Source organism: Rosa chinensis, chromosome 2 (genome assembly GCF_002994745.2).
Source record: "Rosa chinensis cultivar Old Blush chromosome 2, RchiOBHm-V2, whole genome shotgun sequence".
Lineage (NCBI taxonomy): Eukaryota > Viridiplantae > Streptophyta > Magnoliopsida > Rosales > Rosaceae > Rosa > Rosa chinensis.
Window position 1 is genome coordinate 36,488,905 of NC_037089.1, and position 144,179 is coordinate 36,633,083.

General features: G+C 37.3%; 7 protein-coding genes and 1 long non-coding RNA gene across 13 annotated transcripts; 6 read left to right on the forward strand and 2 right to left on the reverse strand.

Annotated features, from left to right (window-relative positions):
* The first annotated feature begins 15,339 nt into the window (after positions 1-15,339).
* LOC112184229 (LRR receptor-like serine/threonine-protein kinase IOS1) lies at positions 15,340-18,057 on the forward strand. Its single transcript, XM_024322493.1, has 9 exons — positions 15,340-15,848; positions 15,968-16,039; positions 16,123-16,203; positions 16,396-16,550; positions 16,684-16,916; positions 17,009-17,135; positions 17,248-17,316; positions 17,408-17,597; positions 17,751-18,057. Exons 1-9 carry the CDS (start codon positions 15,340-15,342, stop codon positions 18,055-18,057), a joined length of 1,743 nt encoding a protein of 580 aa, XP_024178261.1.
* A 26,167-nt stretch (positions 18,058-44,224) lies between these two features.
* LOC112187062 (cyclin-dependent kinase E-1) lies at positions 44,225-51,715 on the forward strand. Of its 3 annotated transcripts, XR_005806477.1 has the most exons (16): positions 44,226-44,678; positions 44,824-44,934; positions 45,036-45,139; positions 45,234-45,276; positions 45,415-45,513; positions 46,351-46,420; positions 47,041-47,135; positions 47,289-47,322; positions 47,403-47,487; positions 47,663-47,740; positions 47,906-47,953; positions 48,135-48,251; positions 48,481-48,586; positions 49,739-49,945; positions 50,032-50,156; positions 51,150-51,715. XR_005806477.1 is itself a non-coding variant. In XM_040514631.1 (15 exons), exons 1-15 carry the CDS (start codon positions 44,433-44,435, stop codon positions 50,098-50,100), a joined length of 1,512 nt encoding a protein of 503 aa, XP_040370565.1. In that variant the 5' UTR covers positions 44,225-44,432; the 3' UTR covers positions 50,101-50,156. The 3 variants fall into 3 exon arrangements, 2 of the variants coding, with proteins under 2 accessions (XP_040370565.1, XP_024181463.1); XM_040514631.1 differs by lacking the exon at positions 51,150-51,715 and having other exon boundaries at positions 44,225-44,678; XM_024325695.2 differs by lacking the exon at positions 51,150-51,715 and having other exon boundaries at positions 48,219-48,251.
* Positions 51,716-53,264: 1,549 nt separating this feature from the next.
* Positions 53,265-55,818, forward strand: LOC112184230 (subtilisin-like protease SBT1.5). Its single transcript, XM_024322495.2, has one exon. The coding sequence runs from the start codon at positions 53,327-53,329 to the stop codon at positions 55,550-55,552; it is 2,226 nt and encodes a 741-aa protein (XP_024178263.1). The 5' UTR covers positions 53,265-53,326; the 3' UTR covers positions 55,553-55,818.
* Positions 55,819-64,499: 8,681 nt separating this feature from the next.
* LOC121051152 lies at positions 64,500-66,491 on the forward strand. Its single transcript, XR_005805283.1, has 2 exons — positions 64,500-65,651; positions 66,229-66,491. It is a non-coding gene; the product is annotated as an uncharacterized LOC121051152 (long non-coding RNA).
* Positions 66,492-69,754: 3,263 nt separating this feature from the next.
* LOC112190186 (protein DELAY OF GERMINATION 1) lies at positions 69,755-70,914 on the forward strand. Its single transcript, XM_040513633.1, has 2 exons — positions 69,755-70,625; positions 70,757-70,914. Exon 1 carries the CDS (start codon positions 69,781-69,783, stop codon positions 70,609-70,611), a length of 831 nt encoding a protein of 276 aa, XP_040369567.1. The 5' UTR covers positions 69,755-69,780; the 3' UTR covers positions 70,612-70,625; positions 70,757-70,914.
* Positions 70,915-108,175: 37,261 nt separating this feature from the next.
* LOC112184231 (probable metal-nicotianamine transporter YSL7) lies at positions 108,176-110,609 on the forward strand. Its single transcript, XM_024322496.2, has 2 exons — positions 108,176-109,173; positions 109,240-110,609. Exons 1-2 carry the CDS (start codon positions 108,176-108,178, stop codon positions 110,348-110,350), a joined length of 2,109 nt encoding a protein of 702 aa, XP_024178264.1. The 3' UTR covers positions 110,351-110,609.
* Positions 110,610-111,097: 488 nt separating this feature from the next.
* On the reverse strand, positions 111,098-116,362 carry LOC112190025 (translation initiation factor eIF-2B subunit gamma). Of its 2 annotated transcripts, XM_024329440.2 has the most exons (13): positions 116,187-116,362; positions 116,013-116,108; positions 115,825-115,902; positions 113,709-113,789; positions 113,407-113,626; positions 113,255-113,313; positions 112,765-112,814; positions 112,580-112,667; positions 112,238-112,498; positions 112,035-112,127; positions 111,799-111,903; positions 111,545-111,661; positions 111,098-111,468 (listed from the first exon to the last, which is right to left on the reverse strand). In XM_024329440.2, the coding sequence occupies exons 1-13, from the start codon at positions 116,250-116,252 to the stop codon at positions 111,397-111,399; spliced, it is 1,386 nt and encodes a 461-aa protein (XP_024185208.1). In that variant the 5' UTR covers positions 116,253-116,362; the 3' UTR covers positions 111,098-111,396. The 2 variants fall into 2 exon arrangements, with proteins under 2 accessions (XP_024185208.1, XP_040371603.1); XM_040515669.1 differs by lacking the exons at positions 116,013-116,108; positions 116,187-116,362 and adding an exon at positions 115,131-115,315 and having other exon boundaries at positions 115,825-115,908.
* A 2,109-nt stretch (positions 116,363-118,471) lies between these two features.
* On the reverse strand, positions 118,472-123,818 carry LOC112188264. Of its 3 annotated transcripts, none has more exons than XM_024327349.2 (11): positions 123,471-123,818; positions 123,331-123,382; positions 122,475-122,992; positions 122,221-122,254; positions 121,189-121,898; positions 121,054-121,102; positions 120,845-120,970; positions 120,363-120,467; positions 120,131-120,222; positions 119,884-120,037; positions 118,472-118,937 (listed from the first exon to the last, which is right to left on the reverse strand). In XM_024327349.2, the coding sequence occupies exons 1-11, from the start codon at positions 123,572-123,574 to the stop codon at positions 118,671-118,673; spliced, it is 2,211 nt and encodes a 736-aa protein (XP_024183117.1). In that variant the 5' UTR covers positions 123,575-123,818; the 3' UTR covers positions 118,472-118,670. The 3 variants fall into 3 exon arrangements, with proteins under 3 accessions (XP_024183117.1, XP_024183116.1, XP_024183118.1); XM_024327348.2 differs by having other exon boundaries at positions 122,475-123,001; XM_024327350.2 differs by having other exon boundaries at positions 121,189-121,883; positions 122,475-123,001; positions 123,471-123,817.
* Positions 123,819-144,179: the final 20,361 nt, after the last annotated feature.

Sequence of the window (144,179 nt, forward strand, 5' to 3'; positions counted from 1 at the left end):
ATTTAATACAAAAGTAAATTTAAAATAATCTGAATTTGAAATTTCCTTAAACTAAATTTATTGAATATTTTGGTGTAGTTATTACTGATTAAGATCCAAGTTTTTAATTAGATTTAATCGATGTATAATTGTATAAATATATTATTTATTTGAGAACCAAAGTCTTTTCTAGAACCATCCATATTGTAAAAAAAAAAAAAAACTATGATCTGGATTAATAGAAAAATCTTGGGGCCGTGACCACTTACCCAATTTTAGCCTAAAAATTGCCCACTTACTCCAGCAAGAGTTTTTTAATTCCATTTACCCAATTTAACATTTAATGACAAATTTGCCCTATCAATTCACCTAAAACTCATCGATCTCTGTCTTCTCTCAAACTGTCTCTCCTCCCTGAATCTCTCTCTCCCTCCCTCCCCTAGCGACGTTGTCGAGGACCAATCCGAGGCCACCGGAAACGCGCCGTCCTCGACACTTAAATCGGTCAGGCATCGAGGCTCTCAATCCGTAGTCATGCAGCACGGTTTCGACTCAGACAGAAACTCCGGCGCAATCGTTGTGCCACAAATCTGTCCGGCATCGAGGCTCAATCTGCCGACGTGCAGAATAGACTTCGACTCCAACAACGACTTCGACGCCGACAGCCAGGCAATCGGTGTTGGTCGATGAGGATCTACAATGCCGGAGATATTGATGACTGCACAGCCGGTCGAGCCGGTCGGTAGTTGTCTATGGCCGAAAGACGATGAGGAGACTCTTCAATTCGAATGTTCTGATCTCAGGGATCCCGGGGGTTTCCGGAATTTGAGGGAGCTGTGAGGTTAGGAAGGAATGAAGGAGGTGTTTGGGTGCCCAAATCAATTTTTGGTTTTTTTTTTTGCTAACCACAGTATTTTCTGGGCCAATTGATGAATGGTTATTGCGACATTGGTGAGTTGGGTAATGCACAGAAGGTGTTTGATTACATGTGTGGAGATGATTATTGGAAGATAATAATGAGATTATTGGGGGGCAGTAAAAAGATTATTGAGGGGCAATAAAATATTTCTTGGGAAATAATAAGATTATTATGGGGCAATAATAAGATTATTAGGGGGCAGTAATAAGATTATTTATTTGGATAAACCTATTAAAATTTTCAAAATTAAAAACATCTTCATTTTTCACTAAATATTGATCCCTAATAAACTTGTTATTGGGGGGCAATAATATGATTACTGGGTATTATTGAGGGGTACTAAAATCAGACGCCGGAATCAGGTTACCGGTCTTGTAGTCGGATTCGGAATTCCGGTCATTGATCGCTGAAGTCCGGCAATATCTCCTATCACTTCTCTCTCTAAGTGACAAAGAAGGAGGGGGAAAAATTGTCCCAAAAATAAATAAAAAGAGAATTAAAAAAAATACTTAATTGGGTAATAGGGAAATAATCTATTAGAGTGTTTGGGTAAGTGGGCAATTTTTAAGCTAAAATTGAGTAAATGATCATTTCCCCTTCCTTGACCAAAAGCACAGAATTGAGCAAAAGTTATCTCACTTATCCAGCAACAGATTTTTGTTCCCACTACACAATTTAAAACCAAATGACCATTTTACCCTCAACACAATTAAAGAATTACAATTACTACCACTCCATATCTCTCTCCTCCTTCCGATCTAGTTTGTCTCTGCACGATTTGCAGATTCTGCACAACCTCTCTCTCTCTCTCTCACTCTCTCATCACTGTCAAGTCTCCGGCGAGGTTTACCCGTGTTTTCTGGTGAGGTCCCTTTATATTATGTCCTCCTCCTCCTCCTCTTCCGAGCCCAACTTCGAAAATGGATCCTCCAGGCCGCGCCAGCAACATCCTCTGCTCACTGTTCCTCCCGGCCACATCACCATCGCAAGTTCGGCAGCATCATCGAGTAGCTCCGACAGGCCACCGGCGCAAAGATCCGAATCGAGGAGACTCGACTCTCTAGACCGGGTCGTCGTCGTCATCACCGTTGACTCTCTCTCTCTCTCTCTCTCTCTCTCTCTCTCTCTCTTTCTCTCTCATGCCGACGACATCGTTCTTGCCCCAAAACATCAACTCTCCGGTCCCTTCTCTGTTTTTGCCCCAAAATCGCAACAGGCAAAGCCATTCCGGGAGAGAAAAAAAAGAAAAAAAAGGAGCAAGCGGAGAAGAAAGGTGAAGAGGTGGGTGCCTAAATCGATTTTTTTTTTAAGTAATGGGATAGAAAAGAAAAGAAAAAATTAATTGTCTATTGGGGGTCAATAGACATCTATTAGAGGACAACATATGTTTTGAATTTATATAATCTCTTCGTTTTTTCTTTAATCAAAGTTTTATTTGTCTAATTTTAGGAAGATTAGTTTCCTTTCAGGCAACCGAAAATTCTATTGGGGGGTAATAGATGTCGCAATTAATAGATGTCTATTGCGACATCTATTAAGGGGCAATAGACATCTATTGGAGGGCAATACATGGCTGATAGTCGTCTATTGGTGGGACAATACATGGCTGATAGTCGTCTATTGGAGGGCAATACATGGCTGATAGTAGTCTATTGGGGGGTAATACATAGCTGATAGTCTTCTATTGGGGCAATAGAGGTCTATTGGGGGGCAATAGATGTCTATTGGGGTAAAAAAAAACCTTTCCAGTGAGATTTTCAGCAAATTCCGGTGGGAGGCAGCCGGTGGCCTGATTCTGGAGACCGGTGACCGGACTTCGACGGTCGGTGACCGAGCTCCGGCGAAGTTTCCTATGGTTTCTCTCTCTTCCATTTTTTTTTCTCTCTCTCTCTCTAAGTTTCAAAGGGGTGAGGGTAAAATGATATTAAAAAAAATTAAAAAACAAAAAAAAAATCTTAATGGGATATTAGGGAAGACCTCATAGAGTGTTTTGGGTGATGAGGGAATTAAAAAAACTTAATGGGTGAGAAAAAAATATCTAAAAATGGGGTAAATGGACAAGTAATTGTCTACTTGTTCGGATCCTCCAAAAATCACTTCCTGATTCTGTCACTGAAAGTATACAAAAAATGTAGGCAGCTTACTCACAAAATTTTTCATGAATGAATTGATAGAGATAATATAAAAAACCAAATTGTTGAAGATACAGATTTAATTGTTTAAGGGTGTTTTGGTAAAATTAAGGAGGTGTATTTAGTTTTTTAAGTATTGAAAAAAGTTAATTGGAGGTTTAATAAGTAGGAGAGGTCCAAATATCAAATTTGGATGTCCAACTAGAACCTCCCATTGATAATTTATTTCTATATTGCTCATTTACTAGACTTGTTTGGAGCTTAACTTTTCGTACTACCGATTTTGCATGTACTCTGGCAAAGGTTATATGATTCCTTTGAATCAATGTATGAGCTATTCTGACTTGTATGAAGACATTTTCTGTACATTCCAGTTTTTGCCAAGTGATGTTATTGAGCTTCAGTATTCAGTTCCTGGTTGTGAAGTTTGTTGTCTTCGTAACGATCGTGATTTCCAGGGTGCTGCTGGAATACATAAGTTAGATTGTGTTGAGATTTATGTTTTAAAGATTAGTGGAAGTTACATTAGAGCTTGTTCAGTGGATAGTTGTTCAGCAGTTATTGATGAAGATGATTATTTGGGGGAGGCATTTAGGACTGAAGTTCACAAGACGTATTTGTCTGATGAGTGGAGTTCTTATACTCATCATGTCAGGGAGAAGTTTCATGGTGCAACTAAGCTCCTTGAGAAGCTCAGGAAGTATGCAATTGTAGTTGGTTTCGAGTTTGTATTTTTGAGAAATGATTTGGACCGTATTCATGCAGTCTGTTCAAATGTTGGAACCGAAGGTTGTGATTGGCATCTTCACGCTCTTTCATCATCTGCCAATGGTTGCCTTTATATAACAGAGTTGAATAATATTTACAGTTGCAAGGGTGTAGTTAGGACTCAAAAGCATAAGCTGTTGGGATCCAAAGTTGTCAAGACTTGCATTGCTGCCGATGTTAGCTATAATTTTTCATTGAAGCCAAGGGAGATTATGAGTAAGTTCAAATCAACATATGGGTTTGATATTTTCTACAAGGTTGCTTTGAAAAAAAAAAGCATAGGGCTAAGGAAGTGATTTATGGTTCCGATGCAGATTCGTTCAGCAAGTTATGTTGGTATAAGCAAGTTATTTTGCAGAGTAACCCGAGCTCTTCTTTTGTGTTGGAAGTTGACCCATCTACTAATCGTTTTCAGAGGCTTTTCGTAGCTTATGGAGATTGTGTTGAAGGCTTCCAATACTGTTTGCCTGTGTTGTATGTTGATGGAACGTTTGGTAAAAGCATTTACAATGGTTAGATTCTTTCTACAACTGGAAGGAATGGAAATCAAGGTAGCTGTACACTTTATTGCCGGGCCCCCATAATTTTATTAGTAATATTTGTTTTTGTAATAGATTCTTTAATTATGTGTTCTATATTTCTTGTTTTTGTTTTTTTTTTATTGTTATTGATATCATTTTTGCGTGCAGCGGCACACTGCAATAGTTTACTGCCATGCAATAAAAACATTATTGGCCCCCAGTAGACTGATTTTTTTGTGTTTTGGTTTTAATGGTTTCTACCCTCTAGCCATATGTTTTTGTGATTCTGAGAGAGATGCAAATTGGACATTCTTTTTTAAGCATTTGAAGAGTTTGCTTGAACCTCAAGGAATAGTCATCACATTTATTAGTGATTGGGGTATCGGACTGTTGTTGCTTTCGATAAGGTATTTTTTAGTCATCCTCACTTGTTTTGTTACAAGCATTTGGTGACGAACCTTGCTGGTAAATATAGGGGTAAAAGTAATTCTATCTTGATAGAAGAAGTTAAGAAGAAGTTTTTTAAGGTTGCATATTCCTCAACTGAGAAGGAATACCGTTTCTATTTGCGGTTCCTTAGAGAAGTTGGTGGTGCCGAGATTATTGGCCATTTTCTTGCTGAAATCCCTGTGAAAAATTGGTGCCGTGCATTTTATACTAGCTGCCGATATGGAATTATGGCTAATGGGATTGCTGAATCATTTAACTCTAACTCTTGGATTGTAATTGAGCGTTTGATGCTGGTCTATCGTATGTTAGATCAGACTAGAATAAAACAAATGGAGCAGATGGGTGAGACAAGGGATGAGGCACAACGTTGGACCACAAAACTAACTCCCAAAATGGAGGAAAGGTTGAAGGTGCAGATGGAGAAATCTTGTCATTTCAGTGTCCATTATTCTAGCCTTGGTGTTTACGAGGTTCGATCTGATTTTTCTTATGTAGTTAACATTTCTGACCATTCATGTTCACGTGTGAAATGACAGATCAATTGTTTTCCTTGTCCTCACGGTCTTGCTGCAATACAAGCTGCCTCTAAAAATGTCTATGGTTATATTGATAAGTGCTTTCGTATTGATATATTCAAGAAGAGCTACAATTTTCCTATCCGGCCGATAACCAATGTTGATATGTCTTCTTTTGAATCTATTACTGACTTTATATTACCTCCCCTTACGGAGAGGCCACCCGGGAGGCCTAGGGTGAAGCAGTTCAAGTTGGTTGGAGAGGTTGAAAAGAAGCTGATTCGTTGTGGTCGTTGCGGCAAAATGGGTACTTATAACAAGTTGAGCAGCACAGAACCTCTTGTTCAGCAGTAGTATATGTTTCTGTAAAGGAGTGATAGGTTTTAGATTTTTCTATTGTGGGGCAGTAATAAGTTTATTGGGGGGCAATAATTGTTTATATTCATGCTCAAACAACCATTATTCTTTTCAGGATGACAAATTTTTACTTCTGGTTTGATTTCAATTGCTTTTAGATAAATGAAGTTAAATTTTGAACAGGTCTGAGTTCTAATGATTGCTTACAGCTGGTTTCTTGGGGGGCAATAGAAATATTATTAGCCCCCAATAATGTCTGACTATTCAAGGACATTAGACCTTCATGTGATTTGAAACCCAACTGAACTGTTGCCAACAAATTTAAATACCAACTGAGATACTTCTGGCCATCTTCTTAAAACATTATTAGGGCCTTTATACTCTTCTGTACAAAATTATGAAGATTATTGGGGGGCAATAATCCTCACTAAGTTGGGGCATGAATCGAATATTACTGCATGTAAATTCACCATAATTTGTGTAAGGAAGCTGTTATAAATTGAAGTCAGCAAAAGAATATTGTTTGGATTAAATACTGTTTACTCCCTATACTTATAGGGTTTCATCGTTTCAGTCTCTGACCTTCGAATTTCACCTAAAAAGTCCCTGAACTCTCAATTTCCTCCCAATTGGTCCCTGCCGTCAAAATTTTCTGTTAAAGTTGTTGAAAATGTCTATTATGCCCTCACTTACTTTTTTTTTTAAATTTATTTTTACTCTCTTTTATTTCTTTTTTTCATTTCACCTCTTGAAGGTCTGTGGATTGGAACCATCTTGATGAGGAGATGAAAAGAAGGAGGCAAGAGAGCCGGAAGAAGAAGAGGTAAAAGAAAAGAAAAAAAAAACGGAGAGAGAGGAAGAGAAATATATATATATATATATATTTTAAAGTAATTGAGGGTATAATAGACTTTTTAGGGGAAGTTAACGGAGTTTTTGATGGATGCTTGACAGTAGGGACCAATTGGGAGGAAATTGGGAGTTCAGGGACTTTTTATGTGAAATTCGAATGTCAGGGACTGAAACGATGAAACTCTATAAGTATAGGGAGTAAGCAGTATTTAACCCATATTATTTCATCCAAAACTGAATTTCTTTTCACCATAATTTGAAAATAAGTTTACTACTAGAACTTTACAATCTCTACTTTTCTAATGCTAAATCTAAATTCCTACATATGTTATCTCTAATTTCGCTCTTCACTTTCTCCCCAATTGAAGGTGCATGATCCTCTCAAGCATTCTTTTCCTCATGTTGTCCCCACTTTCCTTGGTTGGTTCTTCGCCATTTACTATGCTCTCTATGAAATGCAGCATAAAGGGTCCCCAATCACCACTGCAAAGAAGTAAATGAATTTATGTTAACCTTATTGGGGGGCAATAATCAGAGAGATTGTTTTGCAGCATTTAGGAATGTAGTCAACAACAACATGTTTTACAACTATAACGCCAAATAGTGTCGTGTAATGTACTTATGATGATAGGTTCTGTTGTGGGCAGTCAAAGTCTTCATAGAATTCATAGTCTGTCTCCACAATGTTGTTATGCAAGATCCAGTTTCTGGTTTGTTTTTCCTCCTCGGTCATTTCTTCTTCACCAATAATTAGGTTTTCTTTGTCATCTTCGCCTTTGCATTTTTCTCGAGTGACCTCTGGGTCTTGGCTGTCACCCGGGATTCTCATCTTAGTCAAGTTCACAGCATGTATGAACTTCCTGATGTGCTTTACCTATTTTTTGGCAGATATAAAAGTTTAGTTCTTCAAAAGCATGCTAAACAATATGAAAAACATAAACAAGCATTGTGAACTTATTACATACCACTCTTGCTGTATTCAGGTGGTACTTATCCTCATTGGTGAATTCATCGATTGCTGGCCTCAATGAATTCATATGAGTGAAGCTCATTTTTTGTGGAGTGCACTACTACATAAATTGAATCAGACGACAGCTAAAAACTGTCGTCTGATATAGAGGGTGATTGTCGTCTATCTCGGTGACGTCTGATGAAGGTGCATTTAGAAAACTGTCGTCTGAAGGACTCGGCATCCATGTCGACAGGTCTCGACAGCATTAACTGTTGTGTGAATTTTACTCAGACAACGGGCAACTTAAGCATCCGTTGTATGACAAAAATAAATGGCCGAGAACCAGCAAACTGAGCATAGCAGGTGTAGCTATCCTACTTTATGCCAATCTACAGCAACATGAGCTTGATCCATGTACTACAAAACTGAATCAGAAGTGACCAAATGCCAAAGGAAGAAGCCACTTTTATGACGGTAAGGATTATAACTTAAGGGAGGCTCGGCAAGCTTAATGTATTTTTTAAATCCAAACATAACTACACTCACCTTCTCTTCCCTTTAGAGTGAGATGAAACAATAAAATTTATTGAAGGCTCTATAATAGCAGCAGATTCCAATTTCCATGCCTACCTTTGATTGGCCCATTCATCATACTCCATACTTCTTGCACCTACCATCATTTTTAGTCACTCAACAAGATTCACTTGCCATAAGTAATATAACAGCCTTCTTAAATTCTTGTACATAAATAAATATGTGCTTAGATATTCAAAAGATCATCTAGAGAAGAGTAGTAAACCTAGTAAATGTTCAAACTTGCTTGCGGGATTTGGTTAATATTTTGTATGCAAGGCCCCTGTAACCTTGTTGATGAGTTCATTCAATCAGTTGAATCATGACAATAAGCTGAATGCATTCACTTGTCAAGATCAAGAAACTCAATAAACCAACCCCGTTAATTGTGAGCCTAACGAATGTGAGCTCTAAGAAAACAAAGAAGGTTAATTTGTTTTTTTCTCAAGTTGAAAAATCCTAAACTGATGGCTGAAACAACTAGAAGCATATAAGCAATAAATAGAGTTGTAGCCCGTTGACTCAATTCCAGAAACCATTTTCATATATACTGGAACTTTTAGATGAAATCAAATTAGAGTAACAAAAGCAAACAGAACATATCTAAATGGTAAAACTAAATTTCACAGTAGCAGCAAAGTTTTCACCTTTTTCACCCAACAAACAAACCCAGAAATCATCAAAACTCCTTAAAAGGGGTCTATCTTTATCACACCCAGAACCCAAAATTCCAACACTTAACACAACTGAAACACCAAAATCAAACAAACCCCACAACTCAACCAATCAAACAACCAATAATAACAATCTCATAGGTTCCCATGGCTCGTCCTATAGAAAGAGGATGCCTGGCAAGTTATTTATAAGCAGAAATTAAAAGAAGCATTACATGAACAGGGAAAAGAGAGTTGTTATTAATATGGTCATATAATAAGTTGTTATTAATATGATCATCATTGTAAATTGATCGCCCCTGATGTGAGCATGACAATGATAATATTCCTCTCCTAGCAAACCTGAAGACTTTCTCATTCCTATAGGCTATCTCATTAGGACTAATCTCCACCCCCAATGACTTCATGCTTGACAGCCTTTCTTAGTTTTAACCTATTCAAAATCGAAAACCAAATGATACTGTCAGAACAAACCAGACCCACTGAAATTTGACATATAACACAGTTAAAACTTAAAACCAATCACCCCATTGTAAAGAATCAAGCTAAAAACAGAGCATTGGTGCCTAAGTTTGAATGCAAGAATGCAAAACTAGAAAGTCAAAACCAGATGACAGAGTTACAAATCACAACAAACAAAACCCACAAAGAAAATGATTAAACTTTCTACTAAAAACATGGTCAAATTTCATAACCCATTGCAAAGAATAAACTAGAAAACATAGAATTTCTACCAAAAACCCCAAATGAACAAAACCCAGAAAACAAAATCAAGAATTAGTAAAGCTTCTTACCATGATTATACTCCTCTTGGGCTTGATTTCTTTGACACCACTATCCTGGTTGTAGGTAGCCAACCTCAATCCTTGCCAGAGAAGAACATGCAAATTATTAAACCAACAATCGCATGATTAACAACCCATAAAGAAATCGGATTAAGCAAGAACCAACCTTGTCACTGTCGTATCCAGCATGGTAAAGCACCAGATTCTTGGCAGATTAAGCAAGAACCAACCTTCACACTGTCATCAACCTTTTTAACCTAATCCCCAATTAATCCAGAAAAAGATATCAACAAATTGAAAACCATATGTAAAATCGGAACATCCGATAGTGGATAATAGCTGCTTACTACTGAATTCGAAGCCTTCTTCCTCTTCTTGGTCGGAGGAGAAGCAGACTCCTCGTCCTCTGCAATAGAAACATTGAACGCTTCAAAATACCGAAATTGGACACAACTCAAGCCTTGATTGAATTCGTAAACATTCCAGTTATCGAAAAGAGCTCACCACCGTCGTCGTCAAGGGAGATGACATTAAGAGGTTGTACGAGATTGTAATCGAAAAGGGGTTTGAGTTCTTTGGTAAAATCTGCCTGCAAAATCATAGACCAGTTACTGTATGAGAATAGCAAGAAAGAGAAACGAAACCCTTAAGTATATGAGGAGAAGAAGAAGACGGTGGCCATTGTGAAAGTGGGAGAGAGTGTAGTGAATCGCGCCGGAACACGCCTGAAACACACAGATCGGAGCTATAAATGACTAAAATTGAATTACGGAAACCGTAATCGCAAATTGAAAAGGTTATGGTTTGAATTTGGGGAAAAAATTTTCTCGACATTTCCTTCAGCATTCCCAAAATTTTCAAATCCAAGTGAAACTGGCGAAGAACATCCTCAACAACAATTTGGGTATTGGGTATTGTTTCTGAGAATGAAAGATGAGATTTCGGGTTTAGGGCTGTCTACCGTCAAGCTTTCAATTGGATTTGATTTTGGTTTGGGTTTTGGTGAGGCATGAGTAAAGAGGAGCTAGGTTTTGGTTTTGTGAGACGTGACTGAAGAGGAGATTTTGCTAGCTATTGAGAGGAGTGATGAGGTCGGGTTTGTGTCGAGAGAGGATTTGGTTTTGGTTTTGTTATGTTTTTTGTTCAAGTGTTAGGGTTTCAAGCCCATTTGGACATGCCCTATCAATTTACACAATGACTCACACAACATAAATTAAAAGTAATGTGGTCTGAATGCACAAGTTTTAAATTTGAGATTTGTCTCGTGTTAACTTGACTTCCCCATTTAGGGAGTTGGGGATAAATGGTGGTGGGAAATCTCCCTCCCTTTTGTCAAATATTTGATTAGACCACAGTTATATTATTTCTCATCGTCTGATCAATACAAGTTGGAGAAAATTTTGGGTTTCATGTGGGGTCTGGCACCACTAACACGGTGGGAAACTTGCCGCTCAATTTTTTTTAGCATCACACAACAGTTTTTATCTTAAACGTCGTCTAAACTAATTTTTAAGTCCCTATCATACAACAGCACTTTCAGAAATGACATCTGAAAAAAAAAATTCAATCACACGACAGAAAATTGCATACTATAGTCTGAAAGGTGTTGTCTGATTCAATTTCTGTAGTAGTGTACATGCTTGTACTGTGGTGAATTGGTACTAGCACCTTTTTGAAACGGAAGATTGGCCACAGAGGTTCATACAACATTGTCTCGACACCACACTCAAAGGGTCTAGTATACTCATCTTTTTGTTTGTTCTGTTCATACTTTATAGCATAGTACTGTATAGACAACATAACCAAGTTAGTTCAAGTTAAAACTGAAAACTGTGGGGTAATTTGCCATTACTGACTCCAAAAAATCACATACTGGGGGGCAATAATATGTCTACTGCCCCCCAATAGACTAACATAGAATACTTCATTCTCACTCAATAAACACAATAAACAGAACAGCTATCAAAGACATAACTTCAACGAATAATAACATACAGTCAATACATTATTTGGGGGGGGGCAATAATCTTTCTATTACGCCCAAGTAGACCAAACTAAAGCCCTCCATTTTCACCCCTTTACACACTACTACTCTTTAATAAACACAAAACTCAATGTGCTTGGTTTAGGTTACTTAACGCTGCGTCTACAGTGAGAAATCCCACTTGCGTTTTTTGTTTTACGGCATCAGACTTCAACAAGTCAATATAAACGCTGATCACCTGCAATAATATCATTTGATTTTGCATCAGAACTGTATAAGTGAACAAAATCAAAGTAAATTGCACAAAAGAAACATATTACAGGGGACAATAATCTGTTTATTGGACCCCAATAATACAATAAATAGACCCCTTCATTGAAAGACTTACATCCGTTTCGACATCCCCCTCTTGGATGATTACTCTGAGGTCGTGCTTGGTGATCCAACGTAGATCGAAGATCCATGCTGATCCAGTACTCGGTTTTGTTTAAATAGAAACATTTGATTCTAATTTGTTTGTAAACCATATGAAATACAGAAACTGAATTGTTGTACAACATGAAATCAGGCTGTGTACTTTGTTGTAAAAAATATGGGACAGAATTCCTGTAACATTAAAATAAAATAATATGAAAATATCTTGGGAAATAAAAATTGAGATATAAATAAGAAAATGAAATAAAGTAAGAAAATAATATAATATATAGATTTTTAAATAGGAAAACTTATCGAGTCGAGGCATGCAAGCGCACTGTCCTAAGAGAAGATTCGTCCCCTACTGCACAGGGTTGAATGACGAACTTCCCCCAAGATACAACAACTCTTAGAGCTCCATCGTGCAGCTAAGAAGCCCCATTGAACCTTTATCACCCGTGCACTCAAAACGGTGTATAAGTAAAGTATGTATATGTATAGTTTGTAAGAATATCTTTGGTAGAGGTATTTGGCTAGAGTGGTTGCATTATGGTGGATTATACCGTCATGTATACCCTCATTATCCGACAATCTAAAAAATCCCACACATATGCATGTTTCATGTCTCACCATATGCCTTCCAACCATAGCCACATACCCTTATATAGGGCACACTTACCATACCATCAATAGCCTCATTAACCATATAACGGTCAAATAATAATCATATATTTAAAACATAAAACCGTTAAACCATAAATAGAGAAATAAACACAAAATAAAAATAACCCCTAAAATAAATAAATAAATAAATAAAATATATTTTAATTTTAAATCATAAAATTTCCAACAATCCCCCACTGATTTAAAATTAAAATAAAATCATTTAAAACAAAATAAATGAGTGCTTTTACTGTGCAATCAGCATAGGTACCTTTCGGGTTTGAACCTAGCTTAGTGTGATAGTCTCCATTTGAGGAACCAAAGTGACACAGTCTTGAACTTTGATACCTTTGACCAAACTTCAACATATCACACACAGAGTACCGGTAATTAGACAGGTTCACGTGTTGGCGCATTTATGGCCGTGCGCGTATCTTGATTCTCATGAGAGTATTAGAGAACAGCCCAATTCTCATTGTTGTGGCCTCACGAACAACTCTCACTTAGGTGAGTTCTCCAAGGGTACGTGTGCCCGGACCCTGCGGGAGTTTGCCCCCCTCGAAACTCATTAAGGGTATCATTGTTTTCCCTTCCTAACGTCACATTTAATATAGCACTTTAATGCCTTAGGGATGCACAGGATAATATCTCTTTTGGATATATCCTTGAAATTTATGTGTGCTATATTTGAGTCACGCAGTATGGATTGTTTCTACCACATTGAACTTCCTTCATGGGATCTCCAATCACAAAAGTTGGGTTACCTCCCTAGGTGACTCCCATATGGCACTACTACAAAAAGTGCATCACACAACACCCATCAGACAAGAGAATAAAAGTTTACTGTCGTCTGATAACATGAACTCCATTGTACAACGGTGTTAATAAAGTTCTGTTGTGGGAATGCTATCAAATTGAGAACTTTTTCTTCAGAGTTCTATCACACAACAGAATTATGCATGTTCTGTTGTATGAATGACACAAATTTAGAGGCAGATATCCCGCCATCACTGAACTCAAAATTCTTTCCGAAGACAACTTCACCAATTTTATCACACAACAGAATTATGCGCGTTCTGTTGTGGAAATATGCTGCAAGGTACAACAGTCTAGTTGTTTCCGTTGTGTGACAATTTGACAATTTCTACTAGGTGTACCTAGTGCAAGATGAAAAATCTTGTACAACATGTATTGTTATTCTGTTGTCTGAATGAGGAACACAGGCGGCAGCAATGGTTTCATTTTGGCTCAAATTGGTTTGAATTCCTTCCACCAAAAGCTAGGCAGCGGCAAATTTCCCTCCCTTCTTTGGCCCATATCATTTTATGCATACTCTCTTACAACAGTTTTTTAACTATCTGTTGTGGGATGGACTAATTATAATTGAAGTCCACCACCAAACCCATATGTCCGAAAGAATAGAAAAACAAACGAAGAAGAGAGAATCACTTAACCCCCCCCCCCCCCCCCCGGCCGGTCTCTCTCTCTCTCTGTTCAAAACGCTGAGCGTAAGCCTCTTTCTCAGTCCAGCTCCTCGATCTCTTCTATTCTTTATTCCCCGATATATCGACCCAAATCCTCTACTCCGATTTACCCTTCTCCTTGGAGCCCTAATTCACCAGTTGTTCTTATTCTCCAGCAAGAAATTAGGGTTGGAATTGGGGGTCGCTCTTCACTTCTCCAAACCTGCCTCCAACTCCGTCTACCTAATCGGTAATCGAAGCTTTGCTTTGCTTTACCCTCACTCTGTCTCTCTCTCTGGCTAAAGATCTGAATCAATTCAAGGCTTTTCGTTCTTGTTGGAGGGACGACATCAACGAGAGAAAAAGAGAGAGAAGCCATGAACACGATGCACTGCGTAGAGGTGAGCACCACCGACGAGCTCAACTAGGTCGACATCGAGTCCGGCGAGGTCTTGTACCCTAGCCTCAGTAGTGAGAACCAGCTCCGTTGGGGTTTCATACGCAAGGTCTACGACATCTTATCCGCTCAGCTTCTCCTCACCACCGATATCTCATTCGTCACCATTCTCTACACTCCCGTCAAAGTTTGGTTTGCACAATTAAAGTTGTGTTTTTTAGGATTGGGTTTTCGATTATGAAGGAGATTGGGTTCTGGGTTTGGAACAGAATTTCAAATTGGGTTGTTTCTAGTTTTGGGTTTGTTGATCACTTGATTGTGGTTTAAATTTGGGGTCTTTGTGTTTTATTGTATTCTTTTTGTTTGCTTTCTGTAGTCTAGTCCCTGTTAGTTGAGCATGAGTACTTATTTTTTTAATTTGGGTTTTTTTTTTGGAAATAGTTGGCTGGAGTTGTTGCTGTCGATGTCACTGGGTACTTAATGTTCCATTCCATCCAGGAAGAGAGGCCAGTTAGCTTTGATTGTCTTTTATATAGATGTTTGTATCAATCTTGTAGCTTTGATTGGCATTTATGGAGTTTGGCTTAGCTCTTGGTGAATGTGTCAGTGTGTTGTCTTGATTAGGCCGTATTTCAATTGTTTACATGTATGTTGATTGACGTTTGATATTTGTTAGTGTGTTATGGTTATTGTAATTTCTTGCTCTTACTGCATTCAGAGTTAGCATTTAGGAAATTGAATAAAGGCCTTAGGTATGATCTTAATTTAAGGCCAATGCATTTGCACAATCCTGGATTGTCATGTTCTAGTGTTTGAGATTAAGAGTTCTTTCTTTCTTGTCCTTTGTTTCTTTCACTCAACCTATATAGATTGTTCTATAGCAGTAGACAAAACAAAACAATGCTTGATTATTTGCTAAAGTCTTGCATCTTTAGTACGTAATGAGTACTGCAGGCACTGCGATGAACTCTAGTACTCCCATGTATATCGGTTGGAATCCACCAGATACAACTTCTGAATACTATGTGTACATGCACTTTGCTGAAATCCAGAAGTTGAAAGCCAACGAGTCCAGATCCTTCAATATCACCCTGAATGACAAACTTTTTTATGGACCTCTAGTGCCAAGTTACTTGAGTACAATTACTATTTACAGCCCAGCAGCGTTAACAGGAGGAAATTTTACATTCTTACTCTTCAAAACTGAGAATTCAACACTGCCACCGATCCTCAATGCCATGGAGTACTTCAGAGTCATAGATTTCTTGCTTTTATATATGTTCATTTTTAGAGGCATCACCATGCTTTTAACTGACTGCTTTAACTTAGCTAGCTGTCAACATGATTCACTCATAAGTTGCTTGAAACTTGCTATTAGGGACTTGTCCTCGAGCGGCTTGACAGGAGAGATAACTTCATATATATCCAATCTTGACATGTTACAATCTTTGTAAGTATTCCAAGCTCGACTACTTAGCACTAGCTGACTTTATATGCACATATATCCGCAGTAATTAGTACCTGAATTTATAAATTAATGTATGTATAATTGTATATGGCTGGATTCAGGGATTTATCTAACAATAGCTTAACTGGATCAGTACCTGAGTTTCTGACTAAATTGCCAAACCTGAAAGTCCTGTGAGTATTTTGATTTGAATTAATTGTTTCTGCAGATTCTTGGTTATCTAGAATAAGTTACTAAATTTGCTCTATCTCTGCAGTAACTTGGAAAAGAACAAGCTGAATGGTTCACTTCCAAGTATGCTTATCGAAAAATCGACAAGTGGTTCACTATCGTTAAGGTCTTTTTCTGTCCAAAACCATTATGCAATATATTCGATCAGAGTATTTCCTTCTGTTTTCAATAATAATCTTATATTCTTTGATGTGGAAAAGGTTCTATTGTTAGGCGTTGTTGATCTACTATACAAATTGAAAACTATATTGTCTACTAAATTTCCATGACTGATATGCATCAACCTTATTCATGCTAGGGTCGGAGAAAATGAAAACTTATGTGCAGCAATTTCATGCAAAAAGAAGAAAAACAATGTATTCATTCCAATAATAGCAGCAGTTGGTGGATTTGCTATTCTGTTTGTAGCATCAGTTGTTATATTTTTTAGTATGAGAAGAAAAAGAAAACAAGGTAAAGCTGTAATAATTATTACTAACAGTTGAAAGTTTGGTTACCTATAGACTAGAGTACATGTTCTTAGGTAAACAGAGAGAAATTGTTGTCATCATAGGCTAATGAAATTCTTGATGATCTAACTCCACAGTTGGAACAGCAGTGGCAGATTCCAACATTCAAATGGATTCATTAGAAAATTTCGAGTCCAAGAAGAGACAATTTACATACTCAGAGGTGCTGACAATTACTAACAACTTTCAGACAATTCTTGGGAAAGGTGGATTTGGACTGGTTTACCATGGCTATGTAGATGATACTCAAGTAGCTGTGAAAGTACTTTCTCCATCATCAGTTCAAGGATACCAACAATTTCAAGCAGACGCATGCCCTAAAACCTCATCCATGCAGAATAGCTAATGAGCTCACTTATACCTATGTCGGAACAAAATATGACTTGACCGCTCAATTTGCAGGTCAAACTTCTTATGAGAGTTCATCATAGAAACTTGACTGGCCTTGTTGGATATTGCAATGAAGGAACGAACATGGCTCTCCTCTACGAATACATGGCCAATGGAAATCTGGAATCGCATCTCTTGGGTATGGTTTTGGTCACTCATTAAATAAAAGCTTTGTCATTGTGCATGAGATTCCACCTAGTTTGATTATAATCTTAAAGACAAAGTTTGGTTTTCTGATCTTGGCTGAACAGGTGAAGATAGCAATGTAACTCTCTTGACTTGGGAAAGTCGACTTAGAATAGCGGCTGATGCAGCACAAGGTTAGCCAGTGAAGATTTATTCCGTTCAATTTATTCAATGCTCGATCTCCTATTCTATTTGCAATAATAAAAGAGAAAATTTGGAATGTAGGACTGGAGTATCTTCACAATGGTTGTAAGCCACCTATTATCCACAGAGATGTGAAGACACCAAATATTTTGTTAGCCGAAAATTTCCAAGCAAAGTTGGCTGATTTTGGCCTATCCAGAATGTTCTCAACTGACGAAGGCACTCATATGTCAACAGCTGTTGCTGGCACCCCTGGATACCTTGACCCTGAGTAAGTTCCTACCTTCATCACGTATTTATGCATTAATTCTGGTTCAGAATTAAAAATCTTCAACACTTATAGTGCCTTTAAACTTTCAAGTTTGAAACAAATATATACAATTGATTTAACTTCTATAATAGAGTCTAATGATTTGGCTTGCAGGTACCACATAACAGGCTGGTTGAATGAGAAGAGTGATGTATATAGCTTTGGAGTTGTTCTCTTGCAGATAATAACTAGCCGACCTGTGATATCAAGAACAGCCCAAGTGAATAGTCATGTAAGTCAATGGGTTAGCTCCATGCTTTCTAATGGGGATATCAAAAGTATTGTTGATCCTAAGTTACGAGGAGACTTTGAAATCAACTCTGCGTGGAAGGCTGTTGAGTTGGCAAGGGATTGTATGTCTGAAATGTCAACCGGAAGGCCAAACATGAGTGAGGTGGTGACAAGACTCAAAGAGGTTTAGGCGCAGAGTTGGCTCGAATAAATGAAAGTGGTAGGTTCAGGTAATTAAGAAAACAAATTCATACAAGATTGTAGGTTCAGGTAATTTTAGTCATTGTTTTGTCTGTAGGAGGCACTTTCATGATACTGCAAGTATGTAATTGTTAGTTAGAATGCAGCAGCCATCAAAGCTAGCTAGAATGCTTTCTATTTTTGCTACATGGTATAGATGAATGTATGGATGATTGATAAATATGTATAGATCTATAGCAATATTTGGAGCAGAAATATGTTGAGCTAATTAATAGTATTAACTTTCTTTCAGCAGGTTGAGGCTGAAGTGTAAAAGTTGGAGCAGCTCAAGTCAAGTAAGCTCAAATAGATCATTTTGAAAAAGAATTTGGAACTGGAGCATCCACCCGACACACTAGGTGCAGCTCCCTTAGCACTACACTATGCAAGTATGAGAGAACTTTAGTCGCAAATATTTCTCTCGCAAAGATTTGTTTGTATCAGCTTTTGCTATTTTTCAATGTTAGCTAGGATGTAGCAGCTATCAAGCTAGCTAGAATGCCTTCTTTTTTGGTTTTATGGTGTGGATACATGAATGTATAGATGATTAACAAAGGCTGCTAGCTCTTTTGGTACATTAGACGCTTGAATTAGAGTACTTCATTACGTAATATATATTAAGCATTATATTTGTGCAAATATTTCAGGTACAATATCCATAATGCATGAACAATAGTGAATTAAATTACGGGGTATGAATACGCATATGTCGTTAATCACACAACAAATAACTTGTAATCACACAACGGTCCCTATAAAATTTTGTTGTCTCATTAGTACTCACACAACCGTACAAATATGTATCAGTTGTCTAATGTTAAATCACCCAACGGTATAAAAACAATGTGTTGTATGACTTGTGAAGAATTCAACACTGAGCCTCACACATACAACAGTTACTTATGATACCTGTTGTGTGAAGGAACAACCAACAACAGTCGCCATATTTTTCTGTTGTGTGACAAGTTAACCAACAATAGCGTGTACTTACTACTGTTATCTGAGTGTTATGTTTATGTTGTGTGAGAAGTTAACCAACAACGGCATGTACTTACTTCTGTTGTCTGATCACCATCGAAAATGCGCCGCATCCAATTTCTGGCATTGGCATGCGCAGAACTGGTGCAACGGTTATAAGCAATGCGTTGTGTCTATGATATTCAGATAACGGTGTTTCACCGTTGTGTGAGTGTGCTCATCACACAACATCGAGATAGACGACAGACATGGTGCACATCACACAACAGATTTCCACCGTTGTGTGATGCAGTTTTTGTAGTAGTGTGGGCTTAAGCACATCCCCCTCAGCAATTTTATATATATAGTCTCCTCTTTGAGACTATAAGAGCCTCATCCGGGAGGCATTTATATGACTTATGTCATATTTTATTTATTTTATTTTTCCTTTGGTCATATCTTGCTTGTCCCTTTAGCTCGTAAAACCTGCATTTTAATTTATCTGCAAGCCTCAAATAAACCATCAACCACAATTCTCACAGGAGTGTTTTCCCTCCATATGAGAATAAGATAATTTATAACTCTGCACTAATTATTTAATGATCATGTAAGATAAATCATTGCGAGTGTTACCCCCACATTAGCATAGGGCATTTAAAAATATCATTGAAGTAAATAGTAAATGAAGACTAGAAATATAGATCATAACCCCCACATTACTTGATATTAGATGTTCTTAAAGACATGTTTATAAATATTTACAGGAGTTATAGCTAGAGCTTACCCCGCATCACCAAGATAGATGCTCTTCATAAGAGAATTATACTCATAAGTCATAACAAAATCAGTTATGTAAAAGTCTTAATAATAAACATTAAAGCATACTAATGACATAGTTAAAATTTCAAATAGTAACCCCATTATTGAAATAAATAAAAAACTTATTGGCTCATTAAAGAAAAATGACAAACTTCTTACAGATTGAACTTGCAAGTATTCCGGGAGCATTCTCTTTTATGAGATAACCTGTTGTATTTGTGTATACATTGGCTAACACAAAGGGCATTTGTATATCTCATAATGCACATAGAAATTAAATTGTGAAAGTAAAAGAAAACTTACCATCTTTATTTTATTTTCCTGCAATAACTTAGGAACTCAATAAATACTATTACTTAAGATTTAATCATGAGACAAAATTATTATCTGTCACCACAATTTGGAGTAACATCGATCATTTTAGGTATGAAAAAATAGGATAAATAATCATTGATTATAACCTGTAACTGCAATGAAATATAAACTTCTCGAAACAAAACAAAAAACAAAAGTCATTGTAATTGAACTGACAACATATAAAGAGCTACAACAGACTTTAGGTTAATTACATTTACATTTAAATTATTGACATATTCAATAGTATACAAAAGATTTACTATCATGTACATAAGTGCAATGAAATAATAACTCGTATAATTCAAACAGTATCTCATATTTAAGATGTACATACCTCAATAGTAACTCATTTCTTTACCGTCATTGCTCACAGTAATATTGGTTGATTGCCAAAATAAATTAAAACAAGAAATAGCTAAGCTGATATTCTAACAGAACTCATTGCCATTAAACACAAATTATGTTGGCATGCAAGAAACATATGCCTATACAATCTATAGTAGCTACAAACTATTATGCAATATATAGTTTACAGTGAAATATTAGTATTATCATGCAACTGATAAGGATTTTTCCAGGTGACCAATATTATGCATGAAAATTTAGTAACAATGTGGATGGAATAAAGATATCTGCTACTCAACTAGTACCATATAGTAGCAGTTCTGGTGGGTACGAAAGATCTTAATAGAATATGGACAAATATGTATTATACGTGGGAAATATAACAAGTTAAGCAAGGCTTTCACATGGTCATCAATCACAAACCGGCAATTAACAATCAAAATAATTGTAATTGGTTAGTTGTCTATATACATATATGCACATATGAATGTATTCAACAACCCAAAATTGTCACTAAGATATGAAGGGAATGATAGCTTCATACGATAGACATTAGATACCCGATGGTAGAATAAACAAGAGACAGTAGAATACTAGCTAGAATAGAATTAATGACAAACCATTTCATACTTCCTGGTAATAACCTTGATGTTGAATGATAGGACACCTGATTACATGTTGCGGTTTGCCATAGTTGCACAAGACCATAATGCTTGTATTACTTTTCTTTTAACTGCGGGTTCGGAACAAGACTTGCAAAATAGAAATGACAATTAGTATAAACAAATAGTGCAGAATAGGTGACTAATAATATAGAAAAATTTGATTAACAAGTTAACAAAGATTCCTTATGAATCTTCTCTTAGATTGTTGTAAAAAATATGGGACGGAATTCCTGTAACATTAAAATAAAATAATATGAAAATATCTTGGGAAATAAAAATTGAGATATAAATAAGAAAATGAAATAAAGTAAGAAAATAATATAATATATAGATTTTTAAATATGAAAACTTATCGAGTCGAGGCATGCAAGCGCACTGTCCTAAGAGAAGATTCGTCCCCTACTGCACAGGTTTGAATGACGAACTTCCCCCAAGATACAACAACTCTTAGAGCTCCGTCGTGCAGCTAAGAAGCCCCATTGAACCTTTATCAACCGTGCACTCAAAACAGTGTATAAGTAAAGTATGTATATGTATAGTTTGTAAGAATATCTTTGGTAGAGGTATTTGGCTAGAGTGGTTGCATTATGGTGGATTATACCGTCATGTATACCCTCATTAGCCGACAATCTGAAATCCCACACATATGCATGTTTCATGTCTCACCATATGCCTTCCAACCATAGCCACATACCCTTATATAGGGCACACTTACCATACCATCAATAGCCTCATTAACCATATAACGGTCAAATAATAATCATATATTTAAAACATAAAACCGTTAAACCATAATATAGAAATAAACACAAAATAAAAATAACCCCCAAAATAAATATTTAAATAAATAAAATATATTTTAATTTTAAATCATAAAATTTCCAACATACTTACGTGTCTTTCTCAACAACGTTGAAGAAGTCTTGATAGTTCCTTGCCACTTCGGGGTTCAGTGTCTTCCAAGTTGGTTTCTCGCAGTTGACACCCTTGATCTTGTTCTCCACTTTTTTCTGGGCCTGCGGCACTTTTCTAGCTTTCTTAGGTGCAGTCCTCTTCCTCATTTTTGCTTCGTTGGGAGTGTCGTACTCCCATTCCTCTTCTCTAGCCTTCTTGGCACCCCTCCTGTATGTCTTCACATTCTTCTCTATAAAATGTATCTCCACAGTTTTATTTTGTCTTTGTTGTTTGGGTTTGGCCCATTCTTTCTCTTTTTCCTTTCCAACTTCTATCATCACTTCTTTCTCATCAATCATCCTTATTATGTTATCGAAATGTTCTTCCTCTTCTTGATTCCCACCTTCTGGATGTTCTGGTTGTTCTAGGCTTTCTTCTTGTTGTTCAAGTAGTTCCATTGTGATAGGAAATGTTGACGTCATTATCTCTGTCGAATGTCCCGCACTTGCTGTATAATGGGGTTCCTCTCCGATGCTTGGTCCAAAGTTTGGATTTTCATGCTCAACTTCATCAAGGAGGGGCACTTTTGGCGTAAAAGGAACTATCTAAAGCTGTCTTTGTGGTGGGGGGGACCTCTCCCTTTTCCTTTCCAAGCCTAATGTACAAAGCTCTGATGAGATTATTTTTTGCCCTCTTTTCATTCTCCAGATCTTTAATCCTCTCATTGGCAACCTTTAGCCTAGACCATAGATCTCTGTTATGCTCATTCAGTTCCTCTTTTGCTTTGGCAAGCCTTCCTAGCTTTACCTCCATTTCTTTGGTGAGCTTTGTCTCACCAATGGCTGCCTCCATCTCACTGATTAGTCCTTTGATATTCCCTGTCAGCCTTTCATTTTGTTCCTCCTCTGCTTGGCTTGCCTGGGGCACCAGCAAATAATTGAACCAAAACCTGTAAGTTATTGACCCCCAATAATGTGTTTACTGGGGGGCAATAATTATTGCCCCCCAGTAGACCACCATAAAAGTTCCTATTTCAAAGATTCATAAGCCAATGTATTAAATAAACACACAAACATCAGTTTTCACTTCAAAGGCCTAATTTTAAGTTATAACTGAACCAGGGTCCCCAATAATGTTTCTATTGCCCCCCCCCCCCAATAATTGGCAGTAGACAAGCTCAACCATGATACTCACCCGGTTGTCGAAGCTTGGTGTATCCTGCACCTCATCACCCAGCTCGAGGTCTTCCAGTTCAAGTTTCGTAGACCACAGTCCAGCTTTTATTAGATCCTGTTACATTTAATATAAGTAAGTTCAATGTAGTAATGAGATATGTACATGCATGTAATGTTTTTGTGTTTTCCTCACCACGACCAAGTTCACATTCCTGAACAGCTGCTCCAGGTTAAATATTTCCTTTATCGACCATCGAATGAATCTCGGAGTTTCCTGTTCCTTTCCAGGTATCCAGGTCTTCGCCTTGGTCTTCTCAAGGAACCAGTAGTAAATGAGGAGAAGGCATCCATTCATTGTGGCTGGACTATTTTTCCTATACTTTTGTAGCCCTTCCATCAAGAAGTCCAGAATCAGCCTTGGCCAGTTGTACATGTTTATGGTCCCAATGCTTTCACATACGGCTACCATATCCCATGTAATTTGAGTTCCAGTTCTACTGAAGAAGAATGTGCTAAATAGATACTTGATTATCAGCACGGCTATCTTCTGGGCGTCTTTCTGTTTTGCCGGCTTTTTCAACTCAGTAACCAGCTTCGATTCCACCTTTGTTCTGAGGACAGCCTGCTTCTTTAAAGGGCTGCCAAATATTGGGGAGTCTTCCATCTTATCCCCAACCACCCGCTTGTTCACGTTGAATACCTCTCCCTCAGCCAGAAGGTGAAATAAAGCCGTGATGTCCTCCTCCGTTATTTCCATAGCAACATCACCAAACTTCCACTTGTTGTATGTGTCAGGACCCACCCCGGAATTACCCTCCTAACTCCAAGATGGACCTGCGGGGCCCACTTTTCGGGAAAATTCGACAGAACTTCCCTTAAAAGTGGACAACCCTAAACCTGCTGAAAATACTTCTAAGTATAATAAATTTCTATGCTTGAAGCCACCCTGCTTCCTAGCAACAATCCGCAAATTTCCAAGTATAAACATCGTACTACACAAACATAACCACTTATATAAATTACAACCCAGCAAATCAAATCTTTCAACTTCCTCCAATATTATACAACTCCCATACACTCATTAAAAGTCGTATAAGTCAACAGCGTGTCCCACACGCTAAAAGAATAATTAGGTTATCATTAAGGCATTCCCAATGCCAAAATCGAAAGTCGATAAATAAATATGGAGATTTACTCCATCGAAATCTCATTCCGAAAATAAAATCTCAAATCGACGAATATAAATATAATATAAATAGTATAAATCCGGAAATCACATCGAAAACAATTCGTCGAAAATCAACATCAATTATAAATTTGAATCCGAGCATAACAACTTAATAATCAAAATTCACAACCGGTATAAATCATAAATACTTCATAAAAATCATTATTGGAAGCAAATCCACAAGATAAATCGCAATCAAACTCTGAAATCAATTCATATGCTCGGAAAGTAATATGTTAATTAAATAGAACATACTTTAGTAAATAAATGCATGCATCACTTATTTAAAAACAAAAGTCCACTCACAGTGTACGGCTAAGCCTGCCGTCGATCCGAACCCTCCTCGAGGGAATCCTCCTCACGTCCTGTACAATATAACGTTCGTAAACCCATAATTACAGGATGAGAAACTAAATTACGATAAGTAAAACTAAACCCTAACATTATCTTTATATGCCCAAAATTACCAATCTTCTTCACTAATGTCATTCCCTTAATGTATGGGCCTTAGGGTAGAATCAAGAAAATCCGATGGATGGATTCCTCGTAATTCAATTAACAAATTCCACCTTTGAACAACATCAAAATCCATACTCACTCCATCTCTAATTCTATCCTAAAGCTGCAATTATGAAACTAAATGTATAATTGACTAATTATCTCAACAACAGAAGTCAAAGTCCGGCCAAATATAGTCTCATGCGCCACCAACAGTGGCTGCGCGTGGCACCCACGTGCAGGTACCAACCTCCACCACCAGCTACCAAATTCCATGTATAGCAACAACTCAACCCACTGATTAATTTTCTCAACTACAACACATCCAAATTTTACATGGAAATGGTAGAATTCGGCCGGCGAAGATAACCCAGAAATTCAAGAACCGTAGGTTGTCGATTCGGCCCCAACACAACGAATTGGAAAGCAAGACCTTAGGGGAAATGATCTCCGTCGAAAACCGAGCCTTCGACGCCTGTTTGGTGACCGGAGATGGCTGGAATCGTTGGAAATCGACAATAATGGGGAACTGCTATAGTAACCTTCCCCGCTCAAAATCGAGCTCCTCCGGCCAAATCTCCACAAAATACCTCCACAGATGTGACAAGGGGAAGGAAGGAGACGAGCTTGGGGATAGCCGGATTTCGTCGTGGGTCGGCCGGAGGGGGAAGAAATCAAAGGGAGAAAAATCGGGCCGAAAGGGAGGAAAGGTTGGGGGAAGGAGAAGAGAGAGTTACCGGGGCTGGGTAGAATTTCCGAAAATGGAAATCTACCAACAGTAACTTCCATATATATATAAATTACAATGAATAGTAACTTCTACATTTTTGGCCATAACTCTCCCATACTAAGTCTAATTTTTACGCACCACATATGCACGCGCTCGGTTTAAAGTCCTCTACAACTTTCATGAAAGAACGTTTCCTCAAATTTTGACCCGAAAAAAAAAGTCAACTTTTAGGGCCACTAAAATATCGATAAAAAGTAAAAATTGAAAATATTCGACAATTACCGTCCAAATAGTGAGTAAATCGTTAATTCAAGATTCGGGACGTAACAGTATATGCAGTCAAAGTGCCTCATGATTATCTCCAGGTCCACTTCATACTTGTGGACCTGGATCTCGGTTATCTTATCTTGCCAGAATGGTTCGATAATTTCACCAAAATCTGTGCCCCTCAATATTTCCTTCGTTTCTTCTGGTATTCTCTCCTTGTGTGCATCTATCACTCTCAAGAAGGAACTGAGTGTGCACTTCTGCTGCTTCCACTTAATCTTCGCTTTTTGGACCTCGTTCTTCTGCACTTCCTTCTTAATAGTCCCTTTCCTTGGCTTCTTGGCTTTACTCATCTTCGGTTTAACATTTCTCCTCTTCTTTGTTTCTTCTTCTTCTAAATCCTCTTCCTCTTGAACTGTTTTCCTTTTTGGCTGTTGTCTTGTTTTGATTATAAACCTCTTCATTGTCTGTTCGCCTTCTGATTCTAATTCTTCTTCAATCGATTGTTCTGAATCTTCATTGACTTCTTCTTCAGCAGATTCTTCATTGGAAATCTCATCTGCCTATTATTGCTTCTTCTTTCTGATTTCGTCTTATTTTTTTTTGAAGTGGCTGGTTAGACGTTGACTCAGTACCATGATCCGAACTCTCTGAACTCTGGACATCTTCTTCTGAGTCACTCATCAGGGTGAATTTCGGTCTACCCATTCTGCGCAGAAACAAAACCAAAATGATCATTTTAAAATTGTCAAGAGAAGATTTCTGACCCCTAAAAAAGACATTATTGGTGGACAATAATGTCTCTACTGCCCCCCACTATACCATCAAAACTTGCACCAGTTTCTAGGATTCACAGAGTATTGCACTTTAGCACAACCAAAACCAAAATGAACATTTTATAATCAAGAAGAGAAGATTACTGACCCCTAATAAAGACATTATTGGGTGGCAATAATGTGACTACTGCCCCCCAATAGACCATAAAAAATTACACCACTTTCTAGGATGCACAGATTATTGCACTTCTTTACACACAAAAACAACAGATAACTTCTCAAAGCCCCACATTATTGGAGGGCAATAATATGTCTATAGCCCCCCACTAGACCTACAAAAACCACACGATTCCTTTTATTTACCGACTACTGCTATTTAACAAACTTCAAAAACCAGATAACAAACGCAAAAAACAGAATACATATCAAAGCCTTATTTACAGGTGATTTATGAACCACAGTCCAAACATTTTTGGGAGCCAATAATCTATCTATTGCACCTCAGTAGACCAACAAAAAAACACTCCATTTACATTGAAATAGTAGATTTTTGTACTTCAATGAATAGAGCAGTGATCATTGGCCCCCAATACAAAGTCTATTGGGGGCAATAATGTTATATCTTTTATGGTTAGGACTCCACAATAGGCTTTCAAACAGTCCTCATTTTCACTCAATTAATAGTTTATAATCAAAAAACAACATTCATAACAATATTTCACTAGTATGAACCAGAAACCCTAGACTTCACAGATTTTTGCACTTGCAAATTCGTATCACAAATTTTACATATATGAACCAAAATGAAGCTATTAACAAGTTTAAAGCGAAGATTTATGTAATAGATTCCGCTGAAAACATGAAATCTGAAAAAGGTAGTTGGAAATTGAGATTTCACCTGATTCGATATCTCCGGAGCCGGAAAATGGGAGAACTATTGCCAGTCCTTGAAGCGTGGTCGCCGTCGAACTGTGAGTATCGAGGTGTGAGAGAGAGAGAGAATCGGGTATGGAGGGAGGAAGAGTTTTGAATCGGTTTGACGTTTGAGAGAGTGAGATAATTGACGAGCCGTGCGGTAGTGGGTAGTGGCACTACCGTAATTACTTTTTTTTTCAGAGGCCAGAATAGTCATCACACTGTTGAATTGGGTAAGTGGGCACAAACAGTTGAAGGTGGAGTGATTGGGAAAATATTGGGCCATAATTAGGTAACTGGTCACGGCCCCCCCCTATAACAAAATAACCAAAATTTGTTGTACTCTAGTTGGTTAGGATATTTGGCTCTCTTACCTTTCCTATTAATATAACATTCAATTTTTTTTTTGAAATTCATTATATTTCCTATATAACTTTATAATTTACCTAAAACAATTAAGTAAAGATAATTAATTTCTGCCTCATCATTTAATACAAAAGTAAATTTAAAATAATTTGAATTTGAAATTTCCTTAAACTAAATTTGAATATTTTGGTGTAGTTATTACTGATTTTTTTTTTTCGATCAAAAGAATTCATTAATCAAAAAGCAGATTACATCAAGGAGTATATAGTGGCCTCATTAAACCCACCACAAACCGGTTGGGAAGAGTACCACACTCCAACTAAATCTCAAGTACTAGACTTCATCAACTAGGATTGGTAAGAGCCACTCCGGAGCCATTTGCCACCAATATGTAGGAAAAGGAATGGAAAGAGCTGCCCTTGTGATAGGAGCATTTTAATGCGACGTTTTAACTGCATTTCCCTACATTTCTTACGTTATTTCCTTATTAAAATCCTGTTTAGGAAAGTTTCCATTCTTTGATTGGGAAAGTTCCTATTTGTAGAAAGTTTATATTTTTGTAGTTTCTATTTATCATTTTTAGTAAGTTGCCATTTTTCATTTTAGGAAAGTTTCTATTTTTCTTATTAGTTTCTATTTTTTTAGGACCTCCAAGCAAGTGGAAAATCTTGAGGAGGAAAATCAAAGTTGCAAGGAAGTGGAAAATCTTGAGGAGGAAAATCAAAGTTGCAACCAAGTGGAAAATCTTGAGGAGGAAAATCAAAGTTGCAAGGAAGTGGAAAATCTTGAGGAGGAAAATCAAAGTTGCAACCAAGTGGAAAAACTTGAGGAGGAAAATCAATTCAAGTTGAACAAGTGATAAACATGTGGGAAGATATTTTTTACAAATTTGTCTAACATATCTAGCCCTTCATTTATGTTCATCTCCACCCTCCATTCATCATTTTTTGGGCTATAAATACACTTCTCCTCTCACTCTCAAAACAAATTCCTTCATCCATTTCATCTTCTTGTCTCACCATTTCCTCTCCATTTTCCTTAGTCACCAATTCCTTCATCCATCTCATCTTCTTTGTCTCTCCATTTCCTTTTCATTTTTCTCTCCATTCTCTAGTTTTCTTGTTCCATTCTCTAGTTGCAAAGTTCTGCGTTTTCAAGCAAGGAGAGGAAGAAGAAGAAGGAGCCGTGAAGATCATATCCTCCATCATCCACCTTGAAGGCTTGCTTCCAAGATTCAAGATCCAACCATCTAGCTCTCCATCTCCATCTCCCCTCACGGTGTAATTCATTCTTTTCCTTGTAATGATATTTTGTTTTCCTTGTTTGAATTTTTGGTTTCCTTGTTTGATTTCGTATGAACTTGTTTCTAGTTAACAATAATGTTTAGGGCAAAGTTTAAGCCCAATTTCTATGTTTAAATAAAGTTTTCGAATTCTATAATTGTGATTCTAAGTTTCTTATGTGAGTTTGTTCGATTAAATTTGCTTTACAGAAAACTTTTATATGTTTATCTTATTTGGGTCGACACTTATAGGATTTGCATGTAATTGGTGCTAGGTTTAAGAACATGAAATCGACTTTTCGTTTTGTGTAACTTGAATCAAAAGTAGTAAAGGTTCTGGACAAGAATCGAATTTAATTGAAGAGGATTGCAATTAGGTGGACTTTTCCATAACTAAGTTGTACACTTGAGTTGATAGCCTTTCTCTATGTCTAATGCATTGAACATGTCATGATTGACTAGCTTTCTAGGGCTTGATTGCATGTTTGATAGGATTAATCTAGGTGCTTTCGCTTAGGTTAATTAGCATTGAAAAGTAAAATATGGGAAATCATTTGATTTCGAATGTTTCACATGATCAACTCCTTTCTCATGACTTGGAAGAACAATTATAGGGTTTGAATCGAATTTGATTACATGGAATTGATTTTGATCTTTGTTCCTTGCGTTCCACCCTTGTATATATGTTTTTACGTTTTATTTATTTTAATTTTAATTTTAAGAATCCTATTCCCCCCTTATTTGTGTTTACTTGTATATATTTATTCTTTATTTTATTTTTGTAAATAATACTTTATTATTTTAATTCTTTATTTGTTTATACAATTGTATATATTTATATTCTTTATTTTATTTTTGTAAATAATACTTTTCTTTATTTGTTTCACAATTACAAGTGTACCCTCAATCCCCGGAATAGAACGATCCCTATTTGCTTATACTACTAACGATATTTCAGGGTTAAATTGCGCGCTTCCCAAAGGCGCATCAATTTTTGGCGCCGTTGCCGGGGATTGAAAAATCACTTGCTAAATTGTTTCATTTATTGTATATATATTTGTTGTATATAAATTGTTTAAAACTTAGTTTAAATTATTATTTATATTATTGAACACGAATTTTAATTGTAGGTTGTAAATTGAGAGGAATAGGTGAAGTCTCTTTTGTTAATATTGGCCTAAACCCCTTATTGGTACCTAGCTCAGGTCCCTTAAGGTTGAGGGCGGCCTTTATTAACACTTGTTGAACTGTCTTCACACTTATGAACTTTTTCATCTTAGTAAGTATAGCCTATGTGGAATGGTGTCTAGGAAGGGGACAACGTTCATGACGGGTTTTTGAATCCAGAAGTGCTTGCAAATGGGCCTAAACCACTATGTGGGAGTAGCTCATGCCAAAATGGATTTTTCCTCTCGTGTTCGTCCTCCCCCACCTGGCCATTTCAGTAAGGTTGCCCAAAAGATTTGAAAGGGAGTTTGTGTCTAGGCGACTATACTTGGGCCGCACGTTCACTTGATTTACCGCTTGGAATTTGATTCGATATCAATAATGTTTATAATAAAAGAAATACTTGTGAATACTCTATACGTGTAAATTATTTTGTTGTTTCACACTTTAAACTTGTAAAAATACTTTTCACGTTTTATACTCACTTATATACTTAACTTGTGTCTTATGTACAATATACTTGTTAATTATACTTGTAGTTTGTAATTAATAGTTATACTTGTTTTTATTTTGTATTTCTTTGTTAATTATAGTTACTAACTTTATTTAATGTAGGTACCGTCTGGCTGCAAGACGTAAAATACAAGCGCTACTTGGGAGGCAACCCATGCAAATCAGATTTGTTTTCTCTTTCCCTATTTCTTTTTATTTTTCAATTTTTCTCTTTAGTTTTTATTTTAGGATTTGTTTTCGTAAATGTCTTCTATCTATGCTTACTTATTTCATTGCATGCTTTTAATTAATTACATTGAGGATAATGCAATATTTAAGTGTGGGGGAAGAGATTTATATTTTTGTCTTTCATTTTGAGTCCTATATATATATTTGTCTTTTATTTTTGAGTCCTTTCTATAAAAAAAAAATATTAAAAAAATATTAAAAAAAAAATTGCATTCATTCAGTCTTATTTACAAAAAAAAAAAAAATTAAAAAAAAATAAATATATATATATATAATAATAATAATAATAATGCTAAGTCATGTCTGCATCTCTGTAGGAGTTGAGACTGAGCTCAAGGGAAATGTGAGAACCACCGCCATAACCGCCACCTCCCTCGGAAGTAGTCTTCATGTTGCCAAAGATGTCCTCACCATGCATGGGGAATAGTGGAAGGGTTTCAATCTCCTGGTGATCTCCTCCTCGTTGTTCCATGAAAGATTGTCCTCCTGTTGTGCCAAAGGAGGTAGTACTGGTATTAGTGTTGAAGGGTGAGGAGGAATATGGGTCAACACCATAGCCGACACGTGACCCAAAGTTTAGATCAATGGATCTACCATCATCAGTAGAACTAGTGGATCCAAAATTGAGATCGAGAGATCCACCAACCGGAACGTTCCGAAATTCCTTCAACTTCTGCCTCTCACGAGCCTTGAGGTTCTGGAACCAAAAGAAGACGTTTTTGTCCTCGATCTGCCCATACTGTTTCAGATGGAGGCAGATCTCTTGAATCTGCTCTGGAGTTGGGTACTTAAAACCCTTATCATAGTAAAGGCCCTTGAGGATTCTTAGTTGAGGCGGTGTGGGAGCCCACCGGTTATTAGTCCCGGCTGCTTGGTTGTTTCCTCCATCCTCGATTTGTTGTTGGGTCTGTTGCTCCATTAGTTGCAGAGTTTGTGGTTCCATGTTGATGAAGAAAGGATTTGAGTTTCGAAAGAAAGGCTGAAGGGTTGAGAGAGAAAGGCTGGAACTCGGAAGAATTTTCTTTTGGAGTGAACAGTCGCTCAGAATGCACCTATTTCTAGAACGAGTGAGCAGATCTCCACCGTTGGATCGACGATCTCTGAGATTAAATCTACGCGTTGGATTAAAGTCACCCAAAAACACGGAAAAGTTGTTGACGCGTGAAGGACACATGGGGGAACCAAATTGATCTCGAGGAGCTGTGACAGATAAGCTACAGCCGAAAGCAGGTATGATTGCCGTAAATTAAGGAAAAGAAAGGACGCGTGGGGGAATCAAACGAATCTCGAGGACCTGTGACAGACAAGCTACAGCCGAAAGCAGATCTAAATGCCATAAATCCAGGAAAAGAAAGGAATATTTACACGTGGAGGAGTTTCTTGGGCCGTGAACTGTCATAACTCTTCTCCTTCCCGGAGAAGCTTTGTTAAAACCGTGTGCCTGTTGAGATTTCTACCCTATTTTGTGCTTTACATATACATCCTTTTTTGTCTCCTCCAGATTTTACTAAGGTTTGTTTAAGCGTGCAGTTTCAAATTCCTTCTACTTCCTCATGGCTCGAACCAAGGTAACCCCTCGCAGGGGCGTCAATCAACGCCGTGTTCTCTCTTTGGAGGAAGAAGGTCGTCAGGCGGCCACTAGAGCTGGGCTTACTCGTCCATGGGACCATCGTCCTATCCGTGAGCGTACCCGCAGTCCCCTCCTCTGCCTCGTCGCTCTCCCAGACTGCATCCCGGAGAGTCTTCTTCCTCACCAGCTGCTCGTGCTCCTCGGCCTGTGGCCACCCTGGAAAGCTTGTCGGATTCAATTGATGATTTGCGCTCCTCTCTCCGCGATGGTATTATGGTGACAGATTGGAGAGTCAATTGCATGATCGATTACATCTCTGAGATGAACTGCTCTTTGATCCGCTGTCACACTGCAATAAACAAGCTTGCTCAGGAAGTCAATAACTTGCAGAGTTATCCTCCTGGGTTTCCTCGCAAGGACGCTACTGCATCACAACATGAGGACCCGCCTCCGAAGGCTGAAACCAGCAAGAGGGCTGCCACTCGCCCGCATACCGCTCCTCCAAAGGAGTAAATGGAGGTACAAGTCTAGGCTGAAAGACTTTAAACATTAAGCGCTGCATGGGAGGCAACCCATTTCAACTGTAGCTGTGGAGGAGACATCAAACGCAGATTTGCTTTCTTGAACTCTTCCTTCTATTTTATTTTCTTAAATTTTAAGTTGTTTTAGGTTTCGTTGTGTTCATTTTCTCTTCTATGCTTGATTTATGCTTTGCATGATTTATATTTGTTTATACATTGAGGACAATGCATGAATTAAGTATGGGGGAAGGGTTATTGCTTTATTGTGTTTTTAGTAGTTAGTATAAAAAAAAAAAAAAAATAGTTGAAGTTGGATTGTGTTTTTTGTGTTTTTAATTGATGTTGTGATACACTAAGGTATATTGGATTAAACATAGTCTTGAAAAAGGGTAGCTGTTTCAGTCCCATTGCACATCGAGACTCCCTGTTCCCGTACCTAAGTGTTGAAATTAAATTATTTAAAAAAAAAAAAAAAATTTGGTTACTTTTGTTTTTGTTTTTGAGTCTTAGAATGCCCTTTCAACTGTCTAAGATGATTCTATATCTCTGAAATCATGATTAAAAGATGATCACAAAATTGAGATGATTTTTAAAATGGTATTCTTTGGTTAATTGAGATATATGAAAAATGCATGCATGTGTAGTGGATATGGATTTCGTAACCTTGGTACAGAATATGAGCATGTTAGGATGAGTTTTGATTCATAAAAGCCCATGTGAGATATTTGAGCCATGTCCCTTTTTCTTGGAGTGATAATTGAAAAATATATTCTTAATTTTTTGGCGATGTTTTGATGATCTCATTACTCTTTCATTTGATTGATTGCTTGCCATAGATTAAGTTTGATGGACTAGAGAATGCTAGAATTCGCTCTTGTGCTTGTTGAGACGTTTGTCAATACATGGCCCTGATTCTGGAAGGGATAGAGGCAACCTAGGAATTATCACCATTGCCAAATAAGCATGTGTCCCTATTTGTGCCCGTCATGGGACTCCCTTAGATAAACCCCTTTGAGCTTACATTAAGCCTTTTCTTTCATCACCCTTAAATCCTTAACCCTGAACCTTAGTATAGCTACACTCCTACCCTTTGTTCTAAAAACTTAGTGGAGCTATATTTTGGGACTTTACTTGAGGATTTGGCATTGAGAACGAAGATTGAGAAGAGGTGAAAGTTCAAGTGTGGGGGTAGACTTGTCCATGAAAAAAAAAAAAATATGTGAAAGCCGTGAAAAATGAAAGGAAAATAATAAAAAAATGTGTACGGCTAGAAAATTAAAAGAAAGAAAAAAAATGTATATGGATTTTAGTCCTCCATACTTGGTGAGTTTGGAGTTTGTTTTGAATTGAAGACCCACTATTGGAAAATTTGGTCTTTGTCCAATTCACTAGTTCGAGGGAAGTTTAGAGTGAAGATTTGACCCAACATGAAGACATTTGGCCCTTTCATAAAACCTCTATGGGATGTGACGTTTTGATATATCTTGGTGGATTTCTAGAAGTCTCTACATCTACATGAGCTCTGCTAGGTTTTTAGGACACTTTGTGAAATTCCTTACCTTTCGTTTCTTAAAACCTTGAGCCTTGGCCCCATTACAACCCTTAATAAGACCTTCTTGATCCTTAAGATGGGACAGCTTTTGATTTGTGGAGATGAGTTACAAGAGTTGAACCTATGGCTTGGGTCCATCCATGCAAGTAGTTGATATCCTTCATGAGATCTTTTCAAAAAAATTATATTCACAAAGTGCTTTTCGTTTCTTATATATGTGAGCTATTTGATTGCCTCAAAATATTTTCTCTCACATATAATTGAGTGATTATAAGCTTTTAAGCATGGTCTTGAATTCTGAGAGAAGAAAGAGTGGATATACCTTGTGAGGATATGAATCATACTTGTTCGAAGCATGCTTAACAGAAACCATCACCATTATTACAACCAAGTCCTACTTGTGTATGTGTGGATTATATGTTTTAATTAACTCTTGAATATCTACATATTGATTCTTGGTTGAGTGCTAATCTTGATGTTGTGAAAGTAGGAGATTTCTGAGACAAAAAGTTGAAGGGCAATAGAGTCATTGTTTTTGTAGAGTCTTTAATTTTCGTTGAGTGTTAGTGTGTGTCTTAATGTGATTTTGCTAAGGGACTAGCAAAAGCTAAGTGTGGGGGAATTTGATAGGAGCATTTTAATGCGACGTTTTAACTGCATTTCCCTACATTTCTTACGTTATTTCCTTATTAAAATCCTGTTTAGGAAAGTTTCCATTCTTTGATTGGGAAAGTTCCTATTTGTAGAAAGTTTATATTTTTGTAGTTTCTATTTATCATTTTTAGTAAGTTGCCATTTTTCATTTTAGGAAAGTTTCTATTTTTCTTATTAGTTTCTATTTTTTTAGGACCTCCAAGCAAGTGGAAAATCTTGAGGAGGAAAATCAAAGTTGCAAGGAAGTGGAAAATCTTGAGGAGGAAAATCAAAGTTGCAACCAAGTGGAAAATCTTGAGGAGGAAAATCAAAGTTGCAAGGAAGTGGAAAATCTTGAGGAGGAAAATCAAAGTTGCAACCAAGTGGAAAAACTTGAGGAGGAAAATCAATTCAAGTTGAACAAGTGATAAACATGTGGGAAGATATTTTTTACAAATTTGTCTAACATATCTAGCCCTTCATTTATGTTCATCTCCACCCTCCATTCATCATTTTTTGGGCTATAAATACACTTCTCCTCTCACTCTCAAAACAAATTCCTTCATCCATTTCATCTTCTTGTCTCACCATTTCCTCTCCATTTTCCTTAGTCACCAATTCCTTCATCCATCTCATCTTCTTTGTCTCTCCATTTCCTTTTCATTTTTCTCTCCATTCTCTAGTTTTCTTGTTCCATTCTCTAGTTGCAAAGTTCTGCGTTTTCAAGCAAGGAGAGGAAGAAGAAGAAGGAGCCGTGAAGATCATATCCTCCATCATCCACCTTGAAGGCTTGCTTCCAAGATTCAAGATCCAACCATCTAGCTCTCCATCTCCATCTCCCCTCACGGTGTAATTCATTCTTTTTCCTTGTAATGATATTTTGTTTTCCTTGTTTGAATTTTTGGTTTCCTTGTTTGATTTCGTATGAACTTGTTTCTAGTTAACAATAATGTTTAGGGCAAAGTTTAAGCCCAATTTCTATGTTTAAATAAAGTTTTCGAATTCTATAATTGTGATTCTAAGTTTCTTATGTGAGTTTGTTCGATTAAATTTGCTTTACAGAAAACTTTTATATGTTTATCTTATTTGGGTCGACACTTATAGGATTTGCATGTAATTGGTGCTAGGTTTAAGAACATGAAATCGACTTTTCGTTTTGTGTAACTTGAATCAAAAGTAGTAAAGGTTCTGGACAAGAATCGAATTTAATTGAAGAGGATTGCAATTAGGTGGACTTTTCCATAACTAAGTTGTACACTTGAGTTGATAGCCTTTCTCTATGTCTAATGCATTGAACATGTCATGATTGACTAGCTTTCTAGGGCTTGATTGCATGTTTGATAGGATTAATCTAGGTGCTTTCGCTTAGGTTAATTAGCATTGAAAAGTAAAATATGGGAAATCATTTGATTTCGAATGTTTCACATGATCAACTCCTTTCTCATGACTTGGAAGAACAATTATAGGGTTTGAATCGAATTTGATTACATGGAATTGATTTTGATCTTTGTTCCTTGCGTTCCACCCTTGTATATATGTTTTTACGTTTTATTTATTTTAATTTTAATTTTAAGAATCCTATTCCCCCCTTATTTGTGTTTACTTGTATATATTTATTCTTTATTTTATTTTTGTAAATAATACTTTATTATTTTAATTCTTTATTTGTTTATACAATTGTATATATTTATATTCTTTATTTTATTTTTGTAAATAATACTTTTCTTTATTTGTTTCACAATTACAAGTGTACCCTCAATCCCCGGAATAGAACGATCCCTATTTGCTTATACTACTAACGATATTTTCAGGGTTAAATTGTGCGCTTGCTTTGAGCGCGTCAATTTTTGGCGCCGTTGCTACACTATGGGCAGGTTTATTACACTTTCTAGGGATATAACCCCAACTACAAGACTGAAACAAACTCAAAAGTACCTTAGCTTCATCAATTAGAGCTCCATCTGGACTGAGGTCTTCAAGGTTGGAATTTAATGCCACAAACACATTCTGTGCGTTTCCTTCGATCTCCAAATTAGTGAAGCTGGCTTGATAGCAAAAATGTAAGCCATTCACTAATGCTAGAACCTCACATGTCTGTGGGTTAATAAACCCCACACTTGGTACTGCCAACACCCCAAGGCAGACTCCTCTATCATCTCTAACCACTGCCCCTGTACCATACACACCCTGGCTCACGTTCAAAGCACCATCAATATTTAGTTTTACTGAGCCCATCCTAGGCTTCTCCCATCTCTCTTGTCTACTACCAGAGCGCCTACTTCCTTGCCCACTAGGAACATTTGACTGCACATCACGCCTTACCCCACCCAACTGCCCAATGCAATCACCTTGCTGCACATTACTGCCATGATTTCCCCATTGTTCGTACACCTCCCACCAAGCAGCAGCCTTGGTGATTAAGGATTCAGCCATCATTGCAATCTGCCCATGCAACCTATTATTCCTTTCATGCCAAAGCTGCCAAACCACCACCCCAAACCACTCTAAATCCTTGCCACATGCCAAATGTAGTTATTATTGATTAAGATCCAAGTTTTTAATTAGATTTAATTGATGTATAAATATATTATTTATTTGAGAACCAAAGTCTTTTCTAGAACCATCCATATTGCAAAAAAAAAAAAAATAACAAAAAATAACAAACTATGATATGGATTAATAGAAAAATCTTTGTAATTGTCTACTTGTTCGGATCCTCCAAAAATCACTTTCTGATTCTGTCACTGAAAGTATACAAAAAATGTAGGCAACTTACTCACAAAATTCTTCATGAATGAATTGATAGAGATAAGATAAAAAAACCAAATTGTTGAAGATACAGATTTAATTGTTTAAGGGTGTTTTGGTAAAATTAAGGAGGTGTACTTAGGTTTTTAAGTATTGAAAAAAATTAATTGGAGGTTTAATAAGTGAGTTTTTCTATTGGAACCTCCAAATTTACTCACTTGACCTCTATGCTTTTTCCACCTCTTATCAAATTTTCAAATAACCTCACTAAACCTCACTAAACTTCCTCAAATAACCTCGCTCATATAATTTGCAAACATATTATTATCTTTAAAATAAAAAATTTAGTCATTTCAATGATTTAGTCACTCTATAAATCTTAACTAAATATACATTTCTTAATTAAACTTGAGTTTCAAAAATTAATTTCTAATCAATAAGAAAATGGGGGAAAAATTCACCAACGGTGTCTGGACACTTAGGGGACTTTCAGAATGATACCTGAACTTACAAAGTTATCAATGTGATACCTGGACTCATTTTTTCATATCAACGTCATACCTACGACCAATTTCCGTCACAGAGCCGTTAAATTTTGCACGTGCAATGCACGTGAGTCACTTAATGAAGACAAAAAGACCGATTTACCCTAGAGAAAAATTCACCAACGGTGTCTGGACACTTAGGGGACATTTAGAATTATACCTGAACTTACAAAGTTATCAATGCGATATCTGGACTCATTTTTTCATATCAACGTTGTACCTACTACCAATTTCGGTCACGGAGCCGTTAAATTTTGCACGTGCGATGCACGTGAGTCACTTAATAAAGACAAAAACACTGATTTACCCTCAAAAGTTTTTTTTCCCCTTTTCTTTTCTTTCTTTTTTTCTTTATTCTTCTTCTTCTTCTTTTTCGGTTTCTTTATTCTCTCCTTCTCTTCTTGCTGCTAACACCACCGCTTTCGGAGAACCCACCATGGAATATGCAGGAAGAAAAATGGGGGAGAGCCACAACAACCTCCACCACCGCGCAATGACGTCATCCTCTGCTGCTTCTCAATTGGATTTGGGTATAAGGACTGCTTCTTCCTCCATCGCCAAAGAAATCGTGGAGGCTCGAGGCCACATTCTAAGGGCCACCGACCGGAAGGACCGCCACAGCAAGGTCTACACCGCCAAAGGCCCCAGAGACCACCGTGTCCTGCTCGCCGCCCACACTGCCATTCAATTCTACGACGTGCAAGACTGGCTTGGATACGATCAGCCCAGCAAGGCCGTCGATTGGGTCGTTAAGAAAGCCAAGGCCGCAATTAGCAAGCTGCCGCCGTGGAACCCGAACTCAATTTCTGTTCAGACAACATCTTCTCCGACGGTGCCGATATTCGCCGCGCAGGACACGCAGAACAAGAGCCTCCATTTCTCAATGGTGGAGGCTCCGAGTTCTTTGTCTGCTAATCGGCCAGGCGCAATGGTGGGTAGCAGTGGAGTGGCGGAGCTGGTGAATCAGAACAGCTCGAATTTTCTGCAGGTAAGGATGGTGTGGAGACCAAAGTTGTTAATCTTTGGCTGCCTACAATTGCTTCTGATTGAAGTTTGGCTAGAGGCTGAAGTTGTCTGCTAGACCGATGAAGTTGCAAGTAAGGATGGTGTGGAGGTGGTGTTGCATGTCGAGAACGACGGAGAGGATGGCAGGGTGGGATTGGAGCTGTGATTTGAGAGTGGAGGGCTGGCAGGGTCTGAGTTTCTGATCAATGGTGTATAAAAGGGGGTCGGAAGAGAGAACGAGAGTGGTGGTGGCTAAGTCATCGTCGGCGGCGGCGGGGATGAACTTGGAGTGAGCGGCGAAGCCTCAGTGCAATTTCAATTTGTTGTAGGATTTGAAGTGGGGGGAACCATAAACATCTACGGTGCATGAGGAAGGTGGATTGAGACACAGCGGCGGTGTTTGATCGGCAATCGGCGGTGGGAATCAGAAGAGCAAGATGATTTAAATCTTGATGATTCAAATCAGGGGAAGAAGAAACCAAAAAATAAGAAGAAGAGAGAAAGAAAGAAGAATAAAGAAACAAATAAAAGGAAAAAAAAACTTTTGAGGGTAAATTGGTCTTTTTGTCTTCATTAAGTTACTCACGTGCAAAATTTAACGGCTCCGTGACTGAAATTGATCGTTGATAGGAGCATTTTAATGTGATATTTTAATAGTTAATTCCTCACATTTTGCTTAGTTAATTCCTTAACGAATCGATTTTTAACTCAATTTCTATTTTCTTAGGTACATTGGAGTAAATGATGGTGAAATGAGCATTATGTCCACACTTACCTACAAATGGTGGAGATAAAATTGAAGTAAATGAGTAGGAAATCCATCATCATCATCACCCAAAAATATTCCATGTTTTAGGGTGTAATCATCATTTTTCTCCATCATTTCTCACACTAATCCACCATCATCATCACCCAAAAACATTCCATGTTTTAGGGTGTAATCATCATGTTTTCTCCATCATTTCTCACACTAATCCACCATCATCATCACCCAAAAACATTCCATGTTTTAGGGTGTAATCATCATTTCTCTTTCTTTTCCATATTCTACAAATCACTTTCATACTCCACTTTTATTATTTTTCTTCCACTCATCATTTCACTCTTCTTTTTCTTCCCTATATAAACACCTTCTCCTCTCATTCTAACACACATTCCTTCATCCATCTCATCTTCTTTGTCTCTCCATTTCCTTTCCATTTTCCCAAACGAATTCCTTCATCCATTCCATATTCTTTGTCTCTCCATTTCCTCTCCATTTTCCTTAGTCACCATTTCCTACAAAAATTCCTTCATCCATTCCATCTTCTTTGTCTCTCCATTTCCTCTCCATTTTCCTTAGTCACCATTTCCTACAAAAATTCCTTCATCCATCTCATCTTCTTTGTCTCTCCATTTCCTTTCCATTTTCCTTCTCCATTCTCTAGTTGCAAAGTTCTGCATTTTCAAGCAAGGAGAGGAAGAAGAAGAAGGAGCCGTGAAGATCATATCCTCCATCATCCACCTTGAAGGCTTGCTTCCAAGATTCAAGATTCAACCATCTAGCTCTCCATCTCCATCTCCACTCACGGTGTAATTCGTTCCTTTTCCTTGTAACCTTTTTGGTTTCCTTGTTTGATTTCGTATGAACTTGTTTCTAGTTAACAATAATGGTTAGGGCAAAGTTTAAGCCCAATTTCTATGTTTAAATAAAGTTTTCGAATTCTATAATTGTGATTCTAAGTTGCTTATGTGAGTTTGTTCGATTAAATTTGCTTTACAGAAAACTTTTATATGTTTATCTTATTTGGGTCGACACTTATAGGATTTGCATGTAATTGGTGCTAGGTTTAAGAACATGAAATCGACTTTTCGTTTTGCGTAACTTGAATCAAAAGTAGTAAAGGTTCTGGACAAGAATCGAATTTAATTGAAGAGGATTGCAATTAGGTGGACTTTTCCATAACTAAGTTGTACACTTGAGTTGATAGCCTTTCTCTATGTCTAATGCGTTGAACATGTCATGATTGACTAGCTTTCTAGGGCTTGATTGCATGTTTGATAGGATTAATCTAGGTGCTTTCGCTTAGGTTAATTAGCATTGAAAAGTAAAATATGGGAAATCATTTGCTTTCGAATGTTTCACATGATCAACTCCTCTCTCATGACTTGGAAGAACAATTATAGGGTTTGAATCGAATTTGATTACATGGAATTGATTTTTATCTTTGTTCCTTGCGTTCCACCCTTGTATATATGTTTTTACGTTTTCTTTATTTTATTTATTTTTAATTTTAAGAATCCTAAACCCCCCCTTATTTTTGTTTACTTGTATATATTTATTCTTTATTTTATTTTTGTAAATAATACTTTGTTATTTTAATTCTTTATTTGTTTATACAATTGTATATATTTATATTCTTTATTTTATTTTTGTAAATAATACTTTGTTATTTTAATTCTTTATTTGTTTATACAATTGTATATATTTATATTCTTTATTTTATTTTTGTAAATAATACTTTTCTTTATTTGTTTCACAATTACAAGTGTACCCTCAATCCCCGGAATAGAACGATCCCTATTTGCTTATACTACTAACGATATTTCAGGGTTAAATTATGCGCTTGCTTTGAGCGCATCAATCGTAGGTATGACGTTGATACGAAAAAATGAGTCCAGGTATCACATTGATAGTTTTGTAAGTTCAGGTATCATTCTGAAAGTCCCCTAAATGTCCAGACACCGTTGGTGAATTTTTTCCTAAGAAAATGCCATGAACTATTATGTTTTTTTTTTAAAAATTCTATTTTAGCTGTGAAAAAAAAATGAAGAAATCATTTGTTTTTATTCTTAAAAAAAATATCATTCATTTTTTAATGTTTTGTGTGTGTGTGTGTGTGTTTTTTTTTTTTTTTTTTGCAAATATAATGGATTGACTTAGATTTAGGTCATAAATCATAAAAGGATTTATTTTGTTTTCCCTCACCAATATGCGTTCAACATATATATCATACATTTTTATGTCACATGATCTTAATCATATTTTTAATTCTTATTAAATATATTATATATGAATGCTTTAATGAGTATGTACTGAAATTGGAAAATGAAAATAGATAAGGAAAATAATAAGGAATACAATCTAATATTATTGAATTGGAAAGTCTACATAAAATAAATATAATATTTTTGGGTATAATTATTGTCCTTAATAGTCATTTTATAGTAGGGTATGTATGTCATTTAATAATTCATAATAGAGTGAGGTCAAGTGAGTAGATTTGGAGGTCCCAATAGAAACTCTCAGATTTTAGGGTTTAGGAATATCAAATTGTTGAAGATACATATTTAATTGTTTAAGGGTGTTTTGGTAAAATGAAGGAGGTGTACTTAGGTTTTTAAGTATTGAAAAAAATTAATTGGAGGTTTAATAAGTAGGAGAGATCCAAATATCAAATTTGAAGGTCTAACTAGAACCTCTCATTGATAATTTATTTCTGTATTGCTTATTTACTAGACGGGTTTGGAGCTTAACTTTTCGTACTACCGATTTTGCTTCCAGGAATCAGTCTTTTATTGACCGGTTAGAGTTAGTTACCTCAAAAAATGACTCTGGTATTCTAAAGATTTATTTTCTATTGCTTTATGTACTTGCTATGATATATTTTCTAAATATTCATAGAACCTGTTCAAATTATGTTTTATGCTTCTTTAATTTTCACAAATTATAGGAGACATAATCCCCCTCATACTAAGAGAAAAACTAAAACTGGGTTTAGAAATATGACTATGTTAAACTCAATTTTGATGGTTCTCTTAAAATTGATCATTAAAGTGCTGCTAGCTACCCGAAAAGACAATGGTGATCATTTAGTTGTTGCTTCCAAAAATTTGAGTACTTTCTTACAGCTGAAAAGTACTTTACTTGACGTGCTGGACTGCAAGCTCCTTTACCTACAAGGTTACAAAAATCTGGACGTAAAGAGAGATTGCAAATAACAAAGCTTTTAATTGATAGTAGTGATGGGTCATTCTCAGCTAAGTGATGGGTCTGAAAAAATTCTCCTCCTCTCTCTCTGGCTCTATGCTGCTCATGCCTTCAATTTCGATAGACTACGATTCGACTGCGTTCGTAATTCTTCTAAATTAGCTTTCTTTCCATTAATCGGAAAAACTCAGAATTTTAATGTGCAATAAATAACAGTCAATAATAAATAAAAAAAGAAAAAAAAAGGAAAGGTAAAAAAAATAGGGAAATAATTAGACGACGGCCGGGAAGAAGAAATGAAAAGAAAAGTCGCTAGCTCGGAAACAAAGCAAAACAAACAGTGGGCCCCGCCGGAAACATTGGAATAAATCTTCTCTGTCCTGATAAATAGAAATTTCGAAAGGCGAGGAGGCCAGAGAGAGAGAGAGAGAGAGAGAGAGAGAGAGGCAGCAGCGAAGAATAAGAGGAAGAGGTGCCGTTATTCTGATATCAGTTTCGGTTTTGGATTGATGCGACGAGAAGAAGATCGGAGACGGTAGTAGCCTAGCCGGTGGTGGTTGTTTTCGGTTCTTCAGAAGAGCGAGAGCGAGAGGGAGAGCATGGGCGACGGCAACCGAGGCCTCTCGGCTAATTCTAATTCTAATTCAAACCACGGCGGTAGCAACAAGCCGGAGTGGCTCCAGCAGTATGATCTGATCGGCAAGATCGGCGAGGGAACCTACGGCCTCGTCTTCCTCGCCAGGACCAAGACCCCTAACAACCGCGGCAAATCCATTGCCATCAAGAAATTCAAGCAGTCCAAGGACGGCGACGGCGTCTCCCCCACCGCCATCCGCGAAATCATGGTTATCCTTTATTTATTATTATTATTATTATTTTTTTGAATTTTAGACGTTACAATTGCATTCTTTCCTTTTCTGTTCTCTTCTGGTTTCCGTGAAACAGACACATTAATTTATTTTTTTTTCAATTCTTTTGGTATGGTTTCAGTTACTGCGGGAAATCTCCCACGATAATGTGGTGAAGCTTGTGAATGTTCACATCAATCACTCCGACATGTCGCTCTATCTGGCTTTTGATTACGCTGAGCATGACCTTTATGTGAGTGTGGAATTATGGCTTGTTCTTACTTTTTTTTTTCCGACATAGTTCGATTGAGCCTTGTACTGAGTAGAGCAATATTTGGGGTTATTTGCTGTCAGGAAATCATTAGACATCATAGAGACAAAGTTAATCATGCGATCAATCAGTATACTGTTAAGTCCTTGCTATGGCAGCTGCTCAATGGACTAAATTATCTTCATAGGTATGACATTGCTCTTGTTTTGTTCTTGTGATGTTGATCGTTAGTTCGATTGCTGCACTATAATTTGACCACTTCTGTCGAACTCTTCATGCAGCAATTGGATAATTCATCGTGATCTAAAGCCATCTAATATCTTGGTATGATTTTTGTAGCAAGTTTTTCCTCCCTTATTTGATGAGTTTTAGTTACAACTTTGTTAAGTTGCTGTCTTGTGGCATGCGTGACTATGAACCGATATGAAGTGCTGTTATGTAAACCTGAACCTTTGTTGCTAGGTTATGGGTGACGGAGAGGAACAAGGAGTGGTCAAAATTGCCGATTTCGGACTTGCAAGAATATATCAGGCTCCCTTGAAGTCGTTGTCTGAAAACGGGGTATGTTTGTATCATTGTTTTCTCTTGCTGCCAGGATTTTTATGCTTGATCTCATATATTTTTGTCACATATAATTTAATTAATAGCAAGAGCAGGCAGAATAGTGGTATGCGTAGAATATGAATTATAAGGTCTAAACAATTGATGAGAATCTGAAATTTTAAAGTAAGTCTGCTAATTGATAAGTAGCGAAGCTCCAATTCTGATAAATTATTCCACCCATATACCCATATGATCAAGGTTCTTTGTAGTTAATTGTGTAATTAGTGCAGTTTATACATGCATTATTAAGTCTATGGTTTTAAAGTCTCATACTTGGTGTCATCAGCGTCTCTGTCACCTTCGTAGTTTCAAATGTCATTACTATTCGCCTTAGAATTCCTAGGCATTTAATTTGGGTCTTCAACGCTTCATGTTTAGAGAATACTCTGTCATTGAGGTTCTGGCTTGCTTGAGAAACTGCTTTGGTTGGGATAATAATTGGATTTGGCTGATATCAAATACTATTCTACTAGTTGTGTGTGTCTGCAAGGGAGTGAATCGCTAGGTTTCTCAAAGATAATGAGCATACAGTGGTTCAATGGAAAATGCTTCTTTCAATTTATTTCTAATTTAGGTTAATAATTGTTCCCTTTTTCTTCCAACATTATTTGTTAGATTAATTAAATCTTTTATATCTTCTTTTTGGTTAGATTTGTGTACTAGGGAAATGCCCTTTTCTTATCTTTTGGAGTAATATAACCTTGTCCCAAACAGCCACTTGAATATTATGATCAAACTTACACTTGATTAATAACTAAGACTTTGTGTTTAATGTGTCAACTATATTAATTGCAGGTTGTGGTAACCATATGGTATCGTGCACCAGAATTGCTCCTTGGGGCAAAGCACTACACAAGTGCTGTCGGTATCCTCTGTTATTAAGTTTCTATTAAAACCAGTTCCATAGTTTTTTTTCGGTGTGTTTTTTTTTTTCCTCCCATGTATTTTCCAATTTTATCAACTTTAAATTATTAGAGTAACTCATCTGAAAAAAGAAGAAGAAGTTATATATAGGTTATTGCCAAAGTGCATGCCACCCTACATTTGGTTATGTACTCGACTACATAGAAATTGCACAAAGCTAACCTTATTGGAAGGATAAGAAGTAAACTGTATTTGGATTATGAGATCCTGCTGAGCTCAAGCAAATTTGAAATTTTTTGTCTTCTAGTTATGAACTATCAGTTGTTGCCATTTTGACGTCAACATATCTATAATCTAGGACAGGGAAGAACCAGAGAATAGAAGTCAGTAAAGGCACACCATACCATGATATAAGTAAATTGTAAAAGCCTATATAACCATCCAATGGAATGTTAAGATCTGTTTCTTATTAGTTTCATTTTTTTTGTTTTACTCAATTTCCTTTGTATTTTTGTCAGTGAAGTATCCAGTTGAAATACATGACACAGCTTTAATTCAGCCTATTGCTTAGCTGCAATGCATGTAAACATTAGGTTGGTGTTTCCTTAATATGCAATCTAGATATGTGGGCTGTTGGATGCATTTTTGCTGAGCTTTTAACTTTGAAGCCATTATTTCAAGGGGCAGAAGTGAAAGCTACACCAAATCCTTTCCAGGTTTAAATTGTTGTAGGAAATATATTTTTCAAAATTCCTGTTCTGAACTTTCTGTTTTTAGATTTGTTATGACTTAATTTTGATTACTAGCTGTGTTTCTAGACCTTTTTGTGATCCTAATATGTTTGCGATTAAATATCATTTTCGGTGCAGCTTGATCAACTTGACAAGATTTTCAAAGTTCTAGGTACTCTATTTTTCTTTTTGAGCCTATCACTGTTCTCTTTATATACTCCATGGATCTTAGTATTATCATTATCATGTCAGGCCATCCTACGCTAGAAAAGTGGCCGACACTTTCAAATCTTCCACACTGGCAACAAGACCAACAACACATTCAAGGGCACAAGTAGTAGGTTTTCTCATGTATTGTTTTATGTATACAAAAGTTGTAGTCCCTTGAAGGATTTATTTTATTTATTATTTATATGTACTATTGTATCTCCCTGCGAGTCTCATTTAATTTTTTGTTTTTTGTTTTTGTCAACAAAACTAACCATTTCTTTTTCTCTATTTTTTTTTGACAGTGACAATACTGCACTTTACAGTGTAGTTCACCTCTCTCCAAAAAGTCCTGCATATGACCTCCTATCTAAGATGCTCGAGTAAGTGGTTCCTTCTAAATTTAGTCTTGAGCAGATGAGGAGATAATGAAATTGATATATACAAAATTATAGAATTAAATTCACAGATGTAGCGATGTCAAAAGTTAGTTGTTGTTGTTATTATTATTATTATTATTTCTCTTCCGAAGCCAAATTTGTATGCAGATATGATCCTCGAAAGCGTATAACAGCAGCACAAGCGTTAGAACACGAGTATGGCTTCCCCTCTCTATGAATTGTGCTTATCATTTTCTCTTCCTCCTACCTTTCCCTCTCCCATTAGATGACCTTTCAGAGTTTTCATCTTGATAATTTGTAAATTAAATGTGTGTTGTGTGTGTGTTAATTTTTTTCTTTTTTTCTTTTTCCTGTTTTTCTTTTAAAAAACTTCCAGTATGTATAAAGAACTTGGTATGCATGTAAGAGTGGTCATCATGACAGAGTACAATTTTCTAAAGTTGCATCTGTTGTATTTCAGATACTTTCGTATAGAACCTCTACCAGGACGCAAGTAAGTTCTTTATACATTCAAGCTGCTTGTATGCTTTGGACCTCTTCCCTTGTGATGCCATTCTTTTATTTTTCAATGCTTTGACCACCTTTTCATGAATACCAACGAAAAGTGTGGAAAAGAAGAGAAAATAGAAAATTGTGAAGAGAAACTTTGACTAGATGGTAATGGGAGGATATTTCACTCAGTCCCTTCATTTTGATGTGTTGTATGGAATGTGAATGATTAGTGCATTGATGGCCAGTCAAGGAGAAAAGGCAGTGAATTACCTTACTCGTCCGGTTGACACAACTACAGACTTTGAAGGGACAACCAGCCTTCAACCTTCACAACCGGTATGGTTATATGGTTTTGCAACTAAATTAGTATTGTATTCTAAAGCTTGTTGAAAGTGAAGTTCCACTAGTTAACAATTTTTCTTTGTTGATAATTTAGTGGATAATTCTACAGTCATTTAAGATAAACGTGTAGTCTACTGCATGTTAATGTGTCATATAAACTAATTGAATTTTGTGCAGAATTTAGTTCGAATCTAAGATAAAAATGTACTCTACTGCTTCTCATCTGTATATGTTTATCCTTTTAAATGGAATATTATTCAAGGATGATATTCGCAGGTATCGTGATACTTTGTAGAGCAGGAGATAGGATATTATCAAGTATGATATTGTTGCTAATTGCTATGTTGTAAGTTAGACTGAAAAATATATGGTCTGTAATTCCGAAGTCATTAGCATATTTACTTCTGTAAGAAGCTTAAACATTCGTTTTTCCTCATGTTTACTCTTCTGAATTGGGACATGAATCTTCAGTTAAGAAGTTCTGCATTGGGACATGAAGAATGTATTCCAAATATATTATATCAGGAAGATGGATGTCATAAACTAGTTTCATTGGTTTCAGAAGGTCTAGGTCAAGTTGGTTTGTCTTCGAATCATTTGCATTGGCAATCATGTTGAGAACTTTATTTCAATCTGTTAAACTGAGAGTCTTATCCACATTTGGACATAAATAGGTTTCTTTACATGAATATACTGCAAGCAATGTTATAGTTGGAGTGCAAGCTAAATTTAGTGCAAGGCCAGTCTGTCAGAACTTGGAGTCCCCTTCGAATCTCTTTTTTGTTCGTATAGTTTCTTCTCAGTTGTTGGTTGGTTATCATAATTTTTTTGCTAAGGGCAAATGCTTTCTGTCCATGGTTGTAGGATTTATTACTGTGGTGGGAGTGTGGGACATATCCATATTAAATTATTGCTCATCTGTTCCCATTTTGATATCTACTCGATGAAACATTGTACTTCATTTGCCTTTCCTGTCTTTGTTTTCCTCAAATTTGAACCACTTTACTTTTTGAGTTATTTCTGCAATTATGAGTGCACTGCCAGAAAATAAATACGTTTGTATATAGAGTGCATGGCAAGTGATGTATACCAATTTTATTCTCTAGCCTTTTACTTCCATGCTTATCATTTGATTATTTGGACCAGGTATCGTCTGGAAATGCAGGAAGCATGTCAGGTGCTCATGTAGGGAACAGATCTATGCCCAGGCCGTTACTTAACATGCAAAGAATGCAGCCATCTCAGGGCTTGACTGCATATAATCTTGCAACACAGGCAGGGATGGGTGGTGGAATGAATCCTGGTGGTATCCCCATGCAGCGTGGTGTTGGTCAGGCCCATCACCAACAACAGGTATATTGCAATGACTCCTATATTATTTTGTTGTAAAATTGTGCTTCTTTGTGATGTATGCTGTTATCTTTTTCCTTTCAATGCAGTTGAGAAGGAAAGATCCAGGAATGGGGATGACTGGATACCCTCCACAGCAGAAATCTAGACGTTTCTGAGTTTCATTGCACCTGGTATTTTTTTTTTGGCCGTGGATCTCTGGAAACTCCTGAAGGTAAGTCTTTTTGATGCTTTGCTTATAGGGTACTATAAAATGGTTCTTTATCTTAATCTTGAAAGGAAAATAAAGCAAAATCCTTTTTTCCCTTTTTTTTATAATATAAATTTGTATATGTCTGTGTATACGTGTTTGTATGTTTATGTCTTTCTCAGTCCTAAGGCTTGCTTGAGTTTTACTTTTGAGTTATAGCAATTTGAAACCAAGTTATAACTCTATGTTTGAACTTAAAATAATGCTAAATGTGCTACCATTTCTTGCACCACCTAGAAACCACCTTATGTGGCATTTGATGTTGCATTGGCACATCATTTTATGAATTTATTCTATGCCACATTAGTTGCCACCTAAGGTGGTACTTGAAAGGTTGTACACCTAGCATTACTCTCACTTCTACATAATATAGTAGTTGAATTGCAACAATTTGAAACTGCAATGGTATCATGACAAATTCTAAAATAAACAGCCGTTATTGTTATTTAGAAGGTTGTCCACCGTAGCAGGAAATGAATAGTTCTACCACCCTGTTTGAAAATCTTAGGGGGAAGTGGATATACCCATAACCCGCTGTTACTTGGATATAGCAAGCTTTCTGGGAGACTCAAGGGTTGAGCCCAGTCCAACTTATTCTTGGTTATAAATACCATGTTATATGCTTCGCTGGTTAGACGAATTGTTAAATGATTTGTATGCCTATTGTTATATATTGACTGCAACTTGTTTTTGTTAAAATAACTGCAATTTCATTGTAATTGTCATTATTGAAATAACTACTACGTCAGTGTTGTCAATTGCTTGTGTCGCACCAAGTTCTCTCTTTCTTTTTCATCATAACTCTCATTTCTGTATCTGTTAATCTCAAGATTGGTTTGTTTGTTTGTTTGTTTTTTTTTGTTTTTTTCCCTGAAAAGCACTCTGGTAACTTGAGTCCAATCATATGATGCATTCCATCAACTGATGAGCCATTTTACATCCTTTTCATTTTTGCAGGACGTTAAATGGGGAGAGTCGTACATAGGGCATGAGTTCAACCGTATAAAATATCCCAACTTATGGCATTTCTCAATCTATGGACCCGGTTTCCCCCCTGTTGACTTGATTGATGTGATCTTATTTATACCGTTTGATGTCTTCCAAACTTCAAAGATTGAGGACGTACGATAGGATGGTGTGATTCTTCTGATTATGTCAAAGACGGAATGCTGTAGCAGATTTTTGGTTATTCTTGGCCCTCTGGTTATTGCAGTGGGACAAAGTTTTCCAGACACTGCAAGGGTAGCCCGGGCTACTGTTGTAGGCTAGACCCTAATTATGACTTGATTTCTGTACAAGTTTGTAGCTAAGCACAAGAGTTGTTGCCAGCAGACAACATGGTAATACTGCCACATCCAAGTATTTTAGCATCCTCACCAGTAGTGAAAACAGATGGAGGATTGTAGGGGAGTATAGACACAGATTTGTTTGATGAGAATCCCATTAACTGGGACTCAAAATTTGATACATGTGTGTATACAAGAAATATATATTTGGAGAAACAAATTTACTATTTTCTTCTATTTGATTTTTGATTATCATTTAGTAAATTTGACTTTTGTTTTCATGGATTTGTATGCCTTGGAGCTGTACTGCACTCTTGCATTTATATGTTGAATTTCTTTTTTGACTTGCCGAAGCATGAAACATCACTCATACGCAGATGAGGAACCAACAAATCGCAAGTTGATTCATTCACATCCATGTTCACAATTAGAGTAGTGCAGTTAGTTTACTCATCAGTACAGAGTGAAGCAAAATTCCTTTTGTATTCCAAAGCTTGGCAATCTTGTAGTAGAGGATCACCTTGCCGCATTACCAAAGCCGTTTTCTTCCTACCCGAATTTGTCACCCCTGTTTCTATCCCAAAGTTAACGCTGCATACATGGAATACCTGCAGCCCTAAATTGAACCAAATTGAATCAACAGATTTTTATCTGCTGTGTTAACTGAAGTTCGTAAAGTAAAAAACTATCAGGAGAAGAATGAGGAATGTATTCCTGGCTTCGTCTTGATTGTGGAGAGAACTTCCCCATCAAACCAAGGATAAAGCAGAGTATGCTTGTCCTCTGATACTCTCTCAAAAACTCGACCGATGTATACTTTTCTTTGGTTGGAAATTCTCTCTTTTCCAGAGTTGTTAAGCTTGTTACTCTCACTAAATCTCGGGAGAAAAAAAAAAAAAAACCTTTGAGCCTCTTAATGCCATTGCTAAACCTTTTGCCTTCAAGTAGCTTTTGATCCTAACAAACACAAAAATTAATCTGGCAGCTGCGGATGGTCTGATGGAAATAGAAGGATTGGCATTCATTTACACCAATTTAGTTCCCAAGTACGTCTTGCCCAAGTAGTCGCCAGTGAGGATTTCATGAGCATGTATGGAAATACAAAAGCTGCATTGGATTGTTACAAGTCTACTAAGACTAGTGGATCCGTATGTAACAACATATTTTGCAAATAAGAATCAGATGGTTAACCGCTTCAAAAAAAAAAAAAAAAAAAAGAATCAGATGGTTAATTGCAGCCCTGTTCAATAATGGAAAGTTAAGACCTAAGCTTAATTTCACTAAAAAGTGTGCCGGGACTGCAAATAACATAATTAATAGTGTAAATTTGAGTATTTTATGGTGTGTTCAAGGGTTCTCTTCCGTTAAGGTGGTTGGAATTGAACCCTAAAAGACTGATTAATCTATTCAATTCGTGATGAACTTAGCTTTACTTTCCATGAACTATTAGTTGCTGAAATTAGTCTTTCTTCATCACTTCAATCTCTGAAGTCCGGACTTCAAATTGAGATCGGAGGATCTTCCAATATATCCTCACCCTACTGCTCCCGTCTGTCCAAATACAATCAATGTGGTTAGGATCTAGAGGTTTTGGGGTGGGGTGTGCTATATTGGAGCTGGACAACGCATACCTATTCCCCCGGTGTATGGTATTCTCCTCTCTCCCGATTTCTCGACCTACATGGAAGGAAGTAGTTTCAAGCACTGCTGACTTAATCAATTTTGTTTTATTTTCACCTTGCATGCTACTGATTCTAGTCTATAAAATGGAAAATCCTTCATTTGAGATTGAAACTATACCCATCATTTTAAGCAATGTTTGCTGATTAATAGCCTCTATCATCCGAAATGAGTCTCTATCCTTTTTTAATTTACGCCCTTTTCTTCTCTTACTGGGCTACTGTTTCACGTAGTGAAGTGTTCATAGTCCGAGTCCAAAACGACCTGAAACCGCCACAACACTCCATAAACCATGAATGGTACGCTTCCACCCTCAACACACTGTCTGCAACAAACGACTCCCTCCATTACGTCTACAACACTGTCTTTCATGGCTTCTCCGCCGACCTCACCACACAACAAGCCAACCAGCTACGCCAGCACCCAGAAATAGTAAGCGTTTTCCGTGACAGACTCCTCAAACATCATACAACTAGGTCTCCGGCATTCCTCGGCCTCAACACAAACGAAACCAACGACCAGGGCATTCTGAAACTGTCTGATTCCGGTGCCAACGTCATCATCGGTGTCATCGACAGCGGCATATGGCCAGAACACCGCAGCTTCCACGACCATGGCCTCGGACCAATCCCTTCACATTGGAAAGGCCGCTGCCTACCCGGAGATTACGAAAATGCCGCCACCTTTTGCAACAGAAAGATCATCGGAGCAAGATACTTCACCCGAGGTATCAACAACAAAACTGAAGTTTCTTCCGCTAGAGACGACGTTGGCCATGGAACACACACGGCGTCAACTATGGCTGGACGACACGTCGGAAGCGCATCTTTCCTCGGCTTCGCCAAAGGTGTTGCATCTGGAATGGCCCCAAAAGCACGACTTGCAGTCTACAGAGTGTGTGGGAAGATAGGGTGTGCGCAATCCGACGTACTCGCCGGTATCGAACAGGCTGTACAGGACGGCGTCGACGTCATCTCTATGTCCCTCGGCGGCGACTCCTCCTTGCCGTACGATAAGGATCCGATTGCAATCGCCACATTCGCCGCAACCGAGAAAGGCATTGTCTGTTCGGCCTCAGGAGGGAATGCGGGCCCAGATCACGGCACCGTGACTAATGTCGCACCGTGGATCACAACCATCGGTGCAAGCACGATTGACCGTGACTTTCGCGCCGATTTAGTGCTTGGTAATGGCCGCGTGATCACTGGTTGTTCTCTCTACCATGGCACTTGGCCGGAGAAGGCATCCGCACCGTTGGTTTACACCGGTGGGATGTGCATGGAGCTTACCAATAAGAAACGCATCCCCGACTTGGTCCGAGGAAACATCGTGGTTTGCAATTATATCAGCACGGTTTTCCCTGAAGATTTCGACCGGATCAGGAATGCTGGTGCTGTCGGAATGGTCGGGATTGAACAAAACGACCTATTGGCAACTCCATATTCTCTTCCTGCACTGGCGATCAGACGATCAGCCCGTGACGAACTTCTCCGGTATATGAACGTCACCAAGAATGCACGTGCAGCAATGCGCTTCCGTGGGACCGTTACAGGGGTGAAGCCAGCACCGGTGGTAGCCGACTTTTCGTCGCGAGGACCCAATCTGTTGTCTCCGTTTGTTGTGAAGCCCGATGTCATAGCGCCGGGTGTCAACATCTTAGCGGCTTGGCCGCAATTCGATGATTTGTCTGATTTCAGTATAATGTCAGGGACATCCATGTCTTGCCCCCATGTGTCGGGAATAGCTGCATTGTTGAGAGGGGCCCGCTCTAGCTGGTCTCCCGCCATGATCAAATCGGCAATGATGACCACGGCATACACAAAGTATCGCGACGGAGGGCCGCTGCTAGATGAGTTGCATCGCCACCAGGTGGTGTGGGGGATCGGTGCCGGACACGTGGATCCTCAGAAGGCGCTTGATCCTGGTTTGGTGTATGATCTTAAGGTGGATGACTATATCAACTTTTTGTGTGCGTCGAATTATAGTGACGAACAAGTAAGGGCAATCACACAAAAGACTACTGCATGCAAGGGCAGGAAAGGCTTCACTCAACCGTGGGATTTCAACTACCCAGCTATATCGCCGGTTTTTGATGTGACGCGGTGGCCAAAATCGAAGGATGTAATTGTTCGGAAAAGTGTTACAAATGTTGGTGAAGGTTCCTCCACTTACATTGTACGTAGTGTCATCAATCCATTTGGGGTCAAGGTTCGTGTTATTCCTCCTATTTTGAAGTTTTCGAAGAAAGGTGAAATTCAGAGTTATGTTGTCAAGTTTACGGCTGATAAGAATGTGGGAGTGCCGCGACATGGGAATGTGGCTTTTGGCCAGCTGATTTGGACAGATGGGAAACATAACGTTTCTTCACCGATTACGGTGACATATATGGGATAGTGGTTCCAAGCTCAAATAAATGCCCAGTTAATATTGCAACTAATGTAGGGTTAAGCGGACATATAGACATTGCAGTGTATGCTATGATCAAGCTAGTAGATTAATTCATGGCTGAATTAGGACAATTTTTGTAGAGTGGTTGCAAAGAAAATTTCTAGCTTGTAGAATGGTTCTTGTTCTCAATTGCAGCTGTTACTAGTAGTTTAAGTTGCCTTCTGTTTTCGTAGAATAAAAACTAATCACATGTGATCGAAGTTTGGTGTGAACAGTAAAGAGTTCATCTGCTAGGGCCAATTTATGTGGAGAATTTTCTTTATATTACTTTACCAACTGAAGTCAGGAGAGTCTATCGATGTTCTTGAACCTTGTATTGATGATTCTGGTTAAAGCTATGGGACCGGTATACTACATCATTCATTTAAAGGGATGTCATTTTTTATTTTATTTCTTTTCTAGTGTGTTTATGTTAAGCGTTTATTACCCTGATGTAGCACTATGGTTTTGCGGATCTCTACTTTGATGCTGACTTCTTCATTCAGTAGATGAATGGCTTGATATTGGAGTCGTCAAAGAGCGAGTTTGATTCCTAGGTAGCATCAAAAGAACACTTTAACGTAGATTGTACAAGCAATCCACTACAATAAAAAATTCCAGTGGCCATGGCCCAAGGCCGTCGCTGAAATTTACTTCATCAATTTGGAAGTCAATGCATGAAGTGTATGGAAGTTGGCACTGTTAAGTGGCCATTCTATGGTATCGTAGGCGAGTGAAGTACTACCTTCATTTCTCTCGCATGATGCTTACGAAACCGAAACCCGGGGCGGCACTCTGTCTTGCATGCTCAGAGGAACTCCAACCTAAAGTTAAGACTTTTTCTTTCACACTCCATAGCTCTAGCTCTAAGGTGAGGATTGGCTTATTAACCCGCCAAGGTGCCGTGGACGGAGTCCCTATGACTTACCCTAAACTAGTCACTCTTGAGAGCTTCTGTGGAGCCCTCCCTTTGAAATAAATCGATCACTACCGTAGACAAGCCTTTGAATTCCCTACAACGGACCTGGTATCATAACTCTAGAATGCACTCCTTCGACTGCTTCTCCTCCATTGAAAATAGTCCTTTTACAATAAACATGCACAGTTTTGGTTTCGTTAGCAACTTAGCATATAAGAAAGTTAATTTTTCTTGATATTTGTCATATACAAGGTTGTAGCTACACACGGCCTCCAGTGGGTTACAGCCCACCTCAAATTTTGAAAAAACATTAATTTGTAGCATAATTTTAGTTCAAAAAATTGAAAAAATAGCCCACCCCAAATTAAATTTCTAAACAATCTGATAAATTTTTTTTTTTCTAAACTTCGCCCATAAGTTGAATTTTTTTGTCATATATATGTTATTTTTTTACTTGAAGTATTTTATTGTATTTTATTTTCTATGATGCTTTAAGAGGCATACTCGCATAAAAAACCTTTTTTTTTTTGGGTAAATTAGGTCAAAAAAAGTGTTGGCTGAGAATAATGATACATATTCAATAATTAAAGATTTTCGGTTCTATTCAAGAGCGCATGATACAATTTGAATGGGTATATTCTTTTGTTTTAGACTTTTGTTATCGAATTTCTATCAAACGTTATAATGTTGATTTTTTTGAATCTTAGCTATTTGATTATTTGATATTTGATATGTATTTAAATATATGATGTGGTTTAATTTAAGGAAAGAATAAAACATGTTACTTATTGTAAAACTTAAAGAAAAAGAATTTAAAGCATTAGTGAACATTTATTAAAATTTTTTTTTTAGCCCACCCGATTTTAAAATCCTAGCTCCGCCATTGGTCATGTATCAAATGCCACTATCTGTAAACAAGGCTCAATACCATTACTAGAGAACCATAATGAGATTTCTGATCTTTGTTTTATCCATTATATAGGTATCTTTAGTATGCAAAAGCTGCCCTTTGTCAAGTCAAGCTTGTGAGTTGTGACTCTGCTTTATACTATCACGCCCTGATTTTCAAGCACAAATTATAAACAATTAACAATCACAAATACTCTGGGCGTGATGATTTAGACATTAATACAAAGCACTAGGAAAAAATTTTCTTTAAAGAACAGCAAGTAAATATGTCTTAAACCCACAATGTCAATACAGGCTCATTATTACACAAAGTTTACAAAACTAAACTGAATAGCAATTAAATAAGTAAACAGCCCCACCCCACTCACGACACAGCGGAAGACTAACACTTGCGTACAACAATTAAGTTCCTAACTCATGACTGCAACGACAAGGACCACAGCTCGATCACGTTCACCCTAACCTGCAGAATAGACCCCTACACCATTGAATAGTGCACCGGGTTGAAATAACAAACCCGATAAGCTTATGAAAACTCGTGTGAGTAAACTCAAAACAACAAGGGAGAACCACATGCTTAAACCATCTCAACATAACAAAACCGTTATACAATTATCATAATAAAACATCAAGTTCGTATCATACCATATCATGCTTACGTACGTTAACTCAAAATCTAAAACCCAGATGCACTAACTCTCAACTGATGCATTTAATTTCACAAAGGTTCAACTAAACAATCAAACTCAAATAACGTTTTAAAACATTTAAAACTCCAATAATCCAAAATCTCCCTCCATTTATCTCAACCGAATAATTTTCACCTCAATGACCTTTCAAAAACGTTGAAATCTCAACAACCACTTCTCGAAAATGTAAAGCACTTATAATTCAAAATCAAGTAAAAAGTAATCCCTGCATGTGAATTAGTTCAGGAGATCACATCAAAAGCACATCAAGCAAATCATAGTAATCTCAGCATATCGTTTAGTTTAGGAGATTACATTAAAACCAATCAATTCAAAAAACAGTAATCCCTGCATATAATTTAGTTCAGAAGATTACGAAAGAAAACAAGCAGGTCAATAATAGAAATAAACTAAAAATCAATATCATTCATCTACTAACAACACCAAATCACTTGGTAGGGCAACGTGGGCTCTGTCCCGGACCACACACCATGTCTGCCTTATCTGCTCTGGTTAGCTGGCGAGTTCTTTGCTTGGTCAAATGGTCACAACCTCCCAGTGGCATGATGAAACTAAGTGTCATCGGACTTGTTTTCCAGTAGCAACATAGTGGGAAAGCTGATAGTAATAGTAAATTTTGGCTCTGCGTGAGCGATATGTTTCTGGTATGTCACCACCTTTGTAAAGTGAATAGAGTAGCCAATGATGCACTCTTTGCTAATTGGTGCATGATATAATACATATTCTTCGTTGAGACTCTCGTTATTATCTCGGGGTGTTCTCTTTATACTTCTTGTAATTTGGGGTTCAGGTATCATGTCCCCCCCCATGTATTATGAGGTTTCATTAATGATCAAGGCTTGAGGGCAGTAGTACTGGCCCTATTGCAAAAAAAAAAAAAAAAAAAAACACAAAACACCACATCAAAAATCTCAAACATCAATCACTCGACAATAATCCACATCCTTTTCTTGACAATCACCACACTGGTTCCGCCACACATGTCCTATTACACCACACTATATATTTAATCACACTCTCAAACACAAGTTTCACCATTCTCAAAACAATCTCGAATCTTTTTCAAAATATTGTTTGCACAACACAACATTAACACTAATCTTACATATTCTTTTCTTGACAATCACCACACTGGTTCCGCCACACATGTCCTATTACACCACACTATATATTTAATCACACTCTTAAACACAAGTTTCACCATTCTCAAAACAATCTCGAAAATCTTTTTCAAAATATTGTTTGCACAACACAACATTAACACTAATCGTACATATTCCTTTCAAAATATAAATCTAACCACACCGTCATTTCCCTTTTCAAATTCATTTATGTTCTTCAAAATCACCTCTCAACCCAATAGTGATAAAATCACGCAAAACAATATTTTTCACTTCTCCAAACAATTCCAACTATTTTTCACAGTCTACTCAAACCGAAAATCATTTGTAACAAATCCTTGTTTTTACTTACCCATGAATCGTTGACGATCTAGTTCATATAATTTAAAACAAATATTTATTTTGCGACAGATATGATTTTACAGCTAACAATTTATTCTACTAACTATCACTCAAATAATTTGTCACCCAAAACAATGTGAGATTTCCTCACCTCCGTATCCTACTGCGTCTTCACACAAAAACCAAGATAAGCACAAAATCATCCAAACTCCGCTCACACAATTCTGTCAATCACCTAATCACATCAAGGTCACACTCAATACAACACAGCATACAATCATTTTAAAGATCGAAACACGTTAACTATAAACCGAAGGATACATCAATTGAGATGAAACCCCATCGGAGACCACCTAAGGCCTCCAAAGACATTTTCAGGATCAAATTGTCCAAACAATAGAATGACCCAACAGTCGGATCCTCACGGATCGAAAACCGAAGCGAATCGAAATCATAAAAACCCTAACTTAATCATGCAATCTCTAAAAATCTCTAAAAATTATGTATTAAATATCAAAATGCTCTTATCAATGAGTAGATGATAAATAACACTAGAAACTACCCCTGACATGGCCGGAAAATGCCACCATAGACAGTGGCACCGCCGCCGTCAACCTCCGAATTGGGCAGCGAGGCCTAGGCCGAACTCTTCCTCTCAACATGTACAACAACATTCATAACTAGTGCAACCTCTGAATCGAAGCCATATGGCTGGAATTTACCTCGAAAGCTCTGAAACTCGATGAACCCTAGAATCTCAATCTTCAAAATTCGACCTCCACACTTTGAATCGTTAAGCTACCTTGGGAAAAAGCTTCTACGTTCTCTGGTCTCCAAAAGCCCTCAAGAATCACAGCCTATGTTGGACAGAATCGTGAGTTCCGACTTGGGTCCGATGCTGCGGCGACACCGTCCTTTGCCTCCTTGCTACACCTTCCTTCCCTAGTTTTGTGCTTAGATGCTACCACAAACTTCAAGAAGAAGGTGAGGCAAAGCTATTGTGACTTGTGGCGCGGCCAACGGTGGCCGGAGGAGGGAGATATCGCCTGTCAAAGTCGGCTAGAGGAGAGAGGCTTGGGAGGGAAGAGAGAGAAAAGTTTCCAAAAATGGAAACTTTTGATTTTCTGATTTTTTTTTTTGGATTTTTTCCTATTTAACCAAAGTGGAAATTTTTTTCGATGACCATAACTTCTTTATACGAACTCTGATTTTCGCGTTCCTCATGTCCACAAACTAGAATCGACGCACTCTATAATTTCCGTGAAGGAAGTTTTCATTGAATCCTAACATATGAAAAGTCCACCCTTGACCCCTCGAAAATAAAACATTTCGAGTAATTATTCGTCCGAAACACTTTCACTCCACTCTCGAACCACGAAATCGTCCTAACAATCAGCTTAATTATTTCTGAAAAATCATCAAAAATTAATAATTAATTTTCGGGTTACTACATTTAGAATGCACTATATCCCTTGAGAAGAAAGCATCTGAGCTTCTTAATTAATTAATTCCTTACCTAAACTAAACCTTGTCTCGATATCACTTCACGTTCGTATTGAGCTTGATATATGCGAATGCCTCTCCTGCCTCTATTCAAGTCATTAAGGCAGCACAGGGAGATAGAAAGTCATGGACTGGAGAGCTACCTTGCTCAAATATGGAAGGACACAAGCGAAATGACATCGTCTTAAGCCTAATAAGACAACCTTCATACTTATAAGTTTTTCAACCCCATTGAAAAAAAAAATGCGGAATGTCTGATTTTACTAGCTAGGAAGATTGCCATATTTTCATCCCAGTGTACATGAATGGTTACCAACTTACCATGAATCTATCCTACTTCGTGGTGAAGCTTACAAAAGCATGCAAGAAAAATGGAAGGCTGCATTGGATTTGTTAACGTACGTACATTAGTTAACAGTGATTGATCATATGCTAAACATGGTTTCATATTGAACTCGATCAGGCTACTCTTACCAATTACTTTGATCTATTCCACTGGTGATGAGGTTAGCTTCTCCTTTTACTTGTGGAGAATTCTCGATCTTCAGAACGTAGCACACTCTATGCTTGATGCGTTTTCTGATATCGCTAAACTGGCAAGATCACATATACCTGCTGCAAATGTGCCTGCAAGGATTGACTCATACACTACACCAAAAACCTTAACACACTACACTTCTTGCACAACGAAAAAAAAAAAGAGTGTTGTGTGATGAAGAAAAGTGAATCAGACAACATGTTTACTAAACTTACGTTGGATAAGGTGGTTAAAATTATGAAATTTTTATTTAGAAGGTCATTGCACAATGGTCACAAGAATAATCTGTTGTGTGAATCAAAAAAAAAAATTGCTGCAGATTTCCCTCCTTGATGGACTCAAATTTGGCTCCAAATTGTACCCTAGATGCCACTAAATTGTACAACGGTTTAGTTATTTATGTTGTACGAGTATATTTGCAAATCATCAGACAATGGTTTTTAATGTGCCATTGTGCAAGTGAGTGGCAAAATTTTGGAGAAGTAGCCAAAATGGCATATTCATTCTCCCCCCAAAACAAGCAAATTTGGCATCAATGGTTTGTTATGCTTGCAAGTTCCTACAACATAATGAACTATTTTTGTTGTGTGATTGAGAAATGCCTAGCCACAGCGCCAAAACTGAAATTTTGATTGCACAGGCGAAAAATTCCTATCTTTGTTCCCTCAGCTTTGGTACACTTCAGACAACATATACAACTCTATATGTTGTCTGAGTAATTAAAAAAAAAATTTAATGTGTGGTGCCTTAGACAACTCGAGGGCATCATTACACACACTTAACCATATTAGCTGTTTTTCAAGTCTGAGAGCAAAACCCCGAGCATTTCTTCACTTCAAGCAAAATCCCAAGTCTTCCATCTCTCACTCCCACTTTGGCTTTAGAGAGTTTTAAGCTAAAAAACTTCAACACTTCCCCTCTCTGCAATTCTCAGATTCGCAAACCCTAACCTCCTCTTTTCTTCGAGATCTGATTTTTGAATTTCAAGAGGCGTGTAATTCTCCTTTCTCCACGATCTTGACTTGAGATTAGGAGGTTCTTCTGTTTGCTAGTTCTACGTATTGGGAAGAAGAAGTTCATCAAGGAATGTGAAGGCTGGGTCTTCGAAACCTCCAATAGATCTCACGAGTTAGTGGCCGGGGCATCGAAGAGATTCAATGAGATCAAGAAAGAAGATTAAGGTTTGGGAAAAGAAGGAGGACTAATTCATCAGGGCTCTGTCATATGCGTCACCCAATTGACCTGCACCACCGTACAAATCCACAGGTACGTACTAGCTCTCTTCCTTCCTTTTTGAAATTTGATGCTTTTTTGGTCAAATTGTAATTGAAGTTAGATGGTGTAGTAGCTGCTTCATCAGCTCAACATATTTTTCATGAAAAGAAGAATAAGGAGTGAGTGTGGCAAGATGAAGAAAATGACAAGATGTATAACCTTTAGAACTTGACAATCTCGTAGAAAGCTCGATACTTCATGACAAAAGTTCAATCTATGTGCCCTCTTTCACTAACTCAAGTAAGTCTCCCAAACTTATCTGGGTTTTGAATTTGATTTTGACTCAAAGATCTCATCTTTATGTGTAGAACTGAAATCTGGTCTCAAATTGGGAAATGAGTTCGCTGTAAAAGCTTCAATGGTTGTCAATGAGACCAATTCGAAATCTTCAGTTTCTAAAAAGAGGGCTAGCACCCCATCATTGTTATTGACAATTATGATAGCTTCACCTACAGTCTCTACCAGGTTTGTTTATGTTTTCCTTTTTTTGAATATGTTGGATTTGATAAGCCATGGTTAGTTTGATGTTTGGTGCTAGTAAAATGCATGTGTGCAGTGATAAAGATTTGATCTTTTATGGAATTAATTGTGTTCTTCATCTGTCATTTATTTTGTGAATTGTGAAAATTTAAGGAATACCATGGAATTTTGTATTAGATCTGTGACTACAACATTAGATTGGTAAAGAAAATGAAATGAAACACCTGGTTTAGACCTCTCTATTTTCTTGTTCTTGTTTTGGACTGAGGGATATTTCAGTGAAAAGTTAGTGTATTTCATTCAAGGAATGGTGAAAGCTAGATAGAGGTGAAGAATGAGAGTAGTGATTAGAACTTTTTTGTAGTTGGATATTTTTGAGTTGATGACACATGCAAAATGAAGATGAAATGTGGGAATGAGGAGTGATACTTGTTGAAGTATCGAGCTTTCTACGAGATTGCCATGAAAAATTGCCTTTACATATTTGTCATGAAATTAAAAGAAAATAGGTTGATTTTGATTTTAGGGTTTTTCTTTTGTTTCCCAGTTCGGAAAGAGACTCTTCATTCCTCTTTTCAACTAAACTGCTTGAGATATAATCAGTACTATGCTACACTATAGCTAGCATATGCATCTGCAATTGATTAAATTTTGGTATAGGTCTTGTTCTGTTTATGTTTTTCTAATAAAATCTATTTCAATATACTTCTCCACCTTGTTATCGTCATACTTAGCAAGGTGTTCTATGGTTGTTTTGGTTATTAAATTTCTCGAGTGATTGGCTAATTATTAGCTATGGAAATAGAACAAAAAGGTAAGTGCCGAACAAAAAATGCATTATAGTTAGGAAAGGTGAACCACAGAGTGCTAAATAGTTTTAAAAAAATTGAGTGATTGGCTAAAAATTTCCAGAATGATTGATTTCTTGCTGCCATGAAGTCATTCTTTGTAAAAGAAAATAGAAATGTAGTAGCATGGCTAGCCAAAAGTGACCAAGTTCTCATGCTTTTCCAATAAAAAAGAGCTTTGAGTTTAACTGTGCAATTAAGTACTGATGGCTGGTTTTTCTTTTGTAGAGTCTTAGAAATGGTATGTAATGTTCTAGCATTATCTGGTATGTAACTTCTATTGATAAAGGTCAGAAATCAACAAAAGAGGACTCTGATGCTCCGAAACCTCTTGCTCGAGCTATCTTCATTTTGTTGTGAGCTACCTTTTCTTTTACTATTATCACCATTTAGTTATTTTGTTTGGAAGGTTAGTGATGACTTGGTGCTTACTCTGTTATAGTTTTGAATGTTTTGTTGCTTTGTGTATGATTAGCAAAACCAAAATTGTTTGACTTTGATCTGGGCCTAATTTCAGAACCCATGCCATTTCTACAATTCTTACTATAATTTTTGTGGTGTTTTTTCTCTGTAGACTTTATGCCTACAAGCTTGTAAAGGATGCAGTCCATTTTAGCGGGCCGGTTTTTATATAGTTCATAGGAATATCAATGTTTATCTTCACTGGAATATATAGTACCAAATATTGCAATTTTGAGCATCTTATCTTTACCAAGATGCATGTTCTATGACCATAACTGGGCTATGGACAGAATTAGCCAAGCAAAATACTCCCTCCATTTGTTTGATAACCAATTCAGGGAAGTTGATTTGTAAAAATCAGGTCTGTTTAGGACATTGAATGAGACATTTGTAAAGAACTAGCTATAACACATGCCTTTTTTTCTTTTTGTCAACATATAGCACTTGTCTTATGATATTATAGATTCGATTAGTTTGGCTAGACTCCTCTAAACACATGGTCTTTTTTTGTTTTCTCTAGAAATACTCCCTAATTAGTTTGTCAATGTCTAGTTATTTATTTTAAAAGCACTAATTACTTTAAATAATGTAAGTTTGTGAAGCCTAGTACAGTGAGTTTGGTTTGTGATTTTGGTGATTGTATACCATTTTCCGGAAAGTAGAGTGACATTTGAGTCTTTATTTGTTCTTTGAAATTGTTGCAGATTTCAGAGGCCCTAGAGCCATAACTTCTTTGATGCTGGGATTGGAGTCTCTGATAGGAGACTAGGATCATTTCTGTCATGAAGATTACAACTAAAGAAAAGCCAATCTTAATTATGTTGTTGTTACGTTGACTGTTCATTTTTCTATCTGTAAACAGTTATTTTTCCTCATAGGTATCAGATATTGGATTCTCCCAGACATTTCTTTGTAGAAGAAAAATAATTTGGAGTTCTCACAATACCCTCAATCTGCAGGTATATATGGTTGCAGTTGGCTTAGTTAACTTTTGTGTATGTAGTAGTTTAGATGAATTACACTTTCACCTATAATTCAGTTTGATGTGACTATTGGATTGATAGACGTACTGTTTCGTTAGGTTATCAAGGAGAAAAACTATAAGTATACTATTAGTTTTTTTCTGTCTCTCTAATCACTTGGTTATTATTTTAATTTTTCCTATTTTGAATTATCATGTGCCTAGTTAGCTTTTGGTTGCTTAGAAATCTAAGGAGTTAAATGTCAAGTTTTTGTGTTTAAGGTTGTATGCTATCTTTTGGTTTCATATTATAGCATCTTGTTAACATGACTTTCAGAATGACTAGCATTCCTGAGGCAACTGGATACAATGCATTGCTCTGCTTTCATTGTAGTCGATAATAGTTGTTTTTTTCCCCCTTCTCCTTCTATATCCCCCATAAGTTCATTGTAAATAGTTCTTTTAGAAAAAGACACTTCACATTTTTTGCTTGGGTTGACTTTATTCAATGTCTAGTGACTATCATATTCAAATTCATTATCATGTTAATCAACATATTGTGTTTCACTGTGTAGCTTTGGGTAATGAGAAGGCAAACAATTATTGGGAAAAAGGTTGCCACCAAATGCAGACAGAAGTGCGATTGAGAAGTTTATTCGTGTCAAGTAATTACTAGATGAAGAATGACTCTGATCTTTATGAGGAACTTGGATAGTTAGTTAATACATATATCTATGAGCTATTAGAATGATTTTTTGTGTTTTAATGTATGGATGATTGGAAAATACATCCTTTATTAGAACTTTGATTCTTTAATGTATGAATTGGAGTACTTCAATTGATGAATTGGATTCAGATTCTTTCCAATATTGATAGTACTATTATATATTTAGGTAATAATGGAGTATTAATTTTGCCCAATTCTGATCACACAATGATCAAATAACAATCATACCATACTAATACTCTACAAATCGCTGTGTGAGGCATCATACAACAGAAGCAATTGAACTTTGTCATCTCAAAAGTAAATCATACAACAGAAGCAATTGAATTCAATTGTCCCAAAAGTATATCATACAACAAATATAGTTCAAGAACTGAAGTTTGAAGATCAATTAGACAAAAGTATGTTGTCTGACAAGCTTGACATACAACAGCTTGAAAATAAGCAGTGTTGTCTGAAGGCAGCGCCTCAACTGCTGCGCAGCTGTGCCTGACATATATCGAGCAATCTGCCGAGCAATCTTTCTTAATATGTTCAATCAATTTTTGCTTATGTTCCTAAACAGTTTAGCTAAATTTACTCTGAATTGATTAGTTTTCCCTATTCAAAATGATGAGCCTGTGACCCTTAATCCAATGCAGCTACTCGGGGTGCACAAATGAAAAAGGAATAAGAAAAAGTTCCAATTACTTGTAGGATGGTCTGACTTGTCAACTATTATTACTTCTTCAAATCTAGTCGTTCTAAAAACAATAAAAAATCAGTTTATTTGTGGCATGGATTTGCCCTATTTTATGAGTTTTCTGCTCCTTATTTATGGTGTTTGTTGAGTGACTGTTGGAGACCTGTGTTCGATACCTTTTCCCCATCAATTGGGTATCAGAGCTATGGCAAGAGCTAAAAAATACTTTTTGAAGTGGATCACTGCAGAAGGAAGAAAATAGGTTTAGAAAATGCACTGAAGTGGTTACTGCCTGTTCGGTGGAGCCCCAGCGTCGACCATAGGTCCTGACCTCATCTACGAGAGGTGGGTGTTGTCGGATGGGATCATCTCGGGGCTCCAGTTTTGGTCTTCAGTTTGACCTTCTTGGTTGTGGATGACTTTTCTTTCCTCTCAGGAGGTGGCGCAGGTGGGTAGGATGGATGATTGGTAATCGAAGTAGGCTTGGAGCACGTGGTTAGAGGCCAGATCGTGGCGGTGTTATGCCATGGATCGTATGGCGCTGACTATCTCTCTGAGATGGGTCAATAGGTGAAGAGTGCAAGGGTGTCAAACTATCAAACGGATGGACGAAGCCAGGCGACAAGGCACGGTGAGTTTCTTATTGATCCTCGGAGTGGGCTCGTCAGGATTTGGCTTTAAGCCTAGATCTGGCCGACAAAGTGTGGTTTACTGCGTGGATTGCTTCTCTCCAGCGTTGCGAGTTCGACGGGACAGATTTATGGTGGTGGTCTGCCGGCAGGTCATCTGAGGAGAAGGAAGACGGTTGCAGCGGCTGGTCTGTGTCTTTGTGTAAAGTAGTTTTCTTGGTTAGGGTTTGATTAGGATTTTGGTTAAGTTTTTCTGGTCTTTAGCATGTCCCTACTCTTTTGAGCTAGGGTTGGGTCAAATTGAGGTGCCATGGATATGGTATCTTTCCTGGGAAAAAATTGGATTATTGTCGGTTTTATCTTATGGTCAGTGTGCTGACAAGTGATCCTTGCACGTGGTCTGGCATCTTTGGGACACGGTGTGGAAAAGGGTGTGGTTTTTTTAGCGGTTATCTATAAGGTGGTATCTAAATTCTCGGGATTCTCAATAGCCCGAGACGTTGAGCGGTATAGGTGGTTAGGGGGTTGGGCTCTTTCAGCTCATAAATGTCATTTATGATGACGGACCCATAACTAGTTTAGGTTTAAGGGAGGAGAGAGGGGAGTTCTTGTCCATCACCGGTCATTCCCGTGTTATGTAACTTTGTTTCATTTTAATAAAGGTCTCTTATTCTAAAAAAAAAACAAAAAAAGTCATTAATACTACCAAAGTCAATGGTTTAACATAGGCCTCATCATTTAGCATGCGGATCAAGTTGGCCGATGAAGGCCCACAAGCCTGACGGGTAAAAGCCAGGCTCGGCCTGCAAACCCGCAAATTAAATACTATACTATATGTAGTCAATTATATATACTATATATATATATATATATAGTATATATAATTGACTACATATAATATAAAACATAGATTAAAAGTAGCTACGACTTCGAAGGAAATTACACAATATAATACTCTAATTGCACAGGAAGAACTTCATTAGACTATTGAGGAGGGAGGACATATGTGCTTTTAGTCAAAATATAAAAGTTCACATGTATATGATAACACATTAATGGTAGCATTTGTAAATTGGTTCACAAAAAAGTAATAACTAGTTGTACGAAGAGTAGTTACTACATCTAAAACAAACGTTATCTCCTTTTACATTAATTGTTGTGGTTGTCGTAAAATACTTTGCTAAAAATATAATTATTTCGTTGAACCACAGAAGAAAGAACCTCATTACACCACTAATCGAAAACATGTCATTTTGATCTAAATAAGAGGGTTACCAATGCGATAACATATTCGTAATGACACTACAAAATTAGTTTACAAAACTCGTAACATATTCGTAAGGAAAAAATTTTAACAATTCTCATACATGTCCAATTTCATGTAATATTTACCACCTGTGTGACACCATACAACTAATGTGTTAACATAGTATGGTCTTAGAATTTTCCATATGGGAAGAGCATCAAAATTCAAACCAGAAGTTGCCAACTTGTGTGATGGTTGTGTTTGCGAACCGCCCACAGGAATTGGTTTTGCTTAAAGGTTAGCCTGTATATATGAAAGTGAGCCAACTCATTCTCCTACTTGCGCCGCGAATATTTATGACAAACTTTATTTATTTATTTATTGACAGTTGAAGGAAACTGACACACTTCCAGTTGTCATATGAATTTCACTTCTTTTGCTTCTAAAAACACCAAATGGAATTAACTTCAATATTCCTGTTCTAAGATGGGAAAAGGGGTTGTACTGGTGGGATCAATTTCTGTTGTACATTTCTGATTCAGTGTACCTCTGAGAATGGTGGGTTAACTTCATCGATCATGATGCAGAAGCCAAGAACAAAGTTACAAAGATATTGAAGTTGATTCCATTTGGTGTTTATAGAAACAAAACAATTCAACATTCAATGCCTTAACTGGCGGTGTTTGTCATTTCCCTTCAGCTGTCAATAAAGAAAGAAACTGTGTCATAGATATTCATGCAAGTAGGGGAAGGGGTTAGCTCACCTTCATATAAAAGGGTAACAGGCTAATCTTTAAGCAAAACCAATTCCTGTGGGCATATTTGGCTTTGCATATATCAGTAATGGCTGGAGACAGCATTGTTCCTAAGCCTGAGCCTGAGCATGAGAAGGAGGGTTTTCAGGCCTTCTTCGAGTGCTGGATTTCTGAACAAAACCAAAACCTCGAGGACCTCGTCGTTGCCTCCAAAAGGCACCAAAACAAAGCTGCAGACGACAATGGTGATGATGATCAGGTGTTGTTAAGTTCATTGGTAGAGGGAGTGATGAAACATTATGAATCTTACTACAATGCAAAGTCGCAGTGGGTCGAGCAAGACGCACTGGAAATGTTGTCTCCGCCATGGACGAGCTCATTGGAACATGCATTCCTTTGGTTAGGTGGCTGGCGACCAAGCATGGCTTTTCATTTGCTCTACTCAAAGTCTGGGATGCAGCTAGAGGCTTGTTTTGCTGAGTTGATGCGAGGGTCGAGCTTGAGCACCGGTGACTTGGGTGATCTCTCACAGTGCCAGCTCACCATGGTGGACAAGTTGCAAAGGAGGACTATCGAGGAGGAGAAGCACGTATCGGAAAAGATGGCCAAACTTCAGGAGACTATGGCTGACACTGCAATGGTTGAGCTGTCGCATGTGGTCTCCGAGATGATGAGGAACAATAATGGCCATGAAGAAGGAATTGATGATCAAGAGAAGCGAATTGAGTCCACTCTAGCTTCCAAGGAGGAAGGTTTGGAGAAGATTTTGCACAAGGCTGATGACTTAAGATTGAGAACACTTAATAACATCACACAAATTCTGAGTTCAATCCAGGCCGTTCATTTCTTGATTGCTGCTGCAGAGTTGCACTTGAGGCTTCATGACTGGGGCAAAATGAAAGACGCCTCAAGATACTAATGTCATTGCCACTGGTAAGTAGTAAGAGAGTTCGATACTACTTTAATTATATATGGGCTTGGAGATGAGGGCCTGGAAGGTTTTCATGCTCTCTTTGGATTATAGCTGCACGCTTGACATGTAATTTTTAACTTTGAATTTTCAGCTGGTGATCGGAACCTCGGATGCTGTTTTTCTAGCATAGAACTTTTCTCGGTTGTTCTTTGATTCAGTGTGTTAGGATCGTATTTTGTCCCATTACTGTCAAAATGTATCATCCTTTCAGGCAAATGTTTCTATATATTATTATATATTTGTGTCCAATTTACTGTTTGATCAGAATGTGAGAAATGTGAGTAAGTGAAGCTAGAAAAGACGGGAACTGAAGAGAATATAGAAAAGACAACAGACATTTGCTGGAATAAATGTATCTGCATATATATACCGATCTATTCTTTCACAAGAGTATCAGTCCACGGTCCCTGAAAAGAATTATATTTGGTTAAGAAAACTACTAATGATATAATTAATTGGTAATAAAGACTACTTAACTAATACTAATTTTGCGAACTTAGGTTAGAAGGTTTTGTTTTTAATAGGGAAAAAACATAATTTTCAATTGTGTAATTGTCCATTAATAACAAGCATTAATCAAACATTAATTCACTAATAATAAAATTAATTATTAATATAGACTATTTAACTAATAGTAATTTGGTGAACTTAGGATAGAAGGTTCTTTTAATTTTTTTTGAAAAAGGAAAAATCATAATTGTCAATTGATAATCAAACATTAATTGGCTTTATTATTTTTGCTCTCTTTATAGTTTTCAATTCAATTAGTAGTTTGTGTTAACATTTTTGCTTATTGGAAATGAATAGCATAATTAGAAAGGCTAAGGGCTAAACAAGTTACCAATTTGTTAAATATTTTGAACCATTAGATATATTACTAATCCAATGGTCAAAAATATTTAATAAAATAAGGGTATGGCAAACACCAAAGTACCCAAGAATTCTCCATTATTATGTCCATATCAAGTATGACTAGTCCATTCTCAAAAAAAAAAAAAAAAAGTATGACTAGTCCAGTTATAGAGTTTTAATTACGGAACTTAAAAAATGTAATATCTCAGGGACTTACGTTTTCAAGCAAAATGCCAAGAACAGAATCCTTACAGGCTTTGGCTTCAGTGTCACCAATACAAAAGCTTAAACCTTTTATATATATATATATATATATATTTTTTTTTTGGCAGTGTAAGGATAATTTTTATTAGATAAACATAACAGTACACACAAACACGCTTACAAAACCCAGTGTGGGAAAACACAAACAAATAGAAGATAAACATAACAAACCCATCATTATCCATCCAAGTAGGAAACCCTCCAAAGGAGGAACGGACAGCAGCATAAGCATAACCAGCCACCTGTCGACAATTTAAGTGACCCAGAGACGTCACAATACTGTTTGCCATCGGAAAATGGGAATACACCTAATTCATCCCGAGTTCCTGATGGGGATCTACCCTGGTACCGACTGCAGAGAGGAAAGGAAAATTGAAACAAGCAAAGTAAAATTATATTTCTTCAAAAGTGGTTGCGCAGAACCCTAGTACAGCCATATATATTACACTAAATGGCTGTGATGGAGCCACGTATCTCCTGACAAGCAAATCAGAAAAGACCCTAATACAAGTTTAATTAATTAAACTAAGTGCTGTAATAAAATATAGGGAAAATGATCATTTACCCGATTTTAGGCTAAAAATTGCCCACTTGCTCCACCAACTGTTTTTTAACCCCATTTACCCAAAACTCTCTAAGGGATTATTTCCCCTTTACCCAATTAATTCTTTTTTCTTTTTTTTTGAGACTTTTTTGCCCTCTCCTTCTTTCTCACTTAGAGAGAGAAGCAATCTTCCACCTTGCTGTGCTCCGGTGACCAGTGGCCGGCGCGGTCTCCGGCGAACGGTGACCGGATTCCGGCGAACGGTGACCGGATTCCGGCGAACGGTGACCGGATTCAGGGAACCGGTAACCGAAATCCGGCGACAGATGACTGGAATCCGGAATCCGGCTATTATTGCCCCCCAGTAATCATATTACTGCCCCCCAGTAATCATATTATTGTCTCCCAAAAATCATATTATTGCCGTCCAGTGAATTGTATGAACTCCCAAAACCAAAATGAATACACTACAGGAACAATAGATCAATTTATAATCATATTACTGCCCCCCAGTAATCATATTATTGCCCCCCAATACAAAGTCCAATGTTTCTACTGCCTCCCAATAGACCACCAAAAATGCACCTTTTTGTAGGATTCACAGATAATTTGACTTTAATACACAGAAAACAACAGGTAACTTATCAAAACACCACACTATAGTGATCCCTGTCCCTCATATCAAAGTCTACTGGGGGCCAATAATGTGTCTACTGCCCCCCAGTAGACCTTCAAACAAACCCCAGACGGGAAGAGTTGGCGAAACAAGGTTGATGAGACCAGACCACCGACCTCAACCTCAACCACCGTACGTCTTCGTCACCGTGGGTTCCCCAGTTAAGACCCGGCCAAGATCCGGATCGAGAAACAGAGACTAGATGGCCCAGAATCCGCCGGATCGATTGAGTTGTTGGCCCGAATCCGAAGGTGGAGCGCCGGAGCAGCCATGGCAGAGAGAGAGAGAGAGAGTCTGGGGGAGTGAGAGTATGGTTCGGGTGACGGCGGCGCTCGGAGGTTGAGGTCGAATCCGGATGCAGTGCTCCTATCTTCTCTGATGGCGGTGGAGACTTGATGGAGGTGGTGGCCCGAAGCTGCCGGAGTAACCATGGCACAGAGAGATAGAGAGAGAGAGAGAGAGAGAGAGAGAGAGAGAGAGAGAGAGAGCGAAGCCGGAGGTGGGGCGCTGGAGAGAGAGAGTCTGAGAGGATAGAGTTTAATAGGGGGCAAAACTGTCACTATAGGTTAGATTGGGTAAATGAGGTCAAAAAACTCTTGGTGGAGTAAGTGGGCAATTTTTGGGCTAAAATGGGGTAAGTGGTCACGACCCCTAAAATATAAGTCTGCCTAATTAATGATGGCCACGTGCGTCCCATGCTAACGAGCAACCCAACCTAATTAAATATTCCTTCAAGGCTAATCAAGATTTGACTCGTAACAGTGCTCCCCCCATCACATCAAACTTGTCCTCAAGTTTTTTTCAATTAGAACTTAAACTGAGGGTACCTTTGCATGATTTCTTGAGCAAATTCCCACGTTGCCTTTACCGGAGAAGTACCAAACCACTGTATAAGCCACTGTGTAGCAGCTGCACCATGTCTCTTCACCATTCTGATATACAAAACTAATTCGGGTGCCCACCTCGAAGTGGATGTATCACTCATGTTAGGTAGCTGGGTTTCCACTTCCACATGGTCACCAATTTTTTTCTTCAATAGTGACACATGAAACACGTTATGTATTTTGGCGGTGGAGGGCAGTTGTAGCTTGTAGGCTACTTGACCAACTTTCTCAACCACCTGGAATGGTCCATAGAATTTGGCAGAGAGCTTGTGAAACACACTTGCGGGCATAGAATGCTGTTTATAGGGTTGTAGCTTCAAATAGACCCAATCTCCCACTTGAAACTCTCGTTCTGTGTGTTTCTTATCATACAGCCCTTTCATTCTGGACTGTGCCCTCTGCAAGTTTCTTTTGATCACTGCTAGTAATTCATCTATGTTCCTCAATTGTTCATCCACTAAAGCTACTGCTGTGGAGCCTGGTAGGTAGGGAATTATGGGAGGTGGTGCATAGTCATATAGTGCCTGGAATGGAGTCATCCTCAAGGCTGAGTGGTACGCAGTGTTATACCACCATTCAGTCCACGGCAAGGCTTGCACCCAAGTGTGAGGTTTATCTCCCACAACACATCATAGGTACTGCTCCAATGTTCGATTTAGATTTTTAGTTTGTCCATCTGTTTGAGGGTGGTAAGCTGTAGATCGACTGAGTTTAGTGCCCTGCAATTTTAAAAGGGATTCCCAAAATAGGCTGAGAAATATAGGGTCCCTATCTGAGATAATATCCTCAGGCAGCCCATCTAGCTTGAATATTTCACCGATGAAAGCCTTGGCAACAGACACGGCTGTATATGCATGGATGAGACAATGGGACAAAGTGAGCATACTTGGTGAGTTTGTCGATCACAACCCATATCACTGATTTCCCTTTGAACTTTGGCAACCCTTCAATGAAATCCATTGATATTACACTCCAAGCTTTCTCAGGAATAGTGTGTGGTTGTAGCAATCCGGGAGGCATGATTGTTTCATAGTGATTCCGTTGACAAATATCACAGTTAGCCACAAAGATTTTGACATCTTTTTGAATACCAGACCATGCAAAGTTCCTGTGTATGCGTTTGTATGTTCTTGTCCTCCCTGCATGACCTCCGAGTAAGCCTTCATGAAACTTCACCATGACCTTGTGTCTCCAATTGTCAATAGTAGGGACATAAACTCTTCCTTTGTAAAACAGTTGGGAGTTGACGAGTGAGTAGTGCTTCTTACTATGGGCATCCATTTGCAGGGATTGCATGATTTGAGAGGCCTCGGGGTGTTGCTTACAGGCTTGTTGTATTTCTAAAACATACTTGTGAATTGGCTGTGAAGCTCCACTAATCGCTACAAGATCTACGGTGCGGGACAAGGCATCAGGAGCAACATTACTCTTCCCAGCCTTATATTGTATACAATGGTCGTACCCCATTAACTTTAGTAGCCATTTTTGTTGAGCTGGAGTGGTGATTCTTTGGTTCAAGAAATGCTCGATGGTCCTGTGATGTGTGTATATCTTGAAGTGATGCCCTAGTAGGTAAGGCCGCCAATGCTGCACTGCCGAGACAACAACCAACATTTCTTTGTCATAGACCGAAAGGGCTAGGTGTCTTTGAGCCAATTCCTTGCTCATGTAGGCAACAGGATGCCCTTCCCGAGATAATACTGAACCTAAACCCAAATCAGACGCATCACACTCAATTACAAACTCCTTGGAGAAGTCTGGAATGGCCAAAACTGGAGTGGATATTAGAGCTTCCTTTAAAGTCTCAAATGCCTTCAAAGCTTCCGTGGTCCAATGAAATCCCTCGTTCTTAAGCATGTTGGTTAGAGGCTTATCGATAATTCCAAACCCCCTCACATACTTTCTGTAATATCCGGCTAACCCTAGGAATCCCCTTAATTGTTTGAGATTCTTTGGTTTTGGCCATTTCCTAATGCACTCAATCTTGGAGGGATCCACAGCTACTCCTGCCGCACTAATGACATGCCCGAGGTACTCCACCTTTGAAGTGCCAAAGCTGCATTTGCTTTCTTTCAAAGTGAGCGAGTGTTGTAATAGTCGTTGGAAGACTAGCTCCAAGTGCTGAAGATGTGTCTCAAGGGTAGGGCTGTAGATTAAGATATCATCAAAGAAGACTAACACAAATCTCCTCAGGTAATCCCGTAACACTTCATTCATTACTGATTGAAAGGTGGAACGCGCATTTGTCCACTCAAAAGGCATCACTAGGAATTCATAATGACCTGAATGAGTTCGAAATGCCGTTTTGCTAATATCTTGCTTGGCCATTCTAATTTGATGATAGCCGGATCATAAATCCAGTTTGGTAAACACAGTGGCCCCATGTACTTCATCGATCAATTCATCCACAACCGGTATAGGGTATTTGTCTTTCACCGTAGCTGCATTGAGTGACCTATAATCCACACACATCCTCTAAGTTCCATCTTTCTTTTTAACCAGCAATACAGGTGATGAAAATGGACTTACACTTGGTCTGATGATTCCTGCATCCAACAATTCTTGCACAATTTTTTCAATTTCTGCCTTTTCAAAGTGCGGATACCTGTAGGTTCGAACATTTATGGCTGTTGTGTTAGGCACTAGCTCAATCTTGTGATCTTGTGGCCTTGCTGGTGGTAGAGAACTAGGAGTCTCGAACAACTCAGAATACTTGTGGATCAGCTTCAAAATATCAGGGTAAGTTGTTTCCTTGGTCGGGGAATTTATCGCTGTTGAGTTGGACTAGTATAGCTTCCCTCTCCTTCTTGAGTAACCTAGACATTACCTTTCAACCTACCACGACAGCTTGAGTTTCAGTTTCACCTTATAATGCATATTCCTTTTTCTTGTAGTGAAACTTCATCCTCATGGTCTCAAAATTTCATGTTATGTCTCCTAAAGTCCTCAACCTAGTAGCCCCAAGAACGATTTCACACCCTGAAATAGGTAATATATATAGAAATTAGCAGAAAAATGAAATTGTTGTAGACATAGCTCAAGTGTAACCTGTCCCTTAGTGTGCATAATTGCCCCACTAGCAAGCCAAACTCTGATGGGGTGGATAGACTGAACCTTGGCCTTAGACTGCTTAATAAGTGCAGGATGAATGAAGTTGTGGGAAGCTCCCGAATCGATTAACACATGCGCCTTTTTGTTATAAACCTCCCCCTTAAGTTGCATAGTTGATGTGTGACTTCCATCCCCCATAACCTGCAATTCCACTTCCTGATTTTCAACTTCTTCCTCAAGGTGTTGTACCTCTCTCACCTCAGCATTTGGATCCGGGCCTGGCATCTCTGTTTCTTCCTGCATGACCTCAATTATCATAGCTTGGCCCCTTCTACAATTGTGGCCAGGACGGAATATCTCGTCACAAAAGAAGCACTGATTTCGTGCTCTTCTTTCCTGGTACTCAGCTTGAGTTAGCCTCTTGCTCCCACCACCCTGGTTATTAGCTCCCACTGGTTGAGCAGCTTGTATCCTAGCAGGATTAGTGGGTGGTGCTCCTCTGTAATAGCCACCTACATTAATTTGTTACAGTGGCAGGTCTAGGTTGAACAACATGGCTGTTTCTATTAGCAAAATTTCCCTTAGAGCTATGCCTGAGGTTCAACTCTCTTTCTTCGAATATTTTGGCCATCTCACATGCTTCATATAGAGTCCTAGGCTTTTGGACCTTCACATCTGCTCTGATGTTATCTTTAAGCCCCCCCCCCAAAAAACAAGAAAGCAAAAGTTGTTGAGAGAATCCCGGAGCTCTCCTGGACAACTTAGTGAACTGCTTACTATACTGTTCCACACTCCCAACCTGTGACATTCTGGCTAGTGTGTCTTGGTAATCAACGACATTATGGCCACTGAATTCTCTCATGAGTAAATCAGTCAACCCCAGCCAAGTGTTTGGGAACTCATGTTTAAACATAAACCATCTATCAGAGGCTTTCTCAGTTAAGTACATAGTAGCAAGGGTTAATTTTCTGTCTTTTGGCACTTGATAAAATTCAAAATACTGTTCAGCCTTATTCAACCACTCCACACGGTCCCCTTCATTGAAAACATTAAGCTCCAACTTCATTTGTTTCATAGTTGGTAAGCTCGGGTCAAAGTGATGGTGATGGGGTGGTTGGAATAGTTGTTGTTGATATCCATAAGACTGTTGTTGATGAAAGTTGGATCATGACAGTGAGTTTGGTATGTAATTATGTGGCATAGGAGTTGTAGTAGTGGCAAAAGTAGGGTAAGCTGTGGCCATAGAGTGTGGCATAAATGACTGTGAGTAGTAGTGGTTTGTCATAGCTGGTGGTGGCTGTGTAGGCATATCCACAAAACTCATGGGTGTGTGAGAGAAGGGTCCCAAATAGAACATAGTGAAGGGATTGGAGCTGCTTCCCATGGGTCCGTGTGAGGAATTAAACTGTTGGATGTTGGGAATAGCATAAGGTCCAGACGGACCAATGAAATGATTGAAAGGTTGTGATCCAAAATTGGAATGCTGGTAATAGTGAGTTTGAAGTTGCTCACTCTGCACTTGTGAACGATTTAAATTCACATCCTCCCTGTTTCTACTGTCTATGTTAATGGGGTTAGGTACCAAGGCTCCAGAAGCATTTGTAAACAACACATTATTGGGTCCCAATTCCACAGAGGCATTAACATTTCCAGTAGCAATTTCACTCGAAACAACTAGAGCTACCTCATTGTTTGGTGGGTTTAAGGATAAAGTGTAAGGTTGAGAAACGCTACCAGCAGTGGGGGTTCCAATGGTTGTTATGTAGGCCATTGTGGAAGACGCCGAGTCCATTCTCGCAGCTAAAATTGGTGAGCCAGACGTAGGAGGCAAAGACCCAAATTTCAGTGGGGAAGAGTCAAGGTGAGCTACAGCTGCAGTTGAAGTGTCCTTTATAGATCTGAGTTCATTCATCATCTCAGTCCGGAATGAGTTGAAGGAGTCTTGGTACACATTCAGAGTAGACTGGAGGTCATTAAGTCTAGCCGTAGTCTCTTCCTTGTGCACTTGTAGATCGAACTCCACACTGGTGAGCTCTTCCGAAGCTTGAGGAAGAGCTCCTCCCACCCCTTTTTTGTTTAACCATCGCCCCCCAAAATCGAGAGCTTTGATACCAGTTGATGGGGATCTACCCTGGTACCGACTGCAAAGAGGAAAGGAAAATTGAAACAAGCAAAGGAGAATTATATTTCTTCAAAAGTGGTTGCGTAGAACCCTAGTACAGCCATACATACTAGACTAAATGGCTATGATGGAGCCACTTCTCCCCCGACAAGCAAATCAGAAAAGACCCTAATACAAGTTTAATTAATTAAACTAAGTGCTGTAATAAAATATAAGTCTGCCTAATTAATGATGGCCACGTGCGTCCCATGCTAACGAGCAACCCAACCTAATTAAATATTCCTTCAAGGCTGATCAAGACTTGACTCGTAATAGTTCCCGACATCGGAGCACCACCAGTGGACCCAATTGCACACCCAACGGAGAAGGAAATAGATGGTGCCGACACCGCCGCAAACCTATCCATTGCGTGATGAGGACTGCAACTATTGAACACACCAAATTCTATCCAGACTCTAACAACCAAATTCCAAAACCAGACAAAACACCAGCGAACACCAACCGCAGATCGCCAGGCAAGAAATTGCAAGGCGGAACGTACGTAACCAAAGAAAATATAAAAAAGAAAGAGGAAACGAGAAAGGCAACCTGGTTAACTTCTTAACATCCCACCAAAGAGAAAAAATTAAGAGAGACAAATGTTATGAAAATAGGCTTAAATAGGCATTCTTGTTTCGAGTAGGAGAGTTCATTATGTGTCATGTACTGTGCACGTGTGTAGCGGGTTAATTAGTCGTTGATCCGGATTAATTTGGGTTAAGTCGTTAATTAATTGGGTTGTTATTGTAGCCAATGGTAGGTAGCTCATCCTTGGGTTATATAAAGCAGAACTCTGTACTCATTTCATTATCAATCAATATATCGAGTTATTTCCTTTCTTCTTGTTTACTTCTCTTAGTTTTTCTCTGCACTCCTACCCTAACAACTGGTATCAGAGCCCACATCATGGGGCCGAGGGGCGCTGGGAATCCACCACCATGCTCGTCAACACCTCCGCGTCCACCTGACCTAGAGGAAGTCAGGAGGAAGAGGATCCAAATAGCGAGAGAACAGGCAGCTGAACAAGCAGTTGCGTGGCGCCGTGAACTCGAGAAAACTATGGCGTCGTTCAAGTCCGAGTTTCTAAACGAGTTGAGGCAATTTCAATTGGAGCTCATAGCTCCGGTGATGGAGCCATCGGTGCCGACTTCTTCCGTACCAATCATATCCCTGCCAGTGACTCAGTCTGTCTCTTCGGGGCTGCAATTTGGGACCATCGAATCTTACAAACCGCCACCACTACCACCGGCCACTGTGGATCCATACCCCTACCAGCAGCAAGAACCGCCACCTCTGTCGCTGTCTAGACCACCAGTCCCTCAGCCGCAGCATGCGGATCCCTACGGTTACGAGCTGCAACAACCGCGACCTCCGCCGCCTAAACCATCAGTCCCGGTCCATGCATTAGGTGAGTCACCATCCCCAGCCCACATGAGGTACACCCACCACTCGCTCTCAAATGGTGATTTTGATCGAAATGTGAACCAGAAACAGCCACAATTCTGTTTGAATGGTGATTGTGGTGCTGTCAAATTAACTGGTTTTGATAAGAAATTAGATGTTGAGGAGGGAGAGAATTCTGAGAAGATGGTTAAGGTGAATAGTGGGGTTGGTATAGAGTTCCATGAGCTTGAGAGCATCAGTGCTAAGCAGGACAAGGGAGGTTTAATTGAAGATAAGCAGCAGCTCATCAATGGAATGTTAGAATTTCATGCCCTCCAACTGTTCGATAAAATGCCGAACTCAGAAGGGTTGTGTGATGCAAGAAGGACCGGGTTGTGTAATGCAGGAAGGACTATTATTGCTCCTATGAGCATTCGAGACAAAGGTGGAGGACTCACTACTCATCGTGAAGTTCTTGATGCTTATAATGAGATGGAGATATGTTCTATCAGTGCTAAGAAGAACAACGGTGGTTTCATTGAAGGTAAGAAGCAGGTGCGAAAATTGAGTGTGGAGGCATTGATGGTATCTGTGATCCCTGGCGATGTGGGAAGGCCAACTGTGAAATTAGATAAAGTTGTGGTTCGAGATGGGAGCTGTAGATGGGAAAATCCGGTTTATGAAACTGTTAAATTCGACCAGGAGCCAAGAACCGGGAAGATTAAGGAGAGACTTTATAGTCTGGTTCTTTCAACTGGATCTTCTAAAGCAAGTGTCCTTGGGGAGGTTTCTGGTGATTTGGCCGAGTATTCTGAGGCTACTAAAGCTTCCTTAGTGTCTCTTCCTCTTAAGAATTCAAGTACAGTATTGCATGTTTCGATTGAAAAGTTACAAGTAAATTCTGATCAGAGAGAGGTAGAAGGCTGTGAAGATGACAAAGTTAAATCTCAGGATAATAGCTTGAAAAGACACTTGAGCAATAATGATGCAGATGAAAGCGTTTTAGTTGATGAGACGATCAATAAGACCACTCAAAATGTTGAGTTCAACCACTCGGCCTCTATTGGATCAGACATTACATTGTCCAGTTCCGACAGCAGCTCTGGACTCGATACTTCTCGAGAGCTTGTACTGCGAAACATTATCTATTGTCACGACTCTTCCAACTATCTGTCATCACCAAATCAGCCCTCAATACCACACAGACCTGGTGTTTATGGCTCGACAAATAATGAGCAACAGCAATCACAGTGGGAGTGGTCTGCAGATCCTGAACATGGAGTAAATAGTGATGGGTTTGATGATAAGCAAAACGATGTCAAGCAACTGGTTTTTGATGAGAAATTGAGCATTTTCCATTCAAGTTCATCCCAAATGCATGGTTTGGAAGCTAACCTTGAAGCAGATATCAGCAATATCAAGCCAATGATTAAAAGTGTGCATGTTGAAGGACATGAATGTTATGATAAATCCAATGAGTCTTTACAAGTGAACTTTGATGCTAGTGATGCTGGAATAAATCAAACTACCCACTCAATTGGTCCAGATGATAATTATAAAGATGGAAACTGTGATGGGAGTGGAGAGTCTGGAAACCACAGCAAAGAGAGACTCATAGAAGAACATCTTGTGGCAAATACTCTAGTTACTGTGCAATTTGCTGATCCTTATGAAAACCATATCTATCCGGCAGCTAACTTACACAAAGATGATGATTCCGGTAATTTTGAGAAGATTTTTGCTAGTATACCTGAAGTTAGTATTTTTTCTTGGAATGTCAATTTGATTGCAACATGTGTCAAGTTTGGTGATACAAAAAGTGGCCATCAATTGTTTGATAACATCTTATGCTCTAATGTGAGTTCATGGAATGCCATACTCTCTGGTTACTTCCAAAATGAAGATCACATGGAGGTAAAGCATATATTTCATAACATGCAAGATTTAGATGCTTGTTGGAACGCCAAGATGGCAGGTTTTTCAATCAATTCTCAAGATAAGGAAGTTTTCACATACAGGAACATGAGACAACATGAGATGTTTCCCACACATTTCTCTTATGCTCCTATACTGAGTTGGTGTGTAAAGCTAGCTTCTTCATTTCAAGAGAAGCAGATTACTTCTTCACTGGCATCAATAAAAATTTCATCTGCCAAAGTGTTTGTCATGGAAGCTGATGAGAAGAACCATTTACCTATAAGTCAATGGCTCATTTGTTGCTTATTACTCTGTGAGTGCATAAAGAAAGTTCTTACACTTGCTGGCAAGGGAAAACTCAGAGAAATGGCAGCAATAGTCAACTGGTTCTTGTGTGCAATTTCAGAATTTGGCATTTTGGCTACTCTAAATGCATGGTTGAAGGAGCTTGTTAAGGGAGATCAGCAGCTTCAATTTCTCCATGCTAATGAATATCAGATTGATCAAGCAAATGCCAAGGCTATTGTTGCAAGTGCTATTATTCAGTTGCATTTAAATGAAGCTACTGAATTGATTCTATCAAATTGCATGAGAGCTTGCTATAAGAGTACAAAATTTCTTGATGATCAGGTTATCTTCACAAGGTTCTCATATGGGGGTCTATTCGAACTTGTTGCAAGTGAGTACTTTTCTTGCTCGATGGGGCCAAGTATTGCAGGAGACATTAGTGTATATGGTTATAGACCCTCAGTTTTGATGAATATGCTTGCGAGTTGGCTATATGTTTCTTTGAGGTATTGTTTTCCTCCAGCTATCCCAATGGTTACTACTTTTCTTCTTTCTGTGGCACTAGTTATGTGTGTGACTGCTCGTGGTGTGATGAAGACTATAGAAAAAGCACACACTGATGAATTTGCTGAGAAAGCTATGTTGCTGCCATATGGAATTTCTGATGTGGGAAAAGGATTTATATATGATATACTTGGCTTGCAACTCTTGCTAGACTTGGTAAGAAAAATGTTGCAGACTTGGACATGGGAGAATACAAAATACGTGCAGACTCACATGACTGTTATTAGTTCCCTTTGTTTCTCCATGGTGATAATTAAAGTTGATGAAGTTCTGGAGTTCTCAAGCAGGGACAAAGAATTGAACAAGGAAAATTCTACAAATGAGAGTGTGACTGCAGCAAGGGGTCATCTTGATCAGTTCAAGGCATTGTTTAGAGATGTCCAGATTTTGTCTCAGAGTGTGAAACTTGAGGACAAGTTTCTGTTAAGGGGGCTGCATTGTTATGAAAATAGGCTTAAATAGGCATTCTTGTTCCGAGTAGGAGAGTTCATTATGTGCCATGTACTGTGCACGTGTGCAGTGGGTTAATTAGTCGTTGATCAGGATTAATTTGGGTTAAGTCGTTAATTAGTTGGGTTGTTATTGTAGCCAATGGTAGGTAGCTCATCCTTGGGTTATATAAACCAGAACTCTGTACTCATTTCATTATCAATCAATATATCGAGTTATTTCCTTTCTTCTTGTTTACTTCTCTTAGTTTTTCTCTGCACTCCTACCCTACCCTAACAACAAACAATTGCAAACTGAAGACTTGATATTTAAGCAGATGTTTCCATCAAGAAGAGTATAAGCATCTGTTTTCCCATTAAGCATGAAGTTAAAATATATGCCTGAAAAACTAAATTAGACTTGGAAAAGATGTATTACTTAGCAAACCAATTACACTAGACGGCCTCAAAACATATTTTCACTTATGAATTTTCAAGGGTACTAGTTCGGGTCTTGAAAATTCAGACGACATTCACATTAACTGTTTGATAATTTGGCTAAAGGCTTCCGTAGTCATTCTTAATACATTCATAGCCAGGGAAATCAAAGATAAAACAGGTTCAAGCTTCGAAAGAACATCTTTGAATGATTTGGCTAATAAAAATTAAAACATCCAAACACATGCATATGTTCCAAAGAACAGAACTCAAAGGTCCGGCCAGTAATTAAACCAAATCTTTAGTTTGCAATTGTTTCTCTTTTAATTTTTGCTCTTTGGAGTAAGCCAGGTAGCTGCTATTGCTTGATGTTTACTGTTTGATATTAAACCAAGTGAGCCTTGAGGTCTCATGCCAATTGAAAATTAAAATTACAGGAAAGAGAAAGATCCTGAAAGGCTTAAGAATGTATTATCTGGTAGCTCAACCTATACCTAGATGCCCAAAAGGATCGAGGGGCCAGTCGACCAGAGATCCATATGATAAGAAACAGACGATATCAAATTACAAATAAATGTCTTTGGATTTTACTCAAAACAATAGAGAGCAATGGATTTTACCCAGGACAAACAAGGCCAAGTCTACAGGCACCAGCCTGAAAATACAAACTCCACAATTGTCATCAATAAGGACATCAGATATATGAGCAGGAGGGGATCCAGAATGTGTGCCCACAGTCCATCTCCAGGCTAAATATAATAGGAAATCAGTCCCTCTATAGATATGGTTACCTGCAACATTCTGAAACTTCACTGCTACAAATATGGGCTACAAGGACAGCAAACAAGGACACATATTTCATGAAGTGTATTTAGGACACCCTTACTATAAATGAAACTTTAAGCGGACAGCTGGATTTTAAAACTGTACGTGTCCTTAAAAAGTTTTCAATGCAAAGAAAGACATAAGGGATCGTGTACAGTACATTAATATATCGATACATTAAGTAGACTAGGTTTAATACAGAGGTAGACTAGATCAGGTAGACATGCATGGAGTTAGTCTACCTTTGTACCGAGTTAGTCTACTTCTGTATTGAATTTAGTCTACTTGATGTATCAGTACATTAATGTATTGAAGTATTTTCCAAGACATAATCCCAAAAACAATTTTTCAGTCGACCTGTTCAACAAAGTTTCCGCGTCTAAATTTCAGATTCCCTGTTTCTTCCAAATTTCAGATTCCCTCTTTCTTCAATTCAAACCCACCGATTTCATTCCCTCTATTTCTATTTTATATGCTCAATACCTTGCTTTGCTCTTCGCAACAGAAGAAAAACAAATTGGTTTCCTGATATTCTATCGGTGTTATGCTCTCCTGACCTAATTTCGTTCTATCAACCCAGATAGAAGGTTGAGGAGTCAATAACTCCAAAATCAGGACTATAGAAGATGCAGACTTTCAGGTACTATTATCTCCCTAATTATTGGTGGGTACTCAGATTTATAGGTTCATGGTTGGGGGGGGATTACACTGTTTTTTTTTCATGGGGTACTCTTGGTTTTAACAGATAATTGCTTCTTTGAAGCCTCTTATAGCTGGAGGATAGATCTGGGTCTCGAACGAGCACGTCATGTTCAAGCCAAAGGTATAGAATTCCTATCGATATAGCTTCACCCAATACATTCCTTTATCAACATCAAGTTCTCATTTTTTCTTTTGAATAATCCAGGTTATCAATTTTTGCCTTTAATCATTTGCTTCCCTTGTCTGAGCTACTAAAAGAGATGTAGTGGTTATTGTCTAACAATCCTGGTTATCAATTTTTACCTCTTTCAAAGAAATTCATTTTCATTATCAAGCCAAGGAAGTCATTGACCTCGCATTGTCTTTCAAACATTTGTTACTTCTGACATTCGAATTGATAGGCATTATTTGAAATGTGAGGCAAATGATCTCCTTGGTGAAGTTAAAATGGTTGACAACTTCATAGATGTGTTTGGCCTTACATGCACACCACCTGTTTGATGAAAGTTCCAGGTGACTGGAAAGAAGTGCAAGTTTAATTTATAACAGTTGTATTGTAGTATATACCATTGGCTACCATATCAGTCAGATCATTTATTTTATTTATTGCTCCATTTTCAGTCGTATCTCTTCAAAATCTTTACAAGACCCTTCCCCTTTGATCTTTTGCAGTAAACTTAATGGTCTAAATCTCTATGGGTATATTACTGCTGAGATCTATTATCTCTACAGTTTGAAGCAACTGTAAGTGGTTCTACTGCTTTTTTTCAACTTACTATAGTTGTGTAAGCATGCTTGTCGCTACATCTCTTCATCTTTCTTCTTCAAGGGACATTAGTTCTAATAGCATTGGTGGTCAAATTCCATGTCTTACCCCCCAATGCGATTCATATGTAAGTAATATGCCTCTTGTGTCTGTATAAATGTTTGGACAACATAATGCAATTATGTGGATTCTTCGTCCTACTTCTAGATACCCATATGATATAAATATCGTCTCAAAGTTGCTATGTCAAGGAGTAGAGAGAAATAGATTGAAATCCTTCTGGAACAAATGTGTTTTCCCTTTAGTTGCAAAATGATTCTCAGCAAGGGAATTTTTCTTGTACTGAATCTAAATTGGAAGTAAAGGGAGGTGGCTTATTGACATTAATGGGTTTTCAAAAGTTGTTTGTAGCCTACTTAACAACCAACTCTTTCTATCATTAAAGTCAATACTTGTATTTCAAGTCTCTGTGCTCTCTTTCTTTTCTGCTAACTAGCATACTGGATGTGTTCCTGTAAAATGTGTTAGTATGTCCTACTCTCTGCTCTCTAGATCAGTAATCCTACCCTGTCCAAAAAAAAAAAAAAAACTAGTGATCCAGTATTATTTAAGAGAGAGATTGATTAATCAACTCTTATTATTTCACGAATGAGGCGTCTTTGAAAAAATGGCCCCAATTTCTGAGATAGAATGAGTAACTTGGAGCCCTTTTTTTTACACAGAACACTGATCTTCATTTACTGTGAATCATGAGCTTCTAGCTACTATTTTTCTAACTAATAAATTGTACGAATCATGTCTCTTTTTCGTGTTATAGGTTGGAAAGAGTGACCCCTCCTATCCTATCTCAAAGAGTGACTTATAGGTAAGTAATATGCCTCTTGTGTCAGCAAAAATATAGTATATATACAACTATTTCATCCATTCTTTCTTAGTCATAAATATGGCCAGAGGTGAACTTTTACTCACTTACAACTGATAATGTATCAAGTATATTACTATTTCATTTAAAGAACGTAGTATTCTAATGATAGTTAAGTTTATGTACCTGACCTCTACACTTCAAATGAGCCAATGCTTGCAAACCCTGTCCTAAGTCAGAAATCAAAATTCTTATTACTTCTAGTATATGTACCTGGATTGTTAGACATTTGACTTCCTTGACTTCCTTCCCTTTCTAATTTGAGCAGATGTAGAGCGTTAGACATTTTTGTGGGTGCTGAGTCATGATTCTCTTTAAATATTGACTTGCTAACAATAGGCTTTTAGGTGTTTAGGTGATGTTATGTGTTTGCGTTGTTGAACTTAATAAGCATTGTGCTTGAACCAACAATATATGAGAAATTGTTGTATTGTTGAAGTTGTGAGTAATTTTCATTGGTTTATTTATTTTGTTTTTGTGCAGGGATCGTTGGTTGTTGGCTGCTAACTGGTTGATCCATGTACTGTTTCATGATTATTTTTCTAGGTTTGTTTATGTTATATATATCTAGCTAACTAGTTTTGTTTTTGCTTTGTATGTTGCAATTGAAACTTGTATATGGTACGTACTGCTAGAATATTTATACATATGTATAGTGATGCTTTTAATTAGTTGTGCATGCTCACTAGGTAGCTGCTCTATTTAGTGTAATTAGTTCTGTAATGTTAATATATTGATCATTATTTCAGTTCAAGGAAAAAGATACTTACAGTAAAGAAGTGATTGATGTAGTTCGAGCAATGTGGGCAGAGCTGGTTGATGCATAGATCCAAGATGAAGTAGATAATTAGCTTGCAGATTTCTTTATTTTGGTATTTTGAAGTAATATATCAAGTATTAAGCCTTCTGGGAAAGTGTACCATCTTTGAATCAAATTGATCAGAGCAGTAGTTCTAATACATTTTGGATCTTTCTCCTTAAATCAGATGGACTTGCGTATCTGTGTTTCACTTATTTTGCATCATGGATATTGATTGGATGCTCTCTATATTCTGATTGATATAGTTTATGTGCTAGTTGAGATCAGTCTGGAGATTGGACATATTTTATTGTCCTTGTAGGGAAAACAAGGACACTGAATGATAATATAAGGGCTTGTTTTATGCCTCGTCTTCTAGATTTAAGGACACACTTTTATTTGTTAGGACAAAAGTTTCGTGTCCTCATAGGAAAAAGAGGACACAGATTTTATAGTATGAGGATGCATTTTCTGTGTCCTCTAATGGATTTAAAGACACTATTTTCAGAGCTTCTAGGACCAATTTGTGTGTCCTAGAATAGAAAAGAGGACACATATTAGATGATATGAGGATGCAATTTAGGTGTCCTCTTATGGATTCAAGGACACCATGTTTAGAGCTTTAAGGACACACAAACTGTGTCCTCATATAGAAAAGAGGACACATTTCTAGTGTCCTTGTTTCGGACTTATGATGACTCCTGGATAGAGGACTCTTTTTTTAAGAGTCCTTGTATGTATTTAAGGACACGGTTTCAATTTCCTTAAATCATGTTCTTGTAGTAGTGCTTGGACATTATCAACCCCAGTAATCAACTCTGAAGGATAGAGGCCGGGGGTGTAGCTCATTATCAACCCCAGTAATCAACTTGACAAGTCTTCGAATCAGATTCCACTATAATGCTAGGGAACTTCATTGGCAAAGTTTCAGACCCAGATATAAACCCCAAGTCTCAGCACTTGGCCAACACCAAGATAACAGGTGAAGCCCTTCAACCAGTTTCCATTGAAGTCCCTAATGTTACCACCAGTCCCAATTCTACCAATAGAAGAGTTCCTAGTCCCATTCACATTAATCTTGATCCAACCCAAATCAGGCTTAGACCAACCGATGCTGTTCATAGTAGTTGGAGGTCTGGAGTAAACATTTTCCTGAAGCATTGATCCATTCAAAAGGAGCAGAGATGACATGATTTATAGAATTAGAGGGAATCTAAACCTTGTTCAAAGATTGCTTTTATTCCTCCAGTATAAAGGCATTAAAAACTAAATTAAATAAAAAGAAACATTGCCAGGTAAAATTGGGATACCGCAAGGTCTTGCAATGAGGATTAGCTGCCAACCAGATTTTCCAATCAAGTTGAAAAAATAAAGTGCGCTGAATACCAATAATGTTTTTCTCCAGCAAACTCACGGAAGAGGTGAAGGAGAAATTCTTCTTTACAGCGACAAACATGACAAGCTGTGCCTGCAGTGAGATTTCTTCTAAATCTCTAGTAATTAGCTAAAATTCTACCATGAAAGATCAACAAAGCAAAGGTTTACACCTTAGGAGAGATGTCATAGGATTAAGAGGATTTTCTTGCATCACAAGCTTAGAGTAAGCCAAACTAACAGAGAAACGACCATTAATCCAGTAAGCTTAGCAGGAATATGAATGATTTTCTCCACAATATCCAGAGGGCTAAATTTAGGAAGATCCCAGCCATTTTCAGTCCAAAAATCTTGACCTTTCAAAGAGAGGTCAATAGAGTCCCCGTCTTGAGAAAATTATTCAAAGCACCACACTCCTACCAGCAATCAGTCCAGAAGAGAATTTTCTCTCCATTTTCCACTCTTCACGGAATACCTTGTCTGAGAAGCTTTGAACCAAAGAAAATACCTCGCGCGCCAAGTATTAGAGCTATCAGGATCAAGCAAAGAGCCCTTTTTGAAATATTTAGCCCTGATAATATCACTCAAAAGACGCTTGTCATTCTGAGTTATTCTCCAACTTGTCCCGGCTAACATGGATCGATTCATTGAAGATGTTTTTTTTTATCCCCAATTCACCTTGAACTTTTGGTTGGCAAAGAATATCACAGAAAGGGGCTCTAGCTAGGCTCACATATAATCAACACACCAATATGGTTCAGCTTAACTAAGTTAGAGATAGAATCTCTCAAGTCCTTACCTCTAGCTCCTCTAACATTCCAAAATAGGACGTCAAACATGTTAATATCAGATGAGGAGGGCCGGTAGGTAAACCCAAAGCGGAGGGTAGGTTACAAGTAGTGCCAAAAGCATTAGGGGTCTGCCAATTAGTACTAGTGGAGTCATGTACCTTGGTTTCCATGAGCTCAAAATCTTCATTAGGACATGGAGAGGTCTTAGGTCCATGCAATTGTTGGTCCAAATTCAGCTGCCGCGTCATGGAATTTGAATTTAATTATATTATTAATCTCTATATTTTCTTTGTTAGTTTATTCTATTCTCAATTGATTTAGTTAGCTTTATGTGTAATAGGTTTGCCGAAGCAAAGAAGGAAAGATGAGCAAAAAGTGGGAATTATGCGTGAAAATGAGTCTCCATAAGATTCATGATGAACTAAGGAGAGCTCAATCTTAGGAGTTGTGCATGAAATAAAGTTCATTCAGCATTTTTAATGACATGGCAAGCTCGTATTGGAAGGGCGATGACTTACAATGCTAGATCAATTGAAATATGGGGAATTTGATTCTACACTCAAATTCATACACCCATTTTAGAATAAACCCATCTATAAGAGTGTTTTAATATACACCCAAACCAATTAATTAGGTTTATTCAAAATAAAAAAACTTATTAAATAGGACAAATATTAAAACCCAATGTTATTAAGAATTACTAAAACTGCCACTATTAAATTCCTCATTCACCTATTAAATAGGATTAATATTAAAATCCAGTCTTGCTGCCCATGGAAGTCATGAAACGGCTGCCCATAGACGTTGCCCGGAATTACTCAACCCTTGATTCCAACAATTGAAAACTCTCATTTGGGTTGGAGGTTATGTAATCTCCACATCCAAAAGCTTAATCTCTACATTCAAAGCGGGTATCAATATCTCCACAATCATGCGATTATATTTTTGATTTCAAATTGTGATTGTGATATAAATGGATCGCACAATCAGAAGTTGGTGGGCTGCCTTTGTTCAACTGCATATCCCTTTAATCCGATTGGCATGGTTGATGAGCATTGTGTTTGCTACCTATTCAATAGGTGTGTGTCTTCCTAACGAAGAGGTATTTGTTTTGTGATTTTTCAAGGTTTATGCTATTGAATAGGTATAATAGACTCTACAAGTTCTTGATTGCATGTTTCTTTTTCCTCTTATTGTTTCTCAATAGATTCTACAAGTTCTTGATGGCTAAAGAACACTCCCACCTAGTGTTTAGGTGTGACCTTCTCCACAATCATACGATTATGTTTTTGATTTCAAATTGTGATTGTGATATAAATGGATCACACAATCAGAGGTTGGTGGGTTGCCTTTGTTCAACTGCATATTCCTTTAATCCGATTGACACGGTTGATGAGCATTGTGTTTGCTACCTATTCAATAGGTGTGTGTCTTCCTGACGAAGAGGTATTTGTTTTGTGATTTTTCAGGGTTTATGCTATTGAATAGGTATAATAGACTCTACAAGTTCTTGATTGCATGTTTCTTTTTCCTCTTATTGTTTCTCAATAGATTCTACAAGTTCTTACTTGATTGCATGTTTCTTTTTCCTCTTATTGTTTCTCAATAGATTCTACAAGTTCTTGATGGCTAAAGAATACTCCCACCTAGAGTTTAGGTGCTATCTAATAATAGGAATATCTCCACATAAGGATGTTTAATCACGTTGAGAAATCTAAGAAATCTAATAGGAATATCTACACAAACATATCTACTAAAAAATAGCAAATATATAGATCAAATCTGAAAGGAAGAGATATACAATAATTAAGGCAATTAATCTTTTTAAATAAGGAGTATCTATACAAACATGTCTCCTAAAATATGGCATAAGTTATATACTATAATTAAGGCGATTAATCACGTTGAGATATCTAATAATAGAAATATCTACACAAACATATCTACTAAAAAATGACAAATATATAGATCAAATCAGAAAGGAAGAGATATACAATAATTAAGGCAATTAATTGTTTTTAAATAATGAAAAATAAATCGATTGTATTAAATTCTAATTTGTGTTTATAACTGATGTCATACTTAAATTAAAAAAAAAACATCTATATTTGAGGAATATTTTCCTAATTCAATCAAAAGGGTAAAATAGTCAAACTAAAAACAACGTGAAGAAACTTAATTTTAGACTGAAAACCTGTAAGGAAGGTTTATTTATGTGAATGGGTGTAAATTAAAAGAAAATACAAGAATGAGTTTTTCTTAATAGGAGCTTCATTTTTGGGGTTTTTTTTTCTAATTTTTTCTTGAAATATTCATAAGGAAGCTTTCCATTGAAGAGAAGGAGTTAGAATACCAAAAGGCCAGGAATGAATGATGGTGCAAGAAACAATATAAAAACCCTATTTGGATGTCGGGATCATTCTCTAATGCGCATAAGAAGAAACCAACATCACAAGAACTTAAGGAGAAGAAGAAGAAGCACATCAGCAACAAAACGATGGATGGCCTGCTTTGGACGCCCAATCGATCACCAATCCGTCACCCAATTTCTTTTTTATTATGTTTCTATTTTCTTTCATGTATCTTTTTGCCCATGATTAACTAAGTTTTTATTAGTTAGGGGGCTGCTTGAAGCCCTCAGACATGAACCACAAGATGATTAGACTTTTAATTTGAGTTCTTTTTTATTCAAGATGAGAGTTTAGTCTACTACTTTTCCTTTGATGAATGTCTTGCATATCTAGTTTAAGTGCACACTTAGTATGCATGTTAGGATTCTATTGCTATGAGTTTTTGATGCCTGTGTCAATAGATGAGCTCCTCAAATCCTCTAGAGGAGCGATTATTAGTTGTGGCTAATAAGTAAACTAATTCCTAGGTTTAGTGAGACGCGAGTACTTGTTATGCTTAGTGATGACTCAACCCCTTTAAACCCTAATGATTTCTACTCGTATAATCGAATAAGCATATCTTTAGGTTGCATGTTAAAAAATAGCCTAGGTGTTGAGCACTTCCTGACTAGCATACCAAGTACGAAAGGGTAATAGGCTATGTTCAAGCATATCGAGCCGACCAGAGCATCTTCATCTAGATTAATTGAATTAGAACTAAACAAATTGTCTTATGTGTGATTGTTAGGGGTGGATGCATCTTCCCTAATTAACTAGCTTCATCTTATTGTTTTCAACCCATCGCAAAAATCAGCTTCTTAATTTATTTTAGTTTCTAATCAACATTCAGAGATGGTTTAAGCATGGAATATTTTGCCAACAACATTTGATCGACAACACTTAATCACTTATTATTCACCTTTTTTTTTTAATTCTTTTTTATTAAGGCTTAACTTCATTAGGAATTAATTGAACAAGCAAGAGGAGCTTATCTTTATACGAAGCTGCAAACCCAACGTTAGGGGTAAAGATTGCTTTTGTCCGTCTGGTGACTTGCACGACGTTGGGCGGGCCTCCATGCTCTTTTGGCATCATTGTGCTGCTGCCGGATGGGCTTGCGGGAAGTGCTTTGGATGGTTGTGCCTCGACGGTAGTTCTGGTGCGACAGCTCTGTGTTCGTTGTTGAACTGCTGTAATTCTGGGGTCGGTGGTGGTGAAGATGACTTCTACTACACTACATCGATTTGGTTTGTTGTTAAACTCAGAGCATGGTGTTCGATTTGCTTGGTTTTTAGCCGTTTCGGTTTCACGGTGGTCGAAGTTGTTTTGTTTGGCAACTTCAAGAAGCAACCACGATAAAGGCTGAACTAGGTGGTAATGGCTAGTGAGTGTTGACATGTGATAAAGACGAAGATGTGGGTTAGGTTTGGGCTTGTTTGCTAGGGCTTGGGTGGAACTGTCCTTGGACTATTCTCATTTGGGCCTAAGTACATTGTGACTGGTTGTTTTAGGCTTGCATTATGTTAGTAGCTTAGTTTACTTTGAATAATTCATAGTTTTTTTAGGGAGCCACGTACTTTTTGTGCTTCTAGCGAATCTTCTGGAGTACTACCGAATGAGGATTCATGCTATTTTGATGTACTTAATGTGAAATGTGTAACTTAGTTTTATGTACCACTGTGGGTACGAACACATCTTCTAATTGGCAGCAGAAGGGTATGTAAGGGTCATGCTGACTTTTGTCTTGATTCAGAAAGGGTTAATTTCATTTAATCACCACAGACTTGACACCTAAATCTTTTTTTAATTAAATTTGCACTTGAGAAAGTAAACAAAAGTGTTGTCCACTTGTATTTTAGACGTCCAATTTGATTTATACATCTCATATTAAGATTCCAAGAATTGGGAATGGAATTAGTTTGATGAAATTAAAATTAAATGTATAAGAAAATAAAATTAAAAAAATTACATTTTTTTTAAGCAGGTGTAGAACCCAACCTAGCTGGGAGGCTCAGCCCACGCCCTGTTCCGTTTATTGAAATAAAATTTTGCATCAAGGAACATGAAACATGAACCCAGCTACATAATAAGCATAGGTTTAATGATTATCGTAGAGAACGCCCTGAATAATAACAAGTCTCTCTTCTAAACAAATTACTTAAAACAAAAGGAACTATTGCTGTCTTCATTCTTGGAGAAAATGATTTTACTGTTTGTGTGGATTCATGTGAAACCTTGGCAACCCCTGGATACAGTTATTTATCTAGTGAACATCTTAAAATATAACATGTATTTTCAGATTATTGCTGGTTACATTGATGATGTTCTCATCAGCCAATGATTATCGAACTATATATTTGAATAATACTGTTAATAAGGAGTTGTCTACTAATCAACTTGGAACAATGACTTATGAGTATCACCCGACAGTTGATGACAAATGTTTACATAGACATGTTGTTTCCCACTGTGAACCTCGTCTCATTTAACTTATCATTAACTAAGATAGCTAGCAACAATTTGACGATGAGACAGCAATTGAGACTAAAGATAAGATTTGCGCCTACCTCAAGGGAGATAGAGGTAGAAGTCCACTTGCATCGACATAATAATAATGTTCTAGTAGAACAACTAAAAAGTATCGTTAGTAGGGCAAAGCTTACGACATCTGTGAAGGATGAGAAAATAGTTGCTATCTAAACATGACTCGTTTGAATATGGAGGGACACTATTAACTTGTGTCACTACAAAAAAGAATACCATTCTACCAAGAAGTATGATGACATACATAAATGTTCTTTACACTATATTTTCTATAACTAAAGCGAACAACAAATGTGAAAATAAATTTGTTATCATTGTGGTACGTGTCTACATAAGTCATCTTTTATGTTATCTTAATTCTATTTTTAGTAATTACTCTATCTATGACTATGTTACAAGTTTGTGAACAAATTTGTTGTTAATGATGCAACTTTGGTTCAATTATATGTAAATATTATAAAATAAATATGCTAATTTTGTTGTCAAGTTGTAATTTTGGTTCAATTAGATGTAAAGTGAATTTATAATATTAGAAAATATGAAGAAACTAGTGAGCTTGGTTGAGTCTTAAAGATGTACAAAAAACTGTTAGGATTATTTTTCAAAGCGCAATGATATAATGAACACAATATATACACATATATCCATATTCTATGGTATGAGTTTAAATATAAATATGTACTCTTGACATAAATATAAACACACACACACATGTAAAAGTTATATTTTTTTGAATGAAAGATTGTTTGATTTATTTTCAATGATGATTACAATTAAAGTTAAGAGCATCCAATGGATTATGAAGGAGGGAAGGGTCTATCATAATCCCCAAAATAGCCCAAAACTCCGACATTAAACTAAGTAATTATCATTCCGGCCATAAGTAAATTTTGAAAAAGCTTTGTATAACATCGAAGGGATTGTTCTCTTTAATATTTCTTTTTACGTTGGGTGGCTCTAGTTGGACCTCAAAATTTGCTTAGCTAACATAGCTAAGTTGTATGCATACAGATTTTTGAAGCCAAGACCTCCTTCTAGTTTTGTCATGCAAATCCTGCTCCAACTTCTCCAATGAATTTTCCTTGTCCGCTCAGTGTCACCCCAAAAGAATTGGGCAAACAACTGATGAATATCATCACACAATGTTTTTGGTAGTAGATAGCAATTCATAGCATAAGAGGGCATCGTCTGTACTACTGCTTTAATTAAAACTTCCTTACCAGCAGAACTAAGAAGTTTTGATTTCCATCCCAAGAGCTTTTTTGTCAATCTCTCTTTGATGTATGAAAATATTTTTGTCTTGGATTTGACTACCCTCAAAGGCAATCCCAAATAACGATCATGCTCTTCCACTTTTTGAACTTCCAGCAAACCAGCTAACTTAACTTACATGGCAGGATGAACATTTCTGTTGAAAACAACACTACTCTTTTGGTAATTTATCTTTTGTCCTGATTATAGGTGTTGAGAATATGTCTCAAAGCAAGACATTCAGATTCAGTTGCAGCTCCAACGATCAAGCTATCATCTGCAAAAAATAAATGGTGCAATATAGGAGCTCTTGGACACATAGTGAGACCCTTGAGATGAGATCGGTCCACTGCCTTAAAGATGAGAGCAAATAAGCCTTCTACACACAAAATAAATAGGTAAGGTGAAAGGGAATCACCTTGTCGAATGCCTCTAGTTGGAACAATTGCGTCAGAAGGCTGCCCATTAATTAGAATAGAATATTGAACAGATGCTACACACTTCATGATGATATTTATCCACTACTCCTGAAACCCCAGCTTAGTTAACATTGCCCTCAAGAAATTCCATTAAAGTCTATCATAAGCCTTGCTTATGTCTAGCTTGAGTGATAAGAAGCCCTCTTCGTGTCTTCGCAATTTGTGCATGAAGTGAGCAACTTCAGTTGCAACTAGTGTATTATCGGATATCAACCTGCCACGTACATAGGCACTTTATAGAGGGGAGATTATCGAAGACAATAATTTTTTTCAGCCTATTCGCTAAAACTTTAGAACTGATTCTGTATAGCACATTGCATAAAGCAATTAGACAAAACTGATTTGCTTCTGTGGCTTCAGGAACTTTTGGGATGAGACATAAATGGGTAAAGTTTGCAAAGTACTCCAATTCCCCAGTCTCTAAAAAAGTTTTCACTCCCAAATAGACATCATTAGATAGGATATTCCAATATTTCTGAAAGAAAAAAAGGGACATACCATCCGGGCCAGGACTTTTGGATGGATGCATTTGGAAGAGAGCATCCATTATTTCTTTCTCAGCATAGGGTTCAGTGAGCTCCCTATTCATATCTGCATTAACTTTTGCATCAACAGCTTTAAGCACTTGAAAGATAGCATCTAAATTTGTTCCAGAAGAGGTGTAGATACCTGTGAAATACCTTTGCAGAATGCCTTGCACCACTTCAGGTTCAGTCTGCCACATACCTGCCTCATCTTTTAGGCCTTTGATTTTGTTTTTGCTTCTTCTATATGAAGCCTTACGATGGAAGAAGGCTGTATTTTTATCTGCATCCTTCCTCCAAAACGTCCTGGATCTCTGTCGCCAATATGTTTCTTCCTGTGCAAGTAAAGCACTATACCGAATATGAAGCAGCTTTTGTTCATCGTATTGTTGGGGAGTGTATGGATGTGATATGATGTCTCTCATCTTCTCTTGTAGTATTCTCATCTCTATTTTGTTTTGTGATACATTTTTCTTATGCCACTCAAGTAAGTGTGTACCAGTGGTATGAAGCTTAGTCTCCAATTGCGTCATGGCATTTCCTGTTAGAGGTTGTGCCCAACATTGTTGAATAATATCATGACACTTTGGATATTGGTGCCAAAACTCCTCAAAATGAAATTGTAACGGAGCTTTCCAGGATGGCGACCATTCTGAACAAACTTCTATTAATAATGGGCAATGGTTTGATTCAGATGGAGGGAGAGTATAAACCCTAGAGAAAGGGAAGCATTCTCTCCATTGCATGGAGTGAAAGGCTCTATCAAGCCTTTCTTTTGTATGCCTATTGGACCATGTGTATTTGCTACCAGTGAACTCCATATCATGCAAACCACAGCTGGTCATTGTTCTTCGAAAATCCTCTATCGGTCTAGGAGCCCTAGGTGGCCCTCCAGATTTCTCCAGGTTGCTCCAAATTTCATTAAAATCTCCCACCATGAGCTCAGGTAAGTCACACAACTCTACAACCAGAGATCTAATCAAGTTCCAGGTTCGGTGTCTTTGAGAGCGAGACGCAAAGCCATAAATGCCTGTAAATCGCCAAACATCGTTTGTTCCTCTTTTTCCTACTTCCACATCGATGTGATCAGGGAATAGGTTCTAAGAGTGACTGGAGTGTCTGCTTTCCATAGTAAGGCAACACCTTGTGAGCCTTCTGGTTCCTCGTAACAAATACTTCCTTCAAAACCTAATCGGTTTTTTAGAGATGTGGTCATATCAGGTTGGGCTAGGGTTTCCGCCAAAAAGATGAGGCTGGGTTTCTTTGCTTGCACCATGTTTACTAGGGCTCTTTGTGTTTCATGATTGACGATTCCTCTACAATTCCATGCAAGGATCTTGCATTGAAGCATGCGAAAGATGATGGCAGCGCACGGCGGCGTAGTGGCGGCGATAATGCGCTTAGGTTTTTATACTTTATATAAAAAATTAAAAAAATAAACTGCACATTAATTATATTGTTTCTTGTTTTATGCTAATTAAATTGTCCTGTATTTAATTAATTGAATGTTATATTTGGGGAGGTAAGAAGTGTATTTGTTTTTTTTTTCTTTTCTATTTTTCTCTCTTTGTCCTTATTTGTCTTTTCATATGATTTGACAAAGTCTATTAATAATTGAAAAAAGTTAGAGGTCTAAATATCAAATTTGGAGGTCCAACTAGAACCACAAAAAAAAAACCTCTATTTTATATTAATGTTGCAATACATCAAGTAGACTAGATTGGATTCAGTAGTCTCCATGCATAAGTAGACTAGTCTATCCTTATACCGAGCTAGTCTATGTATTGAATTTAAAAAATAAAAATAAAACAAAACAAAACAAATCTTTCCCACCAAACAAACAAATCGGTCACACATTCTCTCCCTCTTTCTGACCAAACTTTTCAAACAAGATAAGCTCCCCTCAAGTGTTATGTTTGCTTTTCATTTTGATATTTTTTAGTTAGATGTGAAATAGAAGTTTTGTTTTGTAATTTTCTTTTATCATAAAAAAAAAATCTTTTCCACCAAAAAAAAAAAGGAAACAAATATTTCACCCACTCTCTCTCTCTCTCTCTCAACAAACTTGTCAAACACAATAACTATCTCTTTCTCTCCCCTCCGTCTGCAAAACCATCAAATCGTCGAAACTGCTCTAGCCGTTGCTTCAATGTCCTCTTTCAGGTAACCCTCCTCGATTTCAGGTTCATGTGTGTAGAAATTTGGCTCGATTTTATAATTTTGATTAATTTAGGGTTTTTGTTGGGTAGTCCTTCAGGAACCTAGTGCAGATCGAGCATGCTTTCACAGCCGTGATGTCGGGTCAGACCTCTTGCTTTAGATCGAAGCTGGTTTGTTCTAGTAACTCTTGCTCTAGATCGAAGCTAGTTTGTTTGGCTTTGTAATGTGGCTTTAAGGTTTAGTATGCAATGAGAAATTTACCACTAAATTGAATAGAGAAGCTGGAATTTAGGTAGCCATGGATGGACCATAAGCGAGAATCCTTAATTGGGACAACCCTCCAAAGTCTTGCTTGCCACAGCTTGAAGAATGAATAGCACATCTTTAGTTATGCACATTTTTAGTTATTCTTAGTTAAGGACTTTCAAAGAGCAGGTGGTGATAACAGTTTGTTTAACTTATGCTTATTTGTTTGCTGGGAGCAATTTGAATGTAAACTGGTATTGATAACAACTAAATTACTATGATTAAACAGCAGAATGCTTACCTGTCTATTACGAGAGATCTTTTTCATGTGCAAATCTCTCCATTTGCAAGGATATATAGGAATCTTTTTAATGCATTTGTTTCTACATTTTGCTTAGTTATTTTCTTAACATTATCATTTCTAACTTACTTTGTGTTTTTATGAACTTTGAGTCTAGAAATGGAAGGCAATGAGTTATATGCCCAAAAATGACAAAGAAATGGAGAAATAAAGTTTTCCCAGTTCTATCAGGAAAAGGAATCCTAGTTGAAGTATGAATCCTAAGTCAACTAGGAGTGAGCTCGGAAAAATAATGTTCGGAAATGAGAAATGACAGAGTCCCAGTTGGACTGGGAACCTGATCACACAATGAGTCTGATGCTGCTAGGAGATCTGGGAAGACTAGGAGATGCTGTGCCTTGAAGATGACTCAAGATTGTTCAAGAATATTTTGGAATGCACAAGAATTTCGACATATATGAAGAATGAGCTTTGAAATTGTCCAATTGAAGAAGTCTGGCCCAAAGATTGAAACATGTGACTTGCACATTAGTCTCTAGATCCTTCTTGACGTCTTGGAGGAGTCCATATCTCATAATTATTACTTGTTGCCGTGAGAAATAAAGGAAATAAATAAAAGATTTGGGCAATGTTCAATTTGGTAGAGTTTTGGAGAAAATCTACTTCGTGTGAATTATAGAAAGGAAAATAAAGAGAATAAATATTCAATTAGGTATTCTGATTCCATGAAGGCTGAAATAGGGTCTAGATACATGGAATATTTCGGCAATCAAAGGAGGTGACTTGCTTTCCAATTCTCATGGAATATTTTTATTGACCGAACAACGTAGAAGAAGAGAAATCCTAGGAAACCCTAACCCATGCCGTGCACTATATATAGGGAGTTTTGTGAAGATATTTGACACACCACAAAATTCAGAATCAAACACACAAACACGTCCCCATCATCCTCTCAAAGTTTCGGCAATTTCATCTTCTCCAAAGTTCAAGACCGTGAAGCATCTCCATCTTCATTCAAGCATCCTTGCCATGATCGTCATCCATTCCACCACCTTTTGAAGCTTCTTGCGTCCTTGAAGATCAAAAAGTGTAACCATGAACCTCTTTTCTTGTTTTTGGTTATAAAATGTAAAACAATTTCGGTTTCTATGTCATTTGCGATTTTGTTTTCTATTTTGGATTTATGATTTGTGATTTCTTTTGTGGATGAAGTGTTGATTTTAGATATGCATTTTTCGAATACTATGAAGCATGTTTTAGGTTTTAGGTTTTCAAAGTGAAAATTGCGATTTGAATATGTTCTTGCATGCATGATTCTTAATTTCGAGCTTCAATCCCATCTTTTATGTGTTAATTGATCTTTGGATGCGTACTTTGATTGATGAGCATGTAATTGAATCCATATTAAGGTGCTAGCATTCTAGTTCTAAATAATTAAAGTGGAAAACCTATAATTTTTTAGGTAAATTAACAATGAGTCTTGCATGCTTGATTAGCGTTCTAACTTGTGTTCTTGGCTTGAATTGATCAAACTTCCAATGTGCTTAATGCGTTGATTGTGTTTTTATTAGTGATTAGCTACCAATAATAATTGCATGCTTAATTAAGTTAACTATGGTGCGTTCATCTAATTAATTTAATTAAGGGAACTAAAAAGAACTTTGTATGCGTTCATCTTTGTTCTTGATTGATTCAATTCTATAATATATTTTGATTCATGATTTAATCTTTGAAACCTTGCCAACGTGTTAATAGTGGTCAACTCAATCTAAATTCGTTCCATTCATAATTTTCTAGTTGATTATGTGTTTTGATTAGTTGTTAATTTAGAAAATAAAATCCTACATCCCTTTACCTTGTAAAATCATAAATATGTATGTATATATACACTTTGTTTTGTTTTGTCTAACGTTTTATTTTTCAGAAATTAATGAGGCCCTAATCCCCTGTTGAGAACGATCCCTACTTATTCTTACAACATTGATATGGTTTTAAATTGAGCACTAACTTTTGTGCAGGTCAGAATCAAGTTCTACTTCATCCTACTCTATTAGGGAACATTGTTAAGGTACTTTCCGTACCTTGCGATCTACGATCCTTTTTCCATGCTCTAGTTGTGGACAATAAATGCAATGTATTGTGGGTGAATTTAATATTTTTTCTGATATACCAACTTGTTTGATAAAGCTGCCTAGATAACACTCAATTTGTAACTTTGTAACAGAATATTGTTGTCACAATAATCTGTTCGTTCTTCCTCCTGCACACAGTCATTGTTGGGATTCGGTTATGTTGGCTGGACTTAAATATCAGCAATAGATAATTGGGAATCGGCTAAGGCTACGGTACTTGGTCAATTTTAACTCCAGTATGTATATGGAAACTGATATACTATATGTTGGTTATTTGTTAGGAAATATCTGTCATAGAAGGCAATTAGAAGCTAGCTACTGTGATTTATAAAATATCCATGTATTTGCCATAAGATTTTGTTAGTTGTTAAGCATATCATAACCAACTCTATATATATAGTTAGTAAACTGATCAGCGTAATTCATTTTGGATATTGTACACTTAGCTATCACTTGGCCTTCTGGAATATACCTAGATCAATTTAAGCTTTTGGCAGTACAAGTTTCTACTTAGTTACTGCCTTATTATACTTTTAGTTTCAATTATATATTTGTACCTTATATTTGTACTTATATTCAGGTTTTGTCATGGATCAATGCACTTTAAACAGTGAGCAATCTGAAGTTCCAGTTCAGATTCCTCCTGGGGTGCCGGTCTTGATCCAGAAAATTTTCATTGCACTTGACCGAAACCGTGATCCACATGACATCTCTTGGACTGAGGATGGTACAAGCTTTGTTATTCAATTCATCGATAGCTTTGTTGATAAAGTGTTGGGCAGAGATTTGGGTTGGAATAGGAGAATCTTCAACAAGGCGATGAAGGAGTAATATTGTACTTAAACAATATACCCATGAAAATTTTGTTCGAGATCATCCTGAAAGGCTCTCAGATATACAGGAAGTGCACAAGATAACGAGGGTCTCAAAAATGATTGCCAAGATTGGCCAGAAGAGATCTAGATGATACGTCTTCCAATTCTCGAAAGAAGTAAGAATGGCACTTTGGTTCTTCTTATTGAAACTTATGCGGGATGCTCTTCTTTAAACCTGTAAATGGACTTGATTTGGAGCGGATCGACCAAAATCCAAATCCGTTTAGTAGTAAAAAATTCCAACCCGACCCGCTCCATTAATCCAGTGGATCGTTAATAACTCAATCCAAATCTGTATCCACCGAATTAACGGATGCCCGATTCACTAATCCGATCCGTTTATAATTAAGAATATTATATTTATTAATTTTAAATAGTAATTTTTGTTAAAGGAAAAACACATTATGTGTCTTCGTTAAAGTAACTGACGAATAGGGAATCAAGGAATTGCAATCACAGCTCAATCAACATTTACTATCATTATTATAATTGATATTTCCATTATAATTATATCCCTATATAAAGGGATGACGAGCTCAAATTGAGTTTTCAAAATTAATCAAGTTGACAATTGTTAGTATATAGCAAGTATGAACGTTTTATCCAGGGATTCAGAGTGTTCCTATCATTTAAACGTCAAAGAAAAGAACATTAAGTACAAGTATACATTATTTACGAAAATTACAAGAAAAGGGGTTTTGATTTATTTTTATATTACTAAACTAATTAACTAATTACATTGATCAATCAACCATGAATCATAGAATAAATGAACGGTCAAGATGTATGATGAAGTTAACAACCTTTAACATGAAAACAAGATCACAAATCACAATTCATGAATCAAAACATATACTTGAACGAAATCAATCAAGAACAATGATGAACGCATACAAAGTTCTTTTTACTTTCCTTAGTTAAATTAACTAGATGAACGCACCATAGTTAACCCTATTAAATATGCAATGCTAGTGAGTGATCAATCCATTAACAAACATGTTCAATGCATTAGATACTTAAAAGTTTGATTGATTTAAGAAAAACACACAAGTTAGAACGGTAATCAAGCATGCAATTCTCTTTGTCGATGTACCTAAGTAATTATAGGTTTTCCACTTCAATTAACACGACTTAGAATGCTAGCATCTTATTATGGATTCAATCATGCAATTTGAAACCTAAGTTGGTCATCAAAGAAATCGAAAACATGAAAGGTGGGATTGAAGAACAAAATCAACAAACATTCAAGAACATATAAAAAAATCGCAAATTATAAATCTGAAAATCCTAAAACAAATCATGCTTGAAGGTTTTAGAGAACTAAACATCAACACATACACTTTAATCTAACAAAGAATCGCAACATCCAATAAAACCAAAAACATAGAATGCTACATAATCTGATTTTTAAGTTACAAAACAAAAAAAAACCGAAAACAAAGTATTAGGGTTCATGGTTGCACTTTTTAAAGAAGCTTCAAGGACGCAAGAAGATCTTCAAAGGTGGTGGACGGTAAGGATGCTCACGGCAAGGATAATTGATGGATGATGAACTTGCTTCACAGCTTCAAAGTGTTGAACAATTGGAGAAGCCGAAACTTTGAGAGAAAAAGGGAAGGAATTTGCAATTTGATTCTGGGTTTGATGATGATTTTCACGACTTCACCTCTCCTCCTTATGTAGTGCATGGCATAGGCTTGGCTTTCCTAAGAATTCTCCTTGTTTGCATCATTCGACCAATGAGAAAATTCCATTAGAAGTAGAGAACAAGTCACCCTTCTCATTGCCGAAATTCCTTGATGAACCAAGCCATAATTCGGCCTTCATACATGTAGAATACAACCAGGAAACCTAAATTGATTTTTATTTTCTTTTCCTGATTGCACAAGAAGTAGATTTTCTCCCAAACTCTCCTTAATTGCTCTTGCCGAAATCTTCTTGAATCTTCTTCTATTTTCCATGGTAAAAACCAATAATTATTGATTTAGGCTTTCTTGAAGACGTCAAGAAGGGTCTAGAAACTCATGTGCAAATCACATGCTTCAATCTTTAGGCCGGACTTCTCAATTGGACAATTTCAAAGCCCATTGTTCAATTGCCAAAATTTCTTGTGCATTCTAGAATATTCTTGAGCAATCTTGAGTCATCTTGAAGCCACAACATCTCCTAGCCTCGCCAGGTCTCCAAGTAGCATCAGGACTCCTAGTGTGATCAGGTTTCCTAGTTCAACTGGGACTCTATCATTTCTCATTTCCGAGCTCTTTCCTAGTTGAGTTAGGATTCCTACTTCAACTAGGATTCATTTTCCTGGTATGATTAGGAAAGTTTCATTTCTCCATTTCTTTCTCATTTTTACTGCCTTGCCTTCATTTCTTTCATTTCGAGCTCTTCGTAGCTCATTTCTTGTGTTTGAAGATCAATTGTACCTAAACACAACAAAATAAGTTAGAAATGACATTGTTAATGGAATAACTAAGTAGAATGTAGGGAAAATGACACTAAAAACATGAGAAATATTAGTCCGATCACAAGGCTGCACTTGATGTGAAGCTGGGGATTTTATGTAGGGTTAAACTGTTACTGAAATGTTTATCACAGCTACTAACCTAGACCACTGGGATGTGTAAAATTGGACCAAGATTATAAAAATCTGCATGGAACTGAAAGCAATTGGAAAATGTTGAAGCAAATTAATGTATGTGTGATCTTCTCTAGGGGTGTATAATTAATACTACAGGTGTAATATCTAGCTAGGAAGAGAAATATGAACACAAGTTAGGAGTTAGGTTCTACTCTCTTGTTGAAAAATTGATGAAACGATCAATGTGGAGAATACTAACCATAAAAGAAAAACGATAGATATGTGATTGTATCTGGTTCATACATAAAAATTTCTTTTACTTTAAGAGAGTATGTTTTTGCTAACTTCCTCAGAATCATTATCAGCAACTCAATCATCATTTACAAGTCTAAAGTGTTTTAAAACTTTCACAACAACGTATATGCTAAACATGGTTAAAACTATGATGTAATTATTTAGTAACATGAAAAAGAGGGGGGGGGGGGATACCTTTAATGCAGCAGTGGCAGCACATGTAACATGACTAGTAACCACTGTCCATCATGATTTCTTCAAATTGTCGAAACTTCCTCTTTCTCAAGAGTTGGAAAAAGCACCTAGAAAAGTTAAGCTAAAATATTCCAATTTGAATTACTGAATCGCAACTTCAGAAAAAGCTATGTGGTCTTTTTTAGACGTTGCCTCCCTGGTCATGTTTTGTCCAGAAATGTACAGTAAAAGAGTCGCTGCGGCAACAAACAAAAAAAGTTTTTGTTTAAAATCCAACTGGGTTTGGTTTAAAATGCATAACTGTATGAATGCATTTTTATTAGGGTTTTTGTCCATTTACCCCATTTCTAGGGATTTTTTTCCCACTTACCCCATTAAGTTTTTTTAGTTCCCTCTTACCCAAAACACTCTAAGGAGGTCTTTCCTTATACCCCATTAAAGTTTTTTTTGTTTTGTTTTTTTTTTTCATATCATTTTACCCTCTCATCCCTTTCTTACTTAGAGAGAGAGAGAGAGAGAGAGAGAGAGAGAGAGAGAGAATGGAAGAGAGACCAACTTTTCGCCAGATTCTAGCCAACTTTCGCCAGATTTCGGTCACTGGCAGCCGCCCACCAGATTTTTATGAAAACCTCGCCTGAGATCCCCAAATAGGTCATCGGAAAGGTTTATTGCCCCAATAGACGTCTATTGCTCCCCATTGCCCTCCAATAGACATCTATTTCCCCAATAGACGTCTATTGCCCTCTAATAGAACTTTTGGTAGCCGGAATGGGAACTAATCTTCCATAAATTAAACAAATAAAACTTTGATCAAACAAAAAAATGAAAAGATTATATCAATTTAAAAATGTCTATTGCCCCCCAATAGACATTCAAAAAAAAATTTCTTTCCTTCTGTCCCGTTACTCAAAAAAAAAAAAAAGGTTCGAATTGGAGACGAGGCCTGAATCGAATTCGACTCTGGCCAGTCACTGAAACAAATCCAAAATCGCCGAAGACCTAGGCTAAAATGATGGCGGCTGGTGAGTCTGCAAAAGGAGCTGAGGCCCTCGCTGGATCGGGTCATCGGGTCGAGCGGTAGAGATCGATCTCGTCGAAGCAGATGATGACCTCCTTGACGACGTCGCACGTCGGACTGAAGTGACCTCTTGGGAGCAACAAGGACAACTTAGCATCATTGACAGATCCCTGCCGCCTTTCTGCAAATCGTCCGGTCTAAATCGGACGGCGTCGAACAGTGTAAAGCCATGGGTCTTCTACGTCACCGCCACGGTTGAATAAGTCGCCGTCCGGGAAGAATAGCTCTCCATGTCGCTGTGAAACATTCTCCAGTGAAGGTGGTCGGTGGCCGGTGACCTGTACCGGATATGGAGAGAGAGAGAGAGAGAGAGAGAGAGAGAGAGAGAGAGATGGCATAAAATGAAGTTATTTAATTAGACTGAGGGTATATTTGTCATTATACTCTGAATAAAAATCTATTGTTTGGGTAAGTGGGAAAAGTTTGGCTCATTTTTGTGCTTTTGGGCAATGACCCTTTTTATTAACCTTATCCTACCTGGGTTTGGTTTAAAATGCAGAAATGTATGAATGCATTTTTATTAACCTTATCCTACCTTGATTTGGTTTAAAATGCAGAAATGTATATATAATTGCATTTATATTAACCTTATCCTACATGGGTTTGGTTTAAAATCCATATTAAGTTTCTAAATCTGCTAGCTACAAACGAAGAAAGTCTCTAAACCTACTTCTGCTCCTATTCTGACCATGACTGACTCCAAATCCTTGCTGAATGCAGTCAGATATTACTGTTATAAATACAAGGCCTCTTCACAGCAGACCCACAACATCGGAAAATCTCACAATCTACAAGAAGAGAAAGACAATACAATTAACATTCATTGATATCATGGAGACTGACGATTTCGACAATGTTCAAGCTGGAAAACAAATGGTTCAGGCTAGAGACTCGACTGAAAAGGCATTCAGAGACACAGAGGTGCCCCCATGGACCATGCAAATAACGGTCAGGTCTATGGTCACAAGCTTTTTTCTTAGCATCATCTTCAACTTCATCGTGTGCAAGCTCAATCTTACCACCGGTGTAATACCATCTCTAAACGTCGCAGCGGGGCTGTTGGGATTCGCACTGCTGAAAGGATACACTGCCTTGCTTCAGAAGTTAGGTCTGTTGAAGCAGCCTTTCACTCGTCAAGAAAACACAGTGGTTCAAACCTGTGTTGTGGCGTCGTCTGGGATAGCCTTCAGCAGTGGCACGGCGAGTTATTTACTAGGTATGAGCCCTCAGGTAGCTGCTCAGGGAGATGCTGGAAACACTCTAATCAACATTAAGAGGCTTTCGATTCCCTGGATGACAGGATATCTCTTCACAGTCAGCTTCGCTGGGCTTTTTTCGATAATAGCCTTGAGAGAGATGATGATCCTCAAAAGAAAACTGACCTACCCAAGTGGAACAGCAACAGCACACCTCATCAACAGCTTCCACACCCCCAAAGGAGCTAGGATGGCAGCGAGACAAGTTTCTGCTCTCTTCAAGAGCTGCTGCGGCAGCTTTGTCTGGTCTTTTTTCCAGTGGTTTTTCGCAGCTTCGGATGGCTGTGGATTTGCTAGCTTTCCAATTTTTGGTCTAAAAGCGTATAAACAAAGGTTTTACTTCGACTTCTCAACCACATATATTGGTTGTGGAATGATCACCTCTTACATGGTGAACATATCCATGCTCGTTGGGGCTGTGATATCATGGGGAATCATGTGGCCTTTGATTGAGCAAAAGAAAGGTATCTGGTATGGAGCTCATCTTTCTGCAAGTAGTCTTCATGGAATCCAAGGTTACAGGGTCTTTATCTCCATAGGCATGATACTTGGTGATGGACTATACCATGTTATGTACCATGCTGGTTATATGGGTTTCATTCTCATTAAAAATCTCTATCTCGTTAAAAATCTCTATAGCAACATTCTCATTAAAAATCTCTTTAGAAATAAATCAGAAGAAAAGAAAGTAGAGTTGGCATCGCCTTTGCCGCCACCACTATCATTATCCAATATGGAAGCTGGCGGATTGCCCTCATCAGAAACTGAGCTGAGTGAAAACTACGACGAGGAACGAAGAACTGAGTACTTCTTGAAAGACCAAATTCCACTCTCGGTTGCTGTCGCTGGCTACATTGCTCTTGCAGGCATATCAATTATTGTCCTGCCATTCATTTTCCACCAACTAAAATGGTATCATGTTCTGACAGCTTACTTAATCGCTCCGGTTCTGGCCTTCTGCAATGCCTATGGCTGCGGCCTCACAGATTGGTCCCTTGCTTCCAACTACGGCAAAATCGCAATCCTGATCTTCAGTGCTTGGGTTGGCCTTGAAAAAGGTGGTGTCATTGCTGGCCTCGCTTCTTGTGGTGCAATGATGAGCATTGTCTCGACAGCCTCCGATCTCATGCAAGACTTCAAGACTGGATACCTAACTCTCTCGTCTCCTCGATCCATGTTCTTCAGCCAAGTTTTCGGGACAGCCATGGGGTGTGTCATGTCGCCTTTGATATTCTGGTTCTTCTACAAAGCTTACCGAGTTGGTGATCCCACGGGATCATATCCTGCACCCTATGGCCTAATGTACCGTGGCATTGCACTCCTCGGAGTTGAGGGCTTTGGCTCACTCCCAAAACACTGCGTCACACTTGCAGTCTCCTTTTTCGCATTTGCCATTGCCATTAACATAGTAACCGAGCTTTTGAAGCGTTACGAGACCAAGTACAAGATCTACAGGTTTGTTCCGAATGCAATGGCCATGGCAGTCCCATTCTATCTCGGCTCCTACTTCGTGATTGACATGTGTTTGGGAAGCTTGGTCCTTTTCTGCTGGAAGTTATGGAACAAAAAACAGGCGGAGGATTTGGCACCGGCGGTTGCATCTGGTCTCATCTGTGGCGAGTCTATGTGGGGTGTTCCGGCTGCGATCCTATCTCTGGCCAATGTCAAAGCACCAATATGCATGAAGTTCCTCTCTTACTCGGACAACGATAGAGTTGATTCGTTTTTATCTTCATCAGGATCTAGCTAGTGTATTAAGAGTTTAAGACTGAAGTTTTAGCTTGTGTACGTTGTAATTCTTATTTTTCATTTGACAATTAAACAATTCATTTGTTATTTTTTCTATTCGTTTTTCTTAGTTTGTTATTTCTTTTTTCAATGGAGTATTGCATCACTTGCCATTGCTATTCATTTTTCTTTGTTATTTCTTTTAATAGATCTGTTCTTCCATTCGACTAACAGAGTTGGAATTCTGATATGTTCTTCCATTCGACAGTACCTTTGATCAATTTATTACTATGCTTTGAGTATGTGTTTGACAGCTTTTCAGAGGAGAATGCAGTAGCTGTTTGTAACCTTTGTAACCTTGTCCGATGTAGTAGTTTGTCTCTCTTTGCTGGAGTTTTTATTCTTGTCTTCTGACACATGGAAATATCTTTACCGTCACTTGTAGTGCTGAACTACTAGTACCCTACCGTAGAACAACTATCGCTTTATCTGTATGGTATAAAGATTTGGAGGAGATGTTGCAGAGGGCTCAATTTATCACATCACACATATCTGACTTCAATCCAGGCACTCCATTTCCTGATTGCTGCTGCTGGAGTTGCAGTCGAGGCTTCATGACTAGGGCAAAAGAAAATGTGTATTGAGTTTTTTAGGCCTGATGTTATTCTAGTGCTGTTTGGTGCTAAATTGGTTCTGGTTTGTTTCAAGATTTCTCCCTGGTTTTTTAGTTCACAGCAGATTGTTGTATTACATTTGTTTAGAACATGAATAGAGTTTATTCACAGACCTCATTTAGGTCGTCACTTTAGATGAACTACTTAACCAGTCTACATGGTACTCTCTCAGTTGACAGAGTAAAAGGAAAATATTGATCAGATGACAGTGAGGACAAAAAATCAAAAGGTACATCACGACTAAAAGCTACTCCTAAAGATCATCCTTCTCAGTTGTTGCCATTGGTATGCCTTTCATTTAATATCAATAGCAACAAAACCTATTCCAATCTATTGAAACACGGACAAATTGTGAAGTCGCCACTCTCACTTCCCAAGTAGGGAGTCCTCATACTCATTTCTCTTTCTTAGCCAATGCCTCCCCTTTGCACTCACTCCCGGTAGTAACAACAAAATTTGCACCAACCTGATATACAATACATAAGATCCAGCCGCTACAGAGAAAAGCGTAGGGTAAAAAGAGAAAGTTGCTGATTACTTACTTGACAATCTTTCAGTACAACACGATCTTGGAGCTGCACATTGCTGCAAACTACTGAATTTTGGATTGTACAACCATCGGCAATAGTAACATGATTCATAACAACTGAATTTACAACCTGCAGACAATAAAAAAAACCTAAGAATTGATAAGATTTATCTACAATCAAAATACATCTGTGGTCAGTAATTGACCCCCCTGGAAGTGCAAATCTGGAATCAATTCGTAATCCAAGAATAAAAAAAATCATCTCACCTTAACATTAGAACCTATCCGGCAGTGACGGCCAATAACAGACCGTTTAACACTACATTTGTCGCCCATAATTGAAGCTTCCCCCAGCATACAATGTGGTCCAACCTAAAAGAATTCCAGCATACAGATCAGTAATAACAATGCTCATAACATGGAATCGAATAATCTGTGGCTACACAAGCCAGAATTGATGCCATTAGGTATTTTAGTTTTGGTAAGCAAAAAGCGGGACTCACTGTTGTTTTTGATCCAAGTTCTGCTGATGGATGGATGATGTTATTGTGGGCAGAGAATGAATACCCAGACAGATGGCTAGCATCTCCTATAACCTGAGAACAAAAATATGACATCCGCAAATTGTAAGTCCAAAGGCTGAGATGTAGAACAGATAATTCTCATTGAAAACGAGCCCCCAACAAAACCTCTAAACCAAACTCACATCTCGATTAATGTCATTGAATGCCTGAATGGAATTCAACCGCATACAGTACTTGCTGTTGCTGGCAATATAAACACAGCATTTATGGGTTCTTCGAACAGGAAGTGAGCATTTAGGACCCAATGCATGGAGCTCATGGAAACTTGAAGTGGATGAATTAGCCAGGATTTGGGATAGCATTTCTTGGTTGTTTTGGTAACTAGCCTTTTCATTTCCATTTTCTTCTGGTTGTGGTACACCATTTAACACCACCTCTGAAGCCTATGTATGAATAAGAAAAAAGAACCAGTCAGAGAAGAGACTTTCTTGAAGGGCAATAGTAAGAACCATCACTAAACTAACCAGCTGTGTACGAACAAGGTAAGGTAATACATCCTGCTTTAAACTTTGAAATTTATCCTTTTGGTTTAGAACTTCTTGCAGAACAGACCTGGGAAGGCATGTGAAAGTAAATTGAGTCTAAAACGATAAATTTGTATATGGAACACACTTCCATTGAGAAAAGAAAGCAGAAAGAGGGGTAAAACCTTTTGAATGCATATAAATGAGCATCCATGAGATCAGATCGAATTTCCATCTACACAAAGGATAAACAAAAACTATTAGGATTAAGAACAAGTAGATATGTATGAAACTTATATAAACACTAAATGAAATATGAATAACTTCACACGAACTTTCTAGAGAGCATAACAGCAAAACAGGGAGAAGGCAAACACCCATATTTGTTCAAGCTTGAATGCTGTCCTTATAATAATCTACTCGTATCAGCAAATTAAAGTTTCAAATAATCAGCAGTGAAGTAATTAAAGTATAGAAATTAAATAACTTTTGAAACTTTTTTGAGAGGGCATTAGGATGATACCTAAGAGGCTAAAGACCAAAGAGAATAGTTTCACAGAGTCATTTGAACTTGTAACTGTGACTTTGATGACATTAAGCATTTCATCAATGAACCCATTTGTAGCTGGAAAGTGTCCAAACCATTAAGACAGTTCACAAATGACAATCAATTACCTGACCAACCGCACAAAGTATATTCTTCTGAATTCGCATATCTTTCTCAAGTTCCGCTCCTGGTAACATAGGGGTACATATCATGTTAACTGCTAAAGAAAAACAAAAACAAAAGCAGATGATGATGATGAATATAAAAAAAAATATCTAACCCGTTGCGATGTACAGCAAAAACTGTTTTGTGGGATCCAGCCCAATTCTATTGTAATGTCCGGGTTTCTTGGCTTTGTCTTTTGTAACAGAGGACCCAGAATCTGAAGGTCCACTTACAGGAGCAGAGCAAAGCATTGTTGTTACTACTGCATCATGACGTCTATGAGCAGCAGCTACTGCACCAGGAGAAACATCAGAGACAATATCACCACTGACAACCTGCACCAACAACAAGACTTGACTAATCTTTACAAATACAGAGTTCGGAAGTGAAAACACTATAAAGCACATAGATGCTAACCAAAATGTCTTTTGCAGTCAGGAGGTGTGCGACGGCCCGAAGAGCACCAGCTGTTCCAACATCATCAGGGACTCTTTCAACCTGTTATAAGCAGGTTGCTCAGTATCATATCAGGTATATGAGATTTTGAATAAAATTACATTCCATGCCTACAAGAAGTGCTTCCAGCTTTTGAAAATTGAAGCAGTAGATAGAACTAAAGAAATAGGGGGAATCGCATTTAAACCGAGGCTTGCAGGCAAAGAAAGTGGGAGGAGCATACAACACCATGCTCTGCAACCAGAATCACTAGTCCCGTAGCATCAAACAAATGCAATAAATATATTTAGTGTCCTAGTGGCAGTGTGGCACAAACCATTAAATATGTAGTACTACCCTAACACAGGGGACAAGGCATCCTTTGGACTGTTTAACAATCTGAGATACCTCTAGAACAGAAAAAAAATAATGACACTACAGTTAAAACAATAAAATAGAAATAGGCTAAAGCGCAATATTTCTTCGTTCATTAAAAATGGCCTGGCAAGAGCTTTGCTAAAGACACCAACAACCAATAAAACATAATAGGCTAAAGCACAGCAGGACTCCAATCATAAAAAATGGCCTCGCAAGAGCTAAAAAAAAGGAGCAACCAAAAGCGATGCCCAAAATCAAACTCTACCACACAATTCCCACAATCACAAGAGCTTGACATGCATCAGTACCATTCCTATGGATCATCCTTTTCCTTCTTCTTAAGTGAAATCCTACATCTGAGTAGACTTAAAATCCCTAGAATTCCTTCATTGCTTTCAGTTCAATCAGCATTCCTTGACAATATTGGATGGGTCTTTTATGAAAAGAAACAGTTTTTATATCTTCATTTCATAGTTCTTCCAACTCTTTCCTTTGTTCATAATTTCATTAACTAAAAAGATACCGGTGGACAAGATATCCTCGGATAAATACACCTGACTTCACCAGCTATATAAACCACACGACAAACAGAAACAGCAATTCCAATTACAATGAAACTAAATTAACATCTACATACCAATCTGAAGGAATGACAAAAGAAGAGCTATTAGCCTATTACTCAAGTCAGAGAAAACCAATTCCCACAATAATCCTCAGAGCAGGCCTTTCTTTTTCTTTTTCTTTTCTTGATAAGAAACAAACTCTCTTAACCAAAGCAGAATATACAAAAGAGGGATGCAATGATTATGGGCTGAGTATTTTGGATAGTGGAAGTGCAGACCTATACTAAAGTTTGGGGCAGCACTATCCACGCCCATGATGCAGTGGGAGTTTTCAATGTTCTTCAAATGTGATAGAAAAGACTGAAGTACTTAAGAGGCCTGTAAGTGTGCATGCAAGAGGTCGGAGAAGCGTAGTGCTTGAATCCAATGACAAGCTTCAAACAGATCACTTAAAGGGATTTACCCAGATGGAGGCTTGGAAGGTATGGTGTATGACATTATTCTTATTGCTGATCATACAGAGACTTATGTCCCCAGGGCACGTAACACGGTAGCTCATATGTTAGCGTATCATGCTTCCGATTGCTCAACACATTGGACTTGGGATGGCTTAATGTTGTCCTCAATAAATGAAGATGTACTTGCTTCCTAGAGTCAAATGATAGTTTCAGTATCATTCGGGAGAAAAGAAATGAATGCATCATAGCTAGGTAGGTCATATTAGTTTGGAAATTCCAAATGTATTTCTCTTCTCATGTTTCTTTCCCCAAAACAGTACCTACCATGATTTGTGAATAGCCATGCTCCTAGTCCTACATGGTCATTAAAAGTCCCTTCAATATTTTCATTCAAAGTCCTTCCCAGTATTTAGTCAATTATATGCCTAGAGATTCAAGAAAAATTACGTTAGCGGTCTCATCTAGGGACACTTGTGGCAATAAGAACCTACAATATTTACTATGGTTTATCAATTTCTGTAATTCCATAATTAGGCGCAATTTCTTAAGTTCTATTTACTCAAAACTCCAAGGACATTTTCCTATTTGTTAGAAATCCCAAGCGTAAACAACACTCACAAGTGTATTCATTCGCAAAATTACTATTTGATTCACTCAACATCAATACTGGAATGCTAAACCAGAGCCTTGAATCGATACCTGGATACGTAATCGATCGATATAAGCTTCTACAATCCAGTGCTCAACGCAATCATACGCTTCTTTTCCTTCAACCGCCTAAAATCTCAGCAGAAAACAAAATCAATCAACTATAGTAAGCCATGGCAATCATGAACAAGTAAGTAAGGCATGGAGATTAAAAGAAGAAGAAGAAGACGGAATCGTACAACAATGATATCCTTAAGGTTACTGAGTTCTAAGAGCTCCAGAACGTACGAGATAACCGGGCGGTTCGCCACCGGAAGCAGAGCTTTCGGAACCTCCTGCCATTGTGTGAGCAAGAGTAAGAAAATTGGTTTCGTATGTCGCGAGGAATAGAATGGAAAAGGAGGAGGGCGTACCTTGGAGACGAGAGGGACGAGTTTCTTGGATGTTCCGCCGGCTAAGACCACCACTTGGAAATCCATCGCCGTCGCTTCGGAGCAGATGGAGACAGAGAGAACCTAGTGAGAGATTAGAACGGTGTGCGCCCCAAACCCTTGGGTTTAGTTCCAATTTCCAAATACCTCCTTTAAACTATTTCATGAATTGTTCATAGAAAAAAAAAAACTATTTTCATGAATTATTACATTTTTCTCTGAGAAAATCATGAACTATTACCTTAAAAAGTGTTTAAGTTTTTTTTTTTTTTTCTTTTCTGGAAGGTGTTTATAGGTTTTTTACAATTTTTGTTACGTGTAGGATTAGTTTTCTTTTTTTGTTAATTGACTTAATTCATTCTGGCCCTTGTTAATTGGTAAGAAGAATTTCTCATGCTTATGTATTTTGCTTCATACATTTTTATTTATCATTGGGCTATTATTTATGTTATTAATAAAATAATGACGGCCAAAACACACATTAAAGGTAAAACCAATGGTCCGGTTCTTAGTTGAGACATGCATTATCTATCTTTTTTATTGATATTTTAATTAGAAGGGACTCAAGTTTCTAACCATTATGCCATTATGGTTTTCACCTTAATCCAAGTCATTAGTTAACATTTAAAATTGACGATCTAAGATCATTTTTAGCAGACTCTCTATTGTGGCTCCTTAGCTATTTTAGAGAGCATGTTTAGTTTTTTATCTATTTTAGCAGCTGCACCAGACTCCTAAGTGGCTCTCTATTATAAGTTTTAGCTATCTCGCTTCTAAATATATAGAGCAGGATGAGGCTCTCTATAATTTAAAACATTCCTAAATAATATAAATTCAAAACTAGCTAAAATAGAGAGCATTGATGCAGACGTAATTCTAAAATGGCTAGCTAAAATGACTTTTTATCTACTTTATCTAAAATTTGACTCAAAAATGGCTAACATTGCTAAAGATACTCTAACTCTTAAGTATGCTATATCATTTGTTAAAAGAATGCTCCCCACTTTAATCCACATAATCACTTTCTCAACGGTCAATGACGTTTGTATTAGACTGATTATATTAGCTGTAAAAAAAATGGTCCGCACCTTAATCCACATAATTACTTAACAATCATTGACAGTTTGAATTAGACTAATTATATTAACGACTATAGAGGCAATTATCAAAAATTAGAACTAACTTATTTTCACTTTAAAGTACAAGATAATAAATTGAATTTAGCCCTTCAATTACCCATAGCTAAAGACTCCAGAGCATCTTTAGCAGACTCTCTATTTTGGGTCCTTAGCTATTTTAAAAGCATGTTTAGCTTTTTATCTATTTTAGCAGCTACACCAAACTCCTAATAACATCTTTAGCAGACTCTCTATTTTGGTTTCTTAGCTATTTTAAAAAGCATGTTTAGTTTTTTTTATCTATTTTAGCAACTGCACCAGACTCTTTATTATAACTTTTAGCTATCTCGCTCCTAAATATTGAGAGCGAGATGAGGCTCTCTATAATTTAAAACATTTATTTTTCAAGTTATTTTATATAAATTATAAATATATTTAAACTATTTAATCTTCATTTAAAAAATAATCTAAATTTAAAACTAACTAAAATATAGAGCATTGATGCAGATGTATTTTTAAAGTGGCTAGCTAAAATGACTTGTTAACTATTTTGGCTAAAATTTGACTAAAAAATAGCTAATATTGCTAAAGATGCTATAAGTGTCTATCCATTATAGCTTTTAACTATATTACTCCTAAATATAGAGAGCGGGATGAGACTTTCTATAATTTAAATTATTCTTTTTGAATATTTTAATAATTTATAAGTAAATTTAAATTAATTAATCTTCATTTAAAAATAATATAAATTCAAAACTAACTAAAATAGAGAGTTACTGATGTAGAAGTGTTTCTAAAGTGGCAAACCAAAATGACTTTTTAGCTACTTTAGCTAAAATTTAACTAAAAAATGACTAACATGCTCTTAAGTGATCAAAGTAATTTGAAAACACAAAAGCAATGGGTGTCGAATAATTGCCCAATATTACAGGTTCATTTCCTCATCATGCACCAATAGATAACCATAATTACAGTCGCAACGTACTTGGAGATTAAACTTGAGATCACTTCTCTTGGTGGCCGGTGATCATATAACATGCATAATAGAGGTATACTCTATTGGCATCCAGAAAACTGCTCAAGACACCCCATTTTGTATTATTCTTTTTCAAAACACGAAAGCAAAAAAAAACCCAATTCACATTTAAATGAATCAGAAAGCTCCATTACATTCATCAAAAGACATCCAATTCGCATTTAATTTGACTTTGGCCTTCGTGTTTTCAACTTGATACATCTCTCTTCTGTATGTACTCTAACACTGAGAAATAAAACCTAACTGACCATAGGAACTTAGGGAAGAAAGAAAAAGAACTACCTCTACAAGTATAGCAAAGACTACATGTAATTAGAACTCCAACTTGATTTCTGGGCATTGAACTTCTCTGCACTCTATAACCTTCTTTGGGATGTTAGTTGTAACCAGAGTTCCGCCATTATAACCATCCATTAGCATCTTCCCTATTTTTGATCTCCACTCTGAGCTATCACTTTCATTCTTCCTGTCATGCACAACTCTCTCACAGTACTTTAGCATGGTTCCCAGACCAGTATTGGGTTCCCAACCATATTCCAATAGAACCTGGGCCTCACCTTCACTCAAGTCTTCTCCAACCTTCAACACAGGATTGAGGTACAGATATAAACAAAATATATTTCACCTTCTAGAATGATATACAAATTGTCTGGATAAACCTTGCTTAAATTTCAACAAAGAGTTACACTAATATGCCAAAACTAAACTCAGCCAAAAGGCATACATCAAAAACTCAGAAAGATTGCACCTGCATTACATCACAGCAATACCAAGTCGATTTTGCATTTTAAACATAAATCAAGAAATTTGAACATCAGACCAAACTCTCTGTGTATGCGTGTGCTTACATCAGGAACATAAAGGATTCCGCTATAGAAAAACCTTGAATGGGCTCACGCTTGTTTGTGTGTTTATGAGATAGAAGAAGAAAACTGTAAAAATGCAAATAAAGTGGCAAAATTGTAAAGCTGGGTGTAGCAATATTGTGTTTGTGTGTGTGTGCGTGTGTGTGTTTAGGAGATAGAAGTAACAAAACTGAGTGTACTTATATACAAGAATAGGAATAACATAAGTGTAATAACACAATTGAAGTGGCAAAATTGTAAAGAAACATAAAGAGGATGGACAAACCTAAAGGACAGTGAGCACTTGGCAAATTAAGATGTACCAGGGTTTAAGTGGTATTATTTTCAAACACTGAAACGAAAATCAGTGACGAAGAAAAATCTTTCTAGCGTTTTCTACCAAACAAGAAAAGGATCATAGGTTGGTCAAAATGATCCTTTGATACCCACATGCCCACATCTATAGTAGGCTAAGTTTATACCATGTTTTAAGCATTATCTACGAGAGAACAGCTCACAATTGCAGTAGGTGCATAATTTTTCATGTTCTTCTGTGCAGCCACTCAGTGGCTGGATAACATTACTAATGGATTCAAACACATATGAACCAATGCACGAAGTGACTTAATTGTTTGACCCATATACCAGAAACGATCTCGGATATGTTTCTAAATGTTTACCGTTAGTGCTTTATTCTCAATTAGAGAAAGCCTGCTACAGCTGGTAAGCTTCATTGCAGTCACCAGGCGCTTGATCTGCCATTCAATTGGTAGTGAATCTACCAGCTCAAAGAAGTATGTTGCATAGCCATATTCCGGTCGTTCAAGCACAATTCTGCACACAAGTAATACTAAAATGTCAAAATCCTCTCAATTAGATAATAGTAGTCATAATACGGACCTTAGAAAAAATTATCAAATCATGCACCTATTATGTCTCGCAAAGACAAATATAAACGATTGAAGGTCCCGGCACCAACCCCATTCAACAGGCCAGTTTCTAAACTGCAAATATCGGGCCTGTAGAGGAAAAAGAAATGAAAGCGGACTTATCCCACGATTCCTACCAGAAAAATAAACAGCTTGAAAGCGATACAGGCTTAAGTCATTTGATGAAAAGGAGTATCTTGTTCATGGGTTGGTTATAAGCAACCTATTACCTGCTCTACAAGTGAAATTAGACAGGCCAAGCAATAACTAGCCCTCGACTCCTTCGTGCATCGTATTGGAGCAAACTTAAAAAACGACTGGCGCTGCGAGAAAAGCTGCACAACAATAAGGAAGCTAACATTAGATACACCAATCAACCTAAATACTGTTTTATGAACTCAAGATCCCTTTTCTCCAATAATCAAAATAGAGTCTTCTTTTTTAAAGAAACAAAAAGATGGAAGCACATTGAATGCCCTGCAGAAAAAATCACAGACTGTGGCGCATATGTAATAAACTAATAAAGCATCTTGCAAAGCAAAGTGGAAAAAATGATTCTCACATTAATATTCCTCAACAATGCTTTCAAAAGTTCCACACCAAAATGATTCAAAATTTCATGCTACATAGTAGCCACTAGAACAATCCATGAAATGGTAGTAACAAGGCAAAGTCAGGATGAAAACATTATAATATTACTACTGTTACAAACCTTTGATATCACTGCTTCAAGCTGTGCAAAGCTATCTTCACAAAAAGACTCATCTAAAGCTTCATCACTCTTGATCTCACCATAAAGCTTGATTTCATCAACCAATACCCCCTTGTCAATTAATACCTGCAAGTTCACATTTTAGGAGTCTTGTTCCACATGACTCTGGAAGTGGAACAAATAAAAAAGGGCTAAAAAATATGGAGTACCTGCAAGAGTCCTGGAGCATCCTCCTCCAAAGCTGTTTTAATAGAATCCCTGCAATTAAATTTGAAGATCGATCCCTAAGTAAAGTGGGCACAGTAGTAGGTGGAAAAATAATCTGCATAAACACAACATCTTACGTGGCAGTCTTTTTCCTTTTCCTTGGACGACTAATGCTTATAGGCTTAGCAGATTCGGAAATAGGGCTACAGCTAACGACAGAAGGCACAATTTTAACCAAGCATCCATAGTTCTTAGATATAGTCACTTCAGAGTTCTCTTGTGACACCAATAGATTCATCCGATCTCGCAGCAGCATATTGTCTATCTCATCGTCACCAATTTTGTTGGTAGATCTAAGTTCTTGCTTTATAGGAAGTATGTTAAGAGAGAAGTCACCCCTAACACATCTGCCCAGACTCAGGAAGTCACTGTTGTCCAAAGGTTCATCCTTTATTTTGACTGAGGAATGCACTCTACTTGTGCGTGTAGGCCCATCATCTTGTCCCCCACATAGACTTAAATTCATGGCAGTAGGGGGAATTCTCTCAGATGAGCATATCTTGTCACTTTCAGAACTTTTCCTATAATCGTTTGATTTAGATTTAGCTACATCAAATGAAAATTGACTAGTAGTACTAGTAGATGATGAGAAAGCAACATTCTGTTGTGGTGAACTGATCGTAGATCTACAAAGAACTGAAGCATTTGTTCCAGGATTGTCATAAGGCTGAAAGGTAGCCTTTACAGCTTCTTCACCAACAATACTAGTACCTCCCTTTTCTTGACTGTCAAGTTGTTGCAAAACATCTTCCGAGAATGCCTCAGGGATATCCTGTGTGTTGCAATGCTGAAGCCACTTTAATAATAGGAGATAAAATGTAATACTATCCTGTATTCAATTATACCCACTTCCCGAAGGACTGATCTGATAAATTAAAGAAGTATAACAACAAGTATCAAGTTTTGATTGATTATCGGTTGCCGAAGTAGTCCAAATTGAGGTCCTGGTGCAATGTGAAATTAAAGCTTTACCATTGCCTGTCAACAATTTTTTTTTTTTTTTTAAGGCATTGAGCATACCAGATGAGCACTATCACACTCCAAATCTCCAACAGAGTCCCAACAAGATATCTTATAAAATGAATCAAATAAAAGGATAATAAAACTACCTCCGAAACTGAATTTTCCAACCTGAAGAGTTTCCTGTGAAATTGCAGGGAAAAGGAAAATCAATGAATTACACATATAGTTTCAGATGTGTGTGAGAGCACAAATTTCACATTCTGCAAAGTCATGGGATAATCTCTTTGTATACTTCACGTGAAGTACAATGTGTTTGTGCTTTTATGCAGTGAAATAAATTTCAGAAAGGACAAAAAAATATTGTGCCAAGACGTGAAAATCACTGAATTAAAAATGGAACCTTGATAGTAGCATCCTTTGCCGCTCTTTCAGGGCAATGTGGTCCAGATGATCATAAGTAGAGTGCATGGAGATCTCATTTTTCACCATAACAGTCTGCACACGAGAACCAGCAAAGCCATTCATTCCATCTCCAAATGAGCTTGACATGTTGTCAGGGTAAGCAACCTTAACTTCAGCAGAAACTTCTGATAGTGTAGGATTTTCAGGTAGAGTGCAACTATCAACATCAATTCTCTTTAGTTGAGCAACACCAATGCTAGGTTTAGCACAGTCAATCTGATCGGAAGAAGCAAAAGCATTCAACTTTGTCCCATTGGAGTCACAGATAGCAGTCATTTCCACACATCGGCTGAAAGCATCATTATGTAAACTTTGATCGACCGAAGAATCTACTTCAGTTTTGCTGCACGGAAGTTCAGGTGTAGCTCCTCTGGGAGTTGCAAAATCCCGATGTTCTTCTCGTTTCAATAATTGAACTCCCACTTCTCTAGCAGCACAAGGAAAAGAAAACACATCCTGCAAACGCTAAACAATATGTCCAAAAAGGACAACCACCAATCAAGCACTTATTACAGAGACAAAAAGGCGGCTACAAACTGTTATCATCAAGAGCTATAAACAAATTTCATTAACAAGGATAAGCCTATTTGTTATTGCCTAATTACGAATCATTAAGGCTCAAGAAACAACTTTAAACTAGCCTTTCGAACTTTCGACAACACACTACCGAGCTCTAACTATACTAGAATGGTTTTCGAATCAAATATTCACAAGCACAATAATTCAGAGTATGACAAAATTAAAACATAGAACACGAAATTGATAAACACAAGTCAAGGAGATGGAAAAATTACTCGAGACTCGGAGACTGCGTCTTCTTGTTTAAGAGCAATATCAATAAAAGACCTGCACATGAAGCCCAAATTACAAAGCTTGCATTCTAAACATTTAAAACAAGGAAAGGGGGAAACAATTTGGAGATTAAGGAGCTCACGTCGGTTTTTGCTTGGTAGCCAGTAACAGGTTACGGCGTCGTATCAACGGAACATGGTCAAGCTCATCGGAATCAGCAGCCAATTTGGGGATGTCGTCTTCCATTTCAATTCAGATAATCAAACGCCATTAATCGATTCTGAGGAAGAAAAAGCTGTGGGATAATCAAGCTATTTTGAATCTGGAAGGTTGGGTCGGGAATTCGGAAACGTAGCAGAGTAGGGTTTGGGATGTGAGAGAGAGATAGAGAGAGAAAGGCAATATGGCGCGTCAAGAGAGGATTCAAGCGCTTCTCTGCAATCATGGACTTTAACTTCCCATACTCTATAGTGGAGCGTACCTCTACGTGTACTAGCACGTCTCCATTGTATTACACCAAACAAATTCGGATAATAAAACTACTTTTTCGTGAGTCGAACCCGCGCGTGACGGAAAAATGATCAATTATTATTTGAGTTTTTAGTAGAAACAATTTTCAAAGTTTCAGTTCTTGAAGTTTGGGTCATTCGGCACTCTGGTTTCCAACTATCTAAAATTATTACATTAGTACCTCAAAATTAATCTCCAGCCTTTTAGTACCCTTCGTTAGTAACGAAAGAGACTTTTTGCTAACGGCATATTCATCTTTCTCTCTCTCTCGTGTTAGTTAAGTAGTAGTTATGCTAATTACTTCTCATTTTGCATATATTAGTACTTTTATGCTTTGAATTTTTCTTATTTTTTGGATAGTGATTGGTGATTATTTATCTCCATCAAGACGGTGATGGGTTTCGTGACGGGGAGAGAGAGAGAGAGAGAGAGAGGGCAAGATGAAAATACCCTTAGAAAAATGAAGGATACTAAAAGTATGTCGATGATTAATTTTGAGGTACCAATGTGATAGTTTTACAATGTTAGGAACCAAAGTGTCGAATAGCTCAAATTGCAGGGCCTGTTTGTGTCTTTGTGACATTTACACCTTATTATTCAGATGTTTACTTGTCTCTCAATATATAATCCAAGCCACTTTATGGGATTAGCTTTTTTTTGTTTATTAATTTTTTATTTGCAATTAGAAAGAAAGAAAAATGCAATTTGCAATTTAAAGTTGGAAGCAAGTAGGTAACCGTAAAACTAAAACTAGTTTGAACTTCAATTTTAAAACTAAGAGATAGGAGGGAAAAAAAAAACTCTCTCTGGAAAACCTAGCCGCAATTGAGAATTTCCCAAATTTCTTCTTGCTTGTCTGGCAGCGCATCCTTTGGACCTTGTTGCCGAATGTGTGGGTTTTTTGTCACCATTTGTTGGCAACTGGTGACGTCGCGTCTATAGTCGGAAGGTTTAAGGTTTCATTCAAGGATGACATTCATGGAAATCACAGAAAGCTAGCAAGGATTGGATGTGGTTTGTCTGGACTTGTAGGTGGATCGGATTGGGATCGACTGTTTGGAGTTGGCATGAGGAGCTAATTAGAGATGTGGTTGTGGGGGCAGCGGATTGGTGTGGATCAAATTCCTTGTTTATTGCGTTGCCTTCTTCGAGATTAGCTCTTGCATTCGACCTGATCTGGTCTGGTACTATCAAACAAAATCTTGGTTCCTACCTTTTCTGGGCATAAACAATGGCATCAGGTCACTGGAAAGGGGGTGGCCGCTTAGGGTGCTGTGCAAATCAAATCTATCTAGGTTTGGCTTTGATTGACATTCAAGTGGCTGAGGTGGTGGCGTCGAGATGTGCGATGGCGGCGGCGGCGAAGGTGGTGGTGGTGTTTGACTTAATCTCGACGTATATACGACTTTCTGGCAGAGGTTGGAGAGGATCAAACATGGGCACTATGCTTCATTCACTGAACCATGGGCTTGGACTATGGCTTTATGTCCTAATTTGATAGCTATGTTATTTAATTTCCTTTTTTGTTTTCTTTTATTCCTAGTTTGTTAAGCTTGTTGTCAATAACATCCTGCCAATTGAGCGCAGCCTCCTAATGGCATGATGATACTTAGTGGCACTAGACTTATTCTTCAATGGCGACATAGGTGGAAAGCCATTATAGCTTTCTTCTAATTTAATGAGGTCTAAGTGGAGTTGTCCTTTTGAACTAGTTGAGAATTTTTGCGTGGAGCTATTGCAATCAAGAATCTTTAAGGTAAGATATCCTTCAAGGTAAATGAGCATCGATTGAAACCCTATACGGATTCCACCTTTGACACTAAAACAAAAGGTGATCACTCTCCAAGATGTTCCTTGAGTCACTCCTTGACATATATATGGTTCGACAATGATGACCTTCAGGAAAACATTCGTTAGGGAGACAACTCTAGCATTACCTTGTGATATTTATTTTTCTTTAGTTGGTAGTCTTTGTAGTAGTTGTAGTTTCTTTCTTGTCATTTTTTGGAGGCTGGGATGTGTTTGAAGTTCAAATGTTTGGAAGACATTTTGGTACAATTAATTTTGGGGTGTGTAGTGATGTCAAGACCGTACTCTTATTGGGAAGGGAGAGGATCCTCTCCTAAGCAAGATAATCACATGAGCTTCCTAAGCTTTGAAGCATATCATGACACGTGGATTTTATAAATCTAACAGTCTATAATTCTTCTTTTCCTTCCGTCACTTTATTCTTTCCTTTCTCTCTCTTCTGTTTTTCCTTTCCTTCACTAGTTCACTCCACGTTCTTCTTTTCCTTCACTTTCTCTCTCTTCTGTTCTTCTTCACTCCTTATTAGATGAAATCTTCTTATGACAAAACCTCTCTCTCTTTTAAATTTCTATTTTGCCACATCCTATCACCTCCTGCTCTAAACAGTTCTTTCTTCTTCCTCTTCTCCCTCTTCTTTCCCGTCAATTTAAGGTCCAGCAATCTTTCATGTTCACTCTGGGACTGAGATTCAATGGATGAGTTGAAGTTAGGGTTCGGATTCAAATCATTCAATTGATGGGTAGAATTTGGGGTTGGGATTCAATTGTTGATTTTGATTTATGTTTCTTCTCTCTAATATTCCATTGTCTAATACTTGAATTACTAAATTAGATCTATACTTTTAGTTGATCAGAAAGTTATAATAAAAGATATATTAATGAATGCAATTACCCAGCAACAAAAATTTCTCCCAAAGTTTGCTTCTTTTTGTTAAAGACCACATCTTCAGCTCCAAAACGTTTCAGTATCTTACAGATAATAGTCAATACTCTTTCTCTCTGTCCTCAACTTGAATGACTCAATAAAATCATCAATTCCATCATCCTTTGGTTTCCATGATAGGTTCATGCTGATTGATTAAGAGGAGAAGAAAATGAGGAATCTGGGTTTGAGATGAATGGGTTTTGCTAAAGGAAGAAGAAGAAGAACGGAGAGAGATAGAGAGAGAGAGAGAGAGAGAGAGAGTGAGTGAGAGAGAGAGGCACTTTAGGCTTGAATGAAGAGAAGAATAGGGGAACAGAAAAAAAAATAGAAAAAGAAAAAATAAATTGTTGTAGACCATTAGATTCATTTGGCCACGTGTCAAAATCTAATGAAAAACTTAGGCAGATTAGGAGGGGAATGGCTCAGGAGAGGATCCTTTCCCAGGAACTCTTGTCCTTATTCTTTGGTGAGTCTATCATGTGATGCATTGTTATTGGACATTTTGATGTTCTAAATAAAATCGATTATTTCATGAGCATCTTGAGCATATATGGAGTGTACTTTAAGGAAGTCAAGGTCATGTACCTTGAGGTTGGTGTCTCGTTTTGATCTTCCCCGAATATCATGAGCAATGGAGGGTCGTCAAAAAGGGGGTTTTTGTGTCTTTTCCCACATTTCAATTACTATTTGTGTTTGTAAGTTTTTATTGCCCTTACACCCCAACTTCAATCTCATGCCTAAATTCAACATGAATTTAGCTTTCAATCTCACTATACAACATTAAAGACAATGTTGGTTTCAAGTCTGAGGGAGGGGGGCCTTATTTTTACTTTAAAAAAAAAAGGATTCTTTCTAGATTAGCCTTTTGTAGTTATATTTTAATGGTTATGGTAATTTGTAAAATAAATTGATACAACAAATTTTAAAGTTTAGAAGAATATGAACAATGAATAAATAAATGATGGATTAAATACTATTTAGTCTCTGAACTTAGACTGAAAAATCACTTCAATCCATGTCCTTGTAATTTCACATGTTTAATCTTTGTACTCTCAATTTTAAACCAATAGGTCCATTTTGTTACTCTCTATCCAAAAATTCAGCTAAATCACTATGGTGCCAATCCTTCTGCGCCAAAATGTCTATTATACTCTTACAACATCACTTCTTCGATCTTTTTTTTTTTTTAAATCTTTTTGTTTTTATGTTTATCTCTTCTTCTTCCTCCTCTCTCTCCTTCCTCACCTACTCAATCTTCCTCACTTCCTCCTCCGAGATTCCTCAATGTCATGCCTTCACTTCCTGACCAAAACACACCAGCTCGTTGACGATCCCGCCATTGACCACATTGTCTCTTGGGGAGAGGACGACACCACCTTCATCGTCTAATCGAGATGGTTCATGATCTGGTCCTTTTACTTGTGTTGGATCATAATTAATATATAAATATATATATATATATATATATATATATTTGTGCTCTAAAACATGGAAATTACTTATTTTAAAAGTCCAATTTAGTTTTGACTAATCTAATTCCATGTTTTGTAGAAAATCTTGACAAGAGGAGAAAAAGTGAAATTCCGGTGAATTTTCCATGCACCACCACTTTTGGTGGCACAAGTACTTTGTGAAGCAATCCTAGAAAAATAGGATTTTAAATGGAGCAATGAAGCCATGGATCATGAAGTACTGATGCAAATGACTAAGTTTGATAACTCCTTTGGCCGGAAATTACAAGAGAAGTTCATGAAAATTGTTGTGCCAAACAGTTGCTGCAAAACAGAAAACTGCAGTTTAGGATCAACTTATTAGGAACAGTTTTGGAGAGCTTTTCTTGCAACATTACATGTGGAATGTTGCAGAAATGACTAGCATTCCTTAAAGACATGATGTTGTAGTACAACATGAGCACAAGAAATGGTTAGAAAAGTCATTAAGGCAGCGAGAATTAATGCTCAAAGTAAGCTTCCCGAGATGGCAGAAACTGTCAGCTTTTGACGAAACTTTTTGGTAGCTAGTTTTCGGTGTCTTACTTGGAGTTTTGCTTAAAGTTTGTTGATTATTATATAAGTCATGATATCATAGAGTATGTAGGAGTCGAGAACCATTCAGAAATATGGCAATAGCAAGTCAAACCCAATCCAAGAAGGAAGCTTCAGAAGCAGACAATGAATCCTAGTCAAATAAGGGTAACTTGGCTGAGAATCCTTTTTGGACGGGTATGTTTTTGAAAGGTTTATGATGCTGCAATTATCAAGGAGAGTCTTATAAGATTATGTCAAGACTAATCCATCATATTGGCCTTTGGATAATAGGAATCCTTATGTACCTTCTCTCCTTTGGTTGTCACATTGACTTTGGTGACCCAAAACCACCCTAACACTCTTCATTTCATGTTTTCCCTGCACAATAAAGATAGTTAGTTTCTCCTCTCTTCTTCTAAGTCATCTTTTTCTACTCTGTACTCTCATTGCTCATCATTATGTCCTTCTTTCTCTTCCCTAACACTTCCCCTCCTTTTGTTGACTTTTTCTCACTCTTTCTCCCTTATTTTCTTACGTATGAAGAGTGGGCTAGCTGCTCCTCTTCCTCTTGTCCTTCCATTAAGGCTCTCTCTTCCCTTTTTATCATCATCTCATCTTCCTACAAGTTTCCCAACACTCCATCACCTTTATATCACTCCATTACATCTTTTTCTCTCTATATTCTCTACAATCCACTATCTTCTCCTCCACAAAACCTCTATCACCACCACCATTAATCCATAACATCTATTACCACCACCACTAAATTCATCATCTTTCCATCTACCCATTCTATTTGATATACATAAAGCTTCACCACTCCATCACTTGATCATATCTACATCTCATATTTCATCATCAATCTTTGAAGAAGAAGGAAAGAAGTCTAGCATCACTTGAGGAATCATCATCACCATGAAAAAACCTCCGTGAGTTCATCTACATCATCCTCATTTTGATTATCACTAGACACTTCTCTATACTTTTTAGTTTGATGTTGACATGCTAAAAGTAGCATACAATTTAACCCTGCTAAATGTAGTTGTCAGTATAGAATAAGTAGGGATCATTCAAGCCGAGGATTGAAGGTACACCTATAATTACATAAACAAATAAAGAATCAATACAAGTATAAAGTATTATTTACAAATTATATACAAAAGAAAAAAGTAATCGAAAATGGGGGATTTAGAATTAAAATAAAAAATTAAGATTAAGATAAATAAAATAAAGAAAACATAAAAACATATATACAAGGGATGGAACGCAAGGAATAAAGATCAAAACCACAATCATATGAATGAAATCCAATTACAATTCTTATTGTTGATTTTCTATGTCATGAGAAAGAAGTTGACCATGTGAAACATTAGTAAGCAAACAATTTTCCATATTTTACTTTCCTTGAATAATTAATCTAAGTAAAAGCACATAAATTAATCCTATTGAACATGCAATCATAGTCTAGAAAGCTAGCTAATCAAGAACACATTCAACGCATGAAGAACAAAGAAAGGATGTTAACCAAAGTGCATAACATAGTATGAAAAAGTTCATCTATTTCAAGCAATCCTTAAGATTTCAACTTTTGTCCAAAGCCTTTACTACTTATGAAATAGGTTAACAAAACTATTAGGTGAGTTGTTTACCTAATCTAGCTCCAATTACATGCATATATATATATATATATATATATCCTAAGTTGGCCACCAAAGAACACATACATATAAAAGTTTTCTGTAATCCAAAATAAATTAATCAATCTCACATAAGTAACATAGAAACCAACTATAAAGAAATCACAACTTTTATTCAAACATAGAGACAAGCTTTAAACTTTGCCCTTGACGTTATTTGTTAACTAGAATTCATAGTTTATGAATTCAAACAAAGAAAAACCAAAGAGTTTACAAGGAAAAAGATTGAATTACACCGTGAAGGAATGAATGGAGAACTTGAGACGTTGAACTTGAAGATCTTGAAAGCAAGGCTTCAATGGCTATGGCACAGGGTGGAAGGATGGCGGCTAGGATTGCTCACGACTTCTTCTTCTTCTCTTATTTGCTTGAAGACGCAGAACTCTGAAGACTAGAGAATGGAACAAAACTTTTAGTGTGTGAAAAGAATGAAAGAATGGATGATTAAGGCGTCTAGGGTGCATCTATATATAGGACACGTTTAGGCCTTTTGGATCCTTCTTTTAATTTATAAGAATTATCTGATTGATCCACAGTACCACACAATTTAGCCAATCAAATAATTTCATGTCATCTTTCTTGTGTCATCCAACAAATGAGAAGCCTTCAAAATTGCACCTTGATTCTAAGAAGATAATCTTTGCCAAATTAATATGAATATTTTCTGATTTTAACTCCTAAAATTCGTCCAAATAGGGGTGTGAGCAACAAGCAATGTATCTGGACTTGTTTCCATTCTTTTTGCACGTTGTAATCCCTTAAAACTCTTCAAGGATGATGTCAAACCCTTCTGGAAGCCTCTAGGACGTCACATGTTCAATATTATCTTAAATATGAAGCATAAATTCAGCCATGTACTTCCTGATGTGATTTCGGCCTCAAAACAAAAATTCTAGTCAAAAGTCAGATTCACACACAGCTTGACCTTCCCATACTAAATCGGCCATAACTTCTTCTAGAAAAATGATATTGATAAGCTGTAAAAAATATCTGAAAATTAGACATTCGAGGCTTTCCATCAATAAAAAGATCATCACCTATTTCTTTCTGAGCTGCTCTAAATGCTCTGTTGAATTTGAATAACTTGCATAGGCAGATTTCCTAATTTGGCCTTTGATAGGAGCATTTTAATGCGGTATTTTAATAGTTAATTCCTCACATTTTGCTTAGTTAATTCCTTAACTGAATCGATTTTTAATTCAATTTCTATTTTTAGGTACATTGGAGTAGATGAAGGTGAAATGAGCGTTAGGTCCATAATTACCTGGAAATGATGGAGAAAAATGGAAATGTACTAAAAGATCAATTTTACACATATTCCTACTCCGGCTAGGAGAAACCAAGCCAAGCAAAGAAGTAAGAGCGGCCGCCTGACTAAATGAACTTCAAATGAGCTGAAACCTTCCAGATCCATTCTAGACACCCAAAGGAACATTTCTTATGAAGAGTGCCAGAGCAAACTATGAGTGGAATGCCTTCAAACAATCAGCCCAATTTTCTACAGAAGCAAAACCGGAAAACTGGACCTGTAAGAGGTCCAGCAGCATTTCCGGCCCAACCACATGGCAATACATTCTGAAATTTTACCACAATGATCTGCACTCATAGTGGAACATTTCATATGAAGAAGTCAAAGGCTAAAACTGAGTTCTTAGTGGAGATAAAAATTAAAGGAATAAAGGAAGAGAAAGTGATCTCACCTAACAAATCCACTAAGTGTTTAAGTGCTCTCACCTAACCCATTATGATTTGTTTAAAGGCCAAATAGTGTTGCTTGGAAGCCTATAAATAGAGACCAATTCACCATTTCATAACACCAATTCCTTCACCCATTCCATCTTCTTTGTCTCTCCATTTCCTTTCCATTTTCCCACACATTCCTTCATCCATCTCATCTTCTTTGTCTCTCCATTTCCTTTCCATTTTCCTTCTCCATTCTCTAGTTGCAAAGTTCTGCATTTTCAAGCAAGGAGAGGAAGAAGAAGAAGGAGCCGTGAAGATCATATCCTCCATCATCCACCTTGAAGGCTTGCTTCCAAGATTCAAGATCCAACCATCTAGCTCTCCATCTCCATCTCCACTCACGGTGTAATTCGTTCCTTTTCCTTGTAACCTTTTTGGTTTCCTTGTTTGATTTCGTATGAACTTGTTTCTAGTTAACAATAATGTTTAGGGCAAAGTTTAAGCCCAATTTCTATGTTTAAATAAAGTTTTCGAATTCTATAATTGTGATTCTAAGTTGCTTATGTGAGTTTGTTCGATTAAATTTGCTTTACAGAAAACTTTTATATGTTTATCTTATTTGGGTCGACACTTATAGGATTTGCATGTAATTGGTGCTAGGTTTAAGAACATGAAATCGACTTTTCGTTTTGTGTAACTTGAATCAAAAGTAGTAAAGGTTCTGGACAAGAATCGAATTTAATTGAAGAGGATTGCAATTAGGTGGACTTTTCCATACTAAGTTGTACACTTGAGTTGATAGCCTTTCTCTATGTGTAATGCGTTAAACATGACATGATTGACTAGCTTTCTAGGGTTTGATTGCATGTTTAATAGGATTAATCTAGGTGCTTTCACTTAGATTAATTAGCATTGAAAAGTAAAATATGGGAAATTGTTTGCTTTTAACGTTTCACATGATCAACTCCTCTCTCATGACTTAGATGAACAATATTAGGGTTTGAATCAATTTTAATCATATGTTTCGGTTTTTGATCTTTGTTCTCTCACTCCATTTGTATTTTTATGTTTTTGCATTTTAATTATTTTGTTAACTTAGTTTTATTTTCGAAAAAACCAAAAACAAAATCCCCCCTTTTTCGTAAATAATGTTTATACTTGTGAATATCTTTGTGAATATTATACTTTGTTTTAATTTTAATTGTTTAATTGTTTGACAATGACAGGTGTACCCTCAATCCCCGGAATAGAACGATCCCTATTTGCTTATACTACTAACGATATTTCAGGGTTAAATTATGCGCTACCCAAGAGCGCATCAATTTTTGGCGCCGTTGCCGGGGATTGAAAAATCACTTGTTAAATTGTGTCATTTATTGTATATATTTGTTGTATATAAAAACTTAGTTTAAATTAACTAGGATGTTATTTATATTATTGAACACGAATTTTAATTGTAGGTTGTAAATTGAGAGGAATAGGTGAAGTCTCTTTTGTTAATATTGGCCTAAACCCCTTACTGGTACCTAGCTCAGGTCCCTTAAGGTTGAGGGCGGCCTTTATTAACACTTGTTGAACTGTCTTCACACTTATGAACTTTTTCATCTTAGTAAGTATAGCCTATGTGGAATGGTGTCTAGGAAGGGGACAACGTTCATGACGGGTTTTTGAATCCAGAAGTGCTTGCAAATGGGCCTAAACCACTATGTGGGAGTAGCTCATGCCAAAATGGATTTTTCCTCTCGTGTTCGTCCTCCCCCACCTGGCCATTTCAATAAGGTTGCCCAAACGATTTGAAAGGGAGTTTGTGTCTAGGCGATTATACTTGGGCCGCACGTCCACTTGATTTACCGCTTGTAATTTGATTCGATATCAATAATGTTTATAACAAAAGAAATACTTGTGAATACTCTATACATGTAAATTATTTTGTTCCACACATTATACTTGTAAAAGTACTTTTCACGTTTTATACTCACTTGTACTTAACTTGTGTCTTTTGTACAATATACTTGTTAATTATACTTGTAGTTTGTAATTAATAGTTATACTTGTTTTTATTTTGTATTTCTTTGTTAATTATAGTTACTAACTTTATTTAATGTAGGTACCGTCTGGCTGCAAGACGTAAAATACAAGCGTTACTTGGGAGGCAACCCAATTCAGAATATAATCAGATTTGCTTTCTCTTTCCCTATTTCTTTTTATTTTTCAATTTTTCTCTTTAGTTTTTATTTTAGGATTTGTTTTCGTAAATGTCTTCTATCTATGCTTACTTATTTCATTGCATGCTTTTAATTGATTACATTGAGGATAATGCAATATTTAAGTGTGGGGGAAGGGATTTATATTTTTGTCTTTCATTTTGAGTCCTATATATATATATATATATATTTTTTTTTGTCTTTTATTTTTGAGTCCTATATTTAAAAAAAAAATTAAAAATTAAAAATATATATATATATATATAATTAAAAAAAAAAAATTTACACTATACTAAGCCATGTCTGCATCTCCGTAGGAGTTGAGGCTGAGCTCAAGGGAAATGCGAAAGCCACTCGCCCGCATACCGCTCCTCCAAAGGAGTAAATGGAGGTACAAGTCTAGGCTGAAAGACTATAAACATTAAGCGCTGCTTGGGAGGCAACCCAATTCCAACGTAGCTGTGGAGGAGTCGTCAACGCAGATTTGCTTTCTCTTTCCCTTTTACTTCTCCAATTTTCCTTTGTTTTAGTAGTCATTTTCGTAAATTTCATCCCTATATGCTTAAGTGTCTCATTGCATGCTAATAATTGATTACATTGAGGACAATGCAATATTTAAGTGTGGGGGAAGGGATTTACACTTTTATCTTGAGTCATATATATATTGAAAAATACAAAAAAAAATCGAAAAATGTCAAAAATGTAAAAAAAAATTTGGTTACTTTTGTTTTTGTTTTTGAGTCTTAGGATGCTCCTAACGTCTAGGATGAACATGTCTCCGAATTCATGGCTGAAGGTTTTCACAATCAAAATAGGACTTAATTGAATTCTGTGGTTAATCGACGTTGTGATACTTGTATGAAGATTTGAGACAGGATTGTAACTTGGTTCATTAAGCATGCTAGGATTAAGTCTGATTCATTTGACCCAAAGTGAGTTTTTGTGCTAAAATACTTTCTTTTCGAGTGATTATTGATAATTCTAGAATTTCGTGGCTGTATTTGCAAAACCTCATCATTCTTTGGAAATCCAATGATCATGTGCCATAGATTTTAATGGACTAGAGAGTACTAGAACTCGGCTGTTGTGACTGTCAAAACTTGTATGCCATAATATGCACTGATCCTGGATAGGATAGAAGGCATTAGGGTAACCACCATAGCCAAACAAGCATGTGTCCCCAATTGTGCCCGTCGTGGGACTCCTTAGAATGAACCCCTTTGAGCCTACGTTGAAAACCTTTGTTTCATCACCCTCACTACCCTACCATGAGCTTAGTACAGGATATCTCTACCCTGGTCTTAAGGACTTAGTAGAGCATGACATAGTATGTAGGGGTGACGATGAAAGACAAGTATGGGGTGGGAAAAATCCAAGAAAAAAAAAATTTTGCCTTGAAAAAAAAAAAAAAAAGAAAGAAAGAAAAGCGGCAAAAGAGAAGAAAAATTGAAAAGAAAACTCTTGGGAAAATGTTGAAGTGTGGTTTTGGACTTGCAAATTTGTAGAAGGCTCAAAGTTGAAAATTATGCCTTTGTCCATTCCCATGTTGGTTAGAGTGAAGGTTTGGCCCAAAACAATGATATTTGGTCTACAAAAATGATGACATAAGGTGGTCCTTATATGCTCTGCTAGGTCCTTAGGATTTTTTTGTATCCTTAATCTTCATTTCGAAAACCCTAGCTTAGCCCCATGACAACCTGTTTTAAGTGCTGACTTGATCCTTGAGATGGGCAGTTTTTGGTTAGTGGAGTCAGTTACGCAGTCGAGCTTATGGTTTAGGTCCATTTGTGCACTTAGTCATTTCATGAGGTCTTTAAAAATTCTTCACAAAATGTGTTTATTGATGAAATATGCAAGCTGTTTGTTGCCTTACAATTTGTTCTCTTGCATATACTTGAGTGTGAAGCTTTTAAGCATAGCCATTTCTGAGAGAAAAATCGAGAGTATGCCCTGTGAGTTTGGATTGGACTTGTTCGAAACATGCTATCATTCACTGTATAACTTAAGTTCTCCATATCTTGCTTAGTCATATGAATGTCACACATTTATTAACCATGGAATTATCTTTGTGATTTTGATTAAGTGTTTAACGTGAAAGCCATGAGTTTGGAGTCTCTGAGACAACAGTTAGGAGCAATAGAGTCATTTTCTTGCTTTTTGTCAAGTCTTTGTTCTGTTTTGGATTTTTTTTGTTTTGTTTTGCTAAGGGACTAGCAAAAGCTAAGTGTGGGGGAATTTGATAGGAGCATTTTAATGCGGTATTTTAATAGTTAATTCCTCACATTTTGCTTAGTTAATTCCTTAACTGAATCGATTTTTAATTCAATTTCTATTTTTAGGTACATTGGAGTAGATGAAGGTGAAATGAGCGTTAGGTCCATAATTACCTGGAAATGATGGAGAAAAATGGAAATGTACTAAAAGATCAATTTTACACATATTCCTACTCCGGCTAGGAGAAACCAAGCCAAGCAAAGAAGTAAGAGCGGCCGCCTGACTAAATGAACTTCAAATGAGCTGAAACCTTCCAGATCCATTCTAGACACCCAAAGGAACATTTCTTATGAAGAGTGCCAGAGCAAACTATGAGTGGAATGCCTTCAAACAATCAGCCCAATTTTCTACAGAAGCAAAACCGGAAAACTGGACCTGTAAGAGGTCCAGCAGCATTTCCGGCCCAACCACATGGCAATACATTCTGAAATTTTACCACAATGATCTGCACTCATAGTGGAACATTTCATATGAAGAAGTCAAAGGCTAAAACTGAGTTCTTAGTGGAGATAAAAATTAAAGGAATAAAGGAAGAGAAAGTGATCTCACCTAACAAATCCACTAAGTGTTTAAGTGCTCTCACCTAACAAATCCACCAAGTGTTTAAGTGCTCAAACCTAACCCATTATGATTTGTTTAAAGGCCAAATAGTGTTGCTTGGAAGCCTATAAATAGAGACCAATTCACCATTTCATAACACCAATTCCTTCACCCATTCCATCTTCTTTGTCTCTCCATTTCCTTTCCATTTTCCCACAAATTCCTTCATCCATCTCATCTTCTTTGTCTCTCCATTTCCTTTCCATTTTTCTCTCCATTCTCTAGTTTTAAGTTTCTGCATTTTTAAGCAAAGAGAAGAAGAGAAGAAGAAGCCATGAAGCCTCCTAGCCGTCATCATCCACCTTGTGCCGTGATAGTGAAGTCTTGCTTTAAAGATTCAAGATCAACGTCTCAAGCTCTTCATCATCCACTCCCTTCATGGTGTAATTCTATCTTTTTCCTTGTAATTTCTTTTGGTTTTCTTTGTTTAGATTTGTAGAACTATGAATTCTAGTTAACAAATAATGTTAAGGGCAAAGTTTAAAGCCCGTTTATATGTTTTGAGATAAAGTTGTGATTTCTATATGTTGATTTTTATGTTGCTTATGTGGGTTTGTTTAATTAAATTTGCATGATAGAAAACTTTTGTATTTTAATCTTATGTGGTTGCAAACACTTAGGGTTTTGATATAATTGGTGCTAGGTTTAAGAACATGAAATCGACTTTTCGTTTTGTGTAAACTTGAATCAAAGTAGTAAAGGTTTTGTGCAAAGACCGAATTTAATTAAAGAGGATTGCAATTAGGTGGACTTTTCCATACTAAGTTGTACACTTGAGTTGATAGCCTTTCTCTATGTCTAATGCGTTGAACATGTCATGATTGACTAGCTTTCTAGGGCTTGATTGCATGTTTAATAGGATTAATCTAGGTGCTTTCGCTTAGGTTAATTAGCATTGAAAAGTAAAAAAATGGGAATTCATTTGCTTTCGAATGATTCACATGATCAACTCCTCTCTCATGACATTTAAAATCAACTATAGGAATTGTAATTGGATTTCTTGCATATGGATGTGGTTTTGATCTTTGTTCCTTGCGTTCCACCCTTGTATATATGTTTTTACGTTTTCTTTATTTTATTTATTTTAATTTTAATTTTAAGAATCCTAATCCCCCCTTATATGTGTTTATTTGTATATATTTATTCTTTATTTTATTTTTGTAAATAATACTTTATTATTTTAATTCTTTATTTGTTTATACAATTGTATATATTTATATTCTTTATTTTATTTTTGTAAATAATACTTTTCTTTATTTGTTTCACAATTACAAGTGTACCCTCAATCCCCGGATAGAACGATCCCTACTTACTTATACTACTAACGATATTTCAGGGTTAAATTGCGTGCTGCTAAAGGCGCGTCAATTTTTGGCCCCGGATAGAACGATCCCTTCATGCATTTTTTTCTCCTAGTGCTCTCAAGTTTCCTAGCCCTATCAGGACTTCTTATGTCTTCAAGACTCCTAGTCAAATAAGGACACTTCACATGAAATATTCTTGAACCTTTCAAAATCTTATTTTGCTTTACTAGTTCAAATGGGACTCCTTGTGTCATTAAGATTCATTTTCCTAGCTGAAGCAGGTTTTCTAGTCCAACTAGGACTCTACATTTTCTCCATTTTTCTTCATTTCTCCAAATTTGTTTCCTAGTTGACCCTAGGATTCCTACTTTGTCTAGGATTCCTAGTCGGACCAGGAATACGTCATTTCTTCATTTGAGCTCATTTCTATATCCCTTGTGCCTTACCTTTGTCATTTTCATCATCTCACATGTTTCTCATGTGCTTTTAAGCTCATTTCTTCTTCATCTGCTCCAATATATCTAAAAATAGAAACTAAGTTAAAATTGATTAAGTTAAGGAAATAACTAAGCAAAATATGAGGAATCAACTATTAAAATGTCGCATTGGAATGCTCATATCAGATGTTCATAAACATGTTGGAGCTTATGTATTTGATTATGAGTGAGTAGTTAGTATGTTGGGGCTAGGGTTGAAAGCCCTAGCCAATCTTGTATGACTTTGATGTAAATATTATGTTTGATGCACTTTTCTTTAGCACCTTAACATGCTAGTTCAAGAGTTAAATGTTTATGCTTAAACTTAATCAATTTGGATATGAATATTTGTCATAACACAAGAAACAAATAGGGCTTGATTAACCTTGGTTGTTTGAAGCATGTTAGCATATCATATGTGCATGTTAGGGTTGTGAACTACAATCTCTCTTGGTTGGTTTGCATAATCTCTTCATCTCCAAGCTTTATGCACTTAGGTAAATGCATTAGATACCTAACCGGATGTTAGCCAAATAGCCACCCTCAAGTATAAGGGCCAAGTTATAGTGTACGAATTATGAGAAGGGGATACCGTACCTAAGAGATTGGAAAATTCACTCTAACTAGGAAAAACCTAAAGGGTGCTATATGAATATGCAAATGTACAAATCACAAACAAGGGCTCACAAGTGAACCAAAGTTCATGGTAAATATATGCAAGATGGTGTAGTGGTTTGATTTTGGCTTTAGAGATGGTTTCAACTCAAATTAACACAAGATAAAAACTTGAAATGTAAACTAAGCTATGCTGCTAAACTAGATGTGATAGATTGGATGGAAGTTAGAGCTTTAGGTTGTTCACCATAGCCTCCCTTGCATGCATTGATGTTCAAACTATAAGTAAAACAATCTCAAGTATCCAATTACCCTCTTAACATCTAGATAAGACTACTAAGGCCTAAACACCTTTGATTTTATCAATTTCCACCAGATAAGTGCGAAACTAACTACCCAAGAACAAATTATATTACTGGATAAGTATCAATTCCTTGTTCCTAGACGCATAAAGGTTTGAGTTTAGATAATCAAGCAAGCAAACCAATCTGGGTCTAGGTGATTTTAACTCACTACCCTCACATACACACCTAGTGTGCTATCATGCTTTCAATGTTCAAAGCTAGCTACTCTCTAAACATTGTTCATGTAATGACAAATGCAAAGTATTCAAATTAGCTAGACTCAAATACAAGAATTCACTTCTTGAATTAGCATGTGAAGATGATCATGGAAATTGCATCAAATAAGATTCAAATATCAATTCATTACAAGTTTGGTTAAGGCTTTCAACCCTAGCCTCAACAATAGACTACTCACACATATCTACATAAACTAGCATAAACATGATAGAAAACATTAAGCTATCAAAGAATAGAGTTTAGAAATGACTAGGGACGATCACAAGTGAAGAATGATGAAGTGGTTGATCATGTAAACTTTATCATGGAGATGATCTCCTCTTGTGCTCTAGCTTCTTCCTTGAACTCCTTCTTCAAGACTTGAGATGATGATGATGCTTGGTATGTGTGAGATGTTATGAGTAGGGATGTAGATGGGAAATGAAGTGGTGGAGATGGAGCTTTTGTGGAGGAAATGATCGTGGATTATGTAGAGAATAGAAAGAGAAAATGATGTAGTGGCTAAGTGTGGGTGGTGTCCTCTTCCTTGACAGAATGGGTGCTTAAATATATGGACAGAGAGGTGTTAAATGGTGTTGTGAAGCAAAAAGGAGCAGCTCACAACTTGCACAGAAACATGGAGGTGGAGTAGAAAAGTGGTAATAGATCCCAAAATTAAAGGGAAATGGCATGGGAGTGATGATGTAGGTTGGAGTAGGAAATAATGAGTGAGAGATGGTGATTAAGCCTAAAACATGATAGATATTGAAGTGTTGATGATGATAGACGCTTGGGTAATAGAGAGTGTTTGGTTGAATTGGAACCAAAAAGGTTGGAATTTGGTTGAAATAGAATGATAGTGAATGGATGTAATGGAATAGATGCTATGGTACTCATCCTCCATGCTCCTCCATGAATGTGGTAGGAAAATACGTGGTACCACCGTGAGTGGTGGTGCACGGAAAATTTGCCGGAATTTCACTTTTTTCTCCTCTTGTCAAGATTTTCTACAAAACATGGAATTGGATTAGTCAACATTAAATTGGACTTTGGAACAAGTAATTTCCATGTTTTAGGGCACAAATATGTAGATGAATTATGATCCAACACCGGATTGAAATGCATGACTTAAGTAGTTAAGTACTACACCCAAGAGAGGTTGCTTGATATCATCAAAGGAATATATCCCTTGTCATACCAGAGAGGGATGCAAGGAGAGAAGTTGGCTAATTAAAATGGCATCATTCACTATAAAAGCATCATTGTTTACAAGAGAGGCTAGAGGTGAAAACCTTCAGTCCTAACTCTTATCCATTTCATTACATCTAATTTAGCTTAGCATAGTTTACATTTCAAGTATTCATTTAGCTATTTCCGAATCAAATCATCTAACCAAAATCAAACCACTACTTCACCTTGCATATAATCACCATGAACTTTAGCTCCCTTGTGACCTATTGTTTGTGACTTGTACATTTGCATATTCATCTAGCATCCTTTAGGTTTTCCTTAGCTAGAGTGGGTTTTCCAATCCATTGGGTACGATATCCCCTACTTATAATCCCCTACACTATAACTTGGTTCTTATATTTATTTAAAAAAAAAACTTGGTCCTTATACTTGAGGATAACTATTTGGCTAACAACTTGTTGAAGAAGAAGTTTCAAAGAAGGTTTGGTTCATGTTTACCATGAAATCCAAATCACTAAATTCCAAAACTTCACCATAAAATCCATATACCCAATTGAGCTGACACTAATCCGTCTTGAGTCCCTCCTCTTCTTCCTCCTTCTCCTTCAGCAACTCAATTTTTCGTTTCTTCAGTGCCGATCTCAAAATCGAAACTATATTCGGCGAGTTGGTAATCTCTCTAAGAAAGAATCGCTGCTTCTTGGACGGAGGAACTTTCAGGGCCTCCGCCGCCGAGGCTCACTTCTTCGTTGAGCACATGGTGTAGACACTGTTTCCTTAGTCGCATATGGTTGAAATGATTTGCAGAGAGTTTGGGATCAGATTCAAATTCCCACCACCAACAACCATGAAATCCTTCAATTCCAGAAATCCATGAGCAAGAAATGGATGAAGAATAAGACCCAGATACCCAAGTTCAAGACTTGACTGCCCCAAAGCATTAATTGGTTCAATTTGAGTAAAGTTACTTGCTTTTTGTGAATTCCTTATCACAAATTTTTTAGGGGTTTTTTATTCTTTCAATCTATTTTGTAAAAGGCTAGATTTGTTAAAGGAAAAACATATTGTGTGCCTTCATCAAAGCAACTGACGGAGAGGGAATCAAGGAATCAGTGATTACCATCAATCAGCGTAATTACGGATCCATCAGCATTTAGTATCATTAATGTAATCTTTATTTCCGTTGTAATTCTATCCCTATATAAAAGGACTATGAAATGAAATGAGTAGACCAATTCCAATCCATTTTTACTTTTACACGTTATTAGCATGCTCAGAGCCAATAGCCAAAGAAAAAATCAAAACCCTAAAAAAAAAAAAAAAAAAAACCTTTTCTTCTTTTCTGCCGCTAAACAAAAAAAAATTTCGTGTAGCAGCCTCCACCCTAGGGCATCCCTCCGCGCGCACAGCCCAACCTCCGCTCCCTTCCACAGACCGGCCTCACCTAGCCAATTGCTCTCCACACCTAGCCCAGAGCAATTGCTCTCCGCACCCGCGCCTGATCACCGCAACTCATCGTCCAGACCGGCTGCCAGATCCCCCTCCGGACAGGAGCAGCGCCTCCGATCCTTGTAGCAACGCCTCCGACCCGGCCCTGTAGCAGCATCTCCGACCCAGCCTTGCTGCCTCCCACCTGCAGATCCCTGCAACCCAACATCGATCGCAGCCCGATCCCAACATCGCAACCTAGCCCCAGCACCGATCGATTCCTGCAACCCATTGGACGTTCGCGCCTACTGCATTTCCAGATCGATCTGGACACCAGCCCGCATCATCGCATTAGTCCACTATCGCAGCACCCACATCGGCGACGACGTAGCAGCCCCCGCGCACATCGCTGATCCCTGCTTGGCGCGCCCCCAACAGTGCCTACAATTCTGCAAACCAGAAGGAAGGAAAGCAGGAGGAGGAAGAAGCAGAAAAAAAAGAGAGGCAACTCGGGCCGAAGTAAGGACCCGGCCCAGAAAGAAAAAATCACAATCCAATAAAAAAAAAAGGCCCAAATAACAGAAGGCCATGAACAAGAAAAAAAAAATCTCGGCCCAAAGAACCAGGCCCTGCTGCCCAGAAGAAAAGGAATCCTGGCCCAGAAAAGAACGAACAAAAAAAAAAAAAGGAAAACATCGCTACGCACGTCTGCATCAACACGCGCGTGCAGTAGGATCGTTTTGTTTTCTCGAAATCAAGTATGTTTTCTTTATTTTATTTTATTTTATTTTATGATTTTAGCCCAGCATATGAATTTTATTTATATTTTCTATGCTTTATACCTTATTGTTTATACCTTTATCATATTTTGTTATTGAGCATGTTTAGTTAGATAATTTTGATCCTTTTAAAGCATATCATGTTATTTATGCTTTATATGATTATCTTTAGGATTCAATACTTGTTACTCCTCAAACTTTTTCCTGAAAAACAGTTTAGTCCCTCGCCTTTCAAATTAAACTGGATGATCCTTATTCTTTCTAATTCTCACACAACATGTCCAAAATAGGTCTAAAATGACTATTCTACCCCCAAGATCCTTTTTTTTATTTTCTCTCTCTTTTTTTATTTATTCTTTCTGCTTCTCTCTCTCTCCGCCTTCGTTCTTCGTTCTTCTCTGCTATTTTTTTTTCACGAGCCCAACTAGTTTAGCTTCTTTCTTCGTTCTTCACTGCTCTTCCACAAGCCCAACAAGTCAACAACTTTCATACCTGCAAGAATGTCTAATTCCAAACAAAAAGGCCGGAAAACAGCCCAAGTAAAAGGATTTCCGGTGAGCTACTGTTCACCTTCGAATTTCTCCTCGACCGGTCGATTCATGCTGCAATAAGCATACCCACAATATCAGTGTTCTTCCAACAACAAGATTCACCAAGGTTTCCAGCCGAAAAATCACCGGAAACCAAAAACCCAACCAAGAAATCAAAAATTTTCGGTTTTTCTCTCCTCTTCGATTTGCTTCAATCCAAGCTTACTCACCTAAAATCCT

What these genes read in the sequence shown, in the direction of transcription:
- LOC112184229 (XM_024322493.1), top strand. Translation starts at nt 15,340, where the DNA reads ATGAGTACTGCAGGCACTGCGATGAACTCTAGTACTCCCATGTATATC. An exon ending in AGTGGTTCACTATCGTTAAG is followed by an intron (nt 16,204 to 16,395) that starts GTCTTTTTCTGT and finishes TATTCATGCTAG; the next exon opens with GGTCGGAGAAAATGAAAACT. An exon ending in TCTGGAATCGCATCTCTTGG is followed by an intron (nt 17,136 to 17,247) that starts GTATGGTTTTGG and finishes TTGGCTGAACAG; the next exon opens with GTGAAGATAGCAATGTAACT.
- LOC112187062 (XM_040514631.1), top strand. Translation starts at nt 44,433, where the DNA reads ATGGGCGACGGCAACCGAGGCCTCTCGGCTAATTCTAATTCTAATTCA. An exon ending in TAAAGCCATCTAATATCTTG is followed by an intron (nt 45,277 to 45,414) that starts GTATGATTTTTG and finishes CTTTGTTGCTAG; the next exon opens with GTTATGGGTGACGGAGAGGA. An exon ending in GAACCTCTACCAGGACGCAA is followed by an intron (nt 48,252 to 48,480) that starts GTAAGTTCTTTA and finishes GTGAATGATTAG; the next exon opens with TGCATTGATGGCCAGTCAAG.
- LOC112184230 (XM_024322495.2), top strand. Translation starts at nt 53,327, where the DNA reads ATGAGTCTCTATCCTTTTTTAATTTACGCCCTTTTCTTCTCTTACTGG.
- LOC112190186 (XM_040513633.1), top strand. Translation starts at nt 69,781, where the DNA reads ATGGCTGGAGACAGCATTGTTCCTAAGCCTGAGCCTGAGCATGAGAAG.
- LOC112184231 (XM_024322496.2), top strand. Translation starts at nt 108,176, where the DNA reads ATGGAGACTGACGATTTCGACAATGTTCAAGCTGGAAAACAAATGGTT. An exon ending in GATGGACTATACCATGTTAT is followed by an intron (nt 109,174 to 109,239) that starts GTACCATGCTGG and finishes AAATCTCTATAG; the next exon opens with CAACATTCTCATTAAAAATC.
- LOC112190025 (XM_024329440.2), bottom strand. Translation starts at nt 116,252, where the DNA reads ATGGATTTCCAAGTGGTGGTCTTAGCCGGCGGAACATCCAAGAAACTC. An exon ending in ACCTTGTTCGTACACAGCTG is followed by an intron (nt 112,499 to 112,579) that starts GTTAGTTTAGTG and finishes ATTCATACATAG; the next exon opens with GCTTCAGAGGTGGTGTTAAA. An exon ending in TCAATGACATTAATCGAGAT is followed by an intron (nt 112,128 to 112,237) that starts GTGAGTTTGGTT and finishes TTTTGTTCTCAG; the next exon opens with GTTATAGGAGATGCTAGCCA.
- LOC112188264 (XM_024327348.2), bottom strand. Translation starts at nt 123,574, where the DNA reads ATGGAAGACGACATCCCCAAATTGGCTGCTGATTCCGATGAGCTTGAC. An exon ending in ACGCAGTCTCCGAGTCTCGA is followed by an intron (nt 123,002 to 123,330) that starts GTAATTTTTCCA and finishes CATATTGTTTAG; the next exon opens with CGTTTGCAGGATGTGTTTTC. An exon ending in AAAAGGAAAAAGACTGCCAC is followed by an intron (nt 121,103 to 121,188) that starts GTAAGATGTTGT and finishes ATTTAATTGCAG; the next exon opens with GGATTCTATTAAAACAGCTT.